The sequence below is a fragment of the Enhydra lutris genome, unplaced genomic scaffold (genome assembly GCF_002288905.1).
Source record: "Enhydra lutris kenyoni isolate GAN:26980312 unplaced genomic scaffold, ASM228890v2 scaffoldscaffold2, whole genome shotgun sequence".
Classification (NCBI taxonomy): Eukaryota; Metazoa; Chordata; class Mammalia; order Carnivora; family Mustelidae; genus Enhydra; species Enhydra lutris.
This window is the reverse complement of record NW_019154086.1, coordinates 48,581,212-48,725,390: the sequence shown is the minus strand read 5'-3', so window position 1 is coordinate 48,725,390 and position 144,179 is coordinate 48,581,212. Positions and strand designations below refer to the sequence as shown.

Sequence of the window (144,179 nt, the reverse complement as noted above, 5' to 3'; positions counted from 1 at the left end):
AGAGAGAAGAGCAAACAGAACCAGGAAAAGAGAAGAAACCAGGAGAAACACGTGAGCACCAAGAGCCGCCAGGAGTGAAGAGTGTGCACAGATGCGCAGGCGCGCTGGACAAGGACAGGGCTCCACAGGGCAGGACTCACAAGCAGGGATGGGCGTGGACAAGAAGGGTGGTGAAGATCAGCACAGTGGACAAGTAGGACAGTGACCAGTGCAAATGGAGGAAGTCAATGAGTGATCTCGGGTCCTGGATAGATCCATGGAATCTGTGGTTCTAGGGACATTAGCACTACAGGAGATGACAAATTCATGTCTATAAAACAAGACATTTAACTTTTACCATTTGCCTCCCCAGCCTCTTTCACCATTTACATAAATTGTTCTTACAAACTATACATTCACTCATTCACCTTGTGTACCTTAGAAACCTTCCTCCCTGGGCTAGTTTCTTTAAAAAAATTTGTCAGTGCTTCCCAAAGGAGGACGGGTCTCTTAGGCCCCTACATCACACACACACTTGGAAATGTCTTCCCACTGGCAATAGTGGGATTTTCCTCAGGAAAAGCCAGGCCTCCGCCATGGCTAGGTGGAGTCCCAGAGGAAAATGTCACAGCAATGTGAGAGCAACCATTTCCCAGAACTACTCTATATAGGCTTTCTTGTACATTCTCCTGAGCTGTGAGGGAAATCCTGCCCTTTCTGTTAGGTCCTCCCACATTTGTGCCCATCTACCTCACACAGGTTGGGGGAAGGCCAGGCTGCTGTATACCCGTATGATCATAGTAACAGAGCAGCATCCATTTGTCTGCCTGAATAAGCAAGGTCTCTCCACAGGGCAAGACGAGAGTAAGGTGGGACATTTTCCTCCCAGGGTTATCAGCCTCTATCACAAGCCTCTTTAAAATTTGTGATTTTCAGAGCTAGCTGCCAATCCAAGCAGTGATTGCTTTCAGAGCTGCCTCTACACTATGAAGAACTGATAGGAATTAGAACCATGTCAGCTTTCCCCCCCCATTTAAAACACATGCCACAAATAAAATCCCCTTTAGCCCTTGCTCTCTATGGCCTTAACGCTGCACAAACTCACAGTTTTGCAATCATTTGATTGCTTAAAATGTCAACAAGCCCATTTTCCAAAATGCAATCACACTTAATAAAAAATGAGTCAAAAAAAAAAAAAAATCCCCTCATGCCTTGCATGCACCTGGAGTGAGCTGCTACTGCAAGGTTGGGTTAGTGCCACTTTCTGGGAGTCCTCTGAGAGGACAGGCTCTGTGAGAATTTTTGTGCCCTTACAAGCCGAGTGGAGGCCAACTGTTGGCAGGAATGCGTGCCAGCTGTCTTCTGAGTACTTACACAGGATCCTGAGCCGGGTGGCCGTGCCCGTGTTAGTTCTCCCTCACCTCATGTACTCCCCATCACTCCTATAATCCATGAACGATTCTGATCCCGACACCTCCTCAAAATCCTCCAGCACCAGACTGGTGGAGTCCTCACCCAGGATGCCGCTGTCGGGCCGGGACAACCTGGCCCGGGAAGGAGGTGCAGGAGGGCTGGTGGCCATTGGAAGAGGAGAGCAAGGGGGTGTTTGCTGGGCAGATGTGGGCAAGGCTGGTTCACGGGCTTCCTCGTCATCCTTCTCGGACTCAGGCCCTGTATCCGAGGCTGCGGGACCCAGGACATGGTAGAGGCTGGGGAGACGGATGTCGAAGCGCAGCCCAAACTTGGCAAAGAGCTTGTCATTGAGAGCGTAGAGCTTCTCTGAGATGTCATAGCCCAGCAGGGCTGAGAAGAGTTGGGAAATGTATCGCTCTTTGGTCAAAAGAAGGTGGAGACTTTTCCTGGGCCAGGAAATGTAGCTACATGGGGTCTCGGCAGTCAGAGTGACCTGAGGGGTTCCGGAGAAGAGAGTGAAGTTTTGAATTAGACTATGTGTCCATGCTTAGCACAGAGAAACAGAGAGTTACTCAAAAAACAGCTTTACTTTTGTTAAAGAAATTGTGGCAGCGCCCACCATGGCCTTGCCTGAAGGAGGTCCGGAGAATGACTTTTACTTGTGATGTGGAGGGGGGCTTTGTCAGGAGCCCTGGGTCCAGCCATCCACTTACTCACCCACTCACCAAGGGGCCTTCACCCCCTTGGAGCCTCAGCCTCCAGGCCCAGTCTCCTCAGCTCTCACATTCTGTGGTCCCACGGCTGATACCGTTAACAGTGAAGGGAGATTCTGAGTCTGTTGGGATCTCATGAGAAAGACGGGGCCTCCTACTGCTCTGAAGATAGGCTGACATGGTGATGACAGTTTGTTTTGAGAATAAAGAAAGATAAATATATTGCAAGAGGGATTAAGGACGGGTTGGAAAGCAATTCAGTTACAGAAGAGCTTCTGATTAGGCAGGCCAGGCTGCGTCACGTGGCAGAATGCCGGCCTGGAATTCAGGCCCAGGAAGCCGCTCTTGACACGGCCACAACAACTCATCAAAGAGATCTGATGGCTAAGGTCAGAGAAAGGGCATGAAGGAAGAGGAGATCTGAGGAGCAGAAAGTCGAGGGCACCCCACTCTCCATTTATTTAGCCACCTAGGGATTTCTGAGCACTTGCTACGGGCACACGATGCAAAGCTAAATTACACTTGCAGGCTAGGCAATGTGCCTGGTATGAGCAAGTGCTTGATAAATCCTTGTTAAAGCAATGATGGGTGGTAAAGCTAGGGTTATATTAGAAATGTGCCTGGATAGTAAAGGACCAGGGTGTAGAATACACAATTTTTAAAGAAGATTTTATTTGTCAGAGAGAGAGAGTGAGAGAGAGAGCACAATTGGGGGAGCAGTAGGCAGAGGGGGAAGCAGGCTCCCCACTGACCAGGAAGCCAGATGTAGGACCTGATCCAAGGACCCTGGGATCATGACCTGAGCCAAAGTCAGATGTTTAACCACCTGAGCCACATAGGCGGCCCCAAATCACACAATTTTTAATAATCGGATTGACCACAATAATTTCTTAAAAATTTTTAAAAGATTTTATTTATTTATTTGAGAGAGAGAGAGAGAGAGCTCCAGTGGGGGTCAGCAGAGGTAGAGGGAGAAGCAGGCTCCCCACTGAGGAGCAGCTCCGTCTTACCAGTTGCTCAGACCAAAAGCCTTAGAGTCCTCCTTGATCTTCTTTCTCTCTCACACACTACATCCAACACATTATAGGAAATCCTTTTGGCTCTATTTAGACTTATGCACCAGCCCTACATGATGTGATTCCTCATCCCATCTTTGACTTCCTCTCCAGCTATTCTCCCCCTGTCCTCTCTCTGTTCCAGGCCTCCTTTCTGTACCTCACACATGCTAGTCCCTTCCACCACAGGGCCTTTGCACTGGCTCTTCTCTCTGTCTAATATGCTATGCCCTCAGCTTCTCAGAGCTCACACTATCATCTCTCTCAGGTCTTTGCTCTAATGTCACCTGCTCAACAAAGACTTCTGTGATCACCCTATTTAAAATTGCAATGAGACCTCCCGTATACCACTCTATTTTTTTTTAAACTAGCCCTCATTATCTTTTAATATATTACATAATTATTCATTATGTCTATGGCTTTTTTTTAATCTTTCCTCACTAGAATGCAAATTACATGAAGGCAGGGAACTTCCTCTTATACTGTTCACTGATACCTCCCAAGCACTTTAACAGCGCCTTGTATATAATAAAATGTTCAGTAAACATTACTGAAGTGAATGAATGAGTCAGGTAAAGACCACCAATCTTATATGCTGCAAAACAACTGAATGTCACTTTCACAGGTCCTGTATAAAATCCTCCCTCAAAGGTCTTCAGGAAGCCTGCTTATTGCCTGGGTCCCATATACATATATGCATTTGTCTATAATAAAGTTTTGACAACTTTTTCGTCTAATTTTCATTTCAGAGTCTTGTTAAGTGGGTTAAATGAAGCAACATATGGAAAGAGGGCTTGGGTCCAGTAAGGCATGACGTAAATTGGAGAAATAATGATTTCTGTGCAATACCTTCTATGCTATGTTCTTGGTGACTAACGAGAGGGTCCCAGTGCTGAATAGCCCATAAATTCTTATTTAATTGGATTGCTGAGAGGTGTGATGGAACATTGATTCATTAGTGGTAAACACAATGAGAATTATGGTTTGGTCACTGTGGATTGCCCTATTAGTTCGCAAAGACTGTAACTACAAAAGGCAAGGACAGCATGAACTATAACTCAGGACAACGCCTGACACTTGCAAAGAGGAAATGGGACTTTACAGAGCCAATAGCGAACGTGTGGATCTCATTGCTCCCAAAGGAGGTGCGCACTAAAAATATAAACGGGAGGAATCTGACAGTAGCTACATTCCAGGCTGAGAGGCCATCTGGGGTTATAGTCTCTCCTTTCAAGCAGAGCTTAGGGGAGGACACCCGGCTTATCCCCCACCTGTTCCTCGGTGTCAGTGTCAGGAACAGAGGCTGGTCTGGCTGGCTCAGGACCTGACTCTGCCCTCCCGGAGGTTCTTAGGGGCCTGCAGGAGTTCTCACAGAAGGCTGCTCGGCTGGTTGGAGAGGGTGGGGGTGTGTGTGGTGGAAGGGGAACATGATCAGTGGAGGCCTATGGTTGGTGGCCCAGCAGTGGGATAGGGATTGCCTCTCAGGGTCTGTCCTCACAGGGCCAGGAGTCAGGCTGGGGCAGAAACAGGCCCAGCCAGGTGACCCTTCCTGGCAGGTGTCTATTCTGGAGTTAGCTTGAGGGAGTCCCCGACAGAAGTGGTAAAATTCACATGGAACCCAGCAGTAGTGAACTATCTGGACAGGGAAGTCCCTGTAATAGGGTATGTGTGTGTGTGTTTTTCTCTGTGTATGTGTGTGTGTACTTCATTCTCTTGGTGCCCCGCTCGTTTTCAAGAAGAATAGTAATAGCAGAGCCAGGCAACTTCACTTTGCCACTTTCTGAATGAAGACCTTGGGCAAACTGCTTGATGTTTTGGAGCCTCAACATCCTTATCTGTTAAATGGGAAAATGATAATATCCACCCCAGAGGTGAGAATCAGTAAGGCAATATAATATTTAGTGCCTGACACATACTAGCCAGTCAATAAGTGAGAGCTACAAAGCAAGGAACTGAGGTTTGAAGGACTGGCAGAGAAGAGAGCAGGGGCCAAGCAGCCAGGCCCCCACCATGGAGTATGTCTGTGACTGCCTCATAGAGTTCCCTGAGGCACCAACTGCCCTCTGCCAAGCCAGTTTGGCAAAGCTTTATTGAACACCCACTGTGTTCAGGGTACTGTCCTTTGGAGCCTGGGAACAGAGAGAAGAGGAAGCCCAGATTTCTACCTCAAAGAGTTAGGAAACGAAACCAAATCGTTAGAGCAGAGAGCAATGTGTCCCAGTCAGCATAAGTAGAAGGAATAGAAAGGCCCACAGACAGGAACATGAAGCTGTGGGGATTCAAAGCCCATGAGGTCAATCTGGGCAAGCTTCAGGGGAAGTTAAGATACCATCACCTCATTTACAGGGGGGAAATGCGTTTCAGATAGAAGGTACAGGAGGGGCCAAGCGTGGCCCTTGCAAAAACAGGGGGATGTATTTAGGGAAGTGCTAGTTGTTCTGTTCCGTATGGCTGGTATGAGCAAAAAGTGTGAAGGAGGAAGGGGCTGGAGATGTGGCTAGATGTCACTAAAGGTCTTAGGTTACTCTCTAAGGGGTGTGGGTTTTTATTTTGTGGTCGTAGTGGTCTTCACGAGTTTTAGGCATAGGAGTGACATGGCCTCTCGGGGATTAGTACCTCCCCTCACCCCTACCTGCCCGCAGCCCTGGCTCTCTTTCCACAGAAGGAGAGCGCTCCCACCCCTAGCATCACATTGGCAGTGGTTCAAAGAACAGATGTGAGTGGGGAAGGATGGAGGGGGGCATATTCCTGGGTCACAGTGGGAGAGGGTGGGGCGGTCCCGGCACTGGCTCCCCATTACCTGGAACACACCCTCCTCAGACGGCTGCAGAGATTCCCACTCTGGAGAGTCCATGAACTGGTAGGGGAAGATGTAGTGAAGAAACTGCCCATCCTGGCTCACACGAACCCTGGCAAAGGGAGAGAAGAGACCGTGTGGAGAAAGGGAAGTGGCCACCCAAACCCTCCTCCATCCAAATTATGAATTTAAAAATGGAAAATAGGAGGCATCTGGGTGGCTCAGTTATTAAACATCTGCCTTGGGCTCAGGTCCTGATCCCAGGGTCCTGCGATGGAGCCCCACAAAAGCCTGCTTTTCCCTCTCCCACTCCCCCTGCTTGTGTTCCCTCTCTCACTGTGTCTCTCTCTGTCAAATAAATAAATAAATAAATAAATAAAATCTTTAAAAAATAATAAAAAATAAAAATGGAAAATGATTAAGATCCAATATGGGTTTTTCCTCTTTCCCCCAGAAAACTCAGTTTCAGCTTCAAGCTCTCCCTAAGGTTGAGTTATACCAGGAAAGGAGGTGTCTCTGTCAAACAAAGGGGGGGGCAGACAAAGAGATCTCTGAGGTACACTCTGTCCATGGGGAAGGAGCTATTGTTCCATTTTTTTCTGGAGCTTTACTGGCTAAATACATATGCATGAGTACCTCCTGGGGTCCTGGAGATCCGGAAAAGCAGAGATGGGTATGAGCTGATCCTTGCCTTTAAGGATTTCACAATTTAGTGGAAATCACAGACGTGTCCATAACTGGCTATAAGTCCATGTGTGGTCTTATGAAATGGGAGAATAGAGGAGGGAGAGAGATTAGTTCTCTTCAGGTGGTAGAATTCTCAAAGATGACATCTGAGCTGACTTTTGAAAAACGAACAGGATGCTGGGAAGTCGATGAGGCCAGGGACAGATGGTGGTGTGGTAGTCTGTTTTCCCTTATCTGCTCTTTCCTTTCCTCCACAGTGCCAGAGTTTTAACGGGGCTTGCTCAGCTAGACCGCATTTCCCTACCTCCCTTGCAGGTAGGTATAGTCACGTGATTAAGTTCTGGCCAAATGGGACATTAGTGCTCCAAATCTTGCTCCTAATGAATGCCTGCGTACACTCATGCACACACATTACCAAAGAACTTCGCCAATAAGCTGTTGCCTTTTGTCTGACAACCTAAAGATGGAAGATAGAAGGGGATGTAGTTCTCACGCCAAGCCATGGATGTGGTGTCAGCCCATAGTACTCCATGGGAGAGACACAGATGCTCCTACAAGACCAGGTAATCTAGAGAGACAGCCAGGCAGAACTTCCCCGAGTCATAAAAAGATACAAGAGAAAATGAAGTGCCAGGCTCTCCTACCTCAGGTTCTCCACATAGTCTGTCCCCTCTGGCTGGATCTCCTCCCAACCTCCACCTTCTCCTCAGGTCTCAGCCTAAACATTCTTTCTTCCAGGAAGTTTTGTTGACCTCCCCCAGAAAAGTAGCTCCATCGGGTACATGTTCTGAGTGCACTTATGTTTCTCCTTGGAAATATCATGCTGTGATTCACCACTATGTCAAACATTATTGATTTTCTTGATAGACAGCAAGAACAGTATTTTTCATATTTTAACACTGGATCCTTAGTCCCTAGTGCTTTTAATAAATATTTTTGGAAGGGGAAAAGAAAGAAAGGAAGGTAGGAATGGAGGGATAAAGGAGAGAAGAAAGGAACAGTTGAACAGATTGTGTGAACTCACTCGTGTCACCATAAAAGGGGACCAACATCTCAAGGAAAAGCTTCCTGAATACAGGAAGACAGACAGACATTAGGAGAAAACAAGGCTGCTGCTGAATACGCAAGATCCTCTTACCAGCTCCTCAGGCAAGGGATCTGACCACTTGAGCAAACGAGGAGGAGTGACATCATTTAAAGTATAACATCTAATGAGCCTGCGGGGCTCCCTTAAGCCATTTAAATTGGTATATCATGCCTTTTATCATTTAAGCCTCTTCTTCCTTCTTGAACCCCTGGATGACAGGTATTTCCTCCCACTTGAATAGCCTAGACAGTTAGCTGCCTGCCCAGGAGGCTGTGCATGAGAGAATTCTGTAGGACAGAAACACACCAACAGTAAGCCCAGCTTAACAAGGTGACAAACTTTGGGGAAGTCACTTGGCTTTTCTGAGTCTTAAAAGGGACTAGTTGCATACATTAAAATAAAATAGAAAGGGCATCTGAGGTTTTAGCAAAGGGCTCCAGATGAGAGCCTGCATGTGATATGGGGGAGGTCTGCACCAGAAATCCCGACTTCCTGGCACAGAGTTCTCTTTCACAGCTCTGAGGTGTTGGGTACCTCAACTGGAACCAGCCTGAGGTACAATGATTCTCCCTTAAAACTGGAGCCTGGTCACAGACAGGAAACCTCTTCTCCCAGCTCCAGCTTAGCAAAGTTGAGACAGGATGACATTAAAAGATAACAAATAAAACTCTCACTCTAAACCCTGAAAAGCAAGAAAAAAAAAACCAAAACTGTCTAATTTCTGATTCTGGTTTTTTATGCCAAGTATACTAGGAAAAGCCACATTGAGGAGGCAAACCCACCTCTCCCCGTCACAGGGAAGAGGTCTTCTACAAATTCATGGCAAATTCATCATGTTAAAAATGGATTTAAAATATTGTATAATAATCATAGCCATACAGGTGCTGCAGGCCTTTCTCCCACCTGTCTCAGCTCCTTTGAACGGACAAGCTACAGGTAACAAATAACATCCTGAATCTCCTGAAGAAGAACATTTTTCTTTTTTTTTTTAAGATTTTATTTATTTGACAGAGAGAGAGAGATCAAAAGTAGGCAGAGAGGCAGGCAGAGAGAAAGAGGGGGGAAGCAGGCTCCCTGCTGAGCAGACAGCCCGATACGGGGCTCGATCCCAGGACCCTGAGATCATGACCTGAGCCAAAGGCAGAGGCTTAACCCACTGAGCCACCCAGGAGCTCCAAGAAGAATATTTCTTAAGTAGTCTATATTTTATTTTTAAAAGAATTTTATTTATTTATTTGTCAGAGAAGCAGGGGGAGCAGCAGGCTCCCCACTGAGCAAGGAGCCTGATGTGGACTCAATCCCTAGACCCTGGGCTCATGACCTGAGACTTTTTTATTTTATTTTATTTTTTCAGTGTTCCAAGATTCACTGTTTATACACCACACTCAGTACTCCATGCAATATGTGCCTTCCTTAATACCTCCACCAGGCTCATCCATCCCCCCACCCCCTCCCTTCCAAAACCCTCAGTTCGTTTCTCAGAGTCCACAGTCTCTCTGGGCTCCTCATGACCTGAGCCTTAACCGACTGAGCCACCCGGGGCATCCCAGATTGTTTTTATTTTAAGCATGGAACTGTAGGCGGCAAACATTTTGGCAACAGTCATAATGTACTTCTATTTATACATGTATTTGTTTACAGATAATTCCATTTGTTTACACTTCACTTTATTCATAAATGAAATGTCTCCCCACAAAAATCTCATAGATCATTCAACCCAGGACTCTGAGTCCAAACAAAATCACACGTATACCTAACACTGTTGATTCTACACAGTAGTACAGCAATGCACATTATTGCTACCAGTAGTCGTTGTAGTACCATCATCATCATTCTAGAACTCTTCTTTTTTTCCCCCTGTGTGGTTGGCAGTCTTATCTGGTTTCTTCCCCTGCCACCCTGGGAATCAGAGCCTTCTGATAAGATTACTACCTTATCTTTTCTATCACCTTCTCCTCGTCTCCAAAAAGCAGGGAAGGAAACTGAGAACAAGCTTTTGAAATACTTTGCTTGCTTTCCACTGAGGTAGCCCAAGTGAACCAGGTTACATAGTTTACTGTTTGATGCTCAGCCCCACACAGAAGTCCCACTAGGGCGATATTTCAAAGATTCCACAACCACCTCCCAAATGGACAGCATGGAGCCCGTGGTATTTGTTCAGATGTCAGCCAAGGGCCAACACTCATGTGTGGGCTGACTGAGCATACACTAATCGTGACTAAGACCATTTCCGCTCATTTCTGTTGTCACCCAGCCTGAAGGAATCAGCCAGGTATCTCCACCAGATCCTCAATGAGACACGTGTGGGCATCACTTCTCCTTCACTGTGTGGTCTTTTTGGTACTTGATCACTGGTCTGTAAGAATCTCAACAGAAAACGTGTGAATGTAAAAGAGGACAGGGAATATTCCCTCTCCCCATCTGCTTGTACACCAAATGGCTTCCCCACAGACTCTTACAGGATAGCCTCAACATAACTGGGGCTGTTTCCTCGATGCCCTCACTGTTCCCTGCACATAGTTGGCACTTAGGAAATACTGAATACATCTGGAAGGAACAAATCAACCTTATTAAAAGGTCCACTTTTTCAAAGCTCACAGACATTGTGGCAGCTTACGCATGACCCACCGGTGTGTGTAATACGTGTGTGTGCGTGCGCGTGTGCGCGGCCATTTTAGACCCAGACTCAAGAGACACTCAGCCCACATCTCCCAGCACCAAAGGCACGGCACAGTCCTTCCTGCCAACTGAGAAGCTATCTCATGATCTTGTTTCCTCTTGGAAAATGCTAAGAAAGAGGAACCAAACCCACGCTTGGGGGAAAAAAAAAACTGTTTTTGTTTGTTTGACTTGCCACATCCTTCCCTCAATGGAAGGGCCTCAGAATGGAAAGGGACACACTAGGAAACGAGAAGCATGGACCGAGGGAGGAAACGCCCAGCTGTGACGTAGGAGCTTACCGGCCGGAGAGGAGCAGGGACAGGCGGTTGATGGGGGTCTCGCCCTCCACAGCGTAAGTCTGCTCAGTGGCCAGCGTCAAGACCTGCTCCTCACAGCACTGAACAATCTCCTTGTACACCTGCAGAGGCACCTGCAGGGGTAGATACAGCGTCTTGTAGAGGACGTCGAACTCCTCGGGGAGGGCGCGCCTGCGCAGCCGGTGTATCAGGTATGCCAGCTGGAGCAGGCAGGCCGTTGCCAGCAGGAAGCTCCAGAGGATGAGGTCCAGGCCACAAGCATCCAACCAACCCCACATCACGCAGCACACGTAGCCCGTGCCCAGGAAGCCGAAGAGGTAGAAGCATCCATACACCCCGCTGCCCCCCATGAAGCCCAGGAGCAAGAAGCAGTTGGCCAGATGGTAGACCGCGCCTTCCAGATCCCGCTTCCAGCCAACGCACACGGGGCCCTGCCAGATTAGCTGGCTCATGGTGCTGCTGTTAGCACTCATCTTCAGGGCGCCCCAATGCCTTGCAGGGCTCTGAGACTGTCCCCACAGAGGAAATTCAGAAAGTGGATTAATCGGTCCTCCCAGGAGTCTTCTCACGTCCGGCTTCTCGTCACCAAGCCCACCTTTCCTGAGAGGAATGCTTCCAGTAGCTTTGGGAATAAATGGCAGAGCATAGTACACTTCATGGAGGATTTTTAAACTTGTTTTCCCCCTCTCTCTTTCCTTCAGCAAGGCTCTGGCCCTGTCCGCAGAGCTCTGGCGAGCTGACTCGGCTCCAGGTTTCTTAGGACAGTCTTCACATTTGGCTCTCAGCAGAAAAGCTAACGTGTCCCGAGGCAAAGCTAAGACTCAGGGGCTGAAAACTTTAGCTGTGAGGGATAAAGTGGCCACATCCTGCTCTGTTGTCCCCAATCAGAATGAGGAGAGCTCAGCACGGGAGGCACACTTGTGTTCCATTTGGAATGCGTCTCTCTTGGCACCGGAAGAAAGGGTGACCCCAGATGGATACCATGTTTGGAATTGGAATCCAAGAGGTACTGGCAGTGAGAAAAAACAGGCCAGGCACAAAGGCAGGCTGGCAGAGCACTTAACTTATCTCCCCAGAGGACAAGACCTCAGAGCCAGGGAGGCAGGCAGGGGAGAACAAAGGAAAAGTGAGCCCAGAATTTACCACAACGCCTCAGTCAGGATACTGTTCAGGGTGCCTGTGGGGAGGGCTAGGGGCTCTCCTGAGGTAGGCGGACACATCAAAGCAGGAAAGTAGGGGACTATTATAAGAAAAAATCCTAACAGTGAGAACTGGAAAAACCCTCAGAGGCCTTTATTAGGTCACATTATAAACATCACTAGGCATTTTATTTGACAGCCATTAAACAAAAATGACTATGCAAAGCAGCTCTTTGAATTCTTTGAATTCTGACTTGCCCCTGCATGTCTGGATCTAGTAATAGTTTATACAATGGTAATACATTCCTCAGATCATCACCTTACCCATTATTTGTAAATTATAATAACTGTCACCTATTAAATACCTACCAAGTGCCAGACCTCTAGATACTTTACACATGTAATATTTAGTCACCACACAACCCTTCCAAATAAGTATTGTCCTCCTAGATCTGAAAGAAACTGAGGCTCATGGAGATAACAAGTTCCCATAGGCAGTAAGTGGTCCAGCCAGGATTTGATCCCAAGTCAGACCCACCACTGTGTGCCAAGTAGTTTGCACAGTAGGTGGAAATAGACTAGATCTATGACTCCCAACCCCACACACGCACCGCCCCCGCCGGAAATCTGATGATGTCCAAGGAACTTCTGGATGAACCTGGTCTATTTTGGGTCATCAAAAAATAAATCTGGAATATGCAAACATTAAGACATGTCCCTCTGGCTTCCAAATGACTCCTTGATTTTTTTCCCATGCTGCTAGTAAGTATTTATTATCAGTATTCCTACTGGGGGAGGGGTGTGTGTGGAGTTACTCAGTAACAATCTAGAACTATTTAAGTACTCAGTGCTTAGGGACTTTTATTATACTGCTGATAACCTAACTAAAAATAGTCAGAAATTAGAAATGGGCAAATATGCCAAGTAGTAGAAGTTTCAACTCAACAAATATTTACTGGGTGCTTACTATGAGCCAAGCACTTAGAGAAGCAGATTCCTAAGAGCTTTCACTCTAACAAGGGAAAGATACCTCAAAAAACAATGGCAATTCAGTGTGTGAAGCACAATGACTGAGTTAAGTTTAAGGAGAGGTGTCCACCTAGAAGGAAGGGTAGTGTACAGGAGGGAAGATGTAAGAGTTAATGCTGGATTTGAGGCATAGGCATTGAATGAACCACGTAGGTAGAGGGAGAAGAGAATTTCTAGTGGTGAGTACGGCAGGAGCATAATCACAGAGTTTTGAAAATGCATGACATGTTGAAGGAAGCCAGCTTTTTCTTTTTTCTTTTCTTTTCTTTTCTTTTTCTTTCTTTCTTTTCTTTTTTTTAAAAGATTTTCTTTCTTTCTTTCTAATTTCTTTCTTTTTTTTTTTTTAAAGATTTTATTTATTTATTTGTCAGAGAGAGAGAAAGAGAACGCAAGCTGGCGGAGTGACAGGCAGAGGCGTGAGAGAAGCAGTCTCCCCGCTGAGCAAGGAGCCCGCTGGATGCAGGATCCTAAGACCCTGGGATCATGACCTGAGGCGAAGGAAGCGGCTTAACCGACTGAGCCACCCAGGCGTCCATTTTTTCTTTTTTTTTTAAGATTTTGTTTATTTATTTGAGAGAGAGGAGGGGGAAGGAACAAGCAAGTGAGTAAGGGATGGGGTGCTGAGAGGGAGAAGCAGATTCCCTTTTGAGCAGGGAGCCCTAGGCGGGGCTCAATCCCAGGACCGTGAGATCAAGACCTGAGCCCAAGGCAGATGCTTAACCAACTGAACCACCCAAGTGCCCCCCCCCTTTTTTAAATTAAAATCAACTGACCAACAGATGTGTAATTTATTCCCTTCTTTCTAAAGTTGAGGGGGGAAAATCAGTGGTAAAGGAAAAGAGAGCAACTAGAGAAGGAAAGGCCCTGCCCACAGTCTTCCTCATGGCAATGATCTGGATGTCATTTGAGCAGTAGAGTTTGGGGATTTCCATATGCTGCTTTTATGTCACCTGCCTGCCTCCCAACCAACCCACTGACTTTAGCAAGCAGCAGCTGTTCATCCCTCCACCTTAGTCATGCACCCAGAGCTGCCAGAGTGGTGATTCCTGCCAGCTGTGAGCCAGGAAATCAGAAGCAGGAAAGAAGCAACGGAGGCTAGAATATCAAAGCAGGTCATCTTTCTCAGCAAGCCTGACCAATAGTCCCGCCCTGACCCATTAAAGAGACAGGCAGACCCGCTGTTATTCCCAGCCTCCCTTCTTTGTCAATCCACGTACATGCTCATCTGAGCATGCTGACATTTATCAAGTACTTATTGTTTCCTCATGTCATCCCATGGGATCTTTTTTTTTTTTTAAATGGAAGAAACAAACTCAGAGAGGTTAAGGAAGGTCACAGAGCTAGTATGTGAACTAAAGCTTAGGTCATTTAAATCGTATGTTCTCTGTGTTGTCCCACCTTGCCAGGTACCTTTGGGAGTTTATTGCTCGAGGGGATTTGACCCTGCTGCTGGGATATGTGTGTGTGTGTGTGTGTGGCATCATCAGTGTATAAACCTCACATGCTGCCTGCAGTGACAATGACATTGTTGCCTGAAGGATGGGACCTGTGATGGGAATACAACAGAGCCAAGTGGCAGCTTGTTTTTAAAACCACATTTGACAGGACAGCAAAAAAAAAAAAGTGTAAAAATGGTATGTTCTTTTTTTTTTTTTTAAGATTTTTATTTATTTGTTTGACAGACAGATCACAAGTATTCAGAGAGGCAGGAAGAGAGAGAGAGGAGGAAGCAGACTCCCCACTGAGCAGGGAGCCCGATTCGGGGCTCGATCCCAGGACCCTGGGACCATGACCTGAGCCGAAGGCAGAGGCTTTAACCCGCTGAGCCACCCAGGCGCCCATGGTATGTTCTTTTTTAAAAAATTAATTAATTTTAAGGTAATCTCTAGACCCAACATGACCCTGAGATCAAGAGTTGCATGCTCTACCAACTGAGCCGGCCAGATGCCCGAAAACATTGGGGGAGAATAAAAGGGAACAAATAGAAGTCACATCGTCACACCATTTGTTGAGTTGATTCAATTCAATAAGCATTTATTTAGGGCAAAGTATGTGCGGCAAGCACAGGGGATATACAGATGAGCAAGACAACTGTCACTTTCAAGGAACTATTGGTCTACCGAGGGAGACAGACCCAGAAATAATTGCAATCTAATTAAATAAATATATTTGGGGGTCAAAGGAAGCCCCGATCGGGAAGAAAAAATTCAGAAAAAAACATCACAGGGAAGGTGACATTTAAGCCAGTCTAAAAAGATGATGAGGTGTTCCCCAACTAGGAGGAGGGCATTCCAGGAAAGGAGAACAGAATGTGAAGTTAAGTCCAGAAGTAAAACAAAAATACACGACATATTCTGGTAATAGAGGACAGCCTACTGTGGGTGAATCAGGAGGAAAAGCAGGACACGAGGTAGGAAAGGCAGGTTGGGGCCAGATTATGAAGTCAGCTGGCTAACCTGCCTCTCCAAGGGATTCTGTGAACTACGGCTGGTCTGTGAGCTATTACTGGTCCATGATGAGATGAGGACAGAAACTGAGAGAATTGACATTTTTATAGCAATTTGACAAAGGGACTTACGGCCTTTTAATGCAATGAAGACTGGGCTTGTAGAGTATATGTGTTTTTTAAACTATATTTTTCCCAATTTCTGAGTAGTGATTATTAATCGGAAAAAAGTAAACCACATAGAGTTTGAAAAACACTGAGTTTGAGATTGATCCTTTCCTAATATCTATTAAAATAGAACAGAGGCATGATCTGAGCTTTGGACACATACTGCCAAGTTGACCTTAGGCAGACACTACTATTTGTCTGCCCTATAGCCATTCCCCATTTTTTCTTAGTTTATGGAACTGTGATTTTGCTTGGACAATATGTTAAGGAAGGTGAGCTTTCCCCTCAGTTGCCAGAGCCTAAAATAAGACTGGTCAAAGCCAAGCACAATATCCTATTCCCCTCAGTGGCAACTGCCTTACGAGTGGGCATGTGACTAACGGTATATAAGAGGAAGTGTATGTGGGGCTTCTGGGAAAAAAACTTCCTGACAGACAGTGCGAGGCCTGCTACTATCTTGGCCTGACCAGTGCAGTGCAGTAATGTAATGCTTGAAGCTACCATGAGATACGACATACCTAAGGAGGAGGAGGATAAAGAACTGAAAAATAGAGTAAGTCACACTTCTCCAAAGTTTTACTGAGCCACTGTCTTGGATCTGGAACTCTCAACCTTCAGACTTCATGACAGGATGTCAACCATATTTCTTGCTTAAGCACTGTAATTAGGCATTCTGGTACTTGCAGGTGAATGCTTCTGGAGTCAGATCTCCCTTGGGATCTCCAGAAGTTCTCTGAACATCTGCTGATTGTTTTATTCTATGAAAACTTAACATCAGCCAATTTATTGTGCTCTACTATGTTTCTCTCAAAAGTTTGAGTAAACTATGAGAGGAGATGCTCCTTTAAAACTCAATTTGGCCACTTAGGATGACTTAGTTGTTAAGTGAACAAGGTGGAAAATTGATTGCCTACTCAGTCTATTTATCCCTTCCTCCTTGTTACAGAATTCCAGTTTTGTGCTGATAACTATAATTACAAATGGATCCAAGGGTGGGGGGAAGGGGTCCTGTTTAAGCCAATCTGCATAAGGTGCTCTGTTCAGCAACTATTACTGGTCCATAAAAATACATATAACCTAATTTGTCTCAATCAGACTTTTAAAAAAAGGGATTTCATGTCTTGGGAATGCTTTCTCTCTTCTGCTGGACTTGAACAAGAAAGTACATGGTTTCATCAGTCCCGGAAGAAAGAGCTCTGAGATGAAAACAACTTGGATTCTTGGATAATATCATTGAACCTATGACATCATTGCATCTAGAGCTTGCCCTAACTCTGGATTTCCAGATATATGAGTTTCTCTTGGTGAGGATTTTCTATTACTTGCTTTCAAAATCACCATAATCGACAGAGATGGAACTACCAGCTAGCAGTTTTTGATAGCTAAAGGAAACCCTGGGTAGTCACACATGCACTTGTTTTAGGAAAGTATCTTGGAATATTCATCATAGTACTGAGTATTCAACTTTGTATGTTCACAGTTTATATACATATAGGTACTAGATTATAAGCTGAGAAGCTTAGAGTAAGACCGTATCTTACATCTTTGCTCACTTCTTAGCACATAATTAGGCATATATTATGTCCCGAGTAGATGTTGAGTCAAATAGCCTCTCATCTCCTTGAGTGCAAGATGTAGGTCTGATCTACACATGAATATTCAACACCTAGGGCAGTTACTTGCATAGAAAGGCCTTTACTAGATATGAATTGTATGAATAACTATGAATATGTGATGTTTATATTAGATATTTGGTACAGGAAAGAACATTCAGCTTGAACTCTACTGACCAAGACTCACACTCCAGGTCACCAGCTATTTGACCACAGTGACTTCCTTAAACCTCTCACCTGTAAAATGGGGATTATGGTTCTTCCAGCAGCCTCACATCAGACCAATGAAACATACAGTTATCCTAAAGTAGGCCTTACTTAGGGTCCTGGTCCTGTATTTTTTTTTAAGATTTTATTTATTTGAGAGAGAGAAAAAGAGGGTGTGAGCAGGGGGGAGGGGCAGAGTGAGGGGGAGAAGCAGACTCCTCACCAAGTAGGAAGACCAATGCGGCACTTGATTCCAGGACCCTGTGAGCATGACCTGGGCCAAAGGCAGATACTTAACCAACTGAGCCACCCAGGCATCCTCATGGTCCTATTCTTATCCACCTTTCAGTCAAATGTTTTAAGGTTAGACAAAAAGAAATGATTAGAAAGAATGGTGTGACTGTGTCTGTATTGTTTGGGAATTACTGTGAATATCAAGGGCTTAGCAAAGATGTATGTCAGAATGTGGTGGTCACCTATTAGGAAGTGAACTTTTTCATTTTTCAAATTACTGTGGTAACATTTCTTACTATTACTAGTATCAAAATGTTATGCATAATTTTTGGGAAGGCTTAAGCACTAGGGAAGGGGGGCAGAGAGGGTCTTATGAGATGTATTTTTAACTATGGCAGACGTTAAGAAGGCGCTTTGGTTCCTCTACATATGTGAACATATCAAACTGGCAAAGCCTGAAAAAACTAACCTTGCTAAGAGCTTAGGGAAATAGACACCCCCCAGATACAAAGGTGCAATGGGTAATCCCCCTCTAGAGATCAGTCTGGCAATACTCATCCAAAGCCTTGAAAACATGCATAGCCTCTGGCCCATCCTTAGCTAAGTGATTAGTAAGGGATCTGTAAAGAAATTCCTATGGAAACTTCCAGTGTAGTGTTATTATGAAGTGCCCCCCCTCCCAAAAATAATAAAGTATATACATGCAGAAAGGGATGAATGGCAAAGTCACCAAAAAGTCATCCTATTGTACACTGGTAGGATTTCAGGTGATTTCTTCCTTTCTTCCTTATATGTTTCCATAAAACCAACCACCAAAAAAATCAGAAATAATTTAGGCGTCAGGTATATGTCCTGTTTAAGACCGATACTCAATTCCACAAATGGTATCTGACATATAGCAAGCATTCTACAAAGCACTTTGTTGAATGAATGATGGTACAAACAATAGGGAATTGGTTAAATTATAGTAAGCTCAGAATGGAGTCATACATATGAGGACTATAATCACAGCTGGTAAAATACATCAAGGGGGAAAAGTAATATTATGATTTCATTAAAAATATATAGCATAGAAAAATGACCTCATTTATTATTTTAAAACATGTATAAATACATAAGAAAAGTTTGGAACAGCACACAGCAAAAATTAACACTGGGTGGTAAGTTTATAAATTTTTTTCACCCTTTTTTGTAGTTCATGGCATATTCAAGCAGAATCTGGATGACCATCTGCCAAGGACTGGGTGTTTGGTGGGAAGTTGATTTTTATCTGTCTTAGTCCAAGATTCTATTCTTCACCTAGAAGAATACTCTGAAAGCTATAAAATACCTCCTGAACGTATTATATCCAAACAAATATTCAGGGGAAATATGAGTATAAAATCAAAGAATTAGAGAATATTAATCAACACTAAATGCTAGATACTATGCCAAATCCATAGTATATACACCATTTTAAGTAGTAGTCACAATCCTGTACAGTAAGTATTACTCTATCCTTGCTTTTTTTCTTTCAGATGAAAAAAAGACTGAAAGAGGTTGTGACTTGTTGAACCTAAGTCTGTCATATTTCAAAGCCACGCTGTTAATTAACTAGAAGGAATCCTAAGAAAAAACTTAATTCAGCTCCTTTATTTTATAGAAGAGGCAATTTTCCCATCACAGAATGACGAATGGACACCACACATTCTCTTATGTTCTTCAGTATTTTTTGTTGAGATTTGAAACTCAATTTACTTCAGGCAGAATACAACCTTGTTTCATTAGCCCATAAGCAGCTAACAGGACCATGGGGTTGCTATAGTAAGCAAACCCCACTCTATGTTCTACCCCAGGTATCACTCTGTAGCAGAGCACTGAGCTATTTCATGGTGACTTATCTGTCCTTGTCCAGCCTCTGGTCTGGGCCAGCTTCTAATCAATAAGAGATAATTATCTGGCCAGAAGGCATTAAACTAAGGATACTAGTTTATCTTAAAATGCAACCAGACATCTACAGATTAATTATGCCATACAGTTAAGATCTTCCAAGCCAAGGCACCTAAATGTGGTCCAAAATCTAAATAAATAACTTACCCCAAAGAGAGAACTAGTGAAGAGTAACAATAATGATATAAAATATTAAGAATGAAAGCTTGTCCAGTTCTTGCCTTTAAGTAAATTAAAAATAAAAAACAAAAACACTGAATGAGATGATATGGCTACCATTCCCATTCTCAACTCAGTTATTTCCTTACTTCTATGCACTTTATTTTGGAGATTTCTCTGAGTGAGATCAGTACCTGCTTTCTCCTTACAACAAATATCTAGAGTTCCCAGAATGACACAACAGAAGAAAATACTATTTTAAGATTTTTTTAATACTATATCCTTAAAGAAAAATAAATAAATGCCATGTAAGGATGTGAGGAACACAAAAAGAAACACACCTTAAGATTTCTGACCAGAGATATTTCCTTTTTTTAATAAATTATAAATACTTTTTCCATTTATCAAAGTTCCTCAAAGAATTCTCACAACTACTGAATCTTCTTCATTCTTCAGGAATTATTCATTCACAGAGTAAACCTACAAAAAAAATTTTATATTAGAAAATTAGATTTCAAACATCATGCCAGACCTAGGGATTTAGGGAATTAAGACCACTGGAAATGAATCTCACCCAAGTATATTAATTCTAAACTGTGGTTTAGAATAAAAACCTACAGTTTTAAACTCTAGTTTTGTCTAACTAAAAAACCATCACCAAAACTGTTCGATCCAGTACATTTTTTAATCTTCAGAAGTCTTTGTTAAAAACTATATATATTTACTTAATAAAAAATATCTTCCCAAAAAGGCTAGGGCAGTTCATTTTTACAGATATTCAAGAGAAGAGATTTGCAAAGCCCTCCTTGCTGATTCAAGTATGTTTGGCAAAGATCCACAAAGTGGAAGGCAGAAAGTCAGCTCTGTATCCAAGACACTTCCTGTGTAAAGTTACTCACTTTGACCCCAGGGGAAAAAAATGAAATCCATTTAGAAATCAAAAAAGGAAAGTAGTAGAGGATAGGGTTGCTGGTTTAAGTCAATCAGTACCAGGCTTCTCTCGAGACCGAGACCTACCCCCACCCCCAGTCTCTAACTCGGAAGACAGAGAACAATGCTTAAAATGGTAAGTCATTTGGGCTAGCCAACTCTTCAGGCCCAATGAAAGTGCTTCTTCATTTAGCTATTAATCCCTGCAAGTGGTTTAAGAAAAGATAAACCTCACCAACAATACAAACATCTGAACTCTCTTTTCTAAAAGGCTCAAAGGAAGAATACACTTAAGGAAAGGATTGAGCAGGAACGTAAGCAGAAATGAAGCCACCCCACACTGTAAGCGACAGCAATCCATACCACTGTTACTTCTTCTGCCACTAACTATGTATCAGGAGGGGCTACTCCTGAAAGCCTCTGGATGTAAAACTCTTGGTTATATATGTGGATGTAAAGTTCTTGACAGAAGAAACCCTGTCTTTCTCATGCCAGCATTTTCTAGTATTTAACAATAAAGATCTATTGAATGAATAAAAGTTTGAAGAGCAAGAAATGACACTTTTTCTGGATTTTCTTGGGATCATATTTTCATACATAATTAGGTGTGTGTATGTGAAATCAGCATATTTTAACCAACTATTAAGTTCTATTAAACAGTAAATAGAGTATCCTCACTGCTCAGTCCTTCTCCTTTCATTTTCTTTCAACAATTTTAGCCCCTAGACTGAGTTCTCAAGGTTCCTTCTGACTCCTAAAGTCAGAAAGATACTAGCTGCCATTTCCTCTTTACATTTTTAAGCAGGTTCTCGGTTTCTCTAGTTTCTCTTGCAGTTAAAAAAAAAAAAGTCATAAGACAGAAAAAAGTGTCTAGAGTCACTACCATCATACACCTATTTTTCCCTAGGAGTAGTTTTCAAGTCTCTTCCTTTGCTATTATTAAATCTTTAGGTAGTTTATATTTAGCAGTATCTCTGCTACTTCTTCAGCTTAACCCAACAGTTCTTAAAGGGTATACATGAGTTAAAGGGTACACAGGAGTTTCTGATTCAACAGGAAGCGATCAAGGCCTAGGGCATGTGAATTTTGGGAAACAATCCTCAGGTGATTACAAAGTACACCTCTGGCTGAATGTAGCCTACTTTTATATTAAGTCCCAATGTGCTAAATTAAAGGTACAATAAGACCTATCTTATTTATGATCTAACACTAAAATCTACAAAAAGTTTTTGAATTAAGTAACTTTTGCGATCATTACTGGGAAGATCTAGGTTTGCAAAAGTGTTTTTCCTTTACAGCTATCCTCAGAAAAATGTGATCTAACAGTCTAAGGCATATCCATTTAGTTAGGTTTATCTTATGACAATGTAGACAGTCGTATTGGATTTTACAGCCAATGACCTGGTTATTGATACACACACACACCCCCTTACGCATTTTAACAATAGGTCTTTCCCTTTTTTAAGTTTTTTAAATATTTATTTATTTGAGAAACAGAGTGAGAGAGAGAGAGAGAGAGAGACAGAGTGTGCGCACACGCACAGGCTGGAGGAGGGGCATCGGGAGAGGGAGAAGCCGGCCTCCTGCTGGACAGGGAGCCCAATGTGGGGCTTGATCCCAGGCTCTGGGATCATGACCTGAGCTGAAGACAGCCATCAAACTGACTGAGCCACCCAAGCACCCCAACAATAGGTCTTTCTAATTTGCATTCATAATAAAGTTTCAGGATTGAAGATCAAGACTATGTGCAGTCCTAAAAATGAGTATGTTGGCAATAAGATCTCATTAAATGCAAGGAATAAAGTGTAAAGCATCTGTGTTTTGGAGAACCTAAAAGACCTAAACTCTAGTTTTAATTCCACCAGCTATCCATTCGTCACCTGAACAAGTTTTTTTTTTACTTCACTGTTCATCCATTTCCCAAAGGGGGTTAGAGAAACAGGACACCTGGGACCAAAGGAGATCCAAACACCTGTTCTTTTTTCCAAAAGCACTATCATGCTGTAAATGAAAACATGACATCTGAATTCAAAGAAAGGCCCTATGTGGATTCAGATTGTTTCTCTCATAACCGGGATCCAAAAATATGTAATCAGGTCATATATTCAACGGACCTCAACTGAATGTCTGCTATCCACAATTCCCAAGACATAGATTATCCCATTCTGGTTTCTCTTAAATAGTTGACAAATCCTATTCATACACCTGTCATTTAATCATCACAATGACTCTGTTACATAAACTAAGGTCCAGAAAGTGACAGACTTGCCCAAGACCACATAGTTAAACATCAGGTCTTGTAAGTCCAAAGTTTCCCCATTTTCTTCTACACACAAACGAAGTACATAAGAATCACTCTCACTCTCTGTCCCAATAATATAAAGAAAACTAGGATATCTTTGAGTCCTTGTGAATTTATGATAATTATCATATCAGTTGTAGCATCTCTGTGGTCCATGTGAAGTCCAAGAGAAGCTTCTGTTGCTCCTAAAATTAGCATTTTTAAAAATCACCTTTTTTTTTTATCAAGACAGGCTTGGCACTAACCAGCAGGAAGAGAGTTAGATTATGAACAAGGAAACCATGTATAAATGTTAAGATTCTAGGTCTTTAAAAATAATCAAAAGGTATACTTAACTTAAAGAACACCCCCTGACATATATCCCCAAACTTACTTATTTTACAAAATGATTCACCATGGGATTTAAAGAAAGCTAAAAGCCATTTAAGTATGTCATGTACACAAAGAATACCATATATAAAATCCACCATACCATATATAAAATCACGAAATGTATTATGGTTCTCTTTTTATAAATTAAAAAAATGAAACCCAGGGAGGATTAGTGTCTTGATGGATGTTAAATGTAGCTGATGTAAAATACATGCTAAACTAGACGTCAGGAGAACCAAAATTAAAGCCTCAAGACTTTCATCCTAGACTGTTCTCCACTACATAGTGATACTTCTTATCAGCTTGGAACAGGTTCCTTGTCCATCCTTTTTTATAGCTCCATGAGGAAGACTAGCCATATGTGAAATTCTAAAGAGGCAGAAGCGAGGTGAAAGGGAAAGAAACCAGGCTTTCTATTACTGTTACACTGGTATGTGACTTTGGCTTTATCTCTCAGCTATTATTAAGTTAAAAGCAGTGGTGTTGTGTGGATGTTGGGGGGTGGGAGGGGTAGGCAAAAAGCAAAGGAAGGAGAACTCACTTTGGGAGGTCTTAGTTCCTCATTTATTTATTTATTTATTTATTTAACAAACCTCTACTGAGAACCTACTACGTGCCAGCCATGGTTACAGGTCCTAGGGATATGACAGTGAGTAAAGCAAAAAATTCTTACTTTCTCAGAGTTTATATTCTACTTGAAGTAAAGCAAAGCAGATAATAAGTAAATATCTAATATGCAAGCAGTGATGTTAAGAATAGGGTAGCCACTAGCTGAATGTGGTTATTCAAATTAAAATTAAACTAAATATTCAGTTCTTCCGTTTTACTAGTCACATTTCAAGGGCTCAATAGCCACATATGGCTCCACATATAGCATAGTGGAGAGTGAAGGTACAGAATATTTTCATTATCACAGGAAGTTCTATAGGACAGTGCTGGGATAGTGATGGGAAGGGATGTTATTTCAGATGGAGTGTTGAGGCAAAGATTCTCTAAGAAGGAGGCTTTTTTTTTTTTCTTTAAAGATTTTATTGATTTATAGAGAAAGAGAAAGAGAGAGAGAGAAAGCACAAGAAGGGGGAGGGGCAGAGAGAGAAGGAGAAGCAGACTCCCCACTAAGCAGGGAGCCCAATACAGGGCTCAATCCCAGGACTCCAGGATCATGACCTGAGCTGAAGGCAGACACTTAACAGACTGAGCCACCCAGGTGCCTCATAAGGAGACTTTTGAACATAGACCTGACCGGAAGGAATTAAGGTGCTATCTGAAGAAAGAGCTTCCAAACAAAAGATCATTTATTTATGGTATTGTTGTGTAATTTAAGGTCCCTTTTAGCATTAAAATTTGGATTCAGAGTTCTTAAAAAAAAAAAAAAAAATGGTCTGGGGCACCTGGGTGGCTCAGTCCGTTAAGCTTCTGCCTTTGGCTCAGGTCATATCCCGGAGTCCTGGGTTTGAGCCCTACATCGGGCTCTCTGCTCAGAGAGGAAACTGCTTCAACCTCTCCATCTGCCTACCTGTATGCTCTCTCTTTCTCTCCCTTTCTGTGTGACAAATGAATGAGTGAATGAATAAATAAATAAATATCTCAAAAGAAAAAAAAAGGTCTGAGGTTGTAGTATTATTGGAAGCCTGGTACAAAAAAGTAGTGATAATTCCTTTTTCTTTTGCAGAAAGCAATGCTTCTATGTACTACTTACTCCCTACTTAAAAGCCCCTACTAAAGACCCAAAACATCAGAAATGAGAAATAAAGAATATTTTCCTTTTAGTTCCTTTAAGTCAGACAACTGATTATTTTGGACTTCCTACACTATTATTCCTTCTGACTCTAAAGGCTTTTATCAAACCCTTTTGTGAAAGATCCACTGAATACCTCTCAATTTATTAACATCATTTACTCCCTATACTAGAAACTGAAAATTATTTTTAAGTGATATTTAAGCATCTTAGCCAGGTGAACTACCTTTTGAACAGAATGTTGCCCAAATGCTAAATCTATAAAGCACAAATCTGAAGCAGTAAGTCTATGTATTATCAGAAAGAATCTTGCTCACCATCTCATATCTTAAATCCCAGGGCTCTCATGCATTCCTTGTGGGCCTCGATTAGGTGTCCACAGTGTTCTTCTCCTTTCTCAATGATGCTATAAAACAAATTGTACTTGTTATCTAACAAAGCAGGCATTAAACATGTTAGTAGTAAGCAAGCATGCAGGATAGTGATGGGGAGTGAGGCAGAACATGGGTCTGATGGAATGTAGCTGGGGTTAAAAAAAAAAAAAAGCTACTACACCAAATGGCTTTGTTTTTATTGGCTCTTGTGATACTTCCATGCCCATAAAGATGTTTCACAGATAACTAGTTTTTAGGGAGAATCTAATTAGAAGAAATAATTATGCTTAATATTGCCTCTAGTTCATATCCAAGGAACAACACAGTTCTCTAATGAAATAAACCATCTGAATACAATATCTACTTTAAACGAAGGACAGAGAGAAGAACTTAATTTTTTGCCTAGTACAGAGGAATTAAATTTTTTATTCTGCCCTACATTCAAATAGACCTAAATAAATCTTCTTATCACAATACACCCCAGAACATTCAAACAGCAAGATCTGGCAGCCAACAGCATCCTGATGAGCCTCCCTCATGATGATCAAAAAACTTTTTATTTGTAAAATTCACAAAGTAAAACCTAGGACCACACAGCTTTATTTCTAGGGCCTGAAAATGTAATTTTAGCAAAGACCAAGTTAAGCCAAGTTCAATTATTAAAAAAAAAAATGACTACTAACTCCAGGTATATGGGCATAGTGGTCTGAAACAACACAAAAACAATTTGAAGGTTAAGTTCTCCTTCTTTAAAGATCCAAATCCTATACATCCTTCAAACAGCTCAAGGGCTGCCTGCAAATGAATAAATGCTCGGGGTAGAGCTCCCTATGAAGGTAATAGCTAGCAAGGCACTTGTGTGGCTTGAATCATTAACCCTTACAGTAATCCTAGATAGAGGTGGATATTTTTATTAAGCCCATTTCGCACAATTTGCTCTAAGTCACATAGCGGTGGACCAGGATTCAAACCTTGACTCTGGATCCCAGGCTCTTAATCATGAAAGCATACTATCTTTAGATTCAATAAGCACTTACCAGATTGTAGTCTTTCAATTCACCTTTCACAGTATTATTTGCGAAATACTGAGTATTAATAAAAAGCACTAAGCTCCTACAATTATTAACCCCACTATGCCACTTTTTATTATTTTTATAGGAGGACAAAAAGGGGCTGGAGGGAGGGGTGTACATTCACATTTTCTGAGGATCCCCCTAATGAGACTTGCTCCACAACACAGACTGTATAAAATTAGTACAAACAAAACCTTTTGTGCGTTGATAGTAATTTAGGTGTACTATTCTAAACACTGTCACCAACGTCATAGTCTGATCTTTAATTCATTTACCCAAAGAGCGGGGAGAGGTAGGGGGAACTCTTCAGTACTTTAAGAAATGTACCGTGTCCTACTGTGCCAAAACTTTACCAGAACTTTTACTCTTTGATCTTGCCAAATTTTCTATCACAGCCCATACCACGTGGTAACAGCAATCTTAGTATACGTCTCCATTAATTTTAAGCTCCTTTAAATCAAGTAGCATCTATATTTCTATGTCTTTAGTAGACCTAAGGCAGTGCTTGACACATAACAGATACTCAAAAACCCCTTGCAGTAAAGGATGACTAAGTGAAGCGAGCCTGGTTCAGTCTGACCTCTCTCTTAACCTTTCATCCATGTTTCCGGTCTGGGCTATGGGCTCAATCGTGGCAGCTGATCCATACCCTACAGGGCCCTCTTAACTCTGAAGAGCGCAGCACGGCGCAACTACGAGCCCAGGGCCAGGCAGGGCACGAAGACACCGAAAGGCGGCGCGCGGGGCCTGCCCGCCGCCCCTCCCCGCTGGCACACTGACCAAGCATCGCGGGCCTTCTTAGTCTCCGGACAGGCGCAGCAGGGCTTCAGCGGCTTTTTCTCCTGTGAGTCAGACGGGGCAGGGCTTGCGGCGGTCAGACCTGGCATCTTTGAAGCCTAAAGCAGCAGCTAGCACCGCCAACCTACACTCTCCCAGGCTTGGCTAACGCCGATTCGCCTGCAGTCACTTCCGGCAGTGGGTCTACAAGGGACAGGAAGTCCCGCCTCTCTCAGACAGGGAGGGGAAACTGGCGCCTACGCGGGAGAGGCTAAATGAAGGTATTAAAGCGAGGCGCCTCTTCCGCCCAGGCGTAGAGAGGCGGAGTGAAAGCTCAAAGTTTGTCAATCATTTGGGAAGGCTCGAAAAGGAAGAGCGGAGTAAGTTAACTCATACTTCATAACCTCTCCGCCCAACAGTGGAAAATCAAAGCCGAGGAAGGTGAAATGACTTGTCCACGCTCAACAAGAGAAACCACTAACGAGAGCCAGTCCCCCCCCTCCCCCAAGTAACGTATTAGTTCCGCGGGTTTCCTGCTGTTGTATTATCTGCCCTCTCCTCCCCTGCTGTTGTATAATCCGTCCTCCTCTCTCTTCCCATCCCCACCTCCACCTCCGTCTTTTTCTGATTTAGTTAAAAGTGTTCAGCAAAGACATTTGGACAATGCAATCCACAAGTGTGGGGAAGAAAATTCTAATACTCATACGGTACCCCATACACGTTAAATTATTAATGAATTGGTGTTTATAGCTGCCTTTCTGAGTTGATTTCAGTATGAATTGTTCACTCATAGGGCGAATATACCAGTTAAAACATTTGAAAAAGGACTTTTCCTTGGTTCTCGAATTCGATTAGATATATGTGAACTGGCGCCTACTATGCTTTTTGTTTTTTCCTCTGCAGAGAGTTGTTGGAGAAAGGGAGTGAACTTATTTTTTAAAGCGGGGCTTCTAGGCATTGTTCAAGTAGCTGCCCAGTGATTGATGTTTTGGGTAATCAAACTTTCAGTATCACCTAACCAAGGTTTGTTGCTGTATTTTAGAGATTTAGATCAGGGAATGCATTGATTGAATGTGAACTGGTGCTATACAGAAGTAATTTTTCTCTCTTCTTAAAAAAGACCTTATTTATTTGAGAGAGAAAGAGCGAATGAGAAGGAGGAGGGTGGGAGGGAGAATCAGACTCCCTGCTGAGCTGGGAACCTGATAGTGGGACTGGATCCTGGGATTCCAGGATCATGACCTGAGCTGACAGCAGTCGCTTAACAGGCTGAGCCACCCAGGCACCCTGGAAGTAAGTAATTTCTCAATGTTTATTTTCCAGATTACCAAAACCATCCCCATTTTATCATCTAAAAACTTCTAATGGGCATGATTTTTACTTCATTATGGATTGGTATGTTTAAAAATACAATGTATAGTCCTGTTCTCCTAAAATAACTCTTATCTACCATTATCAGTTCTTTCAACTAGGTGTTCACTACTCTTGTTTAATATCTTGCTATTTAAACAGTGCTTCTTGGACTACCAACATCAATATCAGTTGGAAAGGTAATGTACAATAAACATGGCTGCACAAATCAATGGGGAAAAGAAAACAAATGGAAGAAAATTAAACACCACATGAAAAGGTGGGGCTCTGGATGCATTAAAGGTGTACATGTGAAAGGTCAAACTAAGAAATTAATAGAAGGTAGTGAAAATAGAGGAGCATATATATATATATTTTTTTCTTTTTTTATTAATCATCCCAATTTTAGGGTGCCTAGCTGGCTCCTTCAGTGGAGCGTTCCGCTCTTGATCTCAGGGTCATGAGTTCAAACCCCACATTGGGTGTAGAGATTACTTAAAAATAAAATCTTTATAGCCAGCAGACACATGAAAAAGTCCTCAACATCACTCGGCATCAGGAAAATACAAATCAAAACCACAATGAGATATCACCTCACACCAGTCGGAATGGCTAAAATTAACAAGTTAGGAAATGACAGATGTTGACGAGGATGCAGAGATAGTGGAACCCTCCTACACTGTTGGTGAGAATGAAAGCTGGTGCAGCCACTCTGGAAAACAGTATGGAGATTCCTCAAAAAGTTGAAAATAGAGCTACTCTATGACTCAGCAATTGCACTACTGGGTATTTATGCTAAAGGTACAAATACAGTGATCTGAAGGGGCACGTGCACCGGAATGTTTATAGCAGCAATGTCCACAATAGCCAAACTATGGAAAGAACCTCAATGTCCATCAACAGATGAATGGAGAAAGAAGGTGAGGTGTATATCTACAACAGAATACTATGCAGCCATCAAAAGAAAAGAGATCTTGCCATTTGCAGTGATGTGGATGGAACTAGAGGGTATTATGCTGAGCGAAATAAGTCAATCAGGGAAAGAAAATTATATGATCTCTCTGATAGGAAGAATTTGAGAGGCAGGGTGGGAGGTCGTGGGGGGGGTAGAGAAGGAAAAAATGAAACAAGATGGGATCGGGAGGGAGATAAACCATAAGAGACTCTTAATCTCATGAACCGAACTGAGGGTTGCTGGGGAGTGGGGGATATATGGACAGTGGGGAGGGTATGTGCTATGGTGAGTGCTGTGAAATGGGTAAGACTGATGATTCACAGACCTGTACCCCTGAAGCAAATAATATATGCTAAATAAAAATAGAATCTTAAAAACAATCATCCAACCTTAATAGTATGTCTGTTACTTAAGACCCCAAAATACATTAATGTAAAGTTGGTTGGAGGTTATCTTTATACTGAAGAGTGGGGTACAACCTATTTGACAACATTGCAAAAGCACAGATTGTGTCAACACAAATTGAACAAACCATTTAGAATTTCTAAAAGTAAAGAGTTTTATCTGAGCCCAAGTTAAAACAGCTGAGCAGGGAGCACACTCTTCACAGGGAAGAAAGTACTCTGGAGAATAAATAGTTTCTACAGAGTTGCATACTTTTTTACATCTTGTAAAAGCTCAATAGACTATAGGTTAGTGTATAGGCAAGAATTATGAGTTTTATTGTAAAGGAATGTAAGGAACAGGAGTGTTGATTGATATCTCAAGGACAAGAGGGTTTTCCTTTTGGCTACCTTTCCTTAGGCTACACAAGCACAGGTACAATAAATGTGTAGCAGGCTGTAAATCAGGCTATTGTTTTGAACAAAGTTGATGTGCAGTCATGCTAACTTAGAAATCTAAAATGGCTTCCCTTGTATATCAGGCCTTTAGAGAGTTTTTCTCTCATCGTAAGTTAAAAAAAAAAAAAAGATAATTACATCAAAACAACAGCTTGATGTTTTCCATAGCAGAGATTAATTAAAGAAGCCATTAGATTCATGTGGCACTAATGCTGCAGTGGCCTACATTAAGCAAACAAAAAATTGAGCCTATAAATACCTCAAGGTTACAAAATCAAAATGCTAAGGACAACCATTCACAAACAGCCAACTAAAATTTAAGCTGTAGCCAGTCAATAATTGGCTTTTCTTCTGCCTTTTCTCTGTAGAAGACTCTCTCTGAGCTCTTGTCAGTGGAGCAAGTGCTCCTAACCATTTCTGCTGTCCAATTTGTACCAATTTTTGTTCAAACCCTTAAATTTTTATTATGCCTCAATTTATCTCTCAATAGAGACTATAGAATATAAAATTACAGATAGATGATGAATTGGTCAAAGATACTTGAAATATCTAAATCCAACAAGGGATTGAAGTCTAGAATAATTAAGAAACATATAGAAAGTAACAATAAGAATAGCAACCTCAATAGAGATATGGAAAAGGGATATGAACAGACAGTATATATGAGCAGAAATGTTCAAGCAACTTTTTTGTTTGCCTACTTACTGCAAGAGGATATGTAGAATATATAGAAGAAAAACCTGAAGCCAACACTTATAAAAAGACCTACGAGTATAAATCATAGATAAGGAAAACAAAACAGTGAAGAATCACTTTAGACCCATTAGACTGACAAAAGAAAGCTGAACAATGCCAAGTACCTGTAAAGATGCAGGAATCCTTCCAGGTTACTGTTGGGAATGTGGAATGGTCCTGCCATTTTGGAGGGCAGTTGGGCAGTATCCAGTTAATTTAAGAGTAGGTGTATATTCTGTGACTCAGCAATTCTGTTTCTGGCTCTGTATTCCAAAGACTTTACCAGCAAGTCCATAATGGAACATATATGGGGATAATTGTCACAGCTTGTTTATGGGGCAGAGGATTGGAGGCAATGTGGGCATTCATCACTGTGGGGGTGGATAGGGAAATGTAGTGTACTGGGCACATACTAGAAGAAATTGACAACATAAAGTAACATGGGCAGATTTTTTAAAGAGTGTGGGTAGTGAAAGTAAGAGAATAGGTATGTACCCCAATACCATTTACATAAATTTAAAGAAGAGAGGTACAAAACCCAAAAATACACATAAGAGGGCATATGTATAAAAAGACTTGCTTAAAAAAAAAAAAAAAGGTTGAGCCTCTGTCTTCGGCTCAGGTCATGGTCTCAGGGTCCTGGGATCGAGCCCCGCATCGGGCTCTCTGCTCGGCGGGAAGCCTGCTTCCTTCTCCCTCTCTGCCTGCCTCTCTGCCTACTTGTGATCTCTCTCTGTCAAATAAATAAATAAAATCTTTAAAAAAAAAAAAAGACTTGCTTTAAAAAGAATGGTTGTTTATGAAGAAAATTTAAGTGCGGGAAGAGAATGGGGATAAATGCCAATAAAGTGATCTTACAGGGATCGATGATGACAATGGGTCATGAACAGAGCGGGATTAAGAAGTCAATTATCCACACTTGAAAAACAAGGAAAACTATCCTAGTAGCGCCCCACTAAATGCAATTTGGAAAATACTACTTCATGGAGTAGTAATTGAATTTAATGATTTTGATGTCCTCTTTCACTACCCTTGTAGGTGGTGTGAAACAAGGTAAGTTTTATTCTAAGAGCTCTAGCCATGTCCTTGCTTTTAAGTAAAAATAATCATTTTGTTATAAGTACATATTGTGAATTTGTAGTTGATGTGCTATGATCTTGTCATACTCATTTTGGTGCCCCAACAGTAGTTAGCAGATGGTAGACACAGCATAAAGTTTTATTCAGACAAATTATTCCCAAGAAAGCTTTATTTTGCCCTGTTGCTACAAAGAATCTTGAAGTATTTTTCACCCATAGATCTATTTTAAATAAGGAGAAAGACAAAAAAGTGTTGTTTGAACTGATGTTTCCCTCTAGTACTGTCCAATAACTCTCATATTGGCACTGATAATTCTTAATAGAGAAACCAGATTTGTAAGATGGGCTCACTTTGAATGTATAAGTGGTTGAAATGGCAGCATAATCTTCAGCTGTGATGTCTTTCATACATGAAGAGTTTGTGAACCATTATTTGGTCTTCATAGCAGTTGAACTTATTATTTACATTATAGATGAGAACATTGAGAGATGGACATGATTTGTTCAAGGTCACATAACTTGTAAGTGGTAGGCCTGAGGCTCAACATCTTTTCCCTCTAAGGTCTATGCTCTATCTACTATCCCACTTAATTTGTCTAAATGCAAGGTGAATATTTCTTATTTTTAGATTAATCATTGATTTCCATTTAATTTGTTGCTGAACTTTAGTGTCTAGGAAATCAACAAGGAATAAAAGAAAAGTATCTAAGAATTTAGGGAGTTAAGAAAATTGAGATAAATTGTAGATGTAAATTATAGATGAACATACTCGAACAGTTTCTGCAATTGAGAAAAGATTTTTCTTGCCCACTGTCCTTCCTTGCTTCAGTGAAGAAAGGATACTGCAGTGACAACACTCTGTGACTTCCTCTGGGTTAGCTAGTATTGGCAGGCCTCAGGCAAAGAAGTTGGGTAACAGCCCCAAAGAAGTTGGGTAGCAACAGGCTGTTTTCCAAATATTAGCAAGATCTTAGTTTCTGGGGCGCCCGGGTGGCTCAGTGGGTTAAGCCTCTGCCTTCAGCTCGGGTCACGATCTCAGGGTCCTGGGATCCAGCCCGGCCAGACATTGGGCTCTCTGCTCAGCAGGGAGCCTGCTTCCCCCTCTCTCTGCCTGCCTCTCTGCCTACTTGTGGTCTTTATCTCTCTCAACTAAATGAATAAAACCTTTTAAAAAAAATCTTAGTTTCCTCCCTGAGCACTGTGACTTTTTTTTTTTTTTTTAAGATTTTATTTATTTATTTGACAGACAAAGATCACAAGTAGGCAGAGAGGCAGGCAGAGAGAGAGGGGGAGGCAGGCTTCCTGCTGAGCAGAGATCCCAACACAGGGCTCGATCCAGGGACCCTGGGATCGTGACCTGAGCCGAAGGCAGAGGCCTTAACCCACTGAGCCACCCAGGTGCCCCGTGACTCTTTTAAAAAATTTTTTTATTTTATTTAAATTCAATTAATTAACATATAGTGTATTATTAGTTTCAGAGGTAAAGTTCCGTGACTCATCAGTTGAGCACTGGTGCTTAAAACCCTCCAACAACTGGTTCTTCGTGATGAAATATTCTCCTGCCCTTGAAAAAAAAAAAGACCAAAAGATAATCCTTTCCAAAGTGAAATATTTAGTTATTTATATCCAGCTACTTACCTCTCGTTTCAGAATGGTACCGTCACCCTACACATGTAGGTTGCTTTTTCTTCTGCCTTTTAAGTTATGAAGAGGTAAGCTTTAAGGTTAATGATTGGTTTTAACACAAACACCACTTTTTACTTTTTCTTACTCAGTTTAAGTGTCTTTAGGCTTGTGGGATTGTTAGAGTAGGTGGTTAGTTAGGTTCTAACAGGATCCCAGGAGTCCAGCACTGAGGAAGTCATGGCCAGCTACTGGAAAAGTCAGAGGCCCCTCCTGGCAGCACTCCACAAGAAGCCAGATCTAACCAGACGAGCCCAAGATGGTGGATGCCATGACAGGGAACCCCTGACCAAATTAGGAAGAAAAACTGTGAAACACTGCTTCCCACCCCAAGTAATAAATATTTTGCCTCTTGGTTAATAACGGTCACTAAAAGATAGAAACCGAAACCCCCATGGCACGCATTGCTCTTGCTATCATTCTTGCTCTCATATCGCCACAGGGTACTTTTCACTTTAATAAACTCTCCCGCTTCTGTTACTCATCCGCTGTGCTGCCTGTCTGTCTTTGAATTCCTTCTCGTGACAAGACCGAGAACCTTGTGTAACTCCTTCAGTTCTGGCTGGGTCATTGGCTCAGGAACCAGGGTCTCTCCCATTCACCCAGCAACAAGATGGCCTTAGTCTTAAAGGAAAAGTAGGAGTATAAAACAATGACATTTAGTGTTTCCCATTCTCCCCCAAGAAAAATCTCAAAAACCCACTTCTCCCAAGAAAAACCCGACAGTTTTAGAGTTGTAACTGGAGATTAAATTGAGAGAAGGTGGCATGTGGAGACTAAATAATGAAGGATTAGATGAACCATCTGTTTTACAGAGCAACTCTGAGGTTGGTTTGATTAGCATCTTTCGTTTCAAGTTCTTGCTTCCAATTCTGATTCTAACCAGCAATATTTTACTATTTTAAACCTGTGGAGCTCTTTGTTATTGCTGTTGTAATTGCTATATTAATAGGCAGCTAAGGTTGAAACGGTGACTATAATGGACTTCTTTATAGTAGAGCAAACATGTTATTGTGTGGTACTGAATGGAAGCATAACCTATGAATGCCACCAAGCCGTCATTCTGTGGATGACAGGCCCTGGTAATGTAACAAGCAACAACTAAGGAAATGCTTTCTAAAATCCAACCATGACGAAAGTGCTTAGCTATTTTTCATGCCTAACTAATTCCACGTGTGGAGCCTTTACCAAGCAAGGGTAGGAAGTAGATGTTGGTAGAGGAGTGACACCATATGCTGAGAGAGAAGAATTACAAGGCTTGAATTCTCACTTCTCTAGTTAATAAGTTCAGAGGTAATTTTATATAGTATTTACATTTCTGCTTGTGGGGAGAAAAAGCCTTCCAATTTCCACAGGTAAATATGGGCTATATATCATGCTCTATAGCTTTTTAAGAACTCTGAAGGGTTTGAAACTTTACCCTATTTGCCTACTACAGTCCCATGAATGCTAGTAGAAGCCAGCAAACTACTAGGTCAGAGGTAAAGGGTAATTTATTACTTACAGCTGTAGCAGCGGTGTATCAGCATTTTTGTGTCAGTTCACTGAGCCCTAATTCCCACAGCATGATGCGAAGAAGGCCAAATGACATCTGCATACACGCTGGGTTACATTACAGGAAAAAAATAGTGAGCTTAGGAAACCCAAATCTTTACTAATGGGTGGTAAGAATGTCTGCCCTTTAAGCAAAGCTCAAAGGGAGACCGTTTTTTTTCTTTCTAAAGGTTTTCATTTATTAGGAGAGCGAAAGAGAGTGAGAGCATGAGTAGGGTGAGGGGCAAAGGGAGAGAAGCAGACTCCTCATTGAGCAGGGAGCCCGATGTGGGACTCAATCCTGTGACTCTGGGATCATGACCTGAGCCAATGCCAGATGCTTAACCACGGAGCTGCCCAGGAGACTGACTTCTAAGGCTCTAAGCAAACCTGCCCTTTGCTCTAGAAGTGCACACTATCTGTATTGTCCAAGGTTGTTTCCTACCCAAAGGAACAAGGGCAGAGAGTATCCCCCTTAAAAGATAAGCAGAAACATGGCCAACTGTCTTCCAACATGGCAAAGTATAACTTTAATGATTTTTTTTTATTAACTAGCATTCCTCTGCAATATCAAAGTTACAAGTAAACTGCAAGATACCATGTAATTTCATAAAGACTGCACATTATTTTTTGCTGTGTAGCATTACCAAAAACCTAGTGGTAATAGATGTTTATTATCTTGGTTTTTATAGTTAGGAATCTAGGCATGGCTTAAGTAGCTCCTCCAGGGTCTCAGACTGCAATGAAGATATTGGGTGAGACTGTGATCTTATCTAAGGTTCTAATGAGGAAGGATATGCTTTTAATCTCACTCAGGTTTTTGGCAGAGTTCAGTTTCTGGAGTGGCAGGATTGAAGGTTTTGGTTTCTTGCTGTGGGTTGGAGGTTGCCCTCAGTTTCAAGAGGCCCCATTCCTTGTTATGTGGGATTCCCCAACATGGCCACTTGCTTCCTTCAAGCAAGGGAGAGAGTAAGCAACTCCAGTAAAATGGATTGTACTGTCTACATAAGACAATCACATAGTCACATATATATCATCACATTTGACGTATTCTATTGCTTAATGTCTTCCAGTGTATTTATGGAAGAGGCTGGTTGTTGGCTACTGAAGATAATTTATGTGATTCAGTGAGGAGAAGTCTTTCTAAGGGGGGGATATTTTAGCTGAGAATTCAAATGATGAGGAGTCAGCAGTGAGATGGGCGACAGGGATGAGGAACATTCTGGGAAGAAGGGACAGAAAATGGGAAATGTAGCTATGCCCACAGACAGAAAAATATTATTATACCATTAAACATTGTATTTTGTTTCTGTGTCTGTTTTCTCCATCATTCAGTAAACTGTACAAATTATCTCAGAATCTTCAACACCTATTTTATAGTAGGTAGTAAATTTGTTTAATAAATGGATGGATTTTTCATTTATGAATCATTTTATTAAGTTTTCATTTATCAGGAACTGCAGAGATACAAAATAATCATGTGAAGGCCTGCATCCACAATGAACTCACAGTTGTGCAGAGCAGAGTTGCAAATAATTACTAATTCAAGGTGGTCCATGCTATTGGCACTACTATAGTTTTGGAAGAAAGAATGAAGCCTCACTCTTTTGGGGGGATTTGAGAAAACTACATGAAGTTAGCACTGATTCTTCAAGGATACCTAAATTAGTTGGGGTGCATAAATAAGAAAAGGCATATTAGGCAAAGGAATCAGCTTGAGCAGGGCTTGGGAGTGACAAAGCTTATGGCTGGTTTGTAAAACCCCCAAGAAGTTTAGGAGTAAACAAAACCAGGAGTATGTGTGGAAAGAAGGATAGTAGGCCTGTAGACTTATTCGTTGTGTCAATGGATCACATCAAAAGGACAAAGAAGTCAACTCTAAGGTGTGCCACTAGCCTAACAGAATTTGAGTATCATAAATAATAACAATGGATTAAAACACATCAGATACGTAAAATGTATGCATTCCTAGTGATACCAACCAAACAAAATCTTACTGGTTAATATTGGAGGTTGCTAAGGCACCAACTAATTTTTCTGAAATTTTACAATTAAAGGGAAAAACCACAGCATTTATGCAGTGTTTCTTCTAGGATCCCTCTATTTCAGGAAAACCAATGAGTTGGTGAAAAAAAAATTTTTTTTTTAAAAGATTCTTATTTGAGAGAGAGATGGCAAGAGAGAGAATAAGCAGGGTGGTTAGGGACAGAGGGAGAGGCAGACTCCCCATGTGGGGCTCCATCCTGGACTCCAAGATAATGACCTGAGCTGAAGGCAGGAAGACCTACTGAGCCACCCAGGTGCCCTAGAAAGTATTTTTTGTTTTGTTTTGTTTTTTAATAGAAGAATCCCACATAATAAAATCATTGAAAGTGTTAAAAATCTACTGTTATAAGACTTAAGAACTATACCAAAATGCAATGTGAAGATTTTTTTTTTTTTTTTTTGATAGGAAAAAAAACATTAAATGACATTTTGGCTTTAACCAGGTTAATTTGAATATGCAGTGAGTATTAGATGACATGAAGGAATTACTAATTTTGTTAGATGTGAAATTAGGTGGTGAAGTTAAAAAATCCGTATCAGTTTGAGATGCACATTAATTTAAGGGTAAATTAATGTCTGGGATTTGTTTCAAAATACTCAAGCATAGAGTTGGGGAAGGGATGAAATTAGATTGGCAAAATGTTAAGTGTTGATTCTTGGTGATGGGTACATGAGGGTTATTAAAAGTGGATTCACTTTTGCCTGTTTAAAATTTTCTTTAATAGTTTTAAAAAGCAGAACAAGCCCCGCCGAAAGGGGATGTCTGAAATGAAAGACCCCGACTATTCTAGAAGGTTCTAAGATTTCACAGGGATTTCCGAAAGTTGTGAACTGTAATTCCCAAATCGCTGCTGGATTTGAGCGTTGGACTCCGGCTCTCGGGGACCAAACCCAGCGTAGGTGGTCGAGGGCTCACGTCAGTTTTGGGAGTGCTATGGGAAGGTAAGACGTCTTTCCCCAGCCCGGCGGCCTCCTCGCCTCAAGAGTGCCCTCTTTTCAACTTCCTCCAAGCCCCACGTGCCCTTCACTCCCCTACGCCTTTGGGTGCTTCTCTTTTCCCCGCCCCCAACCTTCCTCTCCAGCGCCTAGCCCCACCCATCCCTTTTTCCGACACTACCTGTCCTCTCCCACGCCAGGCCCACCCCTTCCGTTTCAAGGCCCGCCCACGTATTCGCCCCGCCCTCCCTCTCATGCTCCTCGCCCCGCCCCTTATCTGGACGCTGAGGAGGAGGTTACCATAGCCACCGTGCACACAGCAGCAACGCGTCCCTAGTTGGTCCCGGGTTGGCCGGAGGGAAGAGGCGACACCATGAGCCATGTGGTGACTATCGAGGAGCCCCAGGCAAACCTGCAGGTGTCTCAGACCCGGGGCGGGGTGAGGTCGAGGGCCTGGGGCAACGTCTCTACCAGTCGACAGTATGATTTTCTGTACGGTAAGGGTGGCACCAGACTTCCCTCCTGAGTTACTGATTCCTGGGCTAGGTGGGCTTCGGGACGGTGGGACAGGGCCAGGAGCCCGGTGAGCGAGCGGAAGATGAGCCTCAGGTCAGATGCCTTGTCCGCGGTTATCCTTTGATGGGTGGGAGCAGCTCCGAGCTCCCAGGTGGCGGTGCTCTCCGTGCGCGTTGGGAGCCTCAGGTGTGATCAGCGTGTCTGAACACCGCGCCGGATCATCCGCCTTTACTGTTCGCCACGATCTTTTCCTGATAATTTGCACAGCCTTAAGCAATCTTTCTAAAACCTGTTCCCGCTGTTTTGTTATCCAGAAAAGTATGCAGTGATTTGCAGAGTTGGAGATTCACTCAAATCCCCACGGTGAAACTGCAAAAATGACCTTCCCGCTCCCATTCTCCGGGCAACTCAAAATTTGGCTTTGTATATAAAGAAGTAGCAGTTTATCTCACCTTTGTTTTTAGTTTTATCTTTTTAAAAAAACTTATTGTTACTCATCAAAGCATTGCTTATAAACTATGTCCGCTGGATTCCTTTGGGTCAGTAAAGGCAGGCCCAGTTTGTTTCAGTACTATGCTTGTCCGTTAATGTTCTGTTTCTTTTACTGTATCTTTAAGTTCCTTGAGTTCTTTAGGTACTTGTTTTATACAGTTTTGCAGGCTTCTCATCATCAGTGTTGGTACATATGCGAGCTGCTTCACAAAAAACCTTACTGAATTTTGAATTTACTAGTATAAGAATTTTAATCAGTTAAACATGATTTTTCTAATTTTGCCCTCATTGATCCCATGCGCTTCACCTGAACCTTGCATTGCCTTTAACCATGTGGTAGCTCCTCTAGGATTCCCAGGATCATCTTTGGATGGATATCCAGAGGTTACCCATTTCCTGGTATAGGGACTGTGTAATGGGTTGCTTGGGTATTATGGGCAGTGGTTTTCTTTATTCACTCTTGGTTTCATCTTGTAAAAATAAGTCTGGTAAACTGTAAAAACATCACGTTGGTTTCAAAGGTAATTTGGAAATTGGATAGGCCTCTTCAGTAAAGACAGGCAAAGAATTTATCAAGCTTCTTGTCTCTTTTATCCTTAAAATTATTGCTTTCTCTCTCTCTCTTTCGCTCTTGCAGAGGGATTGCTAAATGTTTCCATGTTCCTTGCAAGGAACAGAAACCCACTCAAAACAGGCCAAATAAAGTTTGGATTGTTCCAATAAAACAGGGAGTCTCACAACTATTAATGGACTGGAAGCATAGTATAGCTAGGACAAAGTAGAACCAAGACAGGGAAGGTCAGAACTAAGTTGTGGTGCCCTTCTGCCTGATTTCTTGGACCTTACAGTTTTTTACCTTGTTTAGGTTGTCAGATTTAGCAAGAAAAAGTACAGGATGCACAGTTAAATTTGAATTTGAAATAAGTAATGAATAATATTTTAATATAAATTTTTAGCCCCATGCAATATTTGGGATCTATTTATATGAAAAGTTACTCATTGCCTATATGAAATTTAACGGCGCATCCTGTATTTTAGCTATCAACTCTAACTTTTACTTTTTTCTGTGTGTATGTTTCCTTCTTCCATCTGACAGGAAGCCACTTCTTTATGGATTTCTCTTACTGTGATAGGGACTGGGGTGGCAGTCTACATGACCTCTTATCCTAAAGCTCATCACCAATTATATAGAGACCTCATGTGTCTTAGCTGAAAATTGAAGAGAGAAATAAGATAGATTGTTGACAAGCCGGTGAATTGACTCACTTGGGTCTGATTTCCACCCTGACAGAACTGCGCTAGTGTTGGTGTGGTGGTCAGTGGTATACATGTGAATACCTTTCCAGCTTTTTCACGTCCCCACCCCTCAAACCCAATGGCCTTTTCATCATAGTTAATTGTCTGCAAGGCTTTTGCTCCTCTAAGAAGCTTTGGGTGCCTTCATTAAAGGTAATATTTACTCTTCTGATCACTCTAGCAATTAAGATTGATTCAGATACCTTCCATTTTTTTGTATTTTAGAGTTAACATCATTTTCTTAGTAGATTTTACCTCATTTATATACCATTTTGCATTTAACTCAGTTTTTTGGTAAATGCTTTGTGTCTCTCAAGTGCCTCTTGAAGTGACCAGTGTACATTGTCACTTTACTGAATCTGTACATTATTAGTAGTTTGACTACTGTCCTGATAATGAAAGCCTTTTAACTGTATGATACAGTTTTTCTAGCTTCCAAAAATGTTTTAAAATGCTTTCTAGATATATCATAAGCTCTTTCCTCCTTTCTTTTTTCCCCCAGAATATGCAATTTAGTATACTTTTGCCTAAAAGTAATCCTTCTGTCTTGGGGTTTTACACACTTCTTCTCTCTCATGATTACTTGGTTGTGACAACTTCCTAGGCTTGCCAGAACAGTTTCTACAGTATGGTTAAATTGGCTGAGGGGCTTTCCCATGGTTTCTGTGGGAAACTTCCGCCCATAAAATTCATGGGGTTTCAATAATATTAGGCCTGGGAGCCAGAAGGATTAGAGTTGAAATTCTAACTGTCAGTAAGTGGCTAACTTCTTGAAGCCTCAGTTTCCTCCCCTATAAAAAGGAGGCCTAGTGCCTACCTCATTGGCTTTTTGCAAGGATTAAATGGAGTATTGCACCTAAAGCACTTAATACCTGTCCAGGAATAAGCAAGTGATACCTGGTGAGTGCTATTACCTGGGCATCTCAGAGGTCTTTCTATTGCCTTTTGAGCACTGATTATGATCACAGTTGTGGGGTATGTTGCAGAATGTAGCCATAAATCCTACAGTATTATGCCATTATCTTCTATGGATGGCAGGAATGTTTCTATAGATCACATGTCTTTGTACTCCTTATGGGTAGAAGAGGAGAATGGTTTATAATTTATTATTCAGATTTAGGAGAAATGCAGCCTAAACTCATTTAAAATGAACTACACAGGTGGAACCAAAGACCCAGTGACATCTTTTAAATCACTTAGAGTATGAATAGAAATTTCCTTTTGGGGGCACCTGGGCGCCTCAGTCAGTTAAGTGTCTTCCTGCTGTTCCCCCTGCTTATGCTTTCTCTCTCTGTGTCAAATAAATAAATAAATAAATCTTTTTAAAAATTTCCCTTTGTCCCATACTATTCCTAATATATCAGATTTGTTGAAGCTATAGCCTTTTCCCCTTTAAACAGGTGCATTCATTCAACCTTCAGATTCACCAGCCTGTAATTTGGGGCCATAAAATCTGGCCTTGTCATTCCTAATCAGCCCAGTTTTCATCACTTCTCAACTTGAATCATAGGTGTGGATTTGGGTGCTGCAGTTGAAGAAGAGTATATCTAAGGGTGATGGTTCCCAAATTCATATTACTGGTCCAGACTTCTCTCCCAAACTCTAGATTCTTATATCAAATTGCCTGCTTCATTTCTCCACTTGGACGTATAATAGATGCCTAAGGCATGCTTTTCATGTTCTCCCTACAAACCTGCTCCATCACAGGCTTTCCTGTGTCAATTGATAGCAGTCCCATACTTTATTTTTGTATTATTATTTTTTAATTATGTTATGTTAGTCACCATACAGTACATCATTAGTTTTTGATGTAGTGTTCCATGATTCATTGTTTGCATATAATACCCAGTTCTCCATGCAATACGTGCCCCGCTTAATACCCCATCACTGGGCCAACCCATCCTTCCCCCACCCTGCCATCCAAAACCTTCAGTTTGTTTCCCAGAGTCCATAGTCTCTCATAGTTCATCTCCCCTTCTGGTTTCCCACCCTTTACTTTTCCCTTCCTTCTCCTAATGTCCTCCATGCTATTCCTTATGTTCCACAAATAAGTGAAACCATATGATAATTGACTTTCTCTGCTTGACTTATTTCACTTAGCATAATCTCCTCCAGTTCCATCCATCCAGCCCAATACATTGCTAAGTCTAAAAATCTTGGAGCCATCATTGTCTCATCTCTCTCTCTCTCTGACACACACCATTCCAATCCACTAATAAGTCCTCTCTGTCCAACCTTAAAAATATATCTAGAATCCTGCCCCATTTCATAAGTTCTCTTGCCATCAACATCATCTTTTCTCTAGGCTCACTGCATGAGCCTCCTAATAGGTCTCCCTGTCTTTTCCATTGTTTCCATGCTGTCTATTCTTCACTGGGCAGCCACAATGAACATTTTATTATTTTTTTAAAGATTTTATTTATTTATTTTAGAGAGAGAGCATATGAGTTAAGTGGGGAGAGGTATACAGAGGTAGAGGAGGAGAGTAGAGGGAAAGGGAGAGAATCCCAAGCAAACTCCACACTGAGTACAGAGCCCTATGTGGGGCTCAATTCCGCAACCCCAAGATCATGACCTGAGCTTAAACTTAACCAACTGGGCCACCCAGGAGCCCCTACAATGAACATTTTAAAATGTAAGTCAGATTTTGTCACATCTTGTTTCAAAATCTTACAATGGTTTCCCACCTAACTCAGATTAAAAGCCAAAGTCTTTTCAGTGGTCCACAGAGCCCCATGTGATCTAGGCCCCTGATAACTTGCCTGACCTTTTATCTACCCTATTTTGCCTCTCTCACTCTGTTTCAATTCTGTTGGTTTCTGCTGTTCTTCAAACACATCAGGCATCCTGCCATCCTAGGGCCTTTGCTGTTTCCTCTGCTTCAAATGCTCTTCAGATAACTCTGTAGTTAACTTCCCACTTGCAAGTCTCCTTAAATGTCACCCTTTGGGGGTGCCTGATGTGGCTCAGTGAGGTTAAGCATCTTCCTTTGGCTCAGGTCATGATTCCTGGGTCCTGGGATTGAGTCCCACATTGGGCTTCCTGCTCAGCGGGGAGCCTGCTTCTCCCTCTGCCTCTGCCGCTCTCCCTGCTTGTTCTCTCCCTCTCTCTCTCTCTCTGTCAAATAAATAAATAAACAAACAAATAAATAAATAAAATCATTAAAGAAAAAAAAGAAGTCATCCCTCAATGAGGCCTGGTCTGCCCTGACTATTCTGTGTAAAATTGCAACCCAATCTCCCTTACCTGCTCTTTCCCCGCTTTTTTAGTAGCACTTAACTGTCCTCTAACATATTATATAATATGCCAATTTGTTGTGTTGTTTATTGTCTCTCATGAAGTCAGGGATCTTTATCTTTTTCTTGATATGTTCCAGGCACCTTGAACATAGTAACCTGTCCATAAATCTTTCTTGAATGAAAGAGAGCTGAGCCTCTTGTAGTTTTTCAACCTTGGGGAGAATATTAAATGTCTGCATCCAATATATCATTTTTGTTTGGTAACTGAGGAGTTATTAGACTCTAGGAATTGACTCACGTTGTCTAAATTAAATTCAATTTAAATTACTTATAAATCACAATAACAATTATTAATTCCTGTGAAGAAATATGTTGCCAAGTCATATAGACTAGTTGGCCAGGGTATTTGTTTCTCAAGAGATACCTACTTGGGAAATCAAACCTCTATCTGAAGGTTGCTTATGAATTTAATGTCATGTTATTTCATTTTAAGAAATGGTATAATAAATCATAAATATTATTCATTGCTTTAAAGATATACCTAACAAGCCCATACTTAAAATAACAGGGCAACCTTTTGTTAAACTTTGGAGAAAAAACTTTGTCCCATCATCAACATCCTTCTAAATTTAAGGAGTGAATTATAGCTGATTTTATTTATTTATTATTAGAGAACGACATTTTCTTATTATGTTTATCAATTCTGAGGTGACATGTTGTTAAGAGTTTGTATCTTTCCCTTGTACTGAATATGGGAGGTAGTGCTGCAGTGTGTTATTTATTTCACTTGCAAAGGGGCGTAGTTAGTGTATATATCTTAGAGTATTTCTTGGGCCACCTAGACCCAGAAAGTGGTCTGGGTAAGAGAAAGCGGTCTGAGAGAAAAGGCGGCATGTTTAGGCTCTGGTGCTTGAGAACATATCAGGCCTGCTTTTTGCTTTCTAATTCTATAACCTGACTTTGGAATACACAGAGGAGAAATGCATCTAAAAGACTCTCACTGGTGACAGAGTAACAGGGCAATGAGCTGCTGTAGAGTTAGGCAATATCTAAATCTTGTAATTAGTTTTCCAATTAAGAAATTACTTTTTTTTGCTATTATTCTCAGTCTAGATATATTCCATTCCTTATACCACCTTATTGTTTATTTTGCAGATCCATTGTTTATTGTGTCGAGTGAGAAAGACCATACACAGGCAACTATCCAAGCTAATCTGATTCGAAACAGACTGGTAGGTCTAATTCAATGACTAAGGCCACCTAATGAACTTGAACCATCTAGTTTTGCTAACCACACTAATCAGACTGACTAATCATGAGATTTCCAGTGGATTTTATATTCTGCAGAAATCACTCTGCTATGATTACTAGGGGATAAGACATCTTGATACTTATGGCCCACTGTGAAGATTAATTAATTAATAGTGAATAAAGGACTCATTATAACCTAATTTATTTCAGTGGGAAAAGTTTATGTGCCTGTGTTAAAAGAATTCAAGTAGTACAGAAACATATATAGTATGAAATAAATTTTAACCCTCATCCCCATTCTTATAATCATCCATTGCCATCAGTTTCTTGGGTATCTTTCTAGAGATATTCTATTCATATACAATTACCCTTCTTTCTATGTGACATACACTGTTTTTGCACCTTTCAAAATTTATAATAATAAATAAGATGCTTTAGAAAATCTGATGGTGGGGCACCTGGGTGGCTCAGTGGGTTAAAGCCTCTGCCTTCAGCTCAGGTCATGGTCTCAGGGTCCTGGGATCGAGCCCCACATTGGGCTCTCTGCTCAGTGTGGAGCCTGCTTCCCCCCTCTCTCTGTGCCTGCCTCTCTGCCTACTTGTGATCTCTGTCTGTCAAATAAAAGAAATTTTTAAGAAATCTGATGGTAAGATTTTGTCCTTTTCCTCCCTATCTGCCTGTCCTAATATTAGAGAAAAGTTCCCAGGTTTAGAACCATGTTCAGTAACCTGATCCATTATCCAAGATATTCTCTGTATTGGAGCAAGGCAGACCCTGTCCCACCATTCATCCGCCGGGAATGGAAAGGACAGGAGGAGAAACACACAGAAGCCCTCAGGCAGCTTACCACGTAAGTGTCAGGTAGCTTTGGCTGCTAATCATGTTTTTAATGAATGCGTTTTTCTTCTTAAGAATTTTTATTCTGCATTTTTTAAAACTACAATTGTGATGTTACACCCAGGTCAATTGACCAAAAGAGACCTGATTCAGGGGCAAAGTTATGGGATTATAGTTAGTAGATATTCTCAGAAGCTTGGAGTGAATATATATATTAAATGACAATTTGCCACCGAAGGTAGAGGTAGAGGTGACTGAATTTGTTTCTTTGATCCATCTTAGAAATTGCAACTATACCCTTCTGCTAGTATCTCCAAATATATATATTTATTTGGAGATTTGCAGCCAAAGCACCTTCAGAGACAAGTCTCTTGAATTCTTTATTCTTTTAATTATTTACAAATCATGCCTAGTAAGTTTAAAAAGCTACCTTTCAGCCTGGACATAAAAAGTTTCTCTTAGGGGCGCCTGGGTGGCTCAGTGGGTTAAAGCCTCTGCCTTCAGCTCAGGTCATGATCTCAGGGTCCTGGGATCGAGCCCCGCATCAGGCTCTCTGCTCGGCGGGAAGCCTGCTTCCTCCTCTCTCTCTCTGTCTGCCTCTCTGTCTACTTGTGATTTCTGTCAAATAAATAAATACAATCTTTAAAAAAAAAAGTTTCTTAAAACTCTGTTATCCTATACACTATTAATTAAAAGTGTGCATTTTTGTATGTGAGATTTCATAAACCTACTTTTTTCTTACTCTTCCTCCTTTTAGCTCCTGGTTTCCTGGCTTAGGGAAAGTAATTATTATGTAGTCTGAGATGTAGGTCAGTCAGATGCATGTTATAGATGACTTTGCTCTCAGTCTCAGATACTCTGTGCATCTCCTACTTTATAGACATAAAAATATGAAATAGAAATTATATTTGAAAATGATATGTTAGACTTTTATAATGTTTTTCTGCTTCATTTTAGAACTGGTGAGTCTTTTCAGATGACTAAAGAGGCTTATGAAGATCCTGAAGTTACTGGAAGGAATCGCTACAAATATTTTGAAAGGTAAAAAGTAATTACTAATGAAAATGAGCCCTGATATTATTAGAAAATGTCTTTTATGATAATATTAGCAGCTATCAGTTTTGAGTGCATGCAGTGTGTCAGGTACCAGTTTAAGTGCTTTATATCTATAATCATTTTTTTTTAGATTGTATTTTTAAGTAATCTCTATACCCAACGAGGGGCTCTAGCTCACAACCCCAAGATCAGTAGTTGCATGCTCTACCAAGTGAGCGGGGCAGGCACTCTATATAATCAATTTTTATAACAGAATTGTAGGATAAGATATATTACCCCTCTTTATCAATAAGGAAGCTGAGACCAAGAGAGGAAAAATAAATTGCTTGAAGTCTCTTAAGTTAGCAAGTGGCAGATCTGGGATTCCAGCTAAATCTGCCTAACATCAGAGGTACTAGCTGTAAGTAAGAATGTAAATTTGAGAACAAAATGAAGTCATCAAATCAAATGAGAAATAGCAGATTCATCATGACAGTCATAGTACATGGGAAATTGTTATAAGTGGACAAATAGGCGACATTCACTGTCTTTGTGTGAGTGTTGTCAAAACCAACATGGTCGAAAATTTCACTTTGTTTCATTTGTGATCAATATTCATGTGATAATCCTGTAGTTGGGTTAAAATAAAATGAGGATCTCTCTATAGGTCTTATGTGGTTAGAAAAACAGTCTTGATGCCATATGTGACATAAGCTTTCTTGAGAACGTAAATTTGTTACCCACATTGTTATTTGTGAGCAACCTCTTTAGAGAAGTTTTATAACGCTGACTTTTTAGAGAAGTGTTAAATTTTCAACATAGTACACTCAATTCCTAGACTTTCTGGGGGTAGTTTTTAAAACTAAGTCATTACAAATTTTGCAATGTCTCAGGGAACTGGAGAAGTTGCTGGGAGCGGACGACCAGCTGAAGCCCAGGTATAAGGCATTGCTTCTGAAACTGTGGCTTGTTTACCACCTGCAGGGAAAACACTGGAATGTTTATTACAAATGCAGATTCATTAGCTCTATCTTAAATCTGCTGGATCTCCTGGGCTAGACTTGGTAATTAGCATTTTAAACAAAATCTCCCCCACTCTCCAGTGATTTTGTGTTTGTCCAGGTTTGAGGATTACCAATACAGGATATTCAAGCTCACTGATTTTAAGGGACTAATATGAGAGTTGGAATAAAGCCCAGAGAGCACACAATGAAAAAGTCCCACATGTTTTCGTTTGTCTTTCTCCACCAGACCTTTCCTTCCATTTCAACAGATGCCATTCAACGTTGTTTTTGCAGCAACCAAGTAAGTAACTGTTATTTTACAACTTTTTTTCTAGTTTATTTTTTGTTTGTTCCCATATTTGTTTCCAGAAGATAGTTCTCTAAATCAACATTTTTCAAATTCCAGATCACAAATCATTAGAAAGTCATGACATATTTTAGTGGGTCATGAATAGCATTTTAGAAAATGAAATAGAAAATAACCAAAAGCATCAGATACATTGAGGGTAAATTGCCTTTCTGCTAATAATTTCTGTTTGGATAGATATATACATATGTTCGTATGTAATGATTATGATGTAAAATGTATTTCTTATTACACATTTTGGTAAAAATAAAAGTTAAAAAATGCTTTAAATATCCTCTTTGCTTCCCTGAAGCACACACTTATTTCGCAACAGCTTTTCAGCATTTTATCAAGAAAAGTAATCAGTTATGAAATAGTTTTTGAGTACTGGAACTTCATAATTTAATAATCATCTAATCTACACAAGGTTATTTAATATACAAAGATCAACAAAACATGGTTTTTGTCCCACAGAGGAATGGCCCAAGGTGACAGAGAAGTAAAAGACAAGGGCCAAAGCTGGGATGAATGTGCAGTTCTCCAGTATTGTTTTAGGGCTGTACTGTTTTGCTCTACTGTTTCCTGCGTCAGTATAACTTAATGTGTGTATAAGAGAAATAATTGAAATTATCAGGAAAAGAAACCTTTCTTAAAGTCTCAGATTTCTGAACAGAAATTTAGATAGGGCTTGGCTTTCAAACAAGTATTTAAAGGATACCCTAATGATATAGCATTTTATGAATAGATGTTATCAAATGCCTGTAATCCTCAAGATAAGTGCCAGTTATGATCCCAATTCTCTGAGTATTTATTTATTTTTAAAGATTATTTATTTATTAGGGAGTGCATGAGTAGGGGGGGCAGTTTGCAGACTCCCCACTGAGCAGGGAGCCTGACACAGAGCTTGATCCCAAGATCACGATCTGAACCAAAGGTAGATGCTTAACTGACTGAGCCACCCAGGTGCCCCTCTCCTCTGATTTTTTAAGACTATGCATGGATACTTTTGGCTCTTACACAGATGGAGAATAGATTTCTTGCTCTCCCCCTAGAGAGAGCAACTTTGTGTGGTGTCAGTTTACTTGGGGACGGCTACAGACTTGTTTCCAGGGAAATGCTCTGTATGAGAAAGGGGGAATACATGAGATTGGGAGATCCCTATAGATATCTTTGATGATTCTTTAAAAGCAGGCTTAGTGGATCACCTACTTTGGAGGTAATATTTACGTCAGGTCTAACAGTTGTTTAATTGTGGGGAGTTCCGGGTTGACAGCAATGAACACTAAGCCTCTTCTTTTCTAAATAACTCTGACGTGAGAGTTTCCCTGTAAGAATTAAACCATAACAGTTGACATCTTAGATATACTCTCTTAGAAGTTTTTAAGGAATTAATCAGTATCCCTGAATGCAGTCAGCTCCGGGATTCTGGCAGGGTTGAATTTCTGAGCAATGAGGATAATGCACCTGACATTAGCAGGGATGGAATTGTCTGGGGGACCAGCTGGCCTTCTCCAGCCCTTCATGGTTGGCTGTGGGCTCTTTACTTTGGACTCATGTAAGCATCTTGGTGAAAAGGATAAAAAGTTAACATTTTTAAAAAGTTCAGTGGCAGTTTTTAGTGCCACATGTAAGGAGCTTGGCAGTTGCCATCTGTCCTATCAACAAGTAAAAAGCAGAACAACTGAAAAAGCAACAACTTTTCTTGGATCTGTAAGAAAGGGGAGGATTCAGGGCAGACTGCTGCCCTAAGATTGAGTCAGACAGGTTACGAGGAGGCATGGGTTCCCAGAATCCCAGAGATTCATGAGTGGAGGCGACTCCAGAAACCAATTCCAGATAGGAAAACCTGAACGATGACTGATGAATTGCAGGGCGCCTGGGTGGCTCAGTTGTTAAGTGTCTGCCTTCGGCTCAGGTCATGATCCCAGGGTCCTGGGATCGAGCTCCACATTGGGCTCTCTGCTTGGCGGGAAGCCTGCTTCCTCCTCTCTCTCTGCCTGCCTCTCTGCCTGCTTATGATCTCTGTCTGTCAAATAAATAAATAAAATCTTTAAAAAAATGGAATAAATGAAGGTAAAATGAAAAGTTTTATTTTTTTAATCTAACAGTTGACAGTTTGTTCAAAATAACAGCAACAATGTATTTGGAAACATAGTTGATACACAGTAGACTCTTGAAAATATGGAGGTTAAGGGGACTGACCCTGGCATACTGAAAATCCATGCATAACTTTTGAGTTCCCCAAAACTTAATTACTCATAGCCTACTGTTGACTGGAAGGCTTACCAATAATATAAACAGTCAGTTAACACATAGATATTTTGTATGTTGTATATATTATGTACTATATTTTTTACAATAAAACTAGAGGAAAATGTTAAGAAAATTATAACAGAAAATAGATTTACAGTACTATACTGTATTTATGAAAAAAATCCATGTATAGATGGATCTATGTGATTAAAATCTGTGTTGTTCAGGGTTCAACTGTGAGTGTGTGTGTGTGTGTGTGTGTGTGTGTGTGTTTGCTTATGTATGCTTATATATAAGTAAAATGACAGCAATGATAGGTGAAGAAAAGAATTAGGATTATTTTGTTATTATATGAAGTGTGTACACTACCCATGAAGGAATATAATGTTATTTGAAAGTGGACTTGGATTAGTTTTAAATATATATTGCAAGGTCTGGAGCAACCACTAAAAAAAGCAACCACTAAAAAAAAAAAAAACACTAAAAAAAGGATGTATAACTAATAATACGTAATAAAAAAGATAAAGTGAAATCATATAAAATGTTCAACTAAAGCCATAAAAAGCAGAAATATGGTAGAAGACAAAATAAGAACAAAAAACAAGAGCAACAAATAGAAAATGGTAACAAATATGGTAGACTTTATTCCAAATATATCAACAATCACTCTGACCATCAGTGGTCTAAATGCACCAATTAAAAGACAGATATAGTCAGGATGGATCAAAAAACAAGAACCAACTATATATTGTCAATAAGAAATCCACTTTATTTTTTTATTTTATTCAGTTTTAAAATTTTTCAGTATAGTTAACATACAATGTTATATTAGTTTCACTGTACAGTGTAGTGATACAACAGTTCTATACACTACTCATTGTTCAGCATAATAAATGTACTATTTAATCCCCATGATTTATTTCACCCATACCCCCAGCTACCTCCCCTCTGGTAACTACCAATTTGTACTCAACAGTTAAAAGAGTCTATTTCTTGTTCTCTTTCTCTCTCTTTTTTAAAAAGAAACCCACTTTAACTATAAAGACACTTATAGATTCTTTTTAAGATTTTATTTTTAATGTTGGGGCACCTGGGTAGCTCAATGGGTTAAGTCTCTGCCTTCAACTCAGGTCATGATCTCAGGGTCCTGGAGTTGAGCCCCATATTAGGCTCTCTGCTCAGCAGGGAGCCTGCTTCCTTCCCCATCCCCTGCCTTCCTCTCTGCCTGCTTGTGATCTCTGTCTGTCAAATAAATAAATACAATCTTTAAAAAAAATTATTTTTAATGTCTACTCCCAGTGTAGGGCTTGAACTCGCATCCCCAAGATCTAAGAGTTGCTCTATTGACTGAGCCAGCGAGGTGCCCCAAAACACTTATAGATTAAATGGGTGGAGAAAAATACATTATGCCAACACTAATTAAAAGAAAGCTACAGTAGTTATACTAATTTCAAAAGAGCAGACTTCAAAGCAAGGAAGATTATCAGGGATAAAGAGAGGCATTATGTAATGATAAGAGGCTCAGTTCTCCAAAAAGACATACATTCTTTCACGTGTATGCACCTAACAACAGAATGTCAAACTACATAAGGCAAAAACTAATAGAATTACAAGGAGATATGGATGAATCCATTATCATAGTTGGAGACTTTAACACCCTTCCAGCAGAAATGGACACATCTAGCAGGCAACAAATCAGTAAGGGCCTAGTTGAACTCAAAACACCATCAATCAACTGGATGTAATTGATATCTACAGATTACTTTGTCCAACAACAGCAGAATACATATTCTTCTCAAGTTCACATGGAACATTCACCATGATAGACTACATTCTGGGCCATAAAACATAATTTAACAAATGTGAAAGAAAGAAATCATACAGTGTCTGCTCTCAGACCACAATGGAACTAAACCAGAAACTAGTAACAGAAGGGATAACAGAATTCCTGAATATGTAGAGATTAAATGATACGTTTCTAAATAACACAAAGGAGAAAGAAGAAATCTCCACAGAAATTGAAAAATATTTTGAGCTTCATGGAAATGACAATACAGTTTATCAGAATTTGTGGAGTACATTGAAAGCAGTGTTCAGAGGGAAATTTATAGCATTGAGTTTATGTATTAGAAAAGAACTAAAACCAATCATCTAAGCTTTCACCTTAGGAAACTAGGAAAAGAAGAGCAAATTAAATCCAAAGCAAAAGAAAGGAAACAATAAGAATTAGAGCATAAATCAGTGGAATTGATCAAGGAAATCAATAGAAAAAAGTCAGTGAAGCCAAGAGCTGGTTCATCAACAAGATCACTAAAATTGATACCTATAGCTGGGATAACCAAAAAAAAAAAAAAAGAGAGAGGACACAATTTATTAATATCAGAAATGAAAACAAGGACCTCACTACAGATTTTATTGATGTTAAAAACATAAAGGAATACTATGAATAACAATACCTGCAAATTTGGTAACCTAGATGAAAAGACTAATTTCTTGATGGGCACCTGGGCGGCTCAGATGGTTAAGCATCTACCTTTGGCTCAGGTAATGATTTCCAGGTCCTGGGATCAAGCCCCATGTTGGGCTCCTGTGCTCAACATGAAGCCTGCTTCTCCCTCACACTCTGTCTGCTGCTCTCCCTGCTTCTGCTCTCTCTGTCTCTTGTTCTCTCTCAAATGAATAAATAAAATCTTAAAAAAAAAAAAAAAAAAGGTGTCTGCCTTCAGTTTGGTTCATGATCCCAGGATTGAGCCTGGGCTCCCTCCTCAGCTGGGAACCTGCTTCTCCCTTTCCTTCTGTCCCTCCCCCAGCCCACTCATGCTCTCTTTCTCACTCTGCTCTCTCTCTCTGGTAAATCTTTTCATTTTAAAAAGAAAATACTTGAAAGACACAATTTGTCCAAACTCACACAAGAAGAAATAGACAATGTGAATAGACCTGTATCTATTAAAGAAATTAAATCAATAATTAATAACCTTCCAAAACAGAAAGCCCAGACTCAGATGGGTCTACTGGTGAATTCTACCAAACATTTAAGGAAGAAATGATACCATTCTCAACAATCTGTTTTAGATAATAGAAGAAGAGGGAATACTTTCTAACTTTATGAGGCCAGCATTATTCTAAAACCAAAATACAGACAAAGACATTAAAAGAAAACTGCAGACCTATGAACATAGGCACAGAAATCCTCAACAGTATATTAGCAAATCAAATCCAACAGTGTATAAAAAGAGTGATACACCACAACCAGGCTGGCACTAGGCTAATTCAGCATTTGGAAATCAGTTAGTGTAATCTGTCATATCAGCAGGCTAAACAAGAAAAATCACATGATCACATTAATAGAGGCAGAAAAAGTATTTGACTGTATCCAATACCTGTTCGTGATAAAAACTATGAGTAAACTAGGACTAGAAGGAAACTTCTTCAACTTGGTAAAGAACATGTACAAAAAACTTACAGCATACTTAAATGTTGAGAAACTCAAAGCTTTTCCACTAAGATCAGGAACAAGGCAAAGATGTCCCCTCTCACTCCTCCTTTTCAACATCATAAAAGTCCTAGCTAATGCAGTAAGACAAGAAAAGAAAATAAGTTATACAGATTGGTAAGATTTGTTAGCAGATGCTATGTTTATCTATTTAGAAAATCAGGAAAAAAGGATGAAAAAAACTAGAACCAATAAGTGATTATAGTAAGGCTGCAGAATATCAGGTTAATAAACAAATGTCCATTGCTTTTCTATGTACCAGCAATGAACAAGTGGGATTTAAAATTAAAAATGCAGTACCATATATGTAATCATAAAAAATGAAATATTAGGTATCAATTCAATAAGATATATACAAGATTTATAGGAGGAAAACTATAAAACTTCGATGAAAGAAAGAAAAGAACTAAATAAGTGGAGAGAGATTCCATGTTCCTGGATGCCAAGACTCAGTATGGTCAAGATGTCAAGTCTTCACAACTTGATCAATAGATTTAATGTAATCTCAGTCAAAATCCCTGCAAGTTATTTTATGGCTATCAAAAAATTGATTCTAGAGCTTATATGAATAGTCATTATGTGTTGACAATAGCCAACACAATATTGAAGGAGAAGAACAGAGTTGGAGGACTGACACTACCTGACTTCTAGACCTACTATTAAGCTGTAGTAATGAAGACATAATGGTATTGGGAAAAGAAAAGACAGATCAGTGAAACAGAATAAGGAGCCCAGATGTAAAACCACATAAATATAATCAACTGATTTTTGACAAAAAGAATAAAAGCAATACAATAGAGCAAAGTAGTTTTTTCAACAAATTGTGCTGAGATAACTGGACATCTACATGCAAAAGGGAAAAAAAAAAATCCAGACACAGACCTTACACCCTTCATAAAAATTAATTCAAAATGGGTCACAGATCTCAAGGTAGAATGCAAAACTGTAAAACTCTTAGAAGATAACAAGAAAAACCCTAGATGCCCTTAGGTATGTTAATGAATTTTTAGCTATAATACCAAAGGGACAATCCTTTAAAGAAATGATGGGTAATCTGAACTTCATGAAAATCAAAAACTTCTGGTTTTTCGAGCAAAGATGGGAGAGTAGTAGGAGGACCCTAGGCTTACCTTATCCCTTGAACACAGCTGTTATTCTGAACACCCAAGAAATCTGAGTACTGACAGAACAAACTGCACCACCAGAGGGAGAGAAAAGGTCACATTGTGGAAGGTTGGAGGTGTGCAGATATGATGTGGGAGAGAAAAGGATGGCGGGTGTTGCAGAGGGGAGGGAGACCTAACCATGGAGAGAGGCAAGGTGGTGGGGGCTGTTGCACAGGGGAAACATTTCACACAAGGAAATCATTTCCCCCAAGCGACTGACTGGGAAAATGAGAGGGACTGATTATTGTGAGTTTTTACAGTCAACAGAACTCAAAGACTGGAGTTTTAGAGTTCTGTGCCATGGCTGGTGTGGAGCCTGGTGGGCGCTGCAGTGCTCCTGTGGAGAAGGAGGGCAGAGAGCCTGAGAGCAGACAGCGTGATCCAAGGATCCCCTGGGATACAGAGAGAGATGGTTCCCCCTTCTTGGAGTGCATCTGCAAGAAGTAGAATTGCTTCTCCAAGGAAAAAAGAGGTGGCGAGTACCATTATGCTCCCCCAACCCTTAGCATAGACACAAACATCTGAGGGTGGCTAACCTGGACACTGGTTTTTGCTTCACTTTACTCCTAACTCCTGTATGTTCATGCTATTTCTAGGACAAACCTGTACCAGCCCCAGTGTGGCAAGACCTTTCCCCAGGTCCAAGCCATGCCAGGTCCCTAAAGTTTGGAGCTGTAAAACTCAACCAGCCTGCCTGGTATAAAACACAGGTGCCCTGCACTGCCAGGTGGGCAGACATCTGGACACAGGGTGAAGGCAGGGATCTGTGGGATCCCTGGGACATAGGAGGGAAGATTGTTCACTCTTCTCTAAGGGCTTCCTAGACAGTAGTGGGCACAAACTCTGCTCTTTAGGGAGAGGGCTGGTGCCATTTCTCTTCCCTGCCCCTCAGCATAAACTAACTTCAGTAAGCAACACAAGCCAACAGTGTCAGCATAAACTGCTTACACCAAGCCCTGCTCGCTTGTACTCTGCAGTTGCTTCTTTACTAGGGCAAGTGTGCCTGAGAACCTGAGTAGCGGGCCCCTCCCCCAGAAGACCAGCACAACTGCACTGTATGCACCAAGTCTACTGACCATAGAGTGCTGCAAAGCATTAGGTCTCTCTTCATAAACAGACCAGAGCACACATAGTTAAAATTTGCCACACTCTGGCCAAGTTCCAAGCAGTCCCCAGTGCAGGCAAGGTGAAATTCCGCAGAGGACTGACCTGAGGGAAAGAATAGCCATAACACAGCAGCAGATGTACACAGCATCTAGAGAGACACTTCTTGAAGTGCCTAGCCCTGGACAGCATATGAACCTCTTCTTCATAAAGCCATTACTCTCAGGAGCAGGAAATATAACAGGCTTTCTTAACACACAGAAGAAGACAGAGACCTAAACAAATACCAAGATGGAGGAATTCATCCCAAAAGAAAGAAAAAGAAAAGGTCACAGTAGTGATCTAATCAAAACAGATATAAGTAATATGCCTGATCCAGAATTTAAAACAATAACCATAAGGATACCAGCTGGGCTTGAGAAAAGCATAGAAGACATCAGGATGACCTTTATCACAGAGATAAAAGACCTAAAAACTAGTCGGGCTGAAATAAAACATTCATAAAAAAAATCAAGATACAAAATTGACTGGATGTAATGACCACAAGGATGGACAAGATATGAAGAAGTGCTAGGATAAAATTATGGAAAATAATGAAGCTGAAAAGAAGAGAGAAAGAAAAATATTGGATCATGAATGTAGATTTAGGGGACTCAGTGACTCCACAAAGTATATAACATTCATATCATAGGAGTCCCAGAAGAAGAAGAGGAGGAAAAAGGGGCAGTAGATTTATTTGAGGAAATTATAGCTGAAAACTTTCTGATCTGGGGAAGGAAGCAGATATCCAAAATAAGGCGGCACAGAGAACTCCCATCAAAATCAGCAAAAGCATGCCAACACCAAGACACATTGTAGTAAAATTTGCAAAATGTGGAGATAAGAAAAAAAATCCTAAAAGCATCGAGACAAAAGAAGTCCCTAACTTATAAGGGAAGACAAATAAGGTTAGCAGCAGACCTTTCCACAGAAACTTAGCAGGCCTGAATGGAGTGGCATGATATATTCAATGTGCTGAATGGGAAAATACTCTGGGAAAAGCCAAAGTATTTTGGAAATGGAAAAAGCCAAGAATACTCTATCTAGCAAGGTTGTCATTCAGAGTAGAAGGAGAGAGAGTGTTTCCCAGACAAAAACTAAAGGACTTTGTGACCACTAAACCAGCCCTGCAAAAAATTTTAAAGGAGACTCTTTCAGTGGAAAAGAAAGACCAAAAGTAACAAAGACTAGAAATGAACAGAGAAAATCTCCAGGAACAAGGACAAAACAAGTAATACAATGCCACTGAATTCATATCTAACAATAATCACTCTGAATGTAAATGGATGAAATGCTCCAATCAAAAGACATAGGGTATCAGAAAGGATAAAAACAAAACAAAACAAAAAAAATCAAAATAAGACGTCTGTATGCTGCCTACAAGAGACTCACTTTAGACCTAAAGGCACCTACAGATGGAAAGTGAGGAAATGGAGAACAACTTAAAATGCTAACAGACATCAGAAGAAAGCTGGAGTAGCCATGCTTATGTCAGATAAAGTAGATTTATTTTATTTATTTATTTTTAAGATTTTATTGATTTATCTGATGGAACACAAGCAGGGGGAGCAGCAGATGGATTGGGAGAAGCAGGCTCTGTTGAGCAGGGAGCCTGATGTGGGGCTCGATCCCAGGACCTTGGGATCATGACGTGGGGCGAAGGCAGACACTTAACCATCTGAGCCACCCAGACACCCATAAAGTAGATTTTAAATCAAAGGCTGTAACAACAAGAGTTGAAGAAGGGCACTATATCATAATAAATGGGTCTGACCAACAAGAAGATCTAATGATTGTAAATATTTATGCCCCCAACTTGGGAGCACCCAAATATATAAAACAATTAATACAAACATAAAGGAACTCACTGACAATAGGGGACTTTAACACCCCACTTAGAGCAATGGACAGATCATCTAAGCAGAAAATCAATAAGGAACCAATGGCCTTGAATGACACACTGAACTGGATGGACTGAATAGATATATTCAGAACATTTCATCCTAAAGCAGCAGAATATATATTCTTTTTGGGAGCACATGGGCATTCTCCAGAATAGATCATATACTAGGCCCCAAATCAGGCCTCAACAAGTACAGAAAGACTGAGATCATACCATGAATATTTTCTGACCACAACACTATGAAACTTGAGGTCAACCACAAGAAAAAATTTGGAAAGACCACAAATACATGGAGGTTAAAGAACCTCCTGCTAAAGAATGAATGGGTCAACCAGGAAATTAAAGAAGACATAAAAAAAAAAAATACATGGAAACAAAAGAAAATGAAAACGTGCTGGTCCAAAACCTTTGGGATGCAGCAAAAGTGATTATAAGAGGGAAGTGTATAGCAGGATAGGCCTATATCAGGAAGAAGAAAAATCTCAGATACACAACTTAACTGTATACCTAAAGGAACTAGAAAAAGAACAAGTGAAACCTAAAGCCAGCAGAAGAAGGGAAATAATAGAGCAAAAATAAATGGTACAGAATTAAAAAAACAAACAGAACAGATCAAGGAAACCAGGAGCTGGTTCTTTGAAAGAATGAATAAAATTGATAACCCCCTAGCCAGACTTATCAAAAAGAAAAGAAAAAAAAAAAGACCCAAATAAATAAAATCACAAATGAGAGAAGATAGATCACAGCCAATACCACAGAAGTACAAACAATTATAAGAGAATATTATGAAAAATTATATACCAACAAATTGGGCAATCTGGAAGGAATGGATAAATTCCTAGAACATATACACTACCAAAACTGAAGCAGGAAGAAATAGAAAATTTGAACAGACCCCTAACCAGCAATGGGATTAAATCAGTGATCAAAAATCTCCCAGCAAACAAAAGTCCAGGGTCAGGTGGGTTCCCAGGGGAATTCTGTCAAACATTTATTTTTCATTGCTTTAAAGTTTTTTTTTTTTTTTGAAGATTTTATTTATCCATTTGACACAGAGAGAGATCACGAGCAGGGGGAGTAATAGGCAGAGGGAGAGGGAGAATGCTCCCCGCTCAGTGGGGAGCCTGACACAGGGCCTAATCCCAGGACCATGGGATCATGACAAAGGCCAGACACCCAACCAGCTGAGCCACCCAGGTGCCCCTCTATCAAACATTTAAAGAAGAGTTAATACCTATTCTTCTGAGGCAGTTGCAAAAAAAGAAATGGAAGGAAAACTTCCAAACTCATTTTATGAGGCCTGCATTAGTTCCAAAACCAGACAAAGACATCACTAGAAAGAATTACAGGCCAATATCCCTAATGAATATGGTGTAAAGATAAATTTCCATAAGATAGTAGCAAATTGAATCCAATAGTACATTAAAGAGTTATTCACCACATCAAGTGGGATTTATTCCTGGGCTGCAAGGTGGTTCAATATTCACAAATCAATCAATGATACACCACATTGATAAAAGAAAGGAAAAGAACCATATGACTCTCTCAATAGATGCAGAAAAATCATTTGACAAATACAGCATCCATTCATTATAAAAACCCTCAACAAAGTAGGTATAGAAGGAACACACCTCAACATTGTAAAGGCCATGTACAAAAGACCCACAGCTAATACCATCCTCAATGAGGAAAAACTGCGAGCCTTCCCTCTATGGTCAGGAATATGACAGGGATGGCCACTCTCATCTTTGCTATTAAAGTAGTACTGAAAGTCCTAGCCTCAGCAATCAGACAACAGATTGGCATCCAGATTGGCAAGGAAGTAATCAAACATAACTATCCATAGACAAACATAATACTCTATGTAGAAAACCCAAAAGACCCCACCCCAAAATTGCCAGAACTGATGACATGAATTTAGTAAAGTTGCAGGATACAAAACCAGTGTACAGAAATCTGTTGCATTTCTGTACACCAATAATGAAGCAGCAGAAAGAGAAATCAAGAAATCAATTCCATTTACAATTGTACCAAAAACAAGATACCTAAGAATAAATCTAACCAAAGAGGTAAAAGATTTGTACTCTGAAAACTATAGAACACTTATGCAAGAAATTGAAGAAGACACAAAGAAATGGAAAAACATTCCATGTTCATGGGTTGGAAGAGCAAATATTGTTAAAATGTCTATACCACCCAAAGCAATCCACACATTCAGTGCAATCCCTATCAAAATATCAACAGAACTTTTCACAGAGCTAGAACAAAACAATCCTAAAATTTGTATGGAGCCACAAAAGACCCTGAGTAGCCAAAGCAATCTTGTAAAAGAAGAGCAAAGCTGGAGGCATCACAATTCAGGACTTCAATTTATATTACAAAACTGTAGTTATCGAGACAGTATGGTACTGGCACAGAAACAGACATATAGATCAATGTAACAGAACAGATAACCCAGAAATGGACCCACAACTATATGATCAACTAATCTTTGACAAAGCAGGAGAGAATATCCCATGGAAAACAGTCTGTTCCATAAAAAAGAGTGTCGTCTTGCCATTTGCAACAACATGGATAGAATTAGAGTGTATTCTGCTAAGCAAAGTAAGTCAGAAAGACAAATACAATTTTATTTCATTCATATGTGGAATTTAAGAAACAAAACAGATGAACATGGCAGGTGGAAAGACAGGCAAACCATAAATCAGACTCTTAACTATAGAGAACAGTGTTGCTGGAGGGGAGGTGGGCAGGCGGATGGGCTAAATGGGTGATGGGGATTAAGGAGGATACAGTGATGAGCACTGGGTGTTATATGTACATGGTAAATCACTAAATTCTACTCCTGAAACTAATTTACACTGTATGTTAACTAAGTGGAATTTAATACAAACTTTAAAAAAATAAAAACTTTTGCTGTACAAAGACAGTGTCAGTAGAATGAGAAGACAGCCACAGACTCAGAGAAGATATTTGCAAAGGATGTATTTGCTAAAGTACCGTTATCCAAACTATGTAGTAAACTTCAAACATAACAATAAGAAAAAGAACAACCGGATTTTAAAATGGACCAAAGACCTTAACAGACACCTCAAAAAAAGGATATACAGATTGCAAATAAGAATATGAAAAGATGCTTCACATCATATGTCATTGGGGAAATGCAAATTAAAACGATAATAAGATGTCACTTGCACTTACTAGAATGGCCACCATCTGGGACACTAACAGTACCAGCACTAGGAACCCTCATTCATTGCTGGTGGGAAATACAAAATGCTATAGCCACTTTGGGAGACAGTTTGGCTATTATACAACTAAACATACTCTTAGCATATGATCCAGCAATCTTGCTCCTTGGTGTTTACCCCAGGAGTTGAAAACTTACACAAAAATTAGAAAAATTTACACAAACCTGCACATAAACCTATTAGTATTTATAGCAACTTTATTCATAAATGCCAAAACTTGGAGGCAACCATGATGTCCTTTACCAGGTTGATGGATAAACTATGGTATATTGAGACAGTGTAATATATTATTCATCACTAAAAGGAAATGAGCTATTAAGTCATGGAAAGATGTGGAGGAATCTTAAATGCATATTACTAAGACAAAGAAGGCAATCAGGAAAAGCTACAGTATGTATGATTCCAACTATATCACATTCTGGAAAAGACAAAGCTATGGGGATCCTAAAAGCATCACTGATTGCCAGGGGTTTTGGTATGGATGAATAGAAGGAGTACAGAGAATTTTTAGGACAGGGAAGATACTCTGTATGACACTGTAATGGCAGATAGGTATTATACTACATATACTACATATTGTAAGGATTTGTCCAAACCATAGAATGTATAATACCAAGAGAGAACTGCAATATACGTTATGGGGTGATCATGATGTGTAAATGTATGTTCTTCACTTGTAACAAATGTACCGCTCTGGTGAGGGTTATTGATAATGGAGCAGCCTATGCATGTGTGGAGGCAAAGTGTATATGGGAAATCTCTGTACCTTCCTCTCAGTTTTACTGTAAATGTAACAGTGCTCTGAAAACATTAAGTCTTTAAAAAATACATTCTTTAGCGTTCAGTTACAGAACAGGGTTTGCTACTTTGTGAAACCCCTCTTTGTGTTTAGTTTTGTTGGGCCTGGAAGGGAAAATCTAGAAGGGGGTCTGGCAGACAGTGCATGCTCCTGGTGCTTGTGCGGTAGGGGAGGAGGAAGGGTCTGGATAGAGGGAACAGAGCCGTCAGGGTACCAGTACATGCCGTCAGGATACCAGTGAGCCTGTAGATGGGATCCAGGGCTCAAGCCAGATGAGAAGCAAATATGGGGTTTTTCTTGTTTTTGAGTCCTGACTGAAGTTGGGGAGGGGTAGGAGAGAGATCATTGTTCTTTCTTACTCAGTTTATTCTCCCTAAAACCGGCTGAAATGGAGAAAAAGAGTATAGGTTGGAGAAAAATAACAAGTTAGAAAAGAATCTATTAAGTTATCATAGGACTTCTGTCAAGATAGCTATCCGCCTTTGCATCCTCTCCTCTGACTCATCTAGAAGGATCTTAAATCATCAGAAAGGTTAGTCAGAAGGATTCATTAGGCTTTATCATAATCTTAGCATATTTGATCAGATGGTTCAAATGTGTATAATTTTTAATTTGGTAAGCAATTTATTTTCTTGACTCAAACCAGTGGTGTTATAATATTCATATGATCTGAGATAATATAAAGCTGATTTGAAGTTATTTCCTCAACTAGAATCTTTATAGTCAAATAATTTCTGCTGAAAACATAAATTATAAATATCTAAATTATCTACATAGGTTAGAAATTCATAACAGCTACTGAAAAAATGATTTCAATACCATTAGAATTCAGCATTAATAACAGATTAAAGTACTATTTCATTACAGGTTGAACCTCCAAGAAGGTGCTTCTTTCTAGCTGACTTGAAGTGCATTTTTGTTAGAGCTCGGCTCTGTATGTTTTGCTTATATATAAGCACCTCCCATTGCCTTTGACTATTTTCTTTTTAAGATTTTATTTATTTATTTGACAGACAGAGATCACAAGTAGGCAGAGAAGCAGGCAGAGAGAGAGGAGGAAGCAGGCTCCCCGCTGAGCAGAGAGCCTGACGCAGGGCTCAATCCCAGAACCCTGGGATCATGACCTGAGCTGAAGGCAGAGGCTTTAACCCGCTGAGCCACCCAGGCGCCCTGTCTTTGACTATTTTTTAAGATGGAAATCTTTCTCTTTTTTGCCATTATATTTCAGTGTTTTTGCTTATGTAATTTAATATTCTACCAACTAGAAAACATATTTTCTTTTAAATGGAAATGGCTATTTTTTCCCTTATTTTTTAGTACTTATTTAATAGTACTACGTGTTTGGATTTTAAAAAAATGTTAGAAAATGTAGAAAACTATAAAAATGAAAAAATTCTGTAATCCTATCCAGAAATAGTTGTTTTATTGTATATCCATCTAGGCATTTTTCTATGCACAAAACACAGGTTTGTTTTTTTTTAAGATTTTATTTTATTTATTTGACACAGAGAGATAGAGATCACAAGTAGGCAGAGAGGCAGACGAGGGGGCGGGAAGCAGGCTCCCTGCTGAGCAGAGAGCCCGACTCAGGGCTCGATCCCAGGACCCTCAGATCATGACCTGAGCCGAAGGCAGAGGCTTGACCCACTGAGTCACCCAGTTTCCCCCAAAACACAGTTTTAAATATAAAAATGTAGTCCTGTTGTACATGCTGCTCTATAGTGTGCTTTTTTTCCTATTTTACATTGAATTATGGACATTTTTATATGTTTATAAATTCTGATTACATTTTTACTTTTAATAGCTGCATAAATTCCATTATAGGTATGCCATATTTTTTGAAGTAGTTTTTCTGTTGATGGTGATCATTTAAGTTTGATTTTTCTTGAAAAAGAGCCACATGAATAGATTGGAAAGATTTCCCTCAGGTATGATTTAGTTAAAAAGGGAAGATGCAAAAATGTATTAATAATATGATTTCCGTGTTAGCAAAACAATAATAATCTATATGTGTATATTTGTGTAAGTATAGAAGAATAAGTGTGGATGAAAATACAGCAAGGTTAAAGCATAATTCAAGTATATATTCTAGATCTAGGATATACAGAAAGGGTACTGCTATAGGTGGATAAGGGAGGAAAAGATATTAAGGGAAATAAACTCAAAAGTAAAAGGGAAACATTGCTGGGGTGGCTGGCTGGCTCAGTCGGTGGAGTTGCAACTCTTGATCTTGGGGTTGTGAGTTCGAGCCCCTCATTGGGTGCAGAGATTCCTTAAAAATAAAATCTTTATTTTATTTTTTATATTTTATTTAAATTCAAGTTAGTTAAAATATAGTATATTATTAGTTTCAGGGGTAGAATTTAGTGATTCATCAGTTGTGTACAACATCCAGTGCTCATTACATCAAATGCCTTCCTTAATACCCATCACCCAATTACTCGGTCCCCTCACCAACCTCCCCTCCAGCAACTCTGTTCCCTATAAGAGTATCTTATGGTTTGCTCCCTGTTTTTATCTTATTTTTTCCTTCCCTTTTCCTGTGTTCATCTGCTTTATTTCTTAAATTCTACATGAGTGAAATCATATGGTATTTGTCTTTCCTTGAGTTATTTCGCTTAGCATAATACACTCTAGTTCCATCCATGTCATTGCACATGGCAAGATTTCATTCTTTTTGAAGGCTGAGTAATATTCCAGTGTGTGTGTGTGTGTGTGTTTGTGTGTGTGTGTGTACACACTATATCTTTATCCACTCATCAGTTGATGAACATCTAAAAATAAAACCTTAGAAAAGAAAACAGTGTGCTGTTTTTAAAGCATATGTGCTATCATACTTGTTATAAAAATATATAAATATTAAAATAACCATATATAATTTTGATATATAAAAATATATAAAAATATAAACATTATCATACTTGTTATAAAAATTATTAATAGTAGACATGTTTATTTTTTGTAATTTTTAAAAGATTTTATTTATTTATTTGACAGAGAGCTAGAGAGCACACGTAGGCAGAGTGGCAGGCAGTGGGAAGAGAGAAGCAGGTTCTCCGCTGAGAGGGAGCCCGACGTGGGGCTCGATCCCAGGACCCCGAGATCATGACCTGAGCCGAAGGCAGATGCCTAGCTGACTGAGCCACCCAGGCGCCCCAGGAGTAGACATATGTTTGAATGAATTAATGTAAAATTTTTTTCTGTACTTAAAAGTAACCAGAATAAGAAAAAAACAAAAAGTTGAAAATATGGATCTAAGATTGATGCCTAATAACCTCAGGCGCAACCATTTTTTTAAAATTGGTCATTGAAAAAGTTTTTAAGTTTTCTCTTACACATCAGACTTTATGAATATGTTTGCATATATCTCTGTATATCTGTTTATATTTCAGTCAACATGAGAATGCCTGTTTCTTTGCAATTTCATCAATGCTAGGTATTTTCAATTTTTTAGATCTTTGCTTATGTGATATAATAAAATAGCATCTTGTGGTTTTATTTTACTTTTCTTTGATTACTAGTTATGTTCATTATTTTTTCATATGTTTGCTACAAGTTTTCATTTTTGTCAATTGTTCTTTATCCATTTTTCTTTTAGTATTTAACTGTCTTACTGATTTATAAGGCCTTTATTTGGTAATAAAAATATTATGGTATATTTACTTATGTTTCCTATTACTTTTATAGTCTCATTTTTTACATTAAATGCCTTAAAATATCTGGAATTAATTTCTATCCAAGGGATGAGTTAACTTTTACATAGTTAACCAAGTAATCCTAGCATTAATTAATTGAGTCATCTATCTTGAAAGAGCCTTGCCTTTTTTTTTTTTTTTTTAAGATTTTATTTATTTGACAGAGAGAGATCACAAGTAGGCAGAGAGAGAGAGAGAGGGAGGAGGAAGCAGGCTCCCCGCCCAGCAGAGAGCCCGATGCGGGACTCGATCCCAGGACCCTGAGATCATAACCTGAGCTGGAGGCAGAGGCTTAATCCACTGAGCCACCCAGGCAGCCCCAAGAGCCTTGCCTTTTTAAAAAATCAGAAAGCATCTCTTCTCTTTTCTCTGCTCCTGAATTTCTAGAGGGAAACAAATTTTGTTGTATAACTGAAAGCAGAGAAAAAAGAAACCAGAAGTTAGCAATTCTCAACAGGTTCAGAAATAACTGTATGACATCCTAGAATCTACCTTTTATAGTTCTATACTATATTCCTGCCCAGTGATACACAGATAAGTAGGTACTTTTGTGATTAGACCTGGGCTTTTATATCCCTTCAGTTTCTTGGCAGAGGTGAGACTAACAAGGCAGTTCTCTCAAGATAATTGGGCACAATCCTAGATACACTGGATTCATGAATTTGTGCATGTTTAAAGGGGGAATGGGCTTAGAGAAGCTAAGGATTTATTTCTACCTGACTGTATAGTATTCTAAGTGATTGGATCAGGTTTTAATTTTTGAAATAATTTTCCCTTTTAGGACAGAGGCATATATTTTCCCTCCTACTCCTGCTAAGTACCCTCCTGTACCTTCAAAGTATACCGTGGGTACTCAGACTGATTATCGGGATGCTGAAGTTCAGACTGATCCGTATTCTCCAGAATATGTAGTATGTCAGGATTCAATCCCTGAGCTCTTGACCCTGGCTACTCTTACGTGGGGTGAGTTGACAGTTGTCTTGATTATTTTTGAAGGCCTGTCCTGATAACTGTGCATGCTGTTGAGTTCCTGGAAATGATGTGCTCAGAGGCAACTGGCTCTGTTGCTGTTTAAAATGTCTTGCTCAGCAGAGCTACTTCACAGACTCATGCTTCTGTCGATACTTTTCTTCAAGGAGAGTATACCCTTTCCATTTTGAGGAGGCTTATTGTACTTTATCCTCGAAGCTGAAGTTCTATTTCCCCTTAATTTTGTGTTTATTTGCTGACTACTCACCTCCCCCCACCCCCAAACTGTTTTTCCTAATGAATCAATTCTTTTTCATTGAGCAATCCTCACTCCCTCTTTACATATAAACTTTTTTTGAGTGTATAATACTGAATGTATATTCCACCATATGTAACAGTATTATCTTACTTTGCCAAAATATCTTGCAGTTATCAAAGCTCTCTTATATACCCCTATTGGATGATTTGGGTGATTTCTTTTGCTGGTATCTCTAAAATGTCAGTATGGTTCAGGCTCAGAAATTCACTCTTAGAATGCAATAAAATCTGACCTAGGCCTATATTATGTGAAATTAGAAAAATTAATAAGGAAAGGGGCTTTTTAAAAAAAATTTATTTTATTTTTTCAGTGTTCCAAGATTCATGCACCACACCCAGTGCTCCATGCAATACGTGCCCTCCATAATACCCACCACCAGGCTTACCCATCTCCCTACCCCCACCCCTCCAAAACCCTCAGTTTGTTTCTCAGAGTCCACAGTTTCTTATGGTTTGTCTCCCCCTCCGATTTCCCCCAACTCACTTCTCCTTTCCTTCTCCCAATGTCCTCCGTGTTATTCCTTATGCTCCACAAGTAAGTGAAACCATATGATAATTGACTCTTTCTGCTTGACTTATTTCACTCAGCATAATCTCCTCCAGTCCCGTCCATGTTGATACAAAAGTTGGGTATTCATCCTTTCTGATGGAGGCACAATATTCCATTGTATATATGGACCATATCTTCTTTATCCATTCATCTGTTGAAGGGCATCTTGGCTCTTTCCACCATTTGGCTATTGTGGCCATTGCTGCTGTGAACACTGGGGTATAGATGACCCTTCTGTTCACTACATCTGTATCTTTGGGGTAAATACCCAGTAGTGCAATTGCAGGGTCATAGGGTAGCTCTATTTTTAATTTTTTTTTAAGATTTTATTTATTTATTTGACAGAGATCACAAGTAGGCAGGCAGAGAGAGAGAGAGAGAGAGGGGAGGAAGCAGGCTCCCCGAGGAGCAGAGAGCCCGATGCAGGGCTCAATCCCAGGACCCTGAGATCATGACCTGAGTCGAAAGCAGAGGCTTTAACTCACTGAGCCACCCAGGCGCCCGCCCTAGTCTATTTTTGATTTCTTATGGGATCTCCACACTGTTTTCCAAAGTGGCTGCACCAATTTGCATTCTCACTGGAACCCAGTGTAAGAGGGTTCCGGAAAGGGACTTTTGGAAATGACTAGACATTAGCTTCTTGAACTCACTTGATTGTAGCTGGGAAACTGAGAGCCAGAGAAGCCAGCTCCTCCTAGGTGTTAGAGATAGTTGGTATACTGTAATGATTTTTATTAAAATGAGTTACTTTTGTTTCCCAGTTGTGACAGTTTGCTCTGGTCAAGTCTGTGTCATAGACAGTAAAGATGTTCATATCTGAGACCTAATTTGGTTCTTGTTTCCTGGCTCACCTTACAAATTCAGAAGCATTCTTTACATCCATACTTGAAAGTAGAGGCTCTACTTTGAGATGAGATTTTCAGATGAGGTTTCAGACAGATTAAAAATATGCTGAAACTTTTCCCTTCTGCTCTGAATATGTATACATATTAGTGTATATATATATGAAAATATATATTGGTTATATGTTTATTAGTGTGTTTGTATACACATATATACTTTTTAAGAAAGGAAGAAAATTTTCATAGGTTAGACGTGTAGACTAACTAAAAGGAAGAAATAGGTGGGAGCATATGATGATGAGCAGGGACTGTGAATGGTGGGGAGCCAGATCTGAAATGCCTGCCTGAACTAGAAGAAGCAGGACTTTTCTCCTGCCCACAGGTGGGACTGAAGCCCAGTGCCTGCCAACACAGATGCTGAAGTATCAGTAAAAACCACTGAGTCAGGTCTACCCCCTTATTTGTAAGGCCCTTAGTAGGAGCTTAAATGGAGGCCTGCATACTATATGTATAGATGTTTTAAAATGATAAATCAAGTTAATATCTGTTAAGTAAAATATTTTAAGGAAAAAGATCTGTATTTTTCACAAATATATCTTTTTTTCTATTTAAAAAAAAAAATATTTATTTATTTTCAGAGCGAGAGAGAGAGCATGCGCAAGAAGGCAGAGTGGCAGGGAGAGGCAGAGAGAGAAGCAGGCTCCCCGCTGAGCAAGGAGCCCGATACAGGACTCGATCTCAGGACCCTAGGATCATGACCTGAGCCGAAGGCAGACGCTTAACCCACTGAGCCACCCAGGCGTCCCTACAAATATATCTTTATAAAAAGTTGAAAGGACAAGTTTAAATGGAAAATTCTTAGGTTCCTTGGGATTCTTTGGTTGAATGGGGCAGCAAGAAAAGAGGCTGCCTGTGACTTACTTTTTTCTCTGGCTCTGTTCCACATCATGAGGGGCCTGTCATGTATGCATGTGATTACTTCACTTTGTTTTTCCAATCTCTGCATTCATATCCCTGTAAACAGCTGCCACGTGGCTACTCCTTGGGTTTAAGGATGAATAAACAGGGGCACCTGGGTGGCTCAGTTGGTTAAACATCTTCTTTCAGCTCAGATCATGATCCCAGGGTCCTGGGATCAAGCCCAACATTGGGCTTGCTTGGTGAAGAGCCTGCTTCTCCCTCTCCCTCTGCTGCTCCTTGTGCTTGTGATTTTTTTCTGTCTCTCTGTTAGATGAATAAAATCTTAAGAAAAAGTGGGGGGGAGTGGACAAACAGCAGCATATAGTCTGCCCAGGGGAGTCTGAATTCTAGGAAGAGGTCCATGTAGATACTGCAAGGAGGCTTGGGCCATTTGTTCAAGGAATTCCAAGGTCTCTAAGAGTAGAGTAGGTTCAGCTGGGCATAGTCTGTTGAACTCCTCATCTTATGATAATGGGCAGGGCTCTAAAGAATGAGGCTGGAGAGCTATCCCTTTTGCCAGGTCATAGAGTATTACTACCCATGGTGCTCATGAGAGAACTCTACAGATGATCTCAACCCAAGAATCACAAAACATCTAAAGAACACAGGTACCAGGAGTGATCCACAAAAAGTTAAAAAAGAGAGAGAGAGAGAGAGAGAATAAATTCCTGAGCAAACAGAACAAATGGAGCAATCTGAAAAGGACTTGGGGAATACTTTTTATATCCTCAAAGAGACAAAGAGGGATAAAGCATGAAAACGAGAGTGGGAGCTATGAAAAAGAACCAGTTGCAATCACTGGGAAGGAAAACTATGAAGTTTGAAATAAAATGAGCTCAGTAGTAAACTAGGCAGTGCTGAAGAACAAATTAGTGAAATGAAAGAGTAAATGAACAAATATTCCAGAATGCAATATTCAAAGGTAGAATAAGGTTAAAAAGGAAAAAAAGGTAAGAGCCATGGGGGATAGGATTATAAGATCCTATAATAGAATGGTGGAGAAGCAATGCAAGAAAAGATAATGGCTGAGAAAGATAAATGGCTGAGAATTTCCCAGGACTAAAGAAAGATATGAATCATGTACTGTTGGATCCTATTGGCTAGTATTTGGTGAGAATTTTTGCATCTGTGTTCATCAAGGATATTGGTCTGTAATTCTCTTTTTTGATGGGGTCTTTGTCTGGTTTTGGTATCAAGGTAATGCTGGCCTCATATAATGAGTTTGGAAGTTTTCCTTCCATTTCTATTTTTTGGAAGAGTTTCAGGAGGATGGGTATTAATTCTTCTTTAAATGTTTGGTAGAATTCCCCTGGGAAGCTGTCTGTTCCTGGGCTCTTGTTTTTTGGGAGATTTTTGATGACTGCTCCAATCTCCTTACTGGTTATGGGTCTGTTCAGGTTTTCTATTTCTTCTTGGTCCAGTTTTGGTAGTTTATATGTTTCTAGAAATGCATCCATTTCTTCCAGATTGTCAAATTTGCTGGAGTATAGTTGCTTATAATATATTCTTATAATTGTTTGTATTTCTTTGGTGTTGGTTGTGATCTCTCCTCTTTCGTTCATGATTTTATTTATTTGGCTCTTTTCTCTTTTCTTTTTCATAAGTCTGGCCAGGGGTTTATCAATCTTATTAATTCTTTCAAAGAACTAGCTCCTAGTTTCGTTGATCCGTTCTACTACTCTTTTGGTTTCTATTTCATTGATTTCTGCTCTGATCTTTATGATTTCTCTTCTCCTGCTGGGTTTAGGTTTTCTTTGCTGTTTTTTCTCCAGCTCCTTTAGGTGAAGTTAGGTTGTGTACTTGAGACTTTTCTTCTTTCTTGAGAAAGGCTTGTATCGCTATATACTTTCCTCTCAGGACCACATTTGCTGTGTCCCACAGATTTTGAACAGTTGTGTTTTCATTATCATTTGTTTCCATGAATTTTTTCAATTTTCAATTCTTCTTTAATTTCCTGATTGACCCATTCATTCTTTAGTAGGATGCTCTTTAGCCTCCATATATTTGAGTTCTTTTCAACTTCCCTCTTGTGATTGAGTTATAGCTTCAGAGCATTGTGGTCTGAAAATATGCAGGGAATGATCCCAATCTTTTGGTACCAGTTGAGACCTGATTTGTGACCCAGGATGTGATCTATTCTGGAGAATGTTCCATGTGGACTAGAGAAGAATGTGTATTCTGTTGCTTTGGGATGGAATGTTCTGTATATATCTGTGATGTCCATCTGGTCCAGTGTGTCATTTAAGGCCTTTATTTCCTTGTTGATCTTTTGCTTGGATGATCTGTCCATTTCAGTGAGGGGGGTGTTATAGTCCTCTATTGTATTATTGTTGGTGTGTTTCTTTGATTTTGTTATTAATTGGTTATATAGATGGCTGCTCCCATGCTAGGGGCATAGATATTAAAATTGTTAGATCTTCTTGTTGGACAGACCCTTTGAGTATGATACAGTGTCTTTCCGCATCTCTTATTATAGTCTTTGTCTTAAAATCTAATTGATCTGATATAAGGATTGCCACCCCAGGTTTTTTTAAATGTCTGTTAGCATGGTAAATTCTTTTCCACCCCCTCACTTTAAATCTGGAGGTATCTTTGGGTCTAAAATGAGTTTCTTGTAGACAGCATATTGATGGGTTTTGGTTTTTTGTCCATTCTGATACCCTGTGTCTTTTGATTGGGGCATTTATCCCACTTACATTCAGGGTAACTATTGAGAGATATGAATTTAGTGCCATTGTATTGCCTGTAAGGTGACTGTTACTGTATACTGTCTCTGTTCCTTTCTGGTCTACTACTTTTAGGCTCTCTCTTTGCTTAAAGAAATGCTTTCAATATTTCCTATAGGGCTGGTTTGGTGTTTGCAAATTCTTTTAATTTCTTTTTGTCCTGGAAGTTTTTCATCTTTCCTTCTATTTTCAATGATAGCCTAGCTGGATACAGTCTTCTTGGCTGTATACTCTTCTCATTTAGTGCCCTGAATATATCATGCCAGTTCTTTCTGGCCTGCCAAGTCTCTGTGGATAAGTCTTCTGCCAATCTAATATTTCTACCATGGTATTTTACAGACATACAGCTTGTCCTGAGCTGCTTTCAGGATTTTCTCTTTGTCACTAAGACTTGTAAGTTTTACTATTAGAGGATGGGGTGTGGACCTATACTTATTGATTTTGAGAGGGGTTCTCTGTTCCTTCTGGATTTTTATGCTTGTTCCCTTTGCCATATTAGGGAGATTCTCTACTATAATTCACGCCTCTCTCTCTTTCTTCTTCTGGAATCCCAATTATTCTAATATTGTTTCATCTTATGGTATCACTTATCTCTCAAATTCTCTCTTTGTGGTCCAGTAGTTGTTTGTCTCTCTTTTGCTCAGCTTCTTTATTCTCCATCATTTGGTGTTCTATATCACTAATTCTCTCTTCTGCCTCATTTTTTATTGCACCTCATTAATAGCTTTTTTTATTTCAACTTGGTTAGATTTTAGTTCTTTTATTTCTCCAGAAAGGGATTTCATTTCTCCAGAAAGTGTTTCTCTAATATCTTTCATGCCTTTTTTGAGCTCAGCTAGCACCTTGAGAATTGTCATTCTGAACTCTAGTTCTGACATATTACCGATGTCCATACTGATTAGGTCCCTAGCCATCGGTACTGCTTTGTGTTTTTTTTGTGGTAAGTTTTTCTGCCTTGTCATTTTATCCAGACAAGAATATATGAATGAGAGAATAAAATACTAAAAGGGTGACAAAAACCCCAGAAAAATGTACGCTAACCAAATTGGAAGAATCCAAAACCGGGGAGGAGAGGAAAAGGGGAAAAAAAGAAATAAAAATAAAAAAATTTTACACATTAGACTCTGTGTAAAAAATTTACACATTACACACACATTAGACTGGTGAATAGAACAGAGCCGCCCACTTGATTTTGGGTGTATTTTGATCTCTTTGAAGAATCTACCTCCCAAAATTTTAAAGAAAGAAAAACTTATATATATACAAAAATAAGGGTAAACATGATGAAGGGGTGGAATATGACTGTATAAATGAGAATTAAAAAAATTCTAAAAAAAGAATTGATGAGATAAGTTGGTTGGGAAAAGAAAAAAAAGAGGAGGGAATGTACTCAGGTTGGAGACTAGAACAAATCCATGTGCTAGATTAGGGTATATTTTGATTAGAAGAAATTGTACCCCAAAATTTTTTTAAAAACCTACATGCATACAAAAAATAAGGTTAAATACAATGAAGGAATAAAATATGATATAACAATGAAGGTTTAAAAAGATTTTTTTCTTTAGAAAGGTATTGTTAAGATAAACTAGTTTAAAAACATTAAAAGAGGAAAGAGGAAATGTTAAAAAAAATAGGATAAGATAAAAAAACTAGGGCGCCTGGGTGACTCAGTCATTAGGTGTCTGTCTTCAGCTCAGGTCATGATGCTAGGGTCCTGGGATGAGCCCCACATCGGGCTCCCTGTTCTGTGGGAAGCCTGCTTCTCCCTTTCACTCTGCTGCTCCTCTGCTTGTATTCCCTCTCTTGCTGAGTCTCTGTCAAATAAATAAATAAAATCTTTTAAAGAAATATTTTTAAAAACGTAACTGCAAAACTAAAGGATCATGGGGAAAAAACCACGAATTCTATGCGTTGCTTTCCCCTAGCTCTGGAGTTCCGCTGTTCTCCTTGATCGGTGAGCTTGGTCTTGGCTGGATGTTCTTGCTGATATTCTGTGGGAGGGGCCTGTTGCAGATTCTCAGATGTCTTTGCCTGAGGCAGAATTGCACCACCCTTGCCAGGGACCAGGCTAAGTAATCTGCTTGGTTCGCTCTCGGAGCTTTTGTTCCCTGAACACTTTCTGTACTGCTTTGGAGGATGGAAATGAAAATGGTGGCCTCCCAATCTCTGGCCCAGAGGAGCCAAGAGCTCGGGGCCCCACTCCTCAGTGTGCCCTCAGATACAAGCAATCACTCTTGTCTCCCTGGTCTCTGGCTGCACTCTGAGCTCACCCGGCCTGTGACTGAACATTTCTATCTCTGGCGCACAGTCCCATTTGGAGTCTCCAAACCCAGCAGATTCCTGCTGCACTGCTTCTCCCAGAGGAGGAAGGTGAGTCTCCCTGGATCTGCCACTTGTGGGGTCCCTGCTCAAAGAGCAGTGACCCAACTGTGCCTTGGATCATGGTTTAAGGTAACCCCGATCGGAAAGCTCACCCTTTGGCTCTGTTTCTGTAGTTGGCTTCCCCGCTCTGATACCTGGCAGCTCTGACACACTCAGACACCCCCAATCTTTCTGTGACCCTGTGGGACCTGAGACCACACTGTCTCCACGAGGGCTTCACCCCCGCTTAGCCTCTGGAGTGATGTCCCTCAGTGAAGCAGACTTCTAAATTTCTGATTTTGTGCTCCACTGCTTGCCGGGAGCCCCCCATCCCCTGGTCCATCTTCCTGTTGCTTTTGATTCACTTCTCCCCACATCCTACTTTCAGAAAGTGAAATCAGAAAGGAAATCTACCTTTTTGTTCCTAGAATTGCTCCTCTTCTTCTTTTCTATCTCCTTTTGAGTTTGTAGGTGTTCAGAAAGGTTTGATAACTTCCTAGCTGAACTCCGGGACCTGATGTCATTTCAATCTGCTACTCCTCCACCATCTTGCCTCTCATTCAAGATGATAATTTTTTAAAAAGTTTTTTTGGGGGGTGCTCGGGTGGCTCAGTCGTTAAGCATGTGCCCTCAGCTCAGGTCATGATCTCAGGATCCTGCAATCAAGCACCGCATCCGGCTTCCTGCTCAGTGGGAAGCCTGCTTCTCTCTTTCCCACTCCCCTTGCTCGTGTTCTCTCTCTTGCTTTCTCTCTCTCTCTCTGTCAAATAAATAAATAAAATCTTTGAAAAAAAAGTTTTTATTTATTCATTTGAGAGAGAGAGAAGGCACAAGCAAAGGGAGGGGCAGAGAGAGACAACCAGGCTTCTCATTGAGCAGAGAGCCCAATGCAGGGCTCCATCCTAGGACCCTGAGATCATGACCTGAGTGAGCCAAAGGCAGATGTTTAACCTACCAAGCCATCCATATGCCCCGTAAAGATGATAATTTCTTTTTTTTTTTTTAAAGATTTTATTTATTTGACAGAGAGAAATCACAAGCAGGCAGAGAGGCAGGCAGAGAGAGAGGAGGAAGCAGGCTCCCCACGGAGCAGAGAGCCCGATGCGGAGCTCGATCCCAGGACCCTGAGATCATGACCCGAGCCGAAGGCAGAGGCTTTAACCCACTGAGCCACCCAGGTGCCCCAAGATGATAATTTCTTAAAAAAAGAAGCAAGTATTAAAACTCTATGTTAGGATTGGCAGACTATGGTCCAAAAGCCAAATTGACCTATTGCCTTTTTTTATATAGCTTGAATGCTAAGAATGGCTTTTACACTATAAAATAGATGAAAAAAAAATCCTATTTTGTAGCATGTGAAAATTGCATGAAATTAATAGTTCAGTGACTCTAAAGAGGTTTTATTGGAACACAGCCACACTCATTTGTTCATGTACTGTCCGCCTGCTTTTGCACTTCATTTTTTGGAAAAAAAAATTTTAAATTTTAATTTCATTAATTAACATACACTGTTATATTAATTTCAGGTGTATAAGATAGTGTTTCAACAGTTCTATACATTACTAACACTCATCACAATAAGTTTATTCTTTAATCCTCATCACCTATTTCCCTCCTTCCTCCCTCCCAGTAGCCAGTTCTCTATATTTAAGAGTCTATTTTTTGTTTTTCTTTTTTTTTTCTTTGTTGGTTTGTTTTGCTTCTTAATTTCCACTTGAGTAAAATCATATGGTATTTGTCTTTCTGTGACTGACATTTCACTTAGCATTATGTTCTCTAGCTCTATCCATGTTATTGCAAATGACTAGATTTCATTCTTTTTTATGGCTGAATAATATTCTATTGTGTATATATGCCACTTCTTATTTATCCATTTATAATTCTATGGACACTTGGGTTGCTCCCATAATCCGCCTTTTATAAATAACACTGCTATAAACATAGGGGTACATATACCTTTGGAAATTAGTGTTTTTGTATTCTTTGGATAAATGCCTAGTAGTTCAAGTACTGGGTCGTATGGTAATTCTAGTTTTCATTTTTTTGAATAACCTACATGCTGTCTTCCATAATGGTTGCAGAAGTTTGCATTCCTGGGGTACCTGGCTGGCTCAGTGGAAAGAGCATTCCACTCTTGATCTCAGGGTCATAAGTTTGAGCTGCATGTTGGGTATAGAGATTATTTAAAAATGAAATCTTAAAAAATGTTTTGGGGCACCTGGGTGGCTTAGTTTGTTGAGTGTTGGACTCTTAATTTTGACTTAGGTCATGATACCAATGCCTGCATCGGAGTCATGCTCAGTGGGGAGTCTGTTTGAGATTCTCTCCCTTTCCCTCTGACCCTCCCCCCACTCACTCATGCACTCTCTCTCTCTCAAATAAATATATAAATCTTATAAAAAAATTTTGCATTCCCACCAACATCAAGGTTCCTTTTTCTCCACATCCTTGCCAACACTTGTGATTTCTTACTTATTTTAGCCATTCTGACAGGTGTGAGATGATCTCTGGTGGTGTTTTTGATTTGCATTTTCCTGTTGATGAGTGATGCTGAACATCTTTTCTTGTGTCTGTTGGCCATCTGTATGTCTTCTTTGGAGAAATGACTGTGTGTGTGTGTGTGTGTGTTGAGTTGTAAAAGTTCTTTCTATATTTTGGATACTAACCCTTGGTCAAATATGTCATTTGCAAATATATTCTTTCATTCAGTATGTTGTCTTTTAGTTCTGTTGGTTGTTTCCTTTGCTGTGCAGAAGCTTTTTATTGTAGTCCCAGTAGTTTATTTTTGTTTTTGTTTCCCTTGCCTTGGGAGACTATCTAGAAAAATGTTGCTGTGACCAATTCAGCGAAATTATTGCCAGTGTTCTCTTCTAGAATGTTTATGGTTTTAGGTCTCATATTTAGGTTTCTAATCCATTTTGAGTGTATTTTTGTGTGTGGTGTAAGAAAGTAGACCAGTTTCATTCTTTTGTGTGTAGCTATTTGGTTTTCTCAACACCGTTTGTTGAAGAGACTTTTTCCCATTGCATGTTCTTGCCTCCTTTGTGGAAAATTAGTTGACCATAAAATTATGGATTTATTTCTGGGCTTTCTGTTCTCTTCTGTTGATTTATGTGTCTGTTTTTGTGCCAGTACCATACTGTTTGATTACTATAGCTTTGTAGTATATTTTGGATTTTGGGATTGTGACACCTCCAGTTTTGTTTTGTTTTGTTTCCCAAGATTGGTTTGTCTATTTGGAGTCTTTTTGTGGTTCCATTCAAATGTTAGGATTATTTGTTCTAGTTCTGTGAAAAATACTGTTGGTATTTTGATAGGGAGTACATTAAATCTGCTTTTAAGGTTGCTTTATGTAGTATAGACATTTTAACAATATTTGTTCTCCCAATATATGAACATGGAATATCCATTTGTATCATCTTCAATTTCTTTCCTCAGTGTTTTATAGTGTTCAGAGTAGAGGTCTTTTACCTCCTTGGTTAAGGTTTTTTTTTTTTTTTAAGATTTTATTTATTTATTTGACAGAGAGAGACACAGCAAGAGAGGGAGCACAAGCAAGGGGAGTGGAAGAGGGAGAAGCAGACTTCCTGTTGAGCAGGGAGCCCAGATATGGGGCTCGATCCCAGAACCCTGGGATCATGACCTGAGCTGAAGGCAGTTGCTTAATGACTGAGCCACCCTGGCACCCCTCCTTGTTAAGTTTATTCCTTGGTATTTCATATGATTTTTATACTTTGTGCTGTTGATGTGATATATCATGTTGGTTGATACTGAACCACCCTCGTATCTCAGGAAAAAATCCCATTTGATCTTGGTAAATGATTTGTTCAATTTGGTTTGCTAATATCTGGTTGAAGATTTTGCATTTCTGTTCATCAGAGATATTGGTCTATAGTTCCCTCAGTCTGTCTCTCTTTTTTTGTAGTGTCTTTGTCTGGTTTTGGTATCAGAGTACAGGTGGCCTCATAGAATGAATTTGAAAGCTTTCTTTCCTCTTCTATTTTTCAGAATAGTTTGAGAAGAATAGGTGTTAACTCTTTAAATGTTTGGTAGAATTCACCTTTGAAGATGTCTGGTCCTAGACTTTTGTTTGTCAAAGTTTTTTGATTGTTGATTCAATCTCTCATGCTGGTGATCAGTCTGTTCACATTTTCTGTTTCTTCCTGATCAAGTTTGGGAGGTTATATGTTTCTATTTCTTCTGGGTTATCCAGTTTGTTGGCATATAATTTTTCATAATAGTCTCATAACCCTTGGTATTTCTGTGGTATTGGTTGTTATTTCTCGTCTTTCATTTCTGATGTATTTTTGAGCCCTCTCTTTTTCTTTTTCTTTTGATGAGTCTGGCTAAAGGTTTATCAATTTTGTTGATCTTTTCAAAGAACCAGCTCCTGGTTTCATTGATCTGCTCTATTGTTTTTTTAAAAATTTTCTATATTTATTCATTCTCTAATCTTTATTATTTCCTTTCTTCTGCTAGTTTTGGGCTTTGCATATATATTTTTTTTTTTTTTTAGCTCCCTTAGGTGTAATGTTAGGTTGTTTATTTGAAGTTTTTCTTGCTTCTTGAGGTAGGCCTATATTGCTATAAACTTCCCTTTAAAATTGCTTTCCTGCATGTCAAAGATTTTAGGCCATTGTGTTTTCATTTTCATTTGTCTCCATATATTTTTCAACTCCTCTTTGATTTCTTGGTTGACCCATTCATTGTTTAGTAGCCTGTAACTTAGCCTCTATGTATGTGTGTTTTTCCAGATTTTTTTTTTCCTGTGGTTGATGTCTAGTTTCATACTGTTGTGGTTGGAAAAGATGCATGGTACTTCAGTCTTTGTGAACCTGTTGAGACTTGCTTTGTGGCCTAATAATGTGATCTGTTCTGGAGAATGTTCCATATGCACTTGAAAAAAATGTGTATTCCACTGTTTTAAGATGGAATGTTCTGAATATATCTGTTAGATCCATGTGGTCGAATGTGTCATTCAGAGCCACTGTTTCCTTAATCATTTACTGTTTAGATGACCTATCCATTGATATAAAGGATGTTAAAGTCCCCTACTATTATTGTGTTAGTATCAGTTGCTCCCTTTAAGTTTCTTATTAGCTGCTATATATTTTCGGGTGTTCCCATCTTCTTGTTCAATGGTTCCCTGTGTGATTATATACTGTCCTTCTTTGTCTTCTGTTATAGTCTTTGTTTTAAAGCCTATTTTGTCTAATAAAAGTGTTGCCACCTGGCTTTCTTTCACTTTCATTTGCATAATAAATGCTTTTGCATTTCTTTACTTTTAGTCTGCATGCATATGTCTTTATGTCTGAAGTGAGTCTCTTGTAGGCAGTATATAGATGGGTCTTGCTTTGTTGTTTTTTTTTTTTTTTAAAGATTTTACTTATTTACTTACTAATTTATTTGTTTGAGAGAGTGTGTGAGTTGGGGGAGGAGGAGTGGAGGAGGAGTAAAGGGAAGAAGAATCCAGATAGACTCTGTTCTGAGCATGGAGTCCCACACAGGCTTGATCTCACAATCCTAAGATCACAACCTGAGCCAAAACCAAGAGTCAGATGCTTAGCCAACTGAGCTACCCAGGTGCCCTGATGGGTCTTGCTGTTTTATCTATTCTGTCACCCTATGTCCTTTGATTAGAATGTTTAGTTCACTTACATTCAAAGTAATTACTGAGAGGTATGTACTTATTGCCATTTTGTTACGTGTTTTATGGTTGTTTTTGTAGTTCTTATTAAATTCCTTTCTTTTCTCGTTCTCCTCTTTCAAGGTTTGCTAGCTTTCTTTATTGATATACTTTGGTTCCCTTCTCTTTATATTTTGCATTTCTATTACTGGTTTTTGATTTGTGGTTACCTTTAGATCTATATATAACATCTTATGCATGTAGCAGTCTATATTAGGTTGTTGGCCACTTAAGTTTGAACCCATTGTAAAAGCACTAAATTTTTATTCCTCTCCCCTGCCATATTTTAGGTATATGGTGTTACACTTTATGTCCTTTTATTTTGTGATTCCCTTGGCTGATTTTTATAGATATACTTTATTTTACTGGTTTTATGCTTCCTACTTTTCTTACTCCTGCTTATGGTCTTTCCTTTCCACTCACAGAGTCTCCATTAACATTTCACATAAGACTGGTTTAGTAGTCATGAATTCCCCCAACTTCTGTCTCCCTGGCAAACTTTTTCTCTCTCCTTCTATTCTGAGTGATAGCTTTGTTGAATAGAGTATTCTTGGTTACACATTTTTCTCTTTCAGCACTTTGAATATATCATGCCACTCTCTTCTGGCCTGCAGTGTTTCTGCTGAAAAATCAGCTTGTTGTCTTACAGGGTATTTCTTGTATATAACTACTTTTTTTTTCTTGCTGCTTTAAAAATTCTTTACCACTACTTTCTGCCATTTTAATTACCATGTGCTTTGGTGTGGACCTCCTTGAGTTGATTTTGTTGGGGGCATTTTGCGCCTCCTGAATCTGGATTTCTGTTTCCCTCTCCAGATTTGGAGAGTTTTCAGCTATTATTTCTTCAAATAAAATTTTCTTCCCCCCACCCTTTTCTCTTTTTCTTGGATCCTTATAATGCAAGTGTTATTACACTTGATGATGTTGTTGAGTTTCCTTAATCTATTTTCATTTTTATTATTCTTTTTTCTCTCCTGTTCAGCTTGATTGCTTTCCATTACTCTGTCCTCCAGTCACTGAAATATTCATCTGCGTCCTCTAGTGTACTATTTTTTTCTCTCCAGTGTATTTTTAACTTCAGTTATTGAGTTCTTCATTTCTGATTGGTTCTTTTTTGTTTTCTCTCTTTGTTGTGTGTCTCACTGAGTCCTTCACTCTTTTCTCCATTTCAGTGAGTATGTTTATGACGATTACTATTCCCTACCAAGCATATTGCTTATCTCCATTTCATTTAGATTTCTTATGATTTTTCCCTGTCCTTATTGTGATTTTCTCCTGATCTTTCATTTGGGACATATTCTTCTGCATCCCCATTTTGTCTAATTCTCTGTGTCTGTTTCTATGTGTTATAAGTCAGCTACATCTGCTCCTGAAAGTCATGGATGTATGAAGAGGTGGTCCTGTAGTGCCTTGCATTACAATATCCCCTTTTCACCAGACCCTGGAATTTCAGGGGTGTCTTCTGTGCATCATGTTTGTGCCCTACTGTTGTGGCTGAGTTGTGTTTACCTTCAGTCTAGTCATCTGCAAAAGCTCTTTGCCTGTTGTGGGCAGGGTTTGGTCCCGTGTTTTAATTTTGCCAGTCTGGGATTGCCTTGAGCTTGAGTTGAGTCAGACCAGAGGTTTGCCAGAGCTTCAGTAGCACTGAACAGCAAGGTATTCTTCCTGTATTGTCCCTTGAGATAGTTTTGTTGGTGAGTGGGACCAGCAGTTAGTTCAGAAATCTGCCCCCAGCCCACTGCTATGTGTGGTTGGACTGGTATGTGTGGTTATCTTCCCCTCTCCTTGGGACAGGAATTGCTTGGAGTGGTGGTGGCCCCTTTTTGGGCTGCTTGCATAATGCCAGCCTTGGATGGACTTTTGCCAAGGATGGTTCCACAGGAGACATGGGATCAGAGTTAGTAGTGTCAGCAAGGTCTGTCAGTATGTATGGAGGTGACCTGCAGCTGCCTGGGACAACTCTGCTGAGGCCAGCTTGGTTGGAGAGGGCAGATCTTCAGAAGACTGTGAGGCAGGGTATGCTATTAGAAAGGTTGGTGGTGATTATTCCTGCTGTGCTGATTCTGGCAATTGTCCATATATCTACACTGGAGGGTGGAGGTGGGAAATGGCCCCTGCCAACTGTTCCTCGAGGAGTCTCCCAAAGATCCCTGCCCCTCCAGCACAAACTCTGAGATAGTAAATAAACCCCCCTCTTGTATATCCCAGATGCTCATCAAATTTCTGCTTCTAAGTTGAATCTCAGTGGAGCTATTTGTTGTGCTGTCTCTTTAAGGGTAGGGGCTCAGTTTTCTCTCATCCTCCACTCTCCCAGAGCTGAGCCCACTGATTTTTTTTTTAAAGTTCCAGGTGCTAAGCCATACTGATTTTAAGAGATAGCAAAGCTGGGCCCCTCTGCCAAATGTTACAGGGATTCCTCTTTCTGGTGCCTGTCCCCTGTGCCTGGGGTACCTGGCATGGGTTCTGTCCTCTTTGTACTCACTGCATTCTTCCCTTTGGTGGACAGTCCTGCAGGTCTGTTTGGCTCCCACTATGTCTTTGTCTTTCCTACCCTCCTTAGTGTGGCCTCTTTTCAACATATAGGTGTGAAGTCTGTTCTTCTAGTCTTTGTTTTTTGTTTTTTGGTTTTTTTCTGGTTATTTACACTGATGAGGATGTATCTAGTTGCATCTGTTGGATGAGACAAGCCTAGGATCTTCCTGTTCTGCCATCTCCCCACAAATCCTTCCTCTACATTTTTAATATAGTGATGATTAGGATGTGTTCCTGGCATTTAGCACATGGGATGGGGCTTGGGATGTAGGCTGGCATGGATACTAAATATCCTATCCTGCATTCAGCAGTCCCATATAAAAAATAAGTGTATGCTCAGTATGGCTGTGATATCACTGATTGAGTGATGCTGACTTTTTGATTGAGAAATGCTGACTCAGTGCAGTAAGAGGGAAAAATTCAGGTATGAGGATTAGAAATAAAAAGCAAAACTATACTTGTAGACAATTTACTCATTTAGAAAATCAAATGAAATTACAAATTACCAGAACAAAGAACCTGAGTTGAAGGTAGGTGATTATGGAATTGACATACAAAGATCAATAGCTTTCCTATATATGAGCTATGTCTATAAATCTATAAGATTATATTTGAAAATAAAATCTTAAAGCAACAAATAACAACCTAAGAAAGTCACTTAACAAAAACGTGTGTATAGCATTATGGAGAAAAATATAAAATGTTCCTTAAGCATGTGAACAAAGATTTGATAAAAAGAGGAGCATACCATGTTTATAAATGGGAAGACTCCTGCTTGAATAAATAAATATTATTTCTCCCCTAAATATTTTATACCTTCAAGCAATGCTAATCCAAATCCCTATTTCCAGTATAACTGTGTATATGTAAGTCAGTATCTTTGCTCTTCTCTTCCCAGAAACCACACAAAAGCAATAAGCACAACACAACTCCCACAAGGTACACTTTCAGTGAAACTACAAAAAAAAAAAAAAAAAAAAAAAAGTAAAGAAAATCTGTGAACAACTACTAAGTATTTGTTAGGACTACAAAAAGCAACTGAGATTAGGCAGAAACAATGTGGGAGGAAGTAAGGAAGGATGAGCTGTGGGAGAGCACCTGGGGAATCTCAGAGGGCTTGAGGAAAATTCTGGGAGGCAAGTTTGGCAATATCCAGAAAAATTTAAAGTGATTATATTTTATGATCTAGCTGCTAGACTTTAGGTCCTTCTAAGGATCCTAGAGAAATTTTCATATGGACATAATGAGAGCAGTACAAGGATGTTTTTTGCAGCATTACTATGTGTATTCAAAAATTGAAGCAATCTAAAACATCAGTTTTTGGAAGATAGCTTAAATTCTGGTTGAGTCCTACAATGGAAGAATGAAATTAGATCTCTTTCTGTCAGTGTGACTAGTGTCCCCAAGACAAAATTGAGTAAAAAAGCAAGTTGCTGAGTGATACTTATAGTAAAATATCATGTATGTAAAAATTAAATAAAAGACTAGTGTTATACTTTTACTTATGTATAGTTCATTTTTTTCCAGCTTTATTGAGATATAATTGACATATCATATACATTTAAGGCATACCATGTGATGATTTTATGTATATATATATATATATATATATATATATATATATATATATTTTACAAAATGATTGCCACAATTACTTAACACACCCATCACCTCACATAGTACCATTTTTTTTTTTTGGTATGTGTGGTGAGAACATTTGAGGTCTACTCTCTTGTTAGCTTTCAAATATACAGTATAGTATTTTTAACTATAGTCATTATGCTGTATGTTAGATATCCAGAACTTATTCATCATATAACTGTAAGTTTGTACCCTTTGACCACTTTCACCCATTTCTCCCACTTCCTTGCCCCTGGCAATCATCAGTCTACTCCCTGTTTCTATGAATTCAGTTTTTTTTAGATTCCAGATGTAAGTGAGATCACACAATTTTTGTTTTTTTCTGTCTGACTGATTTTACTTAGCATAATGCCCTCAAGTTTAATTCATGTTTTCACAAGTGGCAGGATTTCCTTTCTGTATGGCTAAATTTTATATATTTTATATTACATATAATAATAAAATTTATCACATTAATTATAGTCAGTATTAATTATATTAAATATTACATATATGATAAATTTTGTTATATCACATAGTAATCATATTTAATATAATGTTAATTATATTTAATGTTATATAGGAATTATATACATTTATATCATTTTTTTACATAGTCATGTGTTGATGAACACTTAAGTTGTTTCAATGTCTTAGCTACTGTAAATAATGCTACAGTGAACATGGTGGGGTACAGATATCTCTTTGAGATAGTAATTTCATTTCCTTCAGATGTATACCCAGAAGTGGAATTGCTGAATCATATGGTACCTCTGTTTTTAATTTTTTGAGTAAGCTCCATACTGTCTTTGATAGTGACTATAGCAATTATATTCTTGCCAACAGTGTACTAGGGTTCCCTTTTCTCTATATCCTTTCCAGCATTTGTTATATCTCGTCTTTTTTAAAACAACTATTCTAACAGCTTTGAAGTACTATCTTTTTGTGTTTTTCTTTTGTAGTTCTCTGATAATTTGTGATATTGGGCGCCTTCCATGACCTGCTGGCCATTTGTATATCTTCTTTGGAAGAATGTCTATTTAGGTCCTTTGTCCATTTTTAAATCACATTATTTTCATTTTTTGATTTGTAGTAGTTCCTAATATATTTAGGATATTAACCCCTTATCAGATGTATGGTTTGAAAATATTTTCTTCCACTCTATAGGTTGCCATTTCATTTTGTTACTTATTTCTTTTGCTGTGCAGAAGCTTTTTAGTTTGATGCAGTCTCATTTTTGTTTATTTTTGCTTTTGTCATTTGTGCTTTTGGTGCCATATACAAAAAAAAACCATTGCCAAGACCAATATCAAGAAGCTTTCTCCCTATGCTTTCTTCTAGGAGTTTTACATTTAAGTATTTAATCCATTTCAAGTCAATTTTTGTGATTGATGTAAGTTAGGGATTCAGTTTCACTCTTTTACATGTAAATATCCAATTTTTCCAGCCCCACTTACTGAGGAAAGTATCTTTCCCCCATTGAGTATTCTTGGCTCCCTTGTCAAATATTAGTTGACTATATTTGGGGTTATTTCTGGGCTCTTGATTCTGTTTCATTGGTCTATGTGATTGTTTTTATGCCAGTACTGTATTATTTTGATGACTGTAGCTTTATAATATAGTTTGAAACCAGGAAGTGTTATGCCTTCAGCTTTGTTCTTCTTTCTCAAAATTGCTTTGGCTCTTCAGGAGTTTTTTATGTTTCCATATTAATTTTAAGGTTGTTTTTTCTATTTTTTTTAAAGATTTTATATATTTATTTGACACAGAGATATAGATCACAAGTAGGCAGAGAGGCAGGCAGAGAGAGAGGGGGAAGCAGGTTCACCGCTGAACAGAGAGCTTGATGTGGGGCTCAATCCCCAGACCCTGAAATCATGACCTGAGCCGAAGACAGAGGCTTAACCCACTGAGCCACCCAGATGCCCCTGTTTTTTCTATTTCTGTAAAAAATGTCTTTAAATCTTACTAGGAATTGTACTGAATCTGTGTATGGCTTTGGGTAGTATATTTTAACAAATTAATTCTTCCAATCCATGAACATGGGATATTTTTCCCTTTACTTTTGTCATCTTCAATTTCTTTCATCAGTATTTCATAGTTTTTAGTGCATAGATCTTTTATCTCCTTGGTTAAATTTATTCCTATTATTACTACTACTACTACTACTACTACTATTATTATTTTAAGATTTTATTTATTTGAGAGAGAGAGCACGCACGAGTGGGGTGGGGAGGGTCAGAAGAAGCAGGAGAAGCAGCCTCCCCACTGAGTTAGGAGACTGAGGAGGGGTTCAATTCCAGAACTCTGGGATCATGACCTGAGCTGAAGGCAGATGCTTAACTGACTGAGCCACCCAGGTGCACCCCATTTTATTATTTTTTATTCTATTATAAATGGGATTGTGTTCTTTATTTTTTGGTAGTTCATTGTTAAAATAGTTCATTGTTAAAATACAACTGATTTTTGTATGTTGATTTTATATCCTGCAACTTTACTGAATTCATTTGTTAGTTCTAACCGTTTTTTATAGTTTTTCGAGTTTTCTGTATATAAGGTCATGTTATCTGCAACAGAGACCATTCACCTCTCCCTTTTCAGTTTGGTTGGCTTTTGTTTCTTCTTTGCCTGATTGCTCTGGGTAGGACTTCTAGTACTATATTGAATAGGAGTGATAAGAATAAGCTCTTGTTTTGTCCCTGATCTTAAAGGAAAAGCTTTCAACTTCACTGTTGAGTATGATGTTAGCTATGGGCTTGTCTATAGAGTTCATTTCTGTTTCATTTCTCTAATAGAGAGGGAGTATAGAGTAGTAGATAAGACCACAAAGGTTAGATTGCCATGTTCAAATCCTGATTTCTATCACTTACCAGCTGTGACCTTCTTTGAGTAACTGATATTTCCTTGCATTTCAAAATATTGATTTGTCTGATATAGGGCATTCCAAGGTATGATTGTTTAGTAGTCAGACAATATTCTTCAAATACTGTCTAGCATTTTATGTGCAACTAAAATGTCTTCTGGCCGAATAAGTAACAAGAGGCAGTACATGGCACAGATAAGCTATGAGGCACACCAGGAAGATGTTTCCTAATATCATTTTGTCTTGTCATCACCCTTGAAGTTCAAGAGAACAGGAACTGAAAGGGAATAAATTAAATACTGAAACGTACATGAGTTTGTTCATATGCTTCTAAGGTGCTTTGCTTCATCATCCAGGTCGAGGTCTCCCGGCAGGACAAGCTGAGGTTGAGATGATAGAACGTGCCCGGGAGAAGCGTGCTTGGGAAGCCACTCTTCCAAGTCTGAGTGACTCCTTCCAGTTTGAGAAGAGGAGGAGGATGATGAATGTGATGGAGAGGAAGGAGTGGGCCTTCAGAGAGCAGGAGATTGAAAAGTAAGTTCTAGATTACCCAAATATCTGTACCTGAGCTGTTGGTGTAATGTAAATACTTTTTATCTGTAAAGCATTTTCCCAAATGTATGGGTTTAAAAGCAACCTGCCACCTATAGAGATAGAAAGTTGGGTTTCTGGTTCTTTTGGGAATAATAGCTCTATAATTTTCTTCCTAACAATATAAAAATGTATAAGGCCCTCTTCATATGTTAAGTTTTAAGTATGGAACCCAGATTTGAACAATTCCTCAAAACATCTGTGATTCTTCTCTTCCCTTTTCTCTTTAAAGAAAATCTAATCTAGACTATCACAGAATCCCATTGAAATGCCTTTTGTTTTTTTAAAGATTTTAAAAATTTATTTGACAGAGTGAGCACGAGCAGGGGGAGCAGCAGAGGTTGCTGCAGGGGGAAAGGGAGAGGCAGGCTTTCCACTGAGCAGGGAGGCCAATGTGGGGCTCAATTCCAGGACCCTGGGATCATGACCTGAGCTGAAGGTGACTGAACCACTCAGGTGCCCCTGAAATGTTTTGTTTTTGTTTTTTTAATTTTTTAAACTGTAGTTCATTAACATACAGTGTGATACTGGTTTCAGGAGTAGAATTCAGTGCTTCATTGCTTACATATAACACCCAGTGCTCATCACAAGTACCCTCCTTAATCCCCATCACCTATCTTGCCCATCCCCCACCCACTTTCCTGCATCAACCCTCAGTTTGTTCTCCATTGGTAAAAGTCTCTCTCCTTTTTCTTCCCCTTCCCATATGTTCATCTATTTTGTTTCTTAAATTCTACATATGAGCGAAATCCTATGGTATTTGCCTTTCTCTGACTTACTTTGCTCAACATAATATACTCTAGTTCCATCCACTTTGTTACAAATGGCAACATTTCATTATTTTTTCATGGCTGAGTAATTTCCTATTGTGTGTGTGTGTGTGTCTGTGTGTGTGTATGCCACATCTTTACCATTCATCATCAGTCTTTTGAACTGACCCTTTCTGTTCATTCCCAGCGCCACCCTCTCTGGGGATATCTTCATATCCATCAGCCTCCTAGCTAATCCTCTTATTCTCCCTGCTACTGGATTCGCAGTCAGGATGCCTTGGGTTCTAGTCACAGCCCATGGGGCATTTTTTATTTAAAAGACAAATTGTGGAGTTCTTCAATTAAGAGATGAGCTCACAGTGCACAAATAACAATATGCTGTGGTACTTTTGGTTTTCAGTTATTTATCTAATGTATTTGCAGTAATAAGGCTGTCTTTGGAATGTATAGAAAGGATGAAAACCCCCAAATTACAGCTCCCTAGCAATAAGGAAAGGAAAGGAAGGGAACTTGATAAGGTTGTCGTTTGTCCTAGGCTGAGCTGAGGCACTTCACTGCTCATAGCGATGCCACCACAGCCCCTGACAGTGCGCTTACACACAAAAAAGTTAAGAACCAGAGCCTCAGTGTGGTTCTGAATTCAAAATATGTTTATCTTTTTACAACACCTTCTGTTAACCCTGAATTTGTGTGATGTTTTGGTAAAAACTTGCAATTAAAGAACGCAAAGGTGTTAGGTATTGGGTGCCCAGTCCTGTCTGTAGAAAATTAAATTTATTTTTGCAATTTGGAGAGGTATAGTCTTATCAGAAGGGCATTAAAAACATTTAAAATGTTTCTGGGTAGTTCTGTTTAGGGTAGGTGGAGAGTTGGGAAAGTTATTGTGAGAAGCTAGCCTCTGAGCTAGATGTTGAAGGGTGAGTAAGAAGCCATCAGTTTGATAATATTAGTGATTATGATTATGATATTTACAAAGCATGTTACAGTTACAGAGTGCTTACTATGTGTTGGAGCCATGTTCCAAGCCAGTAGTTCTCAAATTGTGGTCCGCAAACCAGCAGCGTCAGCATTACCTGGGAATTTGTTAGAAATCCAGATTTTCGGGCACCATGAGGACTCCAGATTATCTGATGCATGCTCAAGTTTGGGAACTACTACTGTTCTACCATGTTGTATGTATTAACTCATTTAATGCTCATGACAATCTTATGGGATAGAAATTATGTCCATTTTATGACTAAAGGAATTGAGGTTCAGTGATGAATTTGAGAATGAGCCTAGGATTTCTAACTTCAGACAGAAAGGTGACTCTTGGTCTGTGGCTTATTTTTAAAAACACCTGTTTCTCCATATTTTTCGCTTTTCACTACTTCCCCACTCTCCCTTGTATGTTCGCTTTGAGAAGCTCCCCCAGTATGACATGTTAGCTCTGTCTCTAGTCCTTTGAGTTGTACTTTCCTCTACTGAGGCCTCACTTTTCCCTTGTGTATGTGGCAAATCTCAATCCTTGTTTATTCTCAAGACTAGAGTTCATGGCTCCTGTAAGGAAGACTTCCCCACCTTCCTGGATCCACTGGGAATAGCACTAGACATAGACATTCTGTCATTTCTTCTCCCACATTCTTCATTCTTCTGGTCTGGTATTTATCTTCTTGTGCTATAAAATACTAGTTGATATGCCTGCTCCAATAGAATAGTGCTTCTTGAGAGAAGGTGTTTTATTTTGTTCATCATTGTTTGTTTCCTGCTTGGCATATGGTGAGCACTTTCATAAATATTTGACAAATGAGTGGCTGAATAAATTACTCTATGAATTTTTAAGTAAGAGTAAAATGTTCAAATGTCTATTTTAGGAAGGAAAATCTTGACAGCTGTTTGGAGCAAGATTAGAAGGAGAGACTAGATTAGCAACTAGAGTCAAAGTTAGGAGAGGGATGTTAAAAACATGAGCTAAGGGATGGATGTAAGAAGTGTTTTAGAAGAGGAATTATTAGGGGAGGGAAGAAGATGTAAGAAAGGGTAGGTTTCTTGTGGAACAAAATGAGTGGGGTTTGTTTGAGGTTGTCAGGGGCTAGCTGGAAATTCTAAGTAGACAGGAATTCTGGTTCAGAAACACCTGGTCCGGAGGTAGAGATTTTGAAGTCATGTGTACATGGTTGTATACACATGAGCAAGGTAGCTAGCTCTAGGAGAACAAGATATAGGTAAGGGGAAGGGAAACAAAAATTAATTGGGTGTCTGTATGTGCCAGACACTGCCATTTTCACATTTATTCCTTAAAATAGCATGCTGCTTCATTTTCTCTTCACTCGTATTACTTAACTCCCCGGCTAATACCTATGGACTTGGAACTGTGCACAAACATCTTATTGTTCTTTTAGGCCCATCTGCCTAGAGAGCCCTTTTATTTGACTGGCATACTCTTCTTTGCCTTTCAGAACTACGCCCATACATATTCCTTTTATAGAGAGACTCACTATTGAGTTGCCTCCCTCAAATAGCCAATCCATTTGTCATACTTTTGCCAGAGCAGCCTTTTTAAATACATGAATGTGATACCAGCCCCAACAGAGCATCCTGTTTATAGCAGGTGTTTCCCTTCTCTGTAGTAGAACACTCTGAGATACCAAATAGGTCTTTATGTTTGGTGATTTACTTAAAGACTTCAGGAGATTCGCCTGGAAATTCTAAAAGAGCTGCTGAGAAAACGTGATGAGAATCAGAACGAAGTGAACATGAAGCACCTGAATGCCCGGTGGTCTCAACTGCAGGAAGCAAAGGAGGCAAAATTGGCACGGATTCAGCACACACACGTCTCAGGTAATGGTGTCATATGAACAGTGAAGGGAATGGGAGGGTTGACTTTGCTTTGAATCTTTGAGCAAACCTGATTTAGGTACAATTCCTTCGAGTCCTAATGTTATTAAATAAGTAAAGGAGATGAATTATTTCTCAAAAGTAGAAGAGTGGAAGAAAATTCCTTACTGAGAAAACCAAGTATTGATGTTCTAACAGGCAGTCCAGCTATTAACATTATGTGTGTGGGGGGTGGGGTAAGTGTAAGGGGTTGGCCTTCCCATATTCATGGATTGAAGTCCTGGATAGGGAGCCCTATTTCTCAGTCTTTTTTTATTATTGCTCTTAAATGAGACATTTAATCATCGTTTTTCCTGCTCACCCCCTGCCAAGAAATTTTAATACCATGGATATACTGTATATCTGTTTGCATACTATCTCTGTACATATAAAAAGAGCAGTCTGTAGATGATTAAGAATGACTATATCAAAATTTTAAATTAAAATTTAAAAAGGGGCATCTGCATGGCTCAATTGGTTAAGTGTCCAACTCTTATTTTGGCTCAGGTCACGATCTCAGGGTTGGGAGATTAAGCCCCACGTTGGGCTCCTCACTGGGCACGGGGGCTACTAAAGCTTCTCTCTCACCCTCTCCCTCTGTCCCTCACCACCCCTCATCTCTGTCTCTCTCCCTCTCAAAAAAAAATTAATAAAAATAAGGATTAAAAATTTTAACTCATTAGTATTTATAGTTTTATTTGCTTAGGAACTTTTAATGTAATTTACTTTTAAAATTGTAATATTTCAATTACATGTGCAAATTAGCAATTTCTATGCCTAATAAACAGAATAATCACAATATTTAAAAAACCAAATTTGTTATTTATCTACAAAAGTAGAACAATTATAAAAATTCCTTAAAATCAAAAAAAAATTCCTTAAAATTATTCTCAGTGAACTTAACTTTTAAAGTTTTCTTGATGTGAGAAAATAACTTTTAACTAGATGCTAGGTATGCATTTAGATATTGTCAACTGTTTCTTTTTAGTACTTCACAATAATAAACGATGGGTTGACTAGCTTGTCTATTGTATTCTATTCTATTCTAAAGTCCTCCTGTCCCTCTCTTCCGCCCTCTGGGATCGGTCACCTTCCAAAAAACTTCCTGCACACATAACTTTGTTTTAGGCTCTGCCTTTGGGGGAACCAAGGCTAAGACATTACTCATATGTCACTTCTTCAGTGAGGCCTTCAAGGACACCCCCACCCCCCATAAATTAGGTACCTGTTATCTGCTCTCACTTATATGCCCCTGAACTTATTTTGTGTGTGAGACGATAACTTTTAACTAGCTGTTAAGTATACAGTTAGATATTGTCAACACTTTTTCTCTTCAGTACTTGATCTAACTAATGATGAGCTGACTAACTTTTGTAGATAAATAACAAACTGAAGGTTGCTGGAGGGGAGGGGTAGAGGGATGGGGTAACTGGGTGATGGGCGTTAAGGAGGGCACTTGAGATAATGAGCACCGTGTGTTAGATGCTACTGATGAATCACTGACCTCTACTCTGAAACTAATAAAAAAAGATAAATAACAAAATATAAACTTTTTGTTTAATTCCCAAACCCCACGTCACACACAAAAGTGTGGAGAATCAAACATAAATGCCCACAAGGCAGCAGTAGTACATGCAGCCGCCTCTTACAGTAAGACTTTGCCGTCCCACAGTATGGGTTTGCACCCATCGTGAGTGCACAGTGTGGAACCCTGGGGGGTGGATCTGTGATAGGCGGAGAGGTAGCACAACTCCTCAGCTGAGTAAACTCCCAGTGTGCACAGCTGAGCCTTTTCCATCTGACGGCCAAAAAGTTCTGAAAGCTCCAAGCTGGGATATATTGTGTTTTATTCTGTTGTTAGGCAAGGTAGAAAGAGATTATTGAAGAACCTGTTGTCTTCCTTCCCTTGCAGTTATTTTCCCAGGAGAAAATAATTCTCCAGAACTCCACTGACCATGTCTTTCTTGGTTACTTTGAATTTCTTTCATTAGCTTGACAAAACTCTTCCTGAGTTTTTGTAAGTAAGTTTTTGTAAGCTCTTACCTCAGAGCTTGGAATGCACTTATAAAAGACTTTTGATGAGTACCAACTGAGGACACTAACTGACTCAGCTTCTGTTGCTCCCACTTGTCTCATGATGACCTGGGCTGTGAGATGACAGACCTGGCTGCAGTGAGCGGTCATCATGAAATTCAGTCAGTTCAGTAGCTTCCCTGTGACTAAAAGTAGAACTGGCTTATTATTATGCATTTGTTCAGAACAACACTGTGAAGATAGTCACAGAGGTATGTTTTATTGTAGCAATCAGAAAACTTGTGGGAAAAAGAAAGAATATAGAAGGAAAGTTGGAGAGAAGAAATATCATCAGGGATTATTGTGATTATGCATCACAGGTCTATGGACCTCTGTCTCGTCTTGGTCGTTTCCCTGACAACAATTCAGAGGACTTTGTAGTAAAAAACCACTATCTCAACACCTATGAAGGTAAGCAATTTACATAATTACAAGTCCAGTATAAGAGGAGTATTAAAGTACTAAAAGAGAAGTATTAGATTAAAGGCGAAACAACAAATAAAAATATTTTCAAGAAATAGCAATGAACACATTTAATGTTATTAATAGGAGTACATACAAACCGATAAAAACTCCTAAGATCCAAATAAATATATATCTGTTTTTACCTACTAAACATTTAAGCATGTTCAATGTCACAAAAATGAAACTGAAAAAGCTTTTATACCGGTTTTTCAAAGTAAACAAGGAATATATCATGAAATCAGCCCTTTAAAAAGAACTATTAGTAAACTAGTGGGCAAGGAAATGGGTAACTAGGGGACAAGTTCATAGAGAGGACTATACCTCTTGCCAAGTCCCGGAGAGGCTCATTTAGATTATTTAAATTTAATTGACAAGTTGAAGCATATACATGGCCAAGATCATGAATTGATGGTCACACTGTTGAACTTGTAGCTCTGGCTGATCATCTCCAGAGCAGAATACAATAAACTGGTGTATAGCGACCAAAAATTGGTGGTCCCATATATCATATGGTCACTAATTTTCTGTTGGTTATTGTCATAGAACTTAATACTTTTTTGTAGGGAAATATTTAATTAGAATGCATTTCTCAGGGTCCCTGGGTGGCTCAGTCTGTTAAGTGTCTGATCCCAGGGTCCTGGGTTCAAATCCCACATTGGGCTCCCTGCTCAGTGGTGAGTCTGCTTCTCTATCTGCCCCAATCCCCTTATGTGCTCTTTCTCTCTCTCTCTCTCTCTGAGAAATAAAATCTTTTTTAAAAAAGAATGCATTTTTCATTTTGTAGTCTAAATCACCAAGAACATGAGAACATTAATTATGTAGAAATTTGCTTTACATTTTGGGGCCACTTCAATTATGTGAGCTCTATCTTATCAGTAATTCTAAATGAAACCACTTAGCAAACAGCTACTAAAATTAACAATATGCTCTCAAAACGTGAAATTTAATCACTGAATACTAAAAATATGTACTTCCTTCCTGTAGGATTAGTTGAACTTGAGTCACGTCTCCCAGATTTTGTGACACAACCCCGAATCAGACCGCCAAAGCCAAAAGTCACTACAACGAAAGCTGGTTTTCTCAAGAGGGCAGCAAGGATGGACCATGAGTTGGCAGAGGTTCATAAGGTATAAGACTTATTTGTAGACAAGAGCTATTAGTGGGACTTCTGTAGTGAAATACTTCATCTCCAAAACTGCAGTGTCCAGTAGTTCTCAGCACATAACTCTACAACTTTTCTCCTCTCCAGACTTTTATCTTCCGGAAGTTGCCCGCGCTGTGTTGAACCAATGTTTTTTCCTTGTTTCAAACTGTAGGAAAATTGTTGGAGGCTGTCCTCCCCATTTGCAGAAGTCATGCTACTTCCTTTTTGTTGTTGTTGTTGTTATCATGTTACTTCCTAAAAGTGGTTCTGACTTTGGATCTACATAATAAAATCTGCCACTACATTGAGGTATAGCAAGTTCCTAGTATCAGGAATTACTGCTGGTTTTAATAGTGTAATAGGCCTCATTTTCTCCCTTTTAGATTTGTTACGGGGGCATCAAGAAGAAAGGGAGTCACGTTCAAGTCCTTTCTCATCTGGTTTAAAGCTCAACTAAATGAGAAAGTGCAGTGGTTATCTCCATGAAACAAGTTACACAGCACCCCCCAGCTGTACTTCCCTTTTGTTAGTTGGACTATAAGTGCACAGACACTAGAATTCGTGATTTGTGATCATGCTACTCCGTTCTTTAGCATGCATCGCAATCACCTGGAGGGCTTCTTAAAACACATGTCGCTGGGCCCACCCCTCAAAGTTTCTGATTGAGTAGGTCAGGGGTGGGGCTGGAGTACTTGCATGTGGTACAAGTTTCCAGAAAATGCGATCTTCAGAAATTGCCATTGGAGACACACTGGTTCATGATAATCTCATCATTGGCTCATGCATTTGTTTGTTCATTTGGCTTTGGGCATAGCATAAGAATCCACGGTAGCCTATATCAATATAAAAATTAAGACCTTGGGGCGCCTGGGTGGCTCAGTTGGTAAAGCGTCTGATTCTTGATTTCAGCTCAGGTCATGATCTCAGAGTCCTGAGATAGAGCCCCACTGTGGCTCCATGCTGGATGGGGAGCCTGCTTAAAATTCTCTCTCTCCCTCTTCCTCTGCCTCTACCCACCCCACCAAGGTGCGCATCGCCCTTTCTCTCTATAAATAAATAAATAAATAAATAAATAAATAAGGACTTTGACAATAATTCACATATATCTATGTGGTTTTTTTTTTCCCACCTCATCACCCCATCTCCGTTTACCCATTCTGAACTCGGTGTTCATTATTCTTTCACTTTCTGTAAGAGTTTCTTTCAAATACTCTTTATTAGGGTATGGAAGTTCTCTTCTATTCCTGTTTTACTAAAGCTTTTAATCATGTATTCATGCTGAATTTTATCACATGTTTTATCTGTATCTATTGAGGTAATTATATATTTTTTAAATTATTGAATAGGGAACATTTATGTTTTTGTTTTTGTTTTTTTAACGAACAGTCTATCCTTACATACTGAGAATGAACCTAACTTGGATAAGATTTTTTTTTTAAAGATTTTATTTATTTATTTGACAGAGAGAGAGATCACAAGTAGGCAGAGAGGCAGGCAGAGAGAAAGGGGGAAGCAGACTCCCTGCTGAGCAGAGAGCCTGATGCAGGGCTTGATCCCAGGACCCTGAGATCATGACCTGAGCCAAAGGCAGAGGCTTAACCCACTGAGCCACCCAGGTGCCCAAGATGTTTTATTTTTAATACACTGTTGGGTATTAAGGAGGGCACTTGTTATGATGAGCACTGTGTGTTATAAGTAAGTGATAAATCACTAAATTCTATTCCTGAAACCAATACTACACTATATGTTAACTAACTAGAATTCAAATAAAAATTTGAAAAAGAAAAAAAATTCATTGTTGGATTCGATTTACTAATATGTTTTCCAGAATTTTGATTCCATATTCATGAGTGAAACAACCTTATTTTTCCTCTCATTTTGACTCCATATGGCTTTGGTGTTAGAGTAATGCAGGTCTTCTGAAATGACTGCAGAGTATTCCTTCTTTTCTACTTTTGGAAAGAGTTTAACTTTAAAGTGATCTAGTCCTTCAATTCGGTAGAATACTCATATTAAAATTATCTGAGACTGATGTTTTCTTCATGGGAAAATTCTAACTACTTCTTCAGTTTCCTCACTACTTATAGAACTGTCCGCATTGTTTTGGTAAATTATATTTTCTTTTTTTTTTAATTTCTTTTTTATTATTATTTTTATTTTTTATGGAGGGAGAGAAGAAAGGGGCAGGAGAGGGGCAGATAATGAGGTAGAGAGAGAATCTTAGGCAGGATCCATGCCCAACTGCAGAGCCCAATGCGGGACTTGATCTCACTACCCTGAGATTGTGACCTGAGCCAAAACCAAGAGTCAGACATTGAATTAACTAAGCAAATCAGGTGCCCTGGTAAATTACATTTTCCTTATAAAGTGTTTTGCGCCTAACTTTTCATATTTTTTGGCATGTGGTTGTTGATAGTATTATTTAAAATCTTTTTAGTGTTTGTGATATCTATAGTCCTGCCTATTTTTTTTCATTTGTAATACTATTTATTTTTGCTTTCACTCTTTTTCCTTACTTGGTTTTACAGGAGGCTTATTAATTTCCTTGGTATTGTTTTTCCAAAGAATGAAATTTTTACTTTGTTGATTTTCTCTACAATATATATATATTTTAGTCACATTAACTCCCATTCATATACATCTTTCCTCTTTCTTTTTGTTTTGTTGTTCTTTTCCTTAAAGTAGTCATGTAGCTCATTAATTTTCAGGCAGTCATCAGTTTTATAAAAGTATTGAAGGGTAAGCATTTCCTTCAAAACACTGATTTTGGTATATTCCATTAGTTTTGATTTTATCAATATTAGTATCTAATTTTTTAAAACGTGTTATGGTTTTTGAACCTGTGAGTGTTTAAGTTTTTAAATTTCCAAATATGCAGGAATTTTAACTCATTTTTGAATTAACTTCTAACTCCTTTGCTCTATGGTCAAGGATCCCTATTCTTTGAAACTTAGTGAGGCTTGTCTTGTGAACTAGTATATGAGTTTACATATAAAATAATCTAAGTCCACCTTCAGATAATACTGTCACTTTACGTGCAGTGTAGGTCCCTTATAGCAGATTATTCCCCGTTCATCCCTACTGTCCGTGTGGCATTCTTGTCATTCATTTCACTGATCCATATGCTATAATAACCAATATATTCTTACTCTCATTGCTTTAACAGTTATTTTTTGGATCAATTAAAAATAAGAAAAAATACTTTATTTTACCTTCATTTATTCTTTCTATGGCACTGTTCCTTTATAGGAATGCAAGTTTATGACCTATGTCATTTTGCTCCTACCTGGAGCAACTGGAGAACTTGGTTTACATTTATTATAAGGAAGGTCTCCTGGCAATAAACTCTCAGTTTTTGTTTGTTTCAGGAAGTCTTTATTTCTTCTGTATGATTTTTTTTTTTTAGATAATTCACATACCATTAAATTCACTCTTTTAAAATAAACAATTCAGTTGTTTTTAGTATACATATACACAAGGTTGTTCAACCATCACCATTATCTAATTCCAAAACATTCTCATTATCCCCAAAAGAAACCCATACCCATTGGCAGTCACTCCTAATTGCCTTCTTCTCCCTATCCCCCAGCAACCACTAATATTTCTTTTTATGGATTTGCCTATTCTGAACATTTCATATAAATGAAATCAGACAATGTATGGCCTTTTGTGTCTAGCTTCTTTAACTTAGCACAATGTTTTTAAAGTTCATCCATGTTGTAGTAGGTACCTTAATGCTTTGTATGACTGTACGATATTCCATTATGTGGATAAATCACATTTTGTTTACCTGCTCATCAATTGATACAGTTGATAGAAATTTGAGTAGTTTCTACTTTTTATCTATTATAAACTATGGTGCTTTGCACATTTGTGTACAGATTTTTGTGTGGACATAAATTTTTCAGTTCTTTTGGCAATATACCTAGGAATGGAATTCCTGGGTCACCAGGTAACTCTTTTATTTCTTGAAGAACTCCCAGACTATTTCAAAAGTGGCTACACTGTTTTACATTCCCACCAAGAATGTATGAGGATTCTGATTTCTCCGTATTTTTGTCCTCACTTATTACTGCCCATCTTTTTTATTATAGCCATCCTAGCTCACCCAGTGAGATACCTGCATGGTATCTCATTGTGGTTTAGAATTGCATTTGTCTTAATGATTAATGAATTTTAGCACCTTTTTCATGTGCCTTTTGGTCATATGTACATCTTTTTTTTTTTTTTAAGATTTTGTTTATTTATTTGCGCGAGAGAGAGACAGCATAAGAGAGTGAGAAAGCACAAGCCGGGGGAGGGACAGAGAGGGGAGAGGGAGAAGCAGGCTCTCTGCCAAGCCAGAGCCCGATGCAGGGCTTGATCCCAGGACCCTAGGATCATGACCTGAGCCAAAGGCAGATGCTTTTTTTTTTTTTTTTTTTTTAAGATTTTTTTTATTTGACAGAGAAAGATCACAAGCAGGCCGAGAGGCAGGCAGAGAGAGGAGGGGGAAGCAGGCTCCCCGCTGAGCAGAGAGCCTGATGTGGGGCTCGATCCCGGGACTCTGGGATCATGACCTGAGCTGAAGGCAGAGGCTTTAAACCACTGAGCCACCCAGGTGCCCCCCAAAGGCAGATGCTTAACCGACTGAGCCACTCAGGCCCTCCAGGTCATTTGCATATCTTTTTTGGGGAAATGTCTATTCAGATCCTTTGCTTATTTTTTAATTGGGTTGTCTTTTTATTGTTTATAATACACATTACTTTTAATGTCTATTTACTGTTGAGTTGTAGGAGTTTTGTATATATTCTGAGGACTGTTCCCTTGTCAGATGTGATTTGCAGATTTTCCTCCCATTCTGTGGGATGTGTTTTTACTTTGATAGTATCCTTTGAAACAGGTAAATTTAAAATTGTGATCTTTTCAGTTTTGAATAATGATTTTATTGAGTGAATTCTAGATTGGCGGGGTTTTTTTCCAACACTTCAAATATTTCACTCTTGCATGGATTTTTTTTTTTTTTAAAGATTTTGTTTATTTATTAGAGAGAGAGTGAGCAAGAGCATGAGCAGGGAGGAGGGACAAGGAGAAGCCAAAGCAGACTCCCAGTGAGCAGGGAGCCCGATGCAGGACTTGATGCCAGGACCCCAGAATCATGACCTGAGCTGAAGGCAGATGCTTAACTGACTGAGCCACCCAGGCATCCTGCATAGCTGTTTTTTGACTAGAATTCCACTGTAATTTTTAATCTTAATTCCTCAGTAGCGAAGGTGTGTTTTCTATCTTCTTTCAGACTTCTCTGTCTTTCTCTAAATGTTATATGCCTGGGGTGTGCGTGTGTGTGTGTGTGTGTGTGTTAAGGTACCTGTCTTGCTTAATGTTTTCTAAGCTTTCTGGATTTGTGGGTTGGTGTTTGTTATTACTTTAGGCAAGTTTCCAGCCATTATTATTTCAAATATTTATTCTACATTCTCTCTTTCTTCTCCATTTGGTATTCCACTTACACATATTACTCTTTTTGATATTGTCTCACAATTCTTAGATGTTCTGTTCTGTTTCTTTGTTTCTCCTTGCATTTCAGTTTGGGAAGTTTGTATTGACATATCTTCAAGTTCCTGGAGTCTTTTTTTTTTTTTATCTTTTTTTAGCCGTGTTGAGTCTACCAATGAGCCTATTGATCGCATTCTCCATTTCTGTTATAGTGTTTTGACTTCTAGCCTTACCTTTTGATTCTTTGGGTTTCAGTCTCTGCTTACATTACTCATCTGTTCTTGTTTGTCATCTTCCTTTTCCATTAGAGCCCTTAACATAGTAATCATTGTTATTTTAAATTTTCTGTCTGATAATTCCAACATGTATATCATATCTGACTCTGGTTCTGATGGTTACTTCTCTTTTTAGAGTATTTTTTTCCTTGCCTTTGTAATGCCTTTTAATTTTTTTGCTGATAGCCTGACATCTGTTATCAAACAATAGTAACTGAGGTAAATAGACTATAGTGTGGCATTTATATTAATCTGGCTAGATGTTGGGCTGTGTTTAATGTTTGTTGTAGCTGATGTCAGAGGATTCACATTCTTCTACAGTCCTTGTTTTTAATCTGTCCTCTTGGCTTTGGGATGAGATGCCATTATATGGTGTCTGTCAGTCTGGAATATTGGTTTGAATTGAAGAGAGTCACTAAATATTAGATTTATGTCCAGATAGTGTATTTACTTTGTCTTATGGTTACATTATTTTGAGAATCTAGAATCAGAAATATAAAGGTACAGGTGGTATAAGGCTTAAAAAATACTTTATGAGCTATGTCACAGTAACCATAGAGGAGAAATATCTAGAATAGTTTAAAATAATTTCCACAGTACAGTATTTTCAGGCTATTCTTGGTAGTAATTTAGGTTGGAATATATTTTTGAAGACTTGTCAAATTACTTATGTCCTAAAGGAGATTAAAGAGTGTACCAGTGAGTTCTTTCTTCTATTTATGAAAATCATGGATTGAACTCAGTTGCCTAATGTATTTGTCTTTTAAGCATGTTAAAATGTATTGTTTGGTAACAACATTTCCTTGATATTCTCATATTCACTCATATTCCCCCTCCCGAGAGCTTTACCTTTCAAGACAATAAGACAGATTGAAGGGATTCTCATATACTTTTATTTGTTGGTTTTATTATACTTTTCATTAGACTTCTTGACCAAACATTTTTCCCTTAACTGTGAAAATGAATTGCCTTTTTTCCAAAATTTAAATTATTTGTTTCTTTTCTTTTATATTTAGAATTTATTTGCTGACTGGGAAAAATATCCACATAGTTCAAAATTCATAAATTATACAAAAATATTAAATGTAAATCTTCAATCCCTGTCTCCCAGCTATGCAGTTCCTTCTTTGGAGGCCACCAGTGTTTTTTAGTTTCATATCTTTCTGTCCAGAGATATCTTACAAGCAAATATATTCATATCTATAGAGAAATATACACATGTATATATGTGTGTATTTAGAAATATGTAAGAACAAATAAAAATACCTATGAGTATCTTCTTAAATTTTTTTACACAAATAATACATAATACACACTGTCTGTCTGTGCTTTTATTATTTAATATATGTTGGAGATCATCCCATAATTGTATTACATCATTTTTTACAGATTTTTCATCATATAAATGTACCATGTCTACCCACTCCCCACTTGATGGATATTTATATTGTCCCAAGTTTTTTGTATCAAAAAAAATACTATATTGAGTGATCTTATTTGCATATAATTTGGTACATGTATGAGCAACATATCTAGAAGAAAATTCCTAGACATGAATTGCTGACCCACAATATGCCTGCATTTATAGTTTCGATGGATGCTGATAAATTTTCTTACATAAATGATGTACTAATTGCTGAGTGTGTGAGAGTGCCTGTTTTCCTAGATCTCTACCAACATATTATGAATGATTGGTTTTAAGATGGTTTCATGTGGTGCTGTTTAAGGCAATGCACTCAAGAGATGCCTGAGCTTAAAATTATTATTTTTTAGACTGCTGCTGCTTTCTGTTGATTCAATAGTTGTGGTTATTGTAGAGCTGTTATATATTAGAGCTGTTGTGTATTTGGTGTCAGTTTCATTTTGTAGAAACTCAGAGGGTTCTGTTAAAACCACAATAATTTCATGCGGTTTCAAATTTTACTGAACTTGAATATTTTTATTAATTTCAAGTTTTGGTTTAGTGCTTATTTTGTCACTTCTCTCTGTTTTCTGTGGGAAAACTAATATAAAAATCATATGATGAAAAGCATTCTAAAATATGATTTTTAAAAGACAGAGATCAGGTTTTCTGATACTTTTTTTTTTAAGATTTTATTTATTTATTTGACAGACAGAGATCACAAGTAGGCAGAGAGGCAGGCAGAGAGAGAGAGAGGAGGAAGCAGGCTCCCTGCTGAGCAGAGAGCCCAATGTGGGGCTCGATCCCAGGACCCTGGGATCATGACCTGAACCGAAGGCAGAGGCTTTAACCCACTGAGCCATCCAGGCGCCCCAGTTTTTTTGATACTTTTAAGTTACAAGTCTCCCCCTATGGCTGAAAATAGAAACAATGAACAAAACCTTATGTCATATATAATTTGGGGGACTTCTGGTGACTAAAAGTAAAATCAGTAAAAATGTATGTTGAAATCAAAGCACACGCACACACTGTTTCTCAAGAAAAGTTCATTTTCAGAAAAAGTGAGGTGCAGGCCTTCATGGTCAAAGGAAAGCTCTTTCTTCACTAGGAGACAATTGCCATTTAATGCTCCTCAGTTCCCCCATAACAACAGAACATACCAAATATTTCTGTCATTTGTGGCACAGGGAAATTTTCTATCACCCAGGCACTTAACTTGAAATAGCTAATTGGCTCTTGTGGAAGAATAGGAGTTGGAGGTTTTGCTTGCATACACACCACAAAACCTTTCAAAATCTCAAAAAAAATTTTTTTAATTCCCCAAATCTTTGACTAAAATGGATAAACCTAGAATATGTGCTTGGTTTATTCAATGTTAGCTGATGTTTAGGAATATCATACCAGTTAAACAAGCCCCCAGTTTTGGCCCTTCTCAAACTGTCATAGCATAACCATAGTGAAGATTATTTCTGATTGATACTCGATCTGTGGCCTAGATTGAGTAGTGGAAGAAAAACAGAGGTAAGAAATGACGCTGGTTGGTGTGATTTCAGGCAATACTGGATAAGAAGAATAGAGTTCTTGAACCAAAGAAAGTTTTGCGCTTTCTTCAAAGAAAGGCTCTACCTCAACCTCGGCTTCCAACTCCAACCTTGGAAATGAGTTCCAATGTAAGTTTGAAACTTTATTTGAAATGCTAAATTCAGTATTGCTGTTTGTTTATTCTTATACTTTGGGTTAAAAACAAACCTAACTTAACAGGGTTACCTTTTCAAGCTCTGACTTACGGCTTTTCTTCTTATGCTTCAAACATCAGACCCACACAAATAAGCAAAATGAAATCTTCCTAAGAAAAATGGGCATCAGAAGGTAATCCTCATGTGTGTCAAATAAAAAAAGATGAAATGATGATCAGTTACCATAACCATCTTGCCCATGGGGAGGTGGCTATGAGCTGGAGTCAGAAAGGAGGGAAATGCCAGCGATGTCATGAGGATAGGCTGGCTTCTGAGGTAGGACTGGCTCCAAGAGTTCACCCTGACCAGGGTCATACTTCACCTTCATAGGTCTCCAAACTTAGTTTGGGCAACGTACCAGAGTCAGTCAGGATTTAGGACTGACTTGGACTTAGCAGCTTCTGCACCCCCACAAGAAAGTGCTAGAGATGCCACAGTACAGATGTGTTGCTTGAGAGAAGGACTACTGCCTGCCTTGTAGAGGAGGATATTCTTCTTAGCAGTCCTTCTCCTCAGCCCACTATCTCCCAGTATAGGCAGTTCTCACAAGACGCCAGATTGAATTCAGAAGGTCGTTGTGCATTGTCAGAGGGAGGAACATTGGCAGGAGGTCTCATTAGTGCCTCTGAAGGGCCACCTGTGCGGAGACCCTGCTCCAGTACTCCCACTGACTGCCCGGGATGTGCTTCTGGGATGTGCTTCTAGGCTTTGTGCCAGTCACTCCTTGTGGTTCACATTGTCTTTCGCATGTGTTCATGCTGTTAATTTCTGTTGCTTTCTCTTGCATTCAGGGGCACTTTAAGTCAATTTGCAGGCTCTGCTTTCTTCTTTTGGTATATAGTTACTTAAGGTGATTTTTGTAGATGGCTAATCTTGTCCATTCTGATTTTACCAGCTTTTCTAAATTCTTGAGAGAAGCACCTTACTCTAGACTCCAACATAGACTAGTTGTATTCCTTGTCTACTCATGAACAAACATGAAAAAACTATTGCAAAAAGGATGTTATAAGCAATACTTGCTGCTTCAAGAAAGATTTTGCTAGAAAGGAGTATAGGAAAATGAAAATGACTTAATTTGTAGGGATAGAGTGAGTTTTTTGCATTTGATATGATTTTTTAATGATGTCTTATGATAAAAAAAATAATTTTAACAATACAGGAAGTAACATTTAAAATACTATATGTTCAATGAGTGTAGGCCTTATTTATTTCTCTTTAAATCCTTCTGGCATCTAGCACAGTCTCTTTTGCTTGATCTAAGTCTTCAAAAAAATATTTGATGCTGACCGCTACTCTTCTCAACCTGCTTGGTTCTCACTTTGTTCTTTTAGGAAGAAGAAGATATAGAGATGGCTGTGATCTACCTTCAAAAGTTACTCCGGGGAAGAGCCGTTCAGAACATGGTGTGTACAGTCCAACCACTGGTCCTGTGCTTCTCCTTTGAGAATAGATTTATAGAAGGCATATGTACTCGGTTCCTTGGGGTGAATTCCCTCTTACACCCTGCTGTCTGATGGAACTGTATGCTCTTGAATTACCTACCCATTCCCTTCTACTGTCAGAGTTCGTCCAAGTGGGTGGCATAATGTCAGGGAGAGAAAGGACCTGCCTGCTGTTTGTCACAGTTGTAACCGAGGCAAAGTGAAATTAATATCTTCCTTAGAATCACTAAATCCAACAATTTTCTTACCTGAATTTCGACTTATTTTATAAAAAGTTTATTTAGTTAAGTAATCTCTACACCCAACATGGGGCTTGAACTCATGACCCCTACCCCCCAAGATCAAGAGTTGCATGCTCTATCAACTGAGCCAGCCCCGTGCTTCTGAATTTTGACTATTAAGGCATCATAGACTAAATGGATTCCCTAATTTTCCACAATATCATAATTATTTGAGTTTGTATATAGCTAGCATTACCTGAATAATAAATAGCTAAATAATGCTAACTACAGTTTTGAACCCATACTATAAGCTCACATTATATATTCTTTGCTTTACGTTTATCATCTCAGTTTTTTCTATCAGTTACCCCATTTTATAGGCAAGTGATGTGAGTCTGAGATTATATTAACTACTAGCAAATTCAACTCTGGTCTTCCTGACTGTAAAGACTTCACCACATTATTTGTGCAAGCACACTTCAATTTTAAAATGGACTGATACAAAGCACCAGCAAAAAAATTTTCCTCCTCATACAGCTGTAACTCGTAAGAGACTCATATAGAATTAGTATGTCCAGGGAAGCCGGGTGAGCATCTGTGTTCAACATTATTCTCCCCTCTCCTTGAGTATTTCCCCAGGAAAAACGTCACAGCAGATTACGTATTACGAACCGCGGGCAGATCTCTTGGAAAAGAAAGCATGGCTATGAAAAAGAGCATCCTCAGGCATCTTTGGGAAGGAGCACAGAAAATGAAGGGGAGGATCTGGTTTCTTAATATGACCCTATAGAAACCACCTTGTCTTTGAGAGGCATTTTGAGAAACTGAGTAAACAACTGCTAAGTAAGCTCTTTCTCCACCTGAGCAGCTGGAGGTGTAGAAAAGAACGCAGAGCTCCAAGCCCTGTGGAACACCCCTGCTCTGCGGAGAAGGCAGAACCGAACCCACCGTTCACCAGTCCCTCACCAGTCACTGCAGGAGCCTTAGGGTCCCGCACAGGAGATGCTAACTTACAAGTCTCTTTTTGATTTGATTTGATTTGATTTGATACAGATGTTTGAAGGGAAGGAAAAGCGGCTGGAGTTGATCCAGGAGCTGCGCACCAGCCACGCACTACAAGAGGACGACAGGCTGCTGAAGAAAGCCGAGAAGCAAGTGACGCTGGCCTTGCAGCGGCAGAGGAACTTGCATGAGCACAAGGTTCTTTCCTTTTCTTTCTTGTTATGTCATCTCCCCAGATTTTTATTATTGGGCAGGCGGCATTACAACAACAGTAAATGAAATGACAAAAAAGAACCCCCCCCAACCCCATCACTCTGTCACAGTTGGTGTTTTTAAATAATAGACTGCACCAGCAGTCCAGAATTGGAATGGGATGTGCCCTTGCTGAACTGGGTGTGGTCTTATTTTATTTGCAAAAGAAAAAAAAAAACCCCACCACATTTTAAAAAGGTGCTCCCTTCCAATTTTCTTAAATATTTGGTTATTCTACTCAGTAGAATGGGGGCTCAACAGAATGAAAAGTAGTAAAGGCAGAAAAAAAAAGACATAAGACTTATTTTGAAAAGCAGCACTTGTTTATAAGTTTTGGAGCTGTTCATAGTGCATGCTGGTTAAACCACATCTAAAATATGTTGTTATCTCATGGTATTTGGTATCCTGTGACTTTCGTCAGTGTCACCTGACAACAGCTGCTCATTGTAGCTCTTCCCCAAAAGTTGTAAATGTTTTCCTACAGCATTTGTCCATGTATACAGTTTTCAATGTTTCTGACTATAGAGTAGACATACTTTTACTATCTCTCCCACTTATCTCTAAATCAGTGTGAAAAAGAATCCATTTGCAGAGTCTTGTGTTATAAGAAAGCTAATAGTGGAGTTAATATGACCCACCCTGAGTAGTGTACACAACACTTGTGCCATGTGGGACTGGGCATAAATGGTAGGCAGCTTGAGAATGAGTGTGTTACTCCTTTCCCATGACACCAGGCTTGTAGATGCTGAGTTTGGGGTTGATGGTGTAGAGAAGGGAGGAAGAAAGCCACAGTCTGTGAGACCCAACAGAGGGACAGAGAAAGAAGAATGGAATGTGGACACTAGAGTTTCTGAATCTGGAGGTCTCAGAGCCCTCAAAATGACAGAGACAAGGCTGCGCTTCTGTGCAGATGGGAAAAGAATGGCCTAGAAACACCAGGACCCAAGAACTGGATGGAAAAATGCCCTCCTTGGCCCTTCAAAGTTTCTGATTATAGACTTTAGCAGGTATACCTAAGCCAGCCCAGGCTTTTTCACTCATGTGTCCCAGTTCATAGGTAAACACTTGACTGATACCATCTCAGCTAAGAGCTGAAGGAGTTGTTAACAGGAAGAGCTGTCCCTTAACAAAGGACTCGCCCTGCTTACCTTCTGCTGTACCTAGATACACCACTGATACACAGGAGTCTGAGGGAGGGGGCAACTCACATCTACCTCCAGCTGATCCTCTCCTTTTCTCCTCTTATATTTTCTTTGGGGCATAGTACAGAAAATGCACAATTCCCAATTATGTAATGCATTGCGTGATATGACCACAGCAAAATCACCTTCCTAAAGATTTTTACTTAATTTTCAAATTAGATTGTACTCCCTTAGCATACTCAAATTTCCTGCTGAAGGAGAAGGTTGGACACAAACAGGTAGCCATTTGGGATTTTAAGGGTTGCATCTGCCCCCCAACGGAGGGAGCTTGTGATCCTGAGACAAGGAGAGAATCTGTTTGTGGTCTCTGGGCTGAATGACCACTGTGGATAAATGTAAGGAGCAGTGAGGCACTCTTAGTGTGGCCCTTTCTTTCCACCTCCTCCTGTCATATAAGTAAAGCTGAACTTTGTGGTTAGAAAGTATGTGCGGGCTGGGCGGAGGTGAGGGAGGGTGTTGGCGCTAACGTCCACGCTTGAATGACAGTCTCCCACAGCCTCATCATCTTTGAGACCTTTGTGGGTTTCCTCCCTTCAAAGACAAACCAGAGAAGAACACAGCACAGAAGAACTGTCAGGACTGAGGGAGCGTATAACTGGGAGATGAGCCCTTTCCCTTAAACTGGAGGATAGGAAAAGGAACGGGATGAAGTTGCAAAGGATTCAATCTTCCTAAACACTTTTATTCTCTGTGTCAAAGCCAGGACAGACAGATCCATAAATAGATACTGTGGCTTATTCCTGCCAGAGAACTCCAGGCCCCAACTTTACCTCAATGATTACATAGACCTGTAGCTTTTTCTTGCTCTGTTTCAAAGATAGTTCTTAATGACTTTGAAGTTATTTAAAAGAATATGGTACCACAGTTTCTACTTTCATGTTATTCAAGACCTTAGAATTCCCCAAACTTGTTTCAAAGGACCAAGCGTTAAAAAATTAAAAGGTATCATGAGTGAATTTCTAGAAGGTTCTATTTTATTGAACTCCAAAAAAATTTTTAAAAAAAACCTTGACATTTCCCTTCATATCTGGGAAGATAGAAGTACTTTACCTTCTGGATAAAAATGGAAAAAAAAATAATTTGTGTGGGTATTAACAAATGTTTTGCTAAATCCCCCTCATAATTTGAGGACTGTAATCTGTCAGTGACAGACTAAGCAATCCTTGGGGCCAGGCTGCCTGGGTAGCTCAGTGGGTTAAGCCTCTGCCTTCGGCTCAGGTCATGATCTCGGGGTCCTGGGATCGAGCCCCGCATCGGGCTCTCTGCTCAGCGGGGAGCCTGCTTCCCCATCTCTCTCTGCCTGTCTCTGCCGACTTGTGGCCTCTCTCTCTCTCTGTGTCAAATAAATAAATAAATAAATAAATAAATAAATAAATAGATAGATAGATAGATAGATAAATAAATAAATAAATATTTTAAAAAGAAAAGAAAAGAATCGTTGGGGTGATGCCAACCTAGTGATAATATTCCTAATAAACACTAAGTGTATTCTGAAAATGAAGTGACTGTCAGGAGTTCTGGGTAATCCAGCATCCCTCCATACACATCCACATGCTTAGTAGAATTTGTATCCTTAAAAATGTACTATTGTTTTTCAGGTCTCACTGGTCGAAAACCATTTGGCTGGACTGGAAGGAAGGGTGCTGGCAGACATGTTTGACTTCCTGTCCAAAGAGCTGGTGAGACTACAGGAAGAGCGGAGGATCCATGCTTTTGCCATGCTGGCTGAGCGGCAGCGGAGGATGCGAGAAGCTGAAGAGAGTGGTCGGCGCCAAGTCGAGCAAAGGCGCCTGCGGGAGGAGGACCAGATATTTAAGGAGGCAAGTGGGGGGCGCAGCTGGATGGCTGAGAGCAAATAGCTTTTTAGATGTGGGAAAGTGGAGCATGGAATTAATTTAGGGGCAGGGGTAGAATCAAAAATTTGATTTTTATTAGGCTTGAGACATTCTAGTGGAGGTGTCATTTCAGCAGATGGATAGCCACAATGGAATTTAGAAGAGAGGTTTCGGCTAAAGATATAAACTAGAGCACCAGGTTGGTAAGTTAGAATTCTGACCAAGACCTAATGAGTATGAAATTCCAAAGTGAGCAGGATGTAAATTCAGAGGAAGTCCAAGGAGCTAATAATATCTCAAAGCACTCACCCTCATCAAGGATATAAAAGCTCAAGTGTTAAAATTGAAGGGGATTTATGAAGAAGATTCCTTTAGAGGGAACTGTGCTGTGACTACCCGTTACACCCCCTACCCCCCCACCCCCCAACACACACCAAAACACACCCAGAGGTTGGTTTCTTTTACTGTAGTCATCGGCTAGCTTGATACGTACTTTTTCAGTTAGGGTGTCTGACCCCCTGGGAATGGAGAAGAGGGAAGCTGGGCCAGCTGGCTGCCCAGGGATAGATGAGGCTGTATGGGTGGCTAGCACACCCAGAATATGTCAAGGCAAAGGCTGTGTGAGAGTTTCCCCTGGTCCAAATGTGGGCCACATGGGAAAGAGAGATAGAACCAACCTGGATCTTAAACATTTTCCAAGAGGGCTGTCTGAATTGTATGTGTGGATACTCAGTTTAAAAAAAAAATAAAAAGTGTCCATTTGATATCTTCTTACTTGATCTGAGATTTTCAGGGTTTACCCAATTCTTTCCTTTTTTTTTTTTTTTTTTTAAGGATTTATTTATTTGACAGAGAGAGACACAGCGAGAGAGGGAACACAAGCAGAGGGAGTGGGAGAGGGAGAAGGCAGGCTTCCCATCAAGCAGGGAGCCAGATGCTGGGCTTGTTCCCAGGACCCTGGGATCATGACCTAAGCTGAAGGCAGACACTTAATGACTAAGCCACCCAGGCGCCCCAATTTACCCAATTCTTACGGAATTAGGATTGATTCTTGAATAGTATTTGTTTTGTGTGTGTGCTTCAAGTTTTTATTTTTTAAGCCAAAGAGATTGCTCTCCCTCTACACAGTGTAAGAATTTTTGAGTTACATATTGTCATGTTCAGCCTTTTAACTGGGGTGGCAGATCATCTACAATGTGTAACAACCTATAATCCATATTCTAGCTATTTATGATTGCATACTTAGGGAGGACAACTGTAAAGAAAAGGGAATGTTTACCATAAAGTCATGACAGTGGGAAGGGTCTGTGGTCAAGAAGAACCCATAGCGGTCTTCTAGAATTCTAGCAGTGGCTACATGGGTACTGGCTTTACCCTAATTCAGTGCACAGGACATCTATCACTGTGCACTTTTTAAAATGTGTGTTCTATTTCACAATTTCAGAAAGCTTAAAAAAGCAGCAGTCCAGGGTATGATAGTTCAAAAATTGATCAGAGATCCAGGATCCTTCTAGCTTTCTGCATTTTTGTCCTTAAGGCATGGCCCTCATGGCAGTTTAAGATGACTTCTGGTGCTCCAGGATTATGTCCCCATGATGTGAGACATGAAAAGAGAAAAAAAAAAAAATGCTAGGTTTCTCCCTTTAAGAATCTTTCTTTCCTAGGGTCACCTGGGTGGCTCAGTTAAGTGTCCAATTCTCGATTCCGCTCAGGTCACGATCTCAGGGTACTGAGAATGAGTCCTGCCTCAGGCTACATGCTGGCTCGAGCCTGTTTAAGATTCTCTCTCCCCGACCTGGTTGTGTTCTCTCTCTCTCTCTCTTAAAAAAAAAAAAAGAATCCTTTTTAGAAAGTACACGGATGACTTCTGCGTGTATTCCCTCAACCAGAACTATGGTTCCTAGGAAATGTAGTCTTTAGACACCTGTTGGCAAAACTAAAATTCAGGGGCTCTGTTATGTAAGAGGAAGGAGAGAAAGGACATTGGGAAATAACCTCTTAGTCTCTGCCACAGTTGGGTAGTTTGACCAAGTCACATTACTGGAAAGAACAAAGCCAGGATCCAAAACAGGGTTATTGACTGAGGCCCATGATCTTTCTGCAGTGTTGTATTGCCCACCCTAAGTAAGACTCATAAAGAGGGCTAGATGGATAGGGCCTGCCCAGAATGGGTAGGTAGGTGGGCTTGAAACAGACTGACCAGACAGGGGGAAAAAAAAAGGAATGATCAATGAGGGGACTATTGACTTAACGAAATAGATGTGCTTAAAAGACATTAGCCAATGTTTGTTCATTTTTTTGTCTTGTTTACAGTAGTATTCCTGTTCTTAGTAAGGAGGCATTTTTATTTTTTGCAGGTGATTAAAGTTCACCAAAGTACTGTAACTTCCTATCTGGAAGACATAATACTGAACACCGAAGAGAACACTGCAGAAGAACAAGCCAGGGCAGAAATTGAGAAGATGGCTAAGGAAATCAATGACATTGCTTATGAAATGGAGAGCCGGTTCGTACCAAGAGACCAGAAGGCAGGATGGGCAGTCCATTTACTGTTACCGATATGTATTTTTCAAGAGCTTAAGATTTTACCTTCAAGGAGAAACAAGTATATATCTCCTGCTTCAGTGTCCATTGTTTTAATTGCATAACTCCTTAGAAGTCAACATGCCTAACCCTTTGTATGGCAGGAGCTCTGGGAGTAGGATTTTCAGTGATCCTCTGCAGTCTGGATCACTAACATGTACTTTTACAATACCACAAAGCATGAAAGCAATGTGAATAAGTATGTGCAGTATGACTTCACCCCAAAGGTTTTGGCTTCATAAGTATATTTCTAACATACCTTTCCTGGCAGTCAGGTTAACTAAAGGACAGGATCAAACCTGAATTTGCATGAAGTTAACCAAGCCCTGTGGCAGAATAATATTTCAGACAACTTAATCAAGGAAAAGGCAGTGGTGGGATTTGAGCAGTGGAGTCCTTCACATAAGGAGAACTTGAGTAGAAATCAGCAGCTCAAGTAAGGCAACAAAGGAAATAGTTTAATTTGTTTTTTATTTTTTAGTCGAACTCAGCTTCAGTCAGAGGAGATTGTTGCTGAGTTGGTTTATAGTTTCCTGATCCCAGAAGTGCAAAAGGACTATGTCAAAGAAAAAGGTAAGCCAATGTAACGCTTCACTTTGTGATTTCGTTTAAAAGAGATAAACTATTTTCAATATCCCTGAGATTTAAAATTGAGCAGAAGTATAAAGAAATTTCTGAAGGAGAATCACTGAGTTTTTTATTTCAGAGCTTGTCAAGTTCTCTTCATGCTCTCTGATTCCAGAGTATAATCAGTCTAGTATAGATGTGATACAGTTCTAGTAAGTGTGACGGAGTATCAAAAGCAAAAGCTTCTTTAAGAATTTGGTTAAAAAAAAAAAGAATTTGGTTTAAGGCAAATGTTGACAATATGCAGGATTTTCAGAGTGTGCTAGCCTTTTGGAGGTGGGACACACACAGGGTGGATGCTGGAAAGCTGAGATGCTTAAAGGGTTAAATCTATTCTGCTGCTCTGACTGTGCCCCAGATAACTTAGTTTCTGCCAGGACTGTATCTAAGTATAAATATCTTCACTTGTCAAAAGTGGCATGTCTTGAAGACTGATGCTTTTAGTTAATAGAGAAAGAAAAATATTGTCTTAAAAAATGTTCTTGGGGCACCTGCGTGACTCAGTCAGTTAAGCATCTGATTCTTGATTTTGGCTCAGGTCATGATCTCAGGGTCTTGAGATCAAGCCCCACATCTGGCTCCATGATCCACGTGGAGTCTGCTTGAGATTTTCCCTCTCCCTCTGCCTAACCCCCCAGTCCCCACAGAATACTTCTGTGGAGCTTTCAGCCTATTGGTGATAGGTTACCAGAGACAGAGGGGTGCAACCAGAAGATCAATAAATGAAATAACTTCCAAGGAAGATGGCCAAGTAGGAAGATCCTAAGCTGACCTTGTCCCATAGTTACACATAGATGACACACACATCAGTGTAAGCAACCCAGAAAACAATCTGAAAACTGGCAGAACACACTCTCAACATCTAAACCTAGAGAAGAGATCACATCAAAAACGGTAGGAAGTGCAGAGACAGGTCAGAAACCAAACTGACCCATGACACTGTCCATGGAAGGGACACTGCAAGCATGGAGAAAGGAAAACAGCAGACCCTACACCAGACACCCCAGGCAAGGGGCACCTGCACAGGGAAGATGAATCCCTATAACATTTGGTTTTGAAAACCACAGGGGCTTAACTTCACAAGTTTTACAATCAGCAGGGCTCAACATCTGGTACTTTGTAACTGTGGCTTGGCTCTAGAGGGCCAGAGGGCAATAGGAAACAGTCCCCATCCTTAAAGAGACAGCATAACAAACAGCTCTACTGGGATACAGCATGGAAGCAGCAGTTTGAGTCTATGAGAAGACTTACTAATTGCAGAACATGTGCTGGAGGGGCAGGGATCTTTAGGAGACTTCTCCAAAACCAAAAGTGCTATCAGGAGCCATTTACCTTCCTCAACCCCAGCCTAGATAAATGGATACCTACAAGGACCAGCAAAGTGCATACTCTACTTAGCTTGCTAACAATATACTCCATTCCCAGGTTCTTCTGGGAATCCCAAGCACTCCACTAAGCAGGAGTTCAGCTAAAGCTGTGTCACAAACTTGGCATTATGCAAGCAGCTCCACTGGGCCAGCACCACTCCAAAGTGACCCCTGCCCCAGGGAGAGAGGAAGATAACCACACACACATCAGTCAGCTGTGAATCCAGCAACTGGCAGACATTTGGTCTGACTGAATGCCTCACCCACCAATGAAAGCCTCCCAGGGGTCAACACAGGGAGAATGCCCTATAGTTCAGTGTGACCATAGCTCTGGCGTACATCAGGGCTGACCCAACTCAAGCCCATGGGACCCCAGACAGCACGGGGACCAAACCCTGCCCACAACAAGCAGACAGTCTTTGAAGGTGACTAGACCGAAGGCAAACACAACTCAGCCACAACAGTAGGGCATACACAACATGCACAGGAGACATCCCTGAAATTCCAGGATCTGGTGAACAGGGGAAATTTTAATGCAGGGCACTATAGGACCACCACTTTATACGTCCATGACTTTCAAGAGCAGATGTAGCCGACTTTCATAACACATAGAAACAGACACAGACAAAAGGAGGAGACAGAGGAATATGTCCCAAATGAAAGGACAGGACAAAATCCTAAGAAAGCTAAAGCAATATGCTTGGTAGGGAATTTAAAGTAATGGTCATAAATATATTCATTGGAATGGAGAAAAGAGTGAAGGACTCAGACACACAACAAAGAGAGAAAACACAAAAATACACTGGAGGGAAAAAATAGTACATGAGAGGAAGCATAACACATCAGTGCTTTGGAGGATAGAGTAATGGAAAGTAATCAAGCTGAAAGGAAAAAAAGAATATACAAAGGAAAATAGATTAAGGAAACTCAACCACACCATCAAGTGTAATAACACTTGCATTGTAGAGATTCAAGAAAGAGAGGACAGAGAAAAGGGTAGGGGGAGAAAAATTTATTTGAAGAAATAATAGCTGAAAACTTCCTAAATCTGGAGAGGGAAACAGAAATCTAGATTCAGGAGGCACAAATCACCTCCAACAAAATCAACCCAAGGAAGTCCACACCAAAGTACATGGTAATTAAAATGGCAAAAAGCAGTGGTAAAGAATTTTTAAAGCAGCAAGAGAAAAAAAAATAGTTACATATAAGAAATACCCTGTAAGACAGCTGATTTTTCAGCAGAAACATTGGAAGCCAGAAGGGAGTGGCAGGATATATTCAAAGTGCTGGAAGAGAGAAACATGTGACCGATAATACTCTATCCAAAAAAGCTATCATTCAGAATAGGAGGAGAGAAGAGAAAGTTTGCCAGACAGAAGTTGGAGGAATTCATGACCGCTAAATCAGCCTTACATGAAATGTTAATGGGACTCTGAGTGGAAAGGAAAGACCATAAGCAGGAGTAAGAATAGGAAGCACAAAACCAGTAAAATAAAGTATATCTATAAAAATCAGTCAAGGGATTCACAAAATGAAAGCATGTAAAGTATGACACCATATACCTAAAACAGGGTGGAGGAGAGGAATAAAAATTTAGTGCTTTTAGAATGGGTTCAAACTTAAGCAAACAACAGCTTAATATAGACTGCTATTTGCACAAGACATTACATATCAACCTAATAGTAACCACAAATCAAAAACCAGTAATATATATGCCAAAAAACTGAGAAGGGAATCCAAGTACATCACTAAAGAAAGCCAGCAAACCAGGAGAAAAAAGAGTAAGAAAGGAATAGAGAACTACAAAACAACCATAAAACACGTACTTATTGCTATTTGTTACTTAGCTATCAATAATTACTTTGAATATAAATGGACTAAATGATCCAATCAAAAGACACAAGATCATAGAATGGATAAGAAACCAACACCCCTATATGCTATCCACAAAAGAGTCATTTCAGACCTAAAGACACATGCGGATTGAAAGTGAAGAGATGCAGAAGGGTTTATCATGCAAATGGAAGTGAAAAGAAAGCTGGGGTACCACTTAGTTCAAATAGACTTGAAAACATGGGGCACCTGGGTGGCTCAGTGGGTTAAGCCTTTGCGTTTGGCTCAAGTCATGATCTCAGGTCCTGGGATCGAGCCTCACATTGGGCTCTCTGCTCATCAGGGAGCCTGCTTCCCCCACCCCCAACCGCCTGCCTCTCTGCCTACTTGTGATCTCTCTCTCTGTCAAGTAAATAGGTTAAAATCTAAAAAAAAAAAAAAAAAAGAAAGAAAGAAAGAAAGAAAACAAAGACTATAACTGGAAACAAAGACACTGTGTAATCATAAAGGGAATAACAATCCAACTAGAAGACACAACAATTGTAAATATTTATGCACTCAACATGGGAGCACTCAAACACATAAAGTAGCTATTAACATATTTAAAGAGAGTAACTGATAGTAATACAATAATAGTAGGGGACTTTAACACCCCATGTACATCAATGGATAGATCATCCAAAGAGAAAAATCAAGGAAACAGTGTTTTGAATGACCCAGCAGACCAGATGGACCTAAGAAATACTCAGAAATTTCCATCCTAAAACAGTGGAAGAGGCATTATTTTCAAGCACGCATGGAACATTCTCCAGAATAGATTACATGTTAGGCCACAAAATAATTCTCAACAAATTTAAGGAGTTTGAAGTCGTATTTGCATCTATTCCAACGACAATGCTATGAAACTAGAAATCAACCACAGGAAAAAATCTGGAAAGAAGACACTACATAGAGTTTAGATTACATGCTACTAAACAATGAATGCATCAGCGAAGAAATAAAAAAATACATGGAGATAAATTAAATGAAAACACAATGATCCAGAATCTTTGAGATGTAGCAAAATCTGTTCTAAGAAGGAAGATTATAGCAGTACCAGCCAACCTCAAGAAAAATCTCAAACAATCTAACTTTACACCTAAAAAAGCTAGAAAAATAACAAGCAAAACCCAAAACCAGAAGGAAGGAAGTAATAAAGATAAGAGAAAAACATGAATTAAAAAAAACCTAAAAAACAAGGGAGGAAAGCAAGAGCTGTTTCTTTGAAAAGATCAACAAAATTGATAAACCTTTAGCCAGATTCATAGAGAGAGAGAGAGAGAGAGAAACAAAGAGGACTCAAACAAAATGAGAAAAGAATGAGGAGAAATAACACCACAGGAATACCAAAGGTTATGAGACTATTATGAAAAATTATATGCTAACAAATTCAACACCAAGAGGAAATGGATGAATTCCAAGAAATATATAACCTCTCCAGACTAGATTAGGAAGACATAGAAAATTTGAAGATTGATCACCAGCAGGGGAGATGAATCTGTAAACAAAAAACTTCCAACGAACAAAAGTTTAGGACCAGGTGGCTTCACAGGTGAATTCTACAAGCATTTAAAGAAGCATTTAAAGAATTATACAAGCATTCTTCTCAAACTATTCTGAAAAATAGAAGAGGAAGGAAAGCTTTCAAATATAGTCTATGAAGCCAGCTGATACCCTGATACCAAAACCAGATAAAGAAGCTACAAAACAAGAGAACTACAGGCCAGTACCTCTAATGAACATAGATGCAAAGATTCTCAACAAAATATTAGCAAACCAAATCCAATAATACATTAAAAAAAATTCACCACAGTCAAGTGGGATTTCTTTCTGGGATGCAAGGGTGCTGCAATATTTGCAAATCAATTAATGTGATACATCACAACAACAACAGAAAGTATTAAAAAAAATGATCATTTCAATAGATGCAGAAAAAGCATCTTACAAAGCACAGTGTCCTTTCATGATAAAGACCCTCAACAAAGTAGGTTTAGAGGGAGCTAACCTGAGCATAATAAGGTCCATATATGAAAAACCCACAGCTGAAATTATACTCAGTGGTGAAAACCTGAGAATTTCCCCCCTAAGATCAGGAATTAAGACAAGGTTGTCCACTCTCACCACTTTTATTCAGCATAGTACTGGAAGTCCTAGCCACAGCAATCAGAAGAAAAGAAATAAAAGGCATCCAAATTAGTAAAGAGAAGTAAAAGTTTAACTATTTGCAGATGACGTGATAATATATAGAGAAAACCCTAATGATGCCACCAAAAAACTATTAGAACTACTAAATGAATTCAGAAGGGTTACAGGATACACACTCGATAAGCAGAAATCTGTTGCATTTTTAAACATTAATAGTGAAGTAACAGAGAAATTAAGAAAATAATCCCATTTACAATTACACCAAAAAGAATGAAATACCTAGTAATAAACGTAACCAAGGGGGTGAAAGATGTCTACTCTGAACAGTACAAAACACTAATGAAGGAAATTGAAGATGACACAAATGGAAAGACATCCCATGTTCATAGATTGGGAGAACAAAATTGTTAAAGTATCCGTACTACACAAAGCAACCTACAGATTTAACGGAATCCCTTTCAGAATTCCAACAGCATTTTTTCACAAAACTAGAACAAATCATCCTAACATTTGTATGGAACCACAAAAGACCCTGAATGACCAAGGCAGTCTTGAAAGAGAAGAACAAAACTTGGAGGTATCACAATCCCAATTTCAGGATATGCTACAAAGCTGTAGCAATCAAGCCAGTATAGTACTGGCACAAAAACAGATCTATAAATTAATAGAACACAATAGAAAGCCCAGAAATACACCCACAATTATAATGGCTGACTAATTTTCCACAAAGGAGGCAAGAAAATGTAATGGGAGAAAGTATCTTTAATAAATACTGTTGGGAAAACTGGACAGCTACATACAAAAGAATGAAGCTGAACCATTTTCTTACATCAGATACAAAAATACACTCAAAATGGATTAGGGACATATGTGTGAGACCTGAAACCATAAAAATTCTAGAAGAGAGCACAGGCAATAATTTCTCTGAGGTTGGTCATTGCAACAATTTTTTTAGATAGGTCTCCTGAGGCAAGGGAAACAAAAGCAAATATAGACTACTGGGACTACATCAAAATAAAAAGCTTCTGCACAGCAAAGGAAACCATCAACAAAGCTAAAAGACAAACTACTGAATGGGAGAAGATATTTGCAAATGACATATCCAGTAAAGGTTTAGAAAAAATATAAAAAACTTTCACAACTCAGCACCAAAAAAAAAAATTCCTTTTAAAAAATGGACAGAAGACATGAACAGACATTTCTCCAAAGAAGACATACAGATGGCCAGAAGACACAGGAAAAGATGATGACACCACTAATCATCAGGGAAATGCACATTAAAACCATGGTGAAATATCACATCATACCAATCAGCCTGGCTAAAATAAAAACACAAAAAAAAGTGTTGGCAAGGATCTATTAAAAAAAAAAGGAGGAGGGAATCTTATGCATTTATGGTGGGAATACAAGCTGGTGCAGCCACTGTAGAAGACATATGGAAGTTCCAAAAAAAAAAAAATGAAAAATAGAATTACCAAATGATCTAGTAATTCCACCACTGGGTATTTACCTAAAGAGTATGAACAGTAATTTGAAAAGATATATGCACCCCTGTGTTTACTGTGGCATTATTTACCATAGCCAAATTATGGAAGCAGCCCGTTCCATCAGTAGATGAATGGATAAAGAAGATGTGGTATATATCCACCATGGAATATTACTCAGCCATTAAAAAAGAATGAAATCTTGGGGTGCCTGGGTGGCTCAGTGGGTTGGGCCTCTGCCTTCGGCTCATGTCATGGTCTCAGGGTCCTGGGATCGAGTCCCGCATTGGGCACTCTGCTCGGCGGAGAGCCTGCTTGCTCTTCTCTCTCTGCCTGCCTCTCTGCTTACTTGTGATCTCTCTCTCTTTCTGTCAAATAAAGAAATAAAATCATTAAAAAGAAAGAATAAAATCTTGCCGTTTGCAACAACATGGATGGATCCAGAGGGTATAATGCTAAGTGAAGTAAGTCAGACAGAGAAAGACAAACACTATGATTTCACTCCTATGTTAAATTTAAAAACATCAAATCAACAAAGAAAAAGAGACAAATAAGAAAAAAGAATCTTAAGTATAGAGAACAAACTGATGGTTTCCAGTGGGGAGACTGGTGGACAAATATATGAAATAGGTAAAGGGGACTAAGAGTTCACATAACGTGATGAGCACTGAAGAATGTATATAGTTGTTGAATCACTGTATTATGCACCTGAAACTAATATAACACTATTTTAATTTTACTGGAATTTTAAAAAAAGAATAAAAAATTTTAAAATGATCTTTTGTAAACCTCAAATGTTTACAATAAAAAAATATGGAAAGAGCCCAGATGTCCATCAATTGATGAATAGATAAAGAAGATGTGGTATATGAAGATACAATGGATTATTACTCAGCCATCAAAAAGAATGAAATCTTGCCATTTGCAACAACGTAAATGGAACTAGAGGGTAGTATTGATTTTGAAGCAAAATCAATCAATCAGAAAAACAATTATCACTTGGTCTCACTCATGTGGAATTTAAGAAACAAAACAGAGGATCATAGGGGAAGGGAGGGAAAAATAAAGTAAGATGAAATCAGAAAGAGAGACAAACCATAAGAGACTCTTAACTCTAGGAAACAAACAGGGTTGGTGGAGGGGAGGTGGGTGGAGGTTGGGATAACTGGGTGATGGGCATTAGGAGGGCACTTGAAGTAATGAGCCCTGGGTGTTGTAAGCAACTGATGAATCACTGAATAATACCACTGAAACTAATAATACAGTATATGTTAATTAAATTGAATTTAAATTAAAAATTTTAAGTGAAAGAACAGCTTGGTTATTTTTTTACAAGGTTTCCATGTTATGCAGGGAATTCTGGACAGGCTTAGAGAAGTATAACATTTCAGATCACCTAATAGGGACAAAGGAATGATGGAATTCTAATGCACTGGAAGAAAACAAAGAAATATCTTTTTTTCCCATTACATAAGTATACTGTAATTTTTAAGCCAGTACCTTCTAGTCATAAGCATTTAGTTTGTTTCATTGTGTTTTCCTATAACTAGCAGTGCTGCAAGCAATATATTTTATGCAAATCCTGGTCATGCTACTGACAGTAAATTCCTAGCAGTACAGTGCTGGAAATAGGGTATGTGCGTTTTACTTTTGCTAGATGCTACCAAGTAGCCCCCACGAAAAGATTGTCCTAATTCATACTCCCATCATAGGTATATGGTAGTGCTTATACCAACAATATTTAATTTTTGGATAAAATAATCAACGTTTTTGTGTCATCTTATAAAAGGGATCTTGTGTTTTCTGAATCTTAAGAAAATATGTAACTCCTTTTTATTTTTCTTAGATCCAAAGTGAGGTCAGCCTGCTTCAGGTCACCTCTAACTGAGGGAATTGAAGGAGGCAGGGAAATAGTGTGTTTAGTAGTTACTAGTTTATGACCCATCTCCTAGCTTCTCTGGGCTCTGAGGGAAAGTGGCCTCTGAGGAGGCACTTGAGCTGAAGGAATCCAGTGGAACTTGTCTGTGGGGAAGGTGGGCAAGTCCTTAGCCTCTTTGTAGAGAGAAGAAAGCCATCTGGACAGGGAGCACACACTAGGACCTTTTTGTTTCTCTTTTCAAATAAAAGAACCATATGTATTATATATACTCTTTACCCCAAATTAAGATAATATATATAGACCATTTTGAGATATTTCATGATTGAAAAAACCTGTATATAGATATAAAATAACAGTGACTACCGAATTTTAAGTGCATGCTAAGTTCCAGATACTGTGCTAAGCATTTTAAAAGTACCTATATCAATTTCTTAAAATAGCTAGAGGTCTATTCTTATTTTTCAGTTCTGGAAATAAGTGCTTAGAGATTTTATACAACTTAGAGATTTGAACTGTGGTCTGTGTGGAAGTTGCTGTGTGATTTATCCTCTGTAAAGTTGCTGACACCTGAATAGCACAGAATCCGTAGTACTTCTTACTGTACTAGCTGTATGATCTGGGGCAAATTACTTAATCTCTCTGTGTCTCCATTTCCTTCTCCGAAAATGGGGATATTATTAATAGTCTCTTTTAGGCTTGTGGGGTGGTTTAAATGAATATATGCCAACTGCTTAGAACAGTGCCTGGCACAAAGTAAGGGCAAATGCTAAATGCTAACATCATCATCATCATCAACATCAGGATTAGTCCCTTCCAAGGGAAATGGGATCCCTAACTACTGATAATAAATATCCTTAGAATATGGAGCAAAGACCACTTTCTACAGCCATGAGCTCAGAAACTCATCATCAGTCAACAAGTATCTTCCAGGCTCAAAGAGAAGTAGGAGATAAGGTCTCTACCTTTAAGTCATTACAACCTAGTTAATAAACAAAACGGAACTCATGCGGAGTGCTTCAGTGCTGCGTGGGTTTGTACGAACTCAGGTGTGGCCGTGGTAGATGCAGGCTGGCCCAGTGGGAGGAGACTTCTGGAGGAGCTGGGACCGGAGTTGGGCTACGCAGAGAGGGTGGGACTGGTGTGCAGGCATTCCAGGGGAGGGCAGCTGTGGAGGAGAGGAATAGAGGAAGCCTGGTGGGGAGGAGCTGGACCACACGGAACCTGAGAGTGGGCACTAATGAGCCTTAGATCTGGCTCCTGGAGGAGGTGTACTTCTAAAACAGAGAGCAGGTCATTGTTACTTAATCTCATCAGCTTTAAGCAAGGGAATATGTGGCTTACAGAATTATCATTTCTGTCACTACTTTCTTGAAAATCTTTGGGAATGATCTTATTTAGACTTTCAGAGTAAAATTTCTTGTCACTTTGGTACAGTGAGGAACGCCCAGCGGAAGCACATCCTTGCAGCCCATCAGATCATCCACAGCCACACGGAGGACATGGTCAACAAGGATTTTGTGGAGCAACAGCAAGATGAGGCGGTCTCAGACACAGACGAGTTACCCGAGGGAGAAACTCAAAAATAAGAATCGCAGCTCAGGTGAGGTGGGTTTTTCATCTGAAAGGAGGCAGAGAGAAGGAGAGGCAGCAGCATTCAGTTCTCTACTCTACTCCAACAACCATGATGTGTTTAAGAGAGTGAAACACTCCCATTCAAATTGGCACATTTCATCTAGGTTATGGAATCTACTATTGAAATTCTTAGAGAATAGAGTTGACATTATAGCAATTGGACTCTTGGGTCCAGGAAACAGGATCCTAGGTAATTTTTTATGGGTCCTTAAAGCAGATGATGGTATTCCATCACAAATAAAGCTTAAAATGTGTGTTATAAAAAAGCAGCTTGTTTTTAGGGAGTAGACAAGGAATCCCTGTCTCATCAGGCTGGTTGTAAGCATAGCATGAGGCACAGGCTGTCCAATTCTAGCCCAGAGGCCACCTGCTGGCCCCACCAGGAGCTGGTCTTAGGTTCAACTAAACATTCCTGCTCAGAAGACTAACATAGACAAGGTTTGATATGAGTTTGGTATCTGTCTACACAGCAAGAGAGAAGTTGGGAACTGCAGCTCCGAGCAGGGTGGCGGCAGGTGCTTCTCTTTATATGGAAGCTCTTGTCATGTCCACACAGACACATAGCTACTTTGTCCCCTGGTTACAAAGCTCAGAGGCAAGGAAGAGAGATTTACATTGGGTTGGTGCAGACCTGCCCTGGTTTCCATGCCTTGGGGGCCAGGATGTCTCATAATGATTCCACACACATCGTGTCTGGGTCCCCCTAATGGATCCACTTGGTTACAAAAGTCAGCACACTCAGGAAAACTCAAACCTGTGGTTTCCTGTTAGATATTAATAGTTCATTTATAATTATTTCCAATCAAATGGTAGTTACTTGGTGGTCAAGTAGTGTAGCTTAATAACATAGTTGATACAAACTACCTTATCAAATTACTAGAACAGAGCTAGGAGTCGATTGAAAATAAAATTCTCATGAGAATTCTCATAAGAAGGGAAGTGAACCCTTTGCCTGTACCTTCTCCCTCAACCCTCCCCTGGTCAAGCACATCAACACTATTTTGGCCTGAGAGTATGCTGTCAGGATAGGGAAGACACAAGGCTTACAGAAAAATTTGAGCCTGGCATTCAGAAGATTTGGATGTTAGCCAGCTCTGCCACTAACTATAATTTTATACAATAATTTCCCTTCACTACAGGTTTGCCTGTGCTTATGTGACCAACAGACCCTGTGCAAGGGAATCTATTAGGGCCTTAAGTTTCAATCAAAGAGGATCGTACAGTGGCTAACTGAACATAATTAAAAACAAACAAAGAGGATCATAGAAGGGATATTGAGAGGAAGGGGCAGTAAAGAAAGAAAGCAGAGAGAAAACTGATAAAGGACTCTTAAGTACCAAACTATGGCTGTAAATTACTGCAAAAAATCTTTCATTTTTAATTAGTAATGAAAGAGCCTCTGAAATCCCCAAAGATATAAAACATGTATTTACATGTAACATTATCCATACATCTATGTAATATAAATTCAAGGACTATAGCATTTTGTCTATCTTATTATTATGATAAAAACCATCTTCAATACTTGGATAGTCCTTTGTCTTACATGAAAATTTAATAAGATCAGTAATTTACATAGTTAAAAATGAGTATGTCTGCACTTACTTCTGAGTATAAAGTATCTCTTTACTGTTTTATTAATGTTTGGAACATGATGCTTAGTTATCCCCATTGTATGTACCCTCTCTTCCTTCTCTGTGGGAAGGAGGGAAGGACAGATGTGAGATTATTTAATAGTGCTTAGGGATGTAGGCATGGACCATTGATTTTAAAATATTTTTAATCAGCTTGAAGACAATGGAGAGCTAACAGTGAGGAATCTCTGGGCGGATATCTAAGAGAAGACAAATTCAGAGAGGTGATTCTGGCATTTGCAGCTGCCTTTTTTTTCCCCCTGAAGGAATGTGCATATTTTAGAATATGGGGCTGAAAAGCTGAGTGATGCTTTCACCAGCTTTGTAAAACTAGGGGGACAAAAACTAGAGTCAAGCCGGAGGCCCTGGTAAGCCTCCCCAATGTGGGTTGGGGCACCAACCCCTAGTTGGGACTAGGGACGCCTGGGTCACTCAGTTGGCTAAATGTCCAACTCTTGATTTCAGCCCAGATCCTGATCTCAGGGTCATGAGATCAAGCCCTGTGTCGGGCTCTGTGTTCAGCAGGAGTCTGCTTGGGATTCACTCTCTCTCTCTGAAATAAATAAATAAATCTTTTACCAAAAACAAACAAACAAACAAAAAAAACCATGTACCTAACTCATCTGGTTCACAGCTGGAGAGGAATTTGCCTCAGGATGAATCATACCCTGACCCTCATCCATACCTGATTTAGAGGATATTTAGATGAGACTTAGCTGATGCTCTAATGAGTTAAGACTTTGGGGGCTATTGGGATGGAATGGTGAGAAGGACATGAATTGGAGGGTGGGTGTGGAGTACTACAGACTTGTGTCTTTCCAAAATTCAGATGTTAAAGCCCTAACCTCTAATATGATGATATCTGGAGATGAGGGCTCTGGGAGGTAATTGGCTTAGATGAGATCATGAGGGTGGGTCCCCTATGATGGGAATGGTGCCCTTCTAAGAAGAGACACAGAGAGCTTGTCCTCTCTTTTTCCCTGCCATGTGAGAACAGGCCAAGAAGACAGCCATCTACAACCAAGAAGAGAGTTTGCCCCAGAACCGGCCATGCTGACATCTTGATCTTAATCTCTAGAACTGTGAAAAAATGAATTTCTGTTGTTTAAACTCCCCAGTTAAGGTATTTTGTTAAAGCAGCCTGAGCTAACACAGTTATGTTTAAAGAGATAAAAGTCAACATTGAGGGACGCCTGGGTGGCTCAGTTGGTTAAGCAGCTGCCTTTGGCTCAGGTCATGATCCCAGCATCCTGGGATCGAGTCCCACATCGGGCTCCTTGCTTGGCGGGGAGCCTGCTTCTCCCTCTGCCTCTGCCTGCCATTCTGTCTGCCTGTGCTCGCTCTCTCTCCCTCTCTCTCTGACAAATAAATAAAATTAAAAAAAAAAAAGTCAACATTGAAATTTTCAGGAGAATTGGAGATGATACAAATGATATAGCAGAATTCTACTGTAAAATAGAAATTCTAGATTCTAAAAATATAGTAATGAACATGAGAAACTCAATGAATGAATTTAAGAGCAGGATAAGTAGAGCTATGGAGAAAACTAATAAATTAGAAGATAGGTCAGAAGAATTTGTACCTAGAAAGAATAAAGGAATAAAAAGGTGGAAACTACAGAGGAGATGCAAGGATAGATGTAGGATAACTTAATCATTAGGAAGAGACCAGAGGATATTAGGAGTGGACCACTGATTCAAGAAATTTGACTGCTAAGAGAAGAAATATGTTGAGAAATCCTGAGTTTATAAAAATGAATGAGAGACTCAGTATTTATAACAAGACTTCTTTTAAAAAAAAAAAATTTTTTTTAAGATTTTATTTATTTATTTGACAGACAGAGATCACAAGTAGGCAGAGAGACAGGCAGAGAGAGGGGGAAGCAGGCTCCCCGCAGAGCAGAGAGCCCATGCAGGGCTCAATCCCAGGACCCTGGGATCATAACCTGAGCTGAAGGCAGAGGCTTTAACCCACTGAGCCACCCAGGCGCCCCTATAACAAGCCTTCTTAACCCCAAGCAGAAAAATATTAAAAATCTATACCTACATATATTTTAATATGACTGCTGAAAACAAAAGGAAAAAAAATATAAAGTTTTCAGGGGAAAAGGATGTGAATTGTATTCAAGACAATAATTAAAAATTAAAGAGCAATAATTAAACTGAAGTTGACTTCTGACCAGAAACAAAGCCAGAAAATAATGGAGTGATAGCTTCAAAATGCTGAAATAGTATAATAACATAGGCTTCTATACCATGCAAATATATCCTTCAAGAATGACAGTGAAAGACATATTCAGATAAATGAAACAAAATTAGTCACTAGGACATCTTCACTACAAGAAATTACTAAAGGGTGTTTATCAAATAGAAGGAAGATTATCCCAGTTGGAAAGTTGGATATAAAGAATATGTGGATATTTATTAACTGCAAAAAAAAAAAAAAGAAGAAGAAGAAGGAGAAGGAGAAAAAGCAACACTGCTGACATTACAGTCACACAGCATAAGTAGTGCAAGAGTCCCAAATCCGTGTGTGGGCTAAATTGTTGTAAGGCATTTGCTTTATCTAGAAGAGGGATAAAGTGTTATTTAGCATTATCTTTGATGACTCAAGGCAACAGTCCGTAACGTCTAAGGTAACTTCTAAAGCACAGTAGAAAGATGTATGACACTAAACTAATAGAAGAAAATGGAATAAAAGTCCCACTCAATATAAAAGGAAGATAGAAAGGAGAGGAAAAGGAAACAAAACCAATAGAAAGCACTGAATAAAATGGTAGGTTTTTATTGTGGATTCATCATTAATTTATATTAAATGTAAATAGCTAAATGCCCAAAGTCAGAATTTGTCAGACTGAATAAAAATAAATGCTGTTTGTAAGAAGCATATGCAAAATCTAAATATACAGAATGCTTACAAGTTAAAGGATAAAAAAAGATACCATGAAAACATCATCCACAGGAAAGTGGGAATAACAATATTAGTATTAGAGGGAGGGCTTTAAAGCAGAAAACCCCACTAGACAAATGAGGGTCACTTCATAAAGATAAAGGTTTTAATTTATTGGGAAGGTTTTAGTCACAAATAGGAATGTATCTAGTAACATGGCCTCAACCTTTGTAAAGCAAATGTAATAGCACCGCATAGAGAAACAAATCCAAAATAATGCTAGGAAATTTTAATCACTATCAGGAATTGGTGGAGCAACCAGAGGAAAAAAAAAAGAAATGGAAGGTTTGAAATACATAATTAAGAAATTTGCCTAATGGACATTTATAGAATATTACACCTAACAACTCCAGAATGCATACTCTTTTAAGAATGCACACAACAAACATGTACAAAAACTATTATGGTCATAAAGCGAGTGTCAACCATTTCAAAAAGTTGAAATCCTGCAAAGTGTGTTCTTTGATAAAAATGCAATGAAATGGGAAATCAATGACAAGATAATTCTAATATGTTTGAAAATTAAGAAATACAGATATAAATAATCTGTTCATCAAAGAAAGTGTCATAGAACTAGAAAATACTTTGAACTGAAAAATGACAAAAATGCTAATATGTATCAAACTTGTGGAATGTTGTTAATGTGGCACTTAGAAATTTGTAGTCTTAAAGGCATTTATTTGAAAAGATGAAAATAAGACTAAGCATCCTTTTCAAGAAATTATAAAAAGAACAGTGAATTAGGGCACCTGGGTGGCTCAGTGGGTTAAGCGTCTGCCTTCGGCTCAGGTCATGATCTCAGGGTCCTGGGATCGAGCCCTATATTGGGCTCTCTGCTCAGCAGGGAGCCTGCTTCCCCCTCTCTCTCTGCCTGCCTCTCTGCCTACTTGTGATCCCTCTCTCTCTGTCAAATAAATAAATAAAATCTTTAAAAAAAACCAACAGTGAATTAGATGCAAAAAAGCAAAAGGAAAGAAATAATACAATAAAATAACAGCAGAATTTAATAAAACATAAAAATTTGAAGAAAACATTCATAAGTTGGGGGACAGAATTTAATAAAACAAAAAATAGACATATCTTCTGATTTTAGTAGAATGTAGTAGGTAGCTGCAACATTTAGGGAAAATAATGGACACATTGTAAACATATTTTTAAAGACACTGGAGAGCTATGGAAATGGAAGGCACTAGATGAACAATAGCAGCAGAGAAGAAAGTCCTTCCTAAGGGATCTGCGATCACTGGCCATTTTCTTGCCTTGGGGCAGTGGCCAAGTTTGGTACAAGCTGGGGCTCAGGCTTGCCAAAGGCAGAAGATCTTTATTTACTAGCGGAAACAGAAACCAACAAGGCTTTTAAAATCATTGTGGCCGGACATAATGGATTACAATCGAGAGGAGCCCCGAACATATGGCCAGATTTCCCCACAGAATGTTAGCAGTAGGTTGTGGATAAACCTCTTACTAGTGAAAACATGTTTGAATCTATCATGAGTTTTTTAACCAGCTGTTTCAGTGGTGATCTTCACTCAGTCTCATGAATTTAACCATTGTTAATTTATTGTTCCATGATTTTTTTTGGTCAGAAAGAGCTGTATATCCTGACTTGCCTACCTCACTGATACTTGATGGCTTAGCACTGATAACCCTTCAGTGTGAGTTTTTGAGCTCAGATTAAGATGGAGATTTTTCTAAGAAAGAAAACTAACCTTATCCACTACTATGGAATACTGAATGGCTTTGGAAATTAACTTTTGCTGTAGACTTGATAATATTTTTTAAATGAATCCAACCTAAAATTACAAGGCAAAACAGAGCTTATATGGCAGAATTTACACTATGGGAAAGTCACTTCAATGGCAACTAACATTGAATCACAAGTAATGGCAACCTGTTTTATATACTTCCTTCGCCTATCACAAGTTAAAACAAGAAGCAAGATTTTAATCCCCATACATATTTGCAGTGGATATGTTATCTGAGTTTACACCTTCAGGAGCATTTTTTGGACCTTGAAACAAGTGCAAAGGAAATTATCCTATTTCAAAGTCCCTTTAACTGTGTGAAGGAGGAATGTCCCACTTAACTTCAACTGGAAGTGATTAATATGTGTCGTAATGACATGCTAAGAGGGAAATATCAAGAGAAGAATCTAATGGAGTTCTGTAAATGCCCCGCAGACATACATATGCACCATTAAAAGCATATGCTCATGGTTGATGTCGGTGTTGGCAGCACCTCTCTGTGTGACAGACATTTTCAAAGCTGATGGGGATGGGTGTCGGGGGTCTCATTGCAAATGTTTATCTGCTATTGGGGATATGTAATCAATTTTGATGATCTGAACCTCAATTAAGCAAAACGTTATCCCCTAAATAAGACTTTTGAGACACCTGGGTGGCTCAGTGGGTTAAACCTCTGCCTTCGGCTCAGGTCATGATCTCAGGGTCCTGGGATCGAGCCCCGAATTGGGCTCTCTGCTCAGCAGGGAGCTGGCTTTGCCCTCTCTCTCTACCTGCCTCTCTGACTACTTGTGATTTCTCTGTTAAATAAATAGATAAAATCTTTAGAAAAAAAAAAAAAGAAAAAGACTTCCATTTTTCTTATTAGTAGACCCATACTAAAAACAAACCTGTAGTCAATTGTTATTACTGCCTTTGAATTTTATCAAAAATTTTGTGAAAATGTCTTCTCTTGTTGAGGACCTATATAATATCCTTGATTTTATTTACTGGCCCACAAAGCATAAAATATTTACTATCACGCCCTTTGCAGAAAACGTCAATTCCTACTGTGTAGCAGTTAAAACGATGAAGCAGAACTAAATACAACATGGATGAATCTCACAAACATAGTATTGAAAGAAGCCAAATCCTAAAAAGAAATCTACAGTATGAGTTTAAATCCACACAAAACTATGGCATTTAAGAATGCATATTTAAGAGGTAAAGATACAAAGAAAATCAAGGAAGTAAATACTGTAAAAAATAAAAATCAGAATAGTGATGACTTTTAGAGGATAGAGAGAGTTGTGATTGGGAAGGAGAAAGTGGGAACTTATAGGACTTCTTGACCTGGGCGATATTTACACCGATGAATATTTAACATGAATTCACTAAGCTGCGCATCAGTTTTATGTTATTTTTTCATATGTGTCACATTCCTTAATTAAAAGCTAGAAATATGTATGTACACATACAAACATATATGGACTCATGAGGCCTACAGTACACACCAAATATTTCTGGAAAGATCAAGAAGAAATTGGTTCAGTATTTGTTGGAAGAGTTGAGGACTGGGGGGAATAGACATACTTTCCGCATGTTTATATCCTTTTGTAGTTTGACTTTTTTACAGTGTCCACATATTAAGTTTTCAGTTATAGTTCAGTTAATGTAAGGTTTGTAAGTCCTGTGATTTGGAAATAGACCTGTGAGTTAAGAAACATTTCGATCATGGGGCTCGTAAGTGGCACAGCTGGGCTATCTGGCATTGTCTGGCTCCTGAATCAAGGGTCTGTGTAATTGCATCACAGTGGTTTTTTGGATGTATCGGTCTGGTAATGATTGTTTCTTAAAAGATCACAGAATCAAACATTTGTGTTTTTTTGTTTCTGTTTCTTTACAGATTATCTCTTTTAAAAGAAGCTGTACAGATCATCATATGGAATTCCAGTAACCTGTGCTTCTCCCAAGACGTGCAGCTCTTATGGACTTGTCAATGTGTAATTCATGAGGAAAGATCTTTCTTCTCCCTAAACTTCCAATAATTTAAAATTATTTTCAGTAATTATAATCAAATGAAGGAGTTTATTCTCTTTAGTGTTTCCCAGATGCTCTACTTCAAGAGAAAATTTTCTCTGTCTCATTTCAGCATTTTGTTAACTAGGAGGATATTCTGGCTTGCTGAATCAAACAAAAAGAAATGTTACTGAATATTTCTTAAGTAGTTTTGGCTTGATATTCATAATGCATTGACCTTATCTGCTAAGTTTGAAAGCATGCAGACCCCATGACCTGGCATTTCATCTCCTAGATACATACTCAGCGAAAATACATGGATATGTGCACCAGTGGGCGTGACAAGAATGTTCACAGCAGCACTTTTCATGACAGCCCCTAAATTAGAAACCCAAACCTCCACTGACAGTGGAACAGAAAAATAAGCTGTGGTATTCAGTGGTCCATCAACTTACCATTGAGAATCGCAGAAGAATATTCATGCAACACCCACAGAGAGGATGCTTTGGGGGAGCAATCTGCCCATCCTGTTTGTTGACTAACATGAGGATCCCTCCTCATTTAAATATTGGTAAATAGGGGAAAAAACCAAAAACATAAACAAATCTATGTGGGCCCCATATCCACATTACTCTGACAACAGAATAAAAACCTATCTTAGAAAATACCCTTCTCTAGGAAACAAGAAAAGCTTCAGAAGCTATCTGCTTGGTGATTTTAACAGGAGGCAAAAAGAAATGGGCTCTTGGGAAACTGCAGCCGAGAATAAGAAGAGCAGACGCCAGCAGATGCAAGAGCAGAAAGCTGGCTAAGATGGAAAAAATACAAAAAGATTTAAAAATCCGTGGAACACGTTTGGATGCAGTTAAAACAACAGAAGTACCAAAGCAGAGAATAAAAATAGGTGATGTTGCCAACAAACTTCCTGTCGTCCTATATGGTTTGGGAAGGATAAAGAGATGAGAATAACAAAGAGGTTAGCTCTGGATCACCAATCCTAAAGCAATGGAATTCTTAAAGAAGGAATCAAAACAAATAAAAATAAAGTTATAATAAAAGATTTTTTGAGCTGAAAATATACTTGCGCATATAAATTTGAAAAGGTTTACCTTGTATTAGGAAAACAGTGATCAGGGTAACTTTTTTCCACCGGAGAATCACTGACAGGAAGGTACTGCACAGGTAAAGAGTCAGCTGCATTTTGCTTTGGTCCTTTAAAAATGCTAACCTGGGGGCGCCTGGGTGGCTCAGTCAGTTAACACCCTGCCTTTGGTTCAGGTCCAGATCCCAGCACCCCTCCACCACCCCGCTCAGCAGGAAGCTTGCTTCTCCTGCTCCCTCTGCTTGTGCTCTATCTCAAATAAGTAAAATCTTTTTAAAAAATAGGAATAAAAATAAAAATGCTAACCTGAATGAGGTAATAGTTATTCACCTGTAAAATAGAAAATCAGGAACGAAAGACAAAATGAGAAGCAGCAATGAGGCATGATGGGCTAGAAGATGGGGGCAGGGCAGGGGTGTTATCCAATGGCAGGCAACAGCAGACTTACTCTGTAAGGAGCCATAGAGTAAGTAATTTAGGTTTTGCGGGCCAGACGGTTTCTGCTGCAATTACTCAATTCTGCCATCATAAGGGAAGCAGCAATGGATAACACGTGGAAGGAACAGGGCTACATTACAATAAAACTTTACAGAAACTGGCAGCAGCCAGATTTGGCCCATGACCTGTAGTTTGCCCATCCCTGCTATATAGCTGTGAACTAAAAATCAGATATCCACTTTGAAAAAGTGGTTAAAGTGGCTTTTAATAGTTAACTATAATAATGATAATGAGACAGAATATTTTCTAAAATAATCTTTATGCAGTCTTCTAAAACTAAGATCTGTATTTAGACGTAAAGGAAAATACAGGTATTAGAGAATTCTCATTGGCTAATTGAAGTTTACCAGGAAGGGAAACTTTCTTCTGTTACTAGCATCCTTCTACTTAAAATGACTTTACTTAAACCACCTGAACCTTAATAACCTTTCAAACACCTTCGGTGATGAGCAAAACTCATGTTTAAAGCCATGGGACCATGGCAACCGAAGCCATGTGGTTGTTGGGACTAGACTAGTATAGTTGGTAGCAATACACAATCGCAATGAACTGATTTGTGAGGTAGAAAACTTTGTTTCATGGATGTGTAATCATGTATCTTGAATCCTTGTGCCACTTAAAGGCACTTCCTCTTTTCAAATCCTTAAGAACAGGCAAAGTAGAATCCAAGGAAGAAGAGTGTAGTGTGAGTTAAGGGTCTCTCTGGGGTGAGAAACTTAACACATAATTGTTAGAGATTCCAAATCCTTAAGTGCAGAACTCCCAGACAATTTGAAGTCTGAGTATATGTTGACTGAAGGGAACTACTCCCTCTCCTCAATTCTGGACCATGGTACCCACTTGGGAGTAGAGTTGCACCTACTAAGATGACTTGGGGTACTTTCAGGCACTAAGCTCCACAGAGAGGCTTACAGACCCAGTTACCAGTAGAATGGGGAATGCCAGGGGGCAAGCATGCGCTTAGCAGTGGAGTAGCATGGACGTTAAGCACTATGCTCCAGAGCCAGGTGGTCTGGATTGAAATCCCAGTCCAATGACACTGTGTCCTCAAACAAGTTACTTAATCTCTTTGAGCTTTAGCTTCCTCATACCTAAAAGGATATAACTATAGAATGTACGTCATGGGGTTGGTATGAGGATGTAATGAATTCATTCATGTAAAAAGCTTAGGATAGAAGCTGGCATATGGTAAGCATTCAATAAGTACCACCTAGCTATTTTTATTATCACTATGGGATAGAAGCAAAGGCTATGGGTAGAGCAAAGTAACATCATCTACTGCTATGTAGAAAGTGGCTCAGTGAGCGTCAGAATCTAACCAATCAGATGAATTTCTCCATCTCACTTGGGGATGAGTGAAAGAGAGAGAGGAATTAGTGCTCGTGTTCTTTAGAATCTTGAAGTGTTGACAGTAAGGGCTCACTCTCTACCAAACACCATCAGAAGGAAGACATAAGTATTGTGAAGAAGACTTTCCCAGAAAACTAAAACATTGAAGGAGGCTTCTTTTATCCTAAGTGTCAAATGGTGAGGAAACATTTGGAATCAAAAGCTATACTAGTTCTTAACCAGGGCTGCATGCTAAAATCATTGAGTACTTTTAAAAAATCAGTTCTTGGGACTCACCAGATGAATTAAGATAGAATCTTTAGAAATGGGGCCAGGCAGGGATATTTTTTTTTTTTTTAAAGCTTCCCAAGTGATCTAATGTATATTCACAATTCAGAATAGGAGAAACCTTTCCCAAGGGAACTATCCCTCCCCAAGTGTTTACCATTCAGAAACTTAACATGGGAGACATGTCCTTAGTCTAGGCTTTAATGATATTTTATTTCTAAAGCCTCAGGGATTCCAAAGACCACAGAAAAAAATTGTGGGAGCAAAAACAAACTGGACACAATCATAACACTTGGGCTTCTTCGTCTGCCATTGCCCATATCACACTTGCCTGTAATTCCTTCATAATCATCTCTCTGGACTGTTAGTTCTGAGGGGAGGGCAGGAGCCTCCTGAGTACGTTTGTTTTTATTCCTGGTGCCTCGCACAGTCTCTGGCACATGGTAATCTCTCAAGTAAGTATTTATTGAATGAAATTCTACGTAATGTTTGTAAAAGCAAATATTTGTATGATTTTGAAGAACATTTGTGATGTCTTGGTATTTTATGGTATGAAATGCGTTCTCAAGAATAAAATTCTAATTTATAATATTCACTTCTAACATGTAACTTCTTGTGATTCAACTGGTGAATGTTATGAAGGAACCAAGTAAGTCATAAAGGGCATAGGGACCTCCCATACCACATCCTGAAGGGAGTTTATGCCCTTCATTTTGGACAAACAACATTAACAACTTAAAAACCTCCAACAGAGGTTTAGAGAAGAGGCATAAATGTTCTTCTCAATATTTTTAATAAAGGTTAAAGACATCATATTAAAACATTACCATAAAATTAGCTTCTAATTATGACAGAAGAGGCCAGCAATTCTCCTCTACTAACATACAGATAGATAGATAGCTATAACTAGACAAAATTATCAAAAACACCCATTTTAGGGCACTAGAAATCTATTAGAGATGGCCAACAGGTCTACATTCCCCCCAACACCCACGCAGCTCATTCTGCAAGAATGGCAGTCTTCTAGTCCAGCAGCTTTGCTGAGGAAAGAGTTGATTTTGGGTGAGGAGATGGAGAGAAATCTAATGGTACTACATGCTAAAGGTAGCATCTTCTCAGTAGTTTATAGAAAAACCAGGAATCTGTAAAGTTTTAGATGATCTGAACAACACTACTCACTGCTTTAACCTAATGCTAATCAGAACACTACACCTATGACAGGATATACATTCAAGTGTACATAGGACATTTGCTGAGATAGGCCATATCCTGTGCCTTAAAACAAGTCTCAATAAATTTCAAAGAATTGAAATCTTAAGAAATATATTCTCTGGCCACAAATAATTAGAAATCAAAAGGGGAAAAAAATAAGGTTAGAAAATTCCCAAACGTGGACATTAAACAATCTATTTCTAAATAAACTTTGGATCAAATAAGAAATCACAGTGGTAGTTAGAAAATACTTTGACTTGAATGATTGAGAAAATACAACTTTGAAATTTATGGGATACAGCTAAAACAGTACTTAGGGAGAAATAGTTTTATAAACTCATATAAGAAAAGAGGTTTAAAACCAAGTAAGTTTCCACAATAGGAAAAAACAAACCCAAGTTTAAGAAGTCGGGTGCAAATTTCAAGACAAGAACAGAAATCAATGAACAGAAGACTTACAAAGAATAGAGATAACAAACCCAAAATTTAGTTCTTTGAAAAGATTAATAAAATTAATTCCTAGCAAAAGTTGTTTAAAAAAGAAAACAAATTATCAATGTCAAAGGGGGTATCACCACAATGAAAGAAGGTATGTCACTACAAATTCTATAGGCATTAGAAGAATAATGAGGGGATATTTGGAAAACTTATAACAGTAAATTTGATAGCTTACATGGAATGGGCAAAGTCTTTGAAACACAGAATTTACCAAAACAGATATTAAGAATAAAATATAATATCTGAATAGCTCAATACCTGTTAAGTAAATTAAATTGTTTATAAAAAAATTTTCCCTCAAAGAAACCTTCATGTCCAGATGGTATGTTTCAGTGGTGAATTCATCAATCGAATGAATTCAATCCCATAAATTCATCAAACATTTAGGGATACTGATACCAGTTTTATACAAACTCAGAAAATAAAGAGGAAACACTTCCCATCACACTTTAAGAGGCTGGTAAAACCATACCAAAATCTAAAAAAAAGATAAGAAAATAAGGTTAAAGATCTATAACCTTCAAGAATATAGATGCTAAAAGCCATTAACAAAATGTTACCAAATCAAATCCAGCACTACACAAATGAAACTAAAAACCAGGATAATACATCAGACCAGTGGATTTATTCCAAAGATGCAAGGTTGGTTCAAATATTCAAAAATCAATATAATTCACCATATTAATAGGAAAAAAGGATAAAAGCATTATGATCTTAATGAAGAAAAAATTCAAAATTCCATGCTCATTTAGGATTAGAAATTCTCAAAAAACAAGGAATAGAAAGGAACTTTTTCAATCTAACAAAAGAATCTATACAAAATCCTACAACTAGTATGATAACTAATGGTGAAATACTGAATGCCACCCACTTCAAAACTGGTAACAAAGCAAGTATATTCACCCCCACCTTTCTATTCAATATTGCTTCTAATTGATGCAATAAGGTAAGGGGGGATAAAGCATAAAGGAAAGGAACAAGTAAAACTAAAAACATTTTGCAGAAAACATAATAGTTTGCACAGAACAACCTAAGGAAAGCTAAAGAACAACTACTAGACTTATTTAACAAAGTCAAGGGACACGGCAATATACAGAAAAATATGTGTTTCTATATGCTAGCAACAACTGGAAGATGGAAAGAAAAATTAAGTTCTATTTACAGTAGTATCAAAAGACCTAAACACTTCCAGGACTTGCTATAAAGACAGCATATTATTAGCATAATAGATAAATAAATAAACATTACAGAATATGGGGTCTAGATAGGCCCATTCATTTACAGTTAATTGATTTTTGACTAAGGTGACAAAGCTATGTAATGGGGAAAGGAAAATCATTTCAACAACTTGTGCTAGAAAAACTGAAGAAATAAAGGGGGGAAATGAGTCTTGATACATACATCACACCAAACACAAAAATTAATTTAGGATGGATCTCAGAATTAAAAGTTTAAGCAATAAAGCTCCTCGAATAAAACATAGGAGAATGTTTTCATGACTTAATCTGCAGAGAACCCAAAAAATACTAATTGTAAAAAAGAAAGGCTGATATGCCTATGGATTCTTCTGAGGAGAGGAATTGTTCACCATTATGACCAAGATAGACACAAAACCCAACACAGCAAGGTCTTAGGCTTCAGAAATAGGCTTTCCTGTTTCATTGATCACTTTTCTCAAAAGCAAAGCCTTACTACAAACTACCTGTGTCATTTCCTCACACAATGAAGGGAACAGAGATGTACACAAAAAAGAAATTAGGCATCCACTAGCACTGGTGGTATCAGCAAAATGGCAGAGTGGCCAGCTCCAAACGCCTGACCCTCCACAGAAACATTGAAGAACAAACAGCAACTATTAGAACCAACTTTACCAGAACTCCTGAAAAAGTCAAAGGTTTATAACAACCAAACAGATGCTGAATCAAGAAAAGGACAACTTAAAAATGGTAGGAAAGTGATCACAGGACTTCTGGGGAAGATGGCAGAGTAGGAGGATTCTAGGCTCACGTCATCCCACAGTTACACATATATAACACCCACATCAGTATAAATAACCCAGAAAATGACTCGAAGACTGGCAGAACAGACTCTCCAACAGCTAAATGTAGAGAAGAGGCCACAGTGAAAATGGTAGGAAGGGTGATGACATGATAGGGAAATAAACCGACCCATGAGATGGGCTGAAGGAGGGAGGGACCCACAGGTGTGGGGAGAGGAGAAGAACAGACCCCAGACCAGACACCCCAGACACAAGGGACCTGTACTGGGAAGACGAATCCTCCTAACATTTGGCTTTGAAAACCATGTGACCTAACTTTGTGCATTCTTACAGTCAGTGGGGCTTAACACCTAGAATGTTAAAAATCAGTGAGCCCACCCCTGGGAGAGCTGGAGAGTGATAGGAAACTGAGTCCCTACCCTTAAAGAGACAATGTAACAAACAGCCCCATGGAAATACAGCATAGAAGCAGGAGTTTGAAAAATGCTTGGCATACAGGGGAGGGAAATTTGTTCACTACTCTCAGAGCATATACTGGAGGGGCAGGGATCTTTGGGAGACTTCAGCAAGAACAAAAGAGCTTGTGAACACCATTTCCCTCCCTTGCTCCCTACCTAGATACAAGGACACCTGTGAGAACCAGCACAATGTGAACACTCTCACTTATCTTGATAACAATGTACTTTGCACCCCACTCCCTTCTGCAGACCACCTCCTCCCGCCCAGCCTTGGCAGGAGTTTTCATAGGTGCCTGCAGATTCCATCCTGCAGAAGACCAGGTGGGACCTTGTTAGCATTGCACCCCCCCCCTTTACCCTCATATTCTCCTGCAGATCCACCGCTTCTAACATGCCCTTGATAGGAGTCCATCAAAGCAGCACCACAAGCCTGGTGGTGTGCAAGCAGGCCTAACTGGACTAAGCCCACTCCAGAATGACTTTTGCCCCAGAGAGAAGGGAAAAAAACCACACATACCAATTTGACTGCAACGCCAGCAGTGGGCTGAGGTAGACTTCTAATCTGACTACAGCCTCCCCCCCCCCCACAAAGAAAGCTTCTCAGAGGAAAACAGAGGGAGAGTGTCCTGCAGTTCTGTGACTCAATTCAGGCCCAGTGCAGCCCCAGACTAGCTCACTAATAGCAGAGGGACTCAGCCCTGCCCATAAAAGACAAAGCCATTGCAGATGACTAGACTGAAGGCAAATATAGTTCAGCCACAAGAGTAGGGCACACACAACACACACACACACACACACACACACACACACACACACACACACCCCTGAAGTGCCAGCTTCTGGTAAAGAGGGGATATTGCACCACAGGGCATTATAGGACCTCTTCTTCATAAGTCTGTGACTTCCAAGAGGAGAGGATATAGTTGACTTTCCTAACACAGAGAAACAGACACAGAGTTACACAAATGAGGAGATAGAGGAGTATGTTCCAAATGAAAGAACAAGACAAAATCACAAGACAAACAAAATGGAGATAAATAACATGTCTAATACAGAATTTAAAGAATTGGCCATAAATATACTCAATGGACTTGAGAAAAGAGTGGAGGATCTCAGTGAGACCCTCAACAAAGAGATAGAAAACATAAAAAAGAATCAATCAGAAATGAGGAACTCAATAACTGAAATTAATAATACACTAGAGGGAATAAGTAAACTGCAGGAAGCAGGAGAACAGGTCAGTGACCTGGAGGACAGATTAGTGGAAAACAATCAAGCTGAATGAACAGGAGAGAGAAAAAAATAATATAAAGTGAAAATAGATTAAAGAAACTCAGCCATACCATCAAGCATAATAACACTCACATTATAGATTCAAAAAGGAAAAAGGAGAGAAAAGGGGGGAGAAAATTTTATTTGAAGAAATAATAGCTGAAGACTTCCCAAATCTAGGGAAGGAAACACAAATTCAGATCCAGGAGGCACAGAGAGCCCCCCACCCCCCCCCACACACACAAAATCAACCCAAGGAAGTCCACACCAAGACATAGTAATTAAAATGCAAAAAGTAATGATAAAAGAGCACAAGAAAACAGTTACATATAAGGGAAAGCATGCAAGGATATCAGTTAGTTTTTCAGCAGAAAACAGGCCAGAAGGGAGGCATGATATCATCAAAGTCCTGAAAGAAAAAAACCTGCAACCAAGAATACCCTCTCCATCAAGGTTATCATTCAGAATAGGAGAGAGAGTTTCCCAGACAAATAAAAGTTACAGGAATTCATCACCACTAAAAACCAGTCTTACAAGAAATGTTAAGGGGACTCTGAGTGGAAAGGAAACACCATAAGCAGGAGTGAGATTAGTAGGAAGCACAAAAGCAGTAAAATTAAGTATATCTATAAAAATCAATCAAGGGATTCACAAAATAAAAGGATGTAAATTATGTTGCCAAATACCTAAAATGTGAGGGGAAGAGGAATACAAATTTAGTGCTATTAGAATGGGTTCAAACTTGAGCAACCATCAACCTATTATAGACTGCTCTGTGTGTAAGATGTTACATGCAGACCTAATGGTAACCACAAACCAAAAAACCAGTAATAGATACACAAAAAAAATTAAGAAAAAGGAATACAAGTACATCAGTAAAGAAAGCCAGCAAACCATAAGAGAAGAGAGTAAAAGAAAAGAACAGAGAAGAACTACAAAAACCCATCATAAACAAGTAACAAATGGAAATAAATACATACTTGTCAGTAATTACTTTGCATGTAAATGGACTAAATGCTCCAATCAAAAGACATGGAATGGATTAAACAAGAAAAAGGAAAAAGCAAGAACGAGCCCCATGTTGGATGTAGAGATTACATAAATAAATAAAAACAACTTAAAAAAATTTCCATCTATATGCTATCTATAAGAGATTCACTTCAGACTTGAAGGCACAAGGAGATTGAAAGTAAAGGGATGGAAAATGTTTATCATGCAAATGGAAGTAAAAAGAAAGCCAGGTTAGCAATATTTCTATCAGACAAAATAAACTTTAAAACAAAGACTGTAACAAGAAACAAAGAAGGACACTACATAATCATAAAAGGAACAATCCAACAAGAAGATAAAACAATTATAAATAGTTATACACCCAACATGAGAGCACATGATTACATAGAGCTGCTAATGATAAACATACAAGAAGGAATCAATAGTAATACAGTAATAATAGGGAACTTTAATGCCCCACTTACATCAATGTTTAGATCATCCAAACAGAAAATCAACCAGGAATCAGGGGCTTTGAATGACACATTGGACCAGATGGATCTAAGAGAGATACTCAGAATGTCACATCCTGAAACAGTGGAATACACATTCTTTTCAAGAACATTCTCCAGAAGAAAGCACATGTTGGGCCACAGAACAAGTCTCAACACAATCAAAAAACCTGAAGTCATATTATGCATCTTTTCCATCACATTATGCAACCATGAAACTAGAAAACAACCACAAGCAAAATGTGGGAAAACACATATACATGGAAGCTAAGTAACATGCTACTAAACAATGAATTAATTAATTAATTAATTAAAACCAAGAAATCAAAGAGAAAATCAAGAAATACATGGAGACAATACCTCAATATTATCAAAGCCATCTATGAAAAACCCACCGCAAATATCATTCTCAATGGAGGAAAAACTGAAAGCTTTTCTGCTAAGGTCAGGAACACGGAGGGATGTCCATTATCACCACTGCTATTCAACATAGTACGAGAAATCCCAGCCTCAGCAATCAGACAACAAAAAGAAATTAAAGGCATCCGAATTGGCAAAGAAGAAGTCAAACTATTACTCTTTGCAGATGATATGATACTATACGTGGAAAACCCAAAAGGCTCTACTCCAAAACTGCTAGAACTTGTACAGGAATTCAGTAAAGTGTCAGGATATAAAATCAATGCACAGAAATCAGTTGCATTTCTTTTCACCAACAACAAGACAGAAGAAAGAGAAACTAAGGAGTCAATCCCATTTACAATTGCACCCAAAACCATAAGATACCTAGGAATAAACCTAACCAAAGAGGCAAAGAATCTATACTCAGAAAACTATAAAGTACTCATGAAAGAAATTGAGGAAGACACAAAGAAATGGAAAAATGTTCCATGCTCATGGATTGGAAGAACAAATATTATGAAAATGTCTATGCTATCCAAAGCAATCTACACATTTAATGCAATCCCTATCAAAACCCCACCCATTTTTTTCAAAGAAATGGAACAAATAATCCTAAAATTCATATGGAACAAGAAAAGACCTCGAATAGCCAGAGGAATATTGAAAAAGAAAGCCAAAGTTGGTGGCATCACAATTCCGGACTTCAAGCTCTATTACAAAGTTGTCATCATCAAGACAGTATGGTACTGGCACAAAAACAGACACATAGATCAATGGAACAGAATAGAGAGCCCAGAAATAGACCTTCAACTCTATGGTCAACTAATCTTCGACAAAGCAGGAAAGAATGTCCAATGGAAAAAAGACAGCCTCTTCAACAAATGGTGTTGGGAAAATTGGACAGCCACATGCAGAAAAATGAAACTGGACTATTTCTTTACACCACACACGAAAATAGACTCAAAATGGATGAAGGAACTCAATGTGAGAAAGGAATCCATCAAAATCCTTGAGGAGAACACAGGCAGCAACCTCTTCGACCTCAGCCGCAGCAACTTCTTCCTAGGAACATCGCCAATGGCAAGGGAAGCAAGGGCAAAAATGAACTATTAGGATTTCATCAAGATCAAAAGCTTTTGCACTGCAAAGGAAACAGCTAACAAAACCAAAAGACAACTGACAGAATGGGAGAAGATATTTGCAAACAACATATCAGATAAACAGCTAGTATCCAAAATCTATAAAGAGCTTAACAAACTCAACACCCAAGAACAAATAATTCAATCAAGAAATGGGCAGAGGACATGAACAGACATTTCTGCAAAGAAGACATCCAAATGGCCAACAGACACAAGAAAAAATGCTCCACATCACTCGGCATCAGGGAAATACAAATCAAAACCATAAGTGACTCTTAATCTCACAAAACAAACTGAGGGTTGATGGGGGGAGGGGGTTGGGAGAA

The 144,179-nt window shown here is 39.2% G+C and overlaps 3 protein-coding genes across 4 annotated transcripts in view; 1 reads left to right on the top strand and 2 right to left on the bottom strand.

Moving 5' to 3' along the window:
• Positions 1-11,594, bottom strand: part of LOC111151769 (popeye domain containing 2) — a 14,365-nt gene extending 2,771 nt beyond the window's left edge. Inside the window, exons 1-3 of one of the 2 annotated variants that reach the window (XM_022509974.1) lie at positions 10,692-11,594; positions 5,961-6,069; positions 1,495-1,885 (exon numbers count right to left, since the gene is read on the bottom strand). In XM_022509974.1, coding sequence (XP_022365682.1) covers positions 1,495-1,885; positions 5,961-6,069; positions 10,692-11,182 — 991 coding nt within the window. In that variant the 5' untranslated portion in view covers positions 11,183-11,594. Of the gene's footprint in view, positions 1-1,396; positions 1,886-5,960; positions 6,070-10,691 lie in introns of those variants that run through there. The other variant, XM_022509966.1, reaches the window with a different exon arrangement.
• Positions 11,595-19,951: 8,357 nt separating this feature from the next.
• On the bottom strand, positions 19,952-27,394 carry LOC111149882 (cytochrome c oxidase copper chaperone). Its single transcript, XM_022507183.1, has 3 exons — positions 27,203-27,394; positions 25,293-25,381; positions 19,952-20,113 (listed from the first exon to the last, which is right to left on the bottom strand). Exons 1-2 carry the CDS (start codon positions 27,307-27,309, stop codon positions 25,297-25,299), a joined length of 192 nt encoding a protein of 63 aa, XP_022362891.1. The 5' UTR covers positions 27,310-27,394; the 3' UTR covers positions 19,952-20,113; positions 25,293-25,296.
• An 11,337-nt stretch (positions 27,395-38,731) lies between these two features.
• Positions 38,732-132,225, top strand: LOC111150924 (MYCBP associated and testis expressed 1). Its single transcript, XM_022508617.1, has 18 exons — positions 38,732-38,855; positions 45,057-45,133; positions 45,845-46,002; positions 46,947-47,030; positions 48,276-48,329; positions 66,859-67,040; positions 87,861-88,038; positions 91,528-91,685; positions 94,023-94,205; positions 95,244-95,386; positions 104,106-104,222; positions 105,620-105,691; positions 107,005-107,151; positions 110,006-110,227; positions 112,600-112,748; positions 113,307-113,398; positions 123,634-123,799; positions 132,042-132,225. Exons 1-17 carry the CDS (start codon positions 38,732-38,734, stop codon positions 123,783-123,785), a joined length of 2,292 nt encoding a protein of 763 aa, XP_022364325.1. The 3' UTR covers positions 123,786-123,799; positions 132,042-132,225.
• The last annotated feature ends 11,954 nt before the right edge of the window (positions 132,226-144,179 follow it).

Bases quoted from the DNA above. Each gene is read 5' to 3' on its own strand.
- LOC111149882 (XM_022507183.1), bottom strand. From the start codon at position 27,309: ATGCCAGGTCTGACCGCCGCAAGCCCTGCCCCGTCTGACTCACAGGAG. The intron at 25,382-27,202 runs GTCAGTGTGCCA...TTTGTTTTATAG, and splicing joins AAGAAGGCCCGCGATGCTTG to CATCATTGAGAAAGGAGAAG.
- LOC111150924 (XM_022508617.1), top strand. From the start codon at position 38,732: ATGAGCCATGTGGTGACTATCGAGGAGCCCCAGGCAAACCTGCAGGTG. The intron at 94,206-95,243 runs GTAAGCAATTTA...TCCTTCCTGTAG, and splicing joins CTATCTCAACACCTATGAAG to GATTAGTTGAACTTGAGTCA. The intron at 95,387-104,105 runs GTATAAGACTTA...GTGTGATTTCAG, and splicing joins AGTTGGCAGAGGTTCATAAG to GCAATACTGGATAAGAAGAA.